The sequence below is a fragment of the Neolamprologus multifasciatus genome, chromosome 7, assembly GCF_963576455.1.
Source record: "Neolamprologus multifasciatus chromosome 7, fNeoMul1.2, whole genome shotgun sequence".
In the NCBI taxonomy this organism is placed as follows: domain Eukaryota; kingdom Metazoa; phylum Chordata; class Actinopteri; order Cichliformes; family Cichlidae; genus Neolamprologus; species Neolamprologus multifasciatus.
The window spans coordinates 43,602,351-43,745,578 of NC_140445.1; the positions used below are offsets into that span (position 1 = coordinate 43,602,351).

Sequence of the window (143,228 nt, forward strand, 5' to 3'; positions counted from 1 at the left end):
GAAAAATCTATTTAAAACATTTTGAAATGAGGAACATGACACAATGTGGAACAGGTGAAGTGCTATGAATACTTTGAATACTTTCTGGATGCACTGTATACCATACTGCTGTCTGAAGTATTTCCACAGTAACTCGAATGACTGCTTTCTCACTAGTATCAGTTTTACTCCCTCTTACAATGTGTAACAGTCCCATGACATTTGACTTAATAAATGACGGATCTTATCTAAATATGAAACAGAAGGCGCCAGGGAGCACCCAACTCTAAGAAACCTCTGAATTTTGAAAACTCACTTGAACACAGACATGCGAGTCCTCGCAGAGCAAATCATATTTCGTATGGCTCTAAACACACCATGTGTAACTGAAACAAATATTGCCAGCTGTAAGACACAATCATTAACTGGTGACTTATCATGAAATGCAAACAGTAACCAAGCAACCCAGACTCAATGTGAAGTAGCTGAGAGCCAATAATCCTGCTAAAACAAGCAGGGCTCTTTCCACTCGCTATTTTTCTACAAAAGAATAAATGAATTACTTGTTATCTTAGAGACAAAAAGCAAAGCTTGTCATGTAGAGCATCACTGTAGAAAAAAAAGGATGAGCAGGTGAGATAATGGAGATAAGCTGTGAAAGCGCTTTCTAAAAAGGTGCTCCTACATTGTCAGACATTCTTTGAAGTCTTGAAATCCTTCCCTGAAGAAAGGATTTCCAACACAAAAAGTTAGTCCAACAGAGAAACTCCAAATTATAAAGCACAAGCCTATAGGGAAGAGTGACTCCTGCTGGAAACAACAAAAACTGACTGGTTTAATGTTAGCCCATAAATGTCTCTTAAAATGTCCTTTGGGAGAAAAATGCCTAATTTTAGGAATGGTTTAGACGTTTATCTTTGTTCCTTCTCACCTAGGCATCCTTTTCTTCTTTTCCCCCTTTCCTGTCTTTCTTTCTATTCTTTGTAAGAGCTTCTAAAATGTTCAGTAGTACCAGTGAACTCTATATTCTACTTCAATTTTAATTGCATTCATAGATAAAATCATGTAAGTCACAGTGCTTAACAATATGTAACTACAAAACATAGCTAAGCAGCTATACAAAGAAAGCATATAGGAGCTGAATGGTTGTTTTTTGTTTACCTTATTTTGCATCACCTTCATATAGTGTCAGAATGTTGACACCCTGGTGAACAGGTTCAGTGAGACTGATCACAACTGGGATCTCTGCTAAGGATGATTTTAGCATGAAGAAGAACCATGTGAGCCACACATATAACTTGTGTATCTGGAAGTATCTGTGCATGTGTAATTCACACCAAAATAACCCTGTGAGGCTTCTAGCACTTTAAAAACGAGGAAGACGTTGAAAGTTGATTACAAAATGTGTTATGGAGAAGATGGTAATGATCTGTATAATATTCAGATAGACCATAGGAGAGAGGTTAAAAAGAAGGACGGATATGGAGAGGGCAGGTGGAAGGTGGCAAAGATACTAAAGAAGACTTGTAGGTTGGATGATCAGATAAGAGAGCAATGACTGTAACAGGGGATGGAAAATAAAAATAAGATGGATGTAAATGGCCTGCATTTGTATAGCGTTTTACTCAGTCCCTAAGGACCCCAAAGCACTTCACACTACATTCAGTCATTCACCCATTCACACACATTCACACACTGGTGACGGCAAGCTACATTGTAGCCACAGCTGCTCTGGGGCGCACTGACAGAGGCGAGGCTGCTGGACACAGGCGTCACCGGGCCCTCTGACCACCACCAGTGGATGTCTTAGCTTCAACGAGCCACTAAATACTCAGGCTTGACAATTCCCCAATTATTTGACCTACTTTCTCAAATGGATTGGATGGATTATATGGAAATAATCCCTATTCAGGATCAGTGCTGTTTTGTTAGTTTAATGGAACATAGTTTCTCTTAAATGGGATTTATTTATTACGCATATTAGCAAGGATAATGGCAGATATCTCATAACCTTTGTGGATAAGCAGATTTCCTGTTATCCTTTAATCTTGTGTTTTTGTACTACAATAATGGCAAAGGTGAAATGAATCTCTACTGAAGTCTGAGTTTGTGAGCCACACATGAACATAACTTGTCTGATGCTACGATTAAACATGACTGCTCCTGTTGGCTGCTGTTAGCCTGTAATGCCAGGCCTGCTTTATAATGACATTCCATTAAACTGAATCACTCCTGCTCACTGGCTCCCTCCTCATAGGAGGAATGTGGGTGGTGAGTTATCGAAGTTTCATGTATCTGGCATTTATCCCATCTGGGTTAAAATGCCTGCCCTGGCTGCTTTTTCTGCTCATCTTCAGCTTTAAGATTCCTGTGTGCAGTATGTCTGGGTTCAACCTGAATTATCCACAACTGGATGTTCTTTTTTAAATAGGAAGTATGAAGGTCTCACGTTCTCATTTTTAATATCCTCGCAATATTTTTTCCACAAGTTCAATAAAAAAAAAAGTGTCAAAGTGTATCTCTGCATGTCTCTTCTTTCCACATCTTCTCAAATTCTTTATCATAGTTATAACAAATGTTTTGCATACAGAAACTGCTACCTCAAACATATCCTTAAGTTTAATGACTGGTTTTTATTTTGCAGTCACGACATGAACTAAAGAATGTGAGATCAGATGATATTCAGGTGCTCTCACCTCAGCGCATTTGGGGCAGTCCCAGTTAGCTCTCAAAGAAAAAACTCACGAGAAGCAGCACTAGTCTGAGATGTGGTATTCATCCAGATGGGCATCTGTGAAACTACACAGTTAGTCTAGATCCTCCGTTGTGTTTAAGGCGCTTATTTTTTCTTTGTTTCTTTCTCGTTGACATTTCATATAGTTCCTCCCTTAATTTTAGTTTATGAGGCAGTGGAACTTGGATTTGACCTCAAGGTTTGTTGCCAGTGCAGCTGAGGTGTGAAATTAAAAATATGGATGTAATCAGGAAGATTTCATCTGAATATATCTCCGAATTTCTCTGGAGAACAAAAACAGAGTGAGTATGGGCTATCTAACTGAGCTAAGGAAAACATTTACAAGAGCTCCATTTGAAGGCTTGTGATAAGCTATGGAAGTGGCTCCATGGAAATACTGCAGGTGCTTCCTTACAGTAATTAGAGATGTTAAACTTGAGCCCACTTATTTGCATTTGCTACTGGACTCCAGCATTACTCTAGAGTATATTCTACAAAATGCCGATTTGTGAAACTGAAGAAATGTAATCTATGCATAGACTCTGTTGCAAACAGTCTCTGGTGCTTTCCATGTGTTTCTCCTCACCGCTCTACTATGGTGAAAAACTACACAAACAGAAAACTCCAATTCCAAGAAGCTCATAAAATCTCATCTTGATTCAATCTTGTATCTCTCTTCATATGAATATGACTCACTGTTTGCATATTGGATAGACCTAGATGCTGCCCTACATTCATGCATTTGAGGATTTATGATCTGTAAGCAATCAGTCTGAATGATGGAAATCAGACCCGAGTCAAAACTTTTCTTCAACTAGACAACAGCTTTTAAACATATACTCCAACACACAAATGTGTTATTATAGAGACACAAACGTTTTTATTAAAGTATACTGCAGCTGGTTCTATATACAGACTGACTAATACGAATTCTGGTGACAGCACCATGTAAATTCAGTTATTTATTTAAAAAAAAAAATCACATTCAAGTTCAATCCTGTACGTACAACACTTCAGTGAAAAAGGGGACAAGTCACCTTGTCCCCTTTTTTCTGTTTCTTACAGTTTTAACTGTTTCCTTACTCAAGATACCACGTAAAACAAAACTTGATCAACACTTCAGTGAAATGCCAACAATGACCTGACTTCCTATGACAGAAGAAGTGGCCATGGAAGGAACCTCTGAAATGAGAAAATCAGAACAAGGTCACGGGAAGATGTTGGAAAGAGGTAATGAATGTGTGACCCTGGCCAGGCAATTCAGTCACATGAAGACTGGTAGAGTTGTGGCTGAAAGGGGGGAAATAACAGCACAGTTCTGGGCCGACTGCCATTTAAGACAATGGGCCTCCTCAGAAATGGCACTTCCTTGAATTGTGCACACTTTCCATATCGTAAATGAAAATACAAGCCCCTCAGTGGTGTTTTTTCCATCATGGCCAACCTACCACTGACTTCCCAGAGAGTAACAGGTGATTCATCAGAGAGAGCAACATATGTCCTGTAGGAGTTAAAGTGAGCTGTATTTGGATTGCATACCGGTTCTCCTACAGCAGATAAATACTGTTCCTAAATATTTGTGTACACTGATCACGCTCTGCATACTGTAGCATTTAGTGTACAGCACATGTGTAGTGTGGAATAGTGACAACACCTTTACAGTATTTTCATCAGGAGTAATTCTGCATCCACAGGTACTTGAAACCATGCTGGAAGTTACATGAGGCCAAGACAATAAATCTAAAAGATCCTTTTCACACAGAAAAAGAATCACTGTAGTTGACAATTTATGGTAAGCAGCATTAATGATGCATTTAGTGAGTCACTGTGATGATTTAACATTTCAAAGATCAACCTGTAATTTTGAGAATGTGGCTGTACGAAGCTATTTTCACACGTGAATTTCAGAAAATGTATTGTAATGCAGTTGGGATACAGCTTTAGAGCCACTCACACACACAAACTGAACGCACTGATGTCTTATCTGACTGACTACACAGGACATTTGCATGCACCTTTGACAAGTGCTGAGAAACAGGAGTGTGCGAAAGTCTTGAGCCACCCATGTCTACTTTATAATGTTGAGGTCCATGCTCATGGGGAGACCAACCCATGACTGAGAGAGTCCTATTGTGTGTTTTTCTGTCCAGATATGATTTTACTGCATTTGCACTGTGTTAGGGATCATTGTCACACTGAAAAATGAACCTATTGTCAATCAGAGGCTTTCCAGTGAATGGTGGCGCAAACTCTGACTGTTCTTTTCTGTGTTCATAATCCCATCAATTTTGACAAGATCCCCAACACCACTCTGCACCAGTCCAACATCACTGTCAGCGTCACCCTAACCAGTTTAGCCTTCACTAAGCTGTACCAAACTGCCTAGTACATTTTCCTGCATTCTTTAAATAACGTATAATTATTATACATCACATAGTTTCGTGGGTGGGGGGGATGTGTGTGTATGTATCCATGATCGTTTATGTTAATGAGAGTGTGGGGAGTGAGTTGGAGGGCGGGGTGGGGTGCTTTTAACCGTGTAAAGCACTTTGTGCTACATTTCTGTATGAAAAGTGCTTTATAAATAAAGATTGATTGTCATCCAAATAGAAGAAACAGCAGAACAATCAAAAGCTAAAGCTGTAACTATATTTGTAGAGATCCTATTAAGACCTTGAAAGGCAGGAATTTAACCATTTCAGCATTTTGTTGTATGTGAGAGAAGTAATTTTAGAAAAGCCTATTTTTAATACCACAAATAAACTAATAAGGAGCTAATTGTAACACGTTGTTGCCTTGATATAAGTATGAAAATACTATGATATAACCTTGCTGCCTGACAATAAAACAAGACAGTATATGCCATTTGTAGACAGAGATGGAGGAATTTACTTTTAATGTCTCATTGAAAGCACAAATTTAATTCATCAAAACTTCAAATTTAGCTACAGACTGCAAGTTTGATATTACATTGATTGTTTACTTTCAACCAGCCTCAAATCTGGCTAACACTGACAGTAACATTGCTGCATGGAAAGGGAATGTCAGTAGTTTTTATATAAAGTAGTAAAAAGGTGGCAAACAACAACAACAAAAGAAACAAAAACCCAGCAATAGGTTAGTGGTCACACGTTTAACAAGAAAGAAATCTCATCTGTAAATAATAACAGTGCAAGAAAAGCAAACAAGAAATTTAAGGCTGGAAAAAAGTGGAAACCCCTTTTTTTAAAACTATCTGAGACTACAAGATATATCAGTGCTGTGATCTTTCTGGACTTACAATAAGTACCTGAATTCAAACGGTTTCACTGTTACAGTAGATCTCCATACTACAGAGATCAGGCACTATTTCTGTTAAAAGAACCACAACAGACTGTTGTAGCTGTACCAGTGTTCTCTCTGTACAATTCCTGGTTTCGCAAGTGATCATGAAGAAGATGAAGGACTTGTCTTGGCCCTTTAAGCCATGATTTTCTTCTTGCACTCCACAGAGCAGAACAGGAAGTTCTTCACTGCCATGAAGCGCTGGCCAATCAGGCATTTGGAGCAGCCGGAGCACTTGAAGCACTGTGGCTCGGCATGCCAGTGATAATCACCATAGGAAACCCTCTGGGCCTCAGGCTCCACTGCATTCTGGCAGGATGAGCATTTCTGGCAAGAGGTAGGAAATAATGATGTCAAGGTTTTTTTTAAGTTAAGTTTCAGATATCTAGGTTTTCCACAATTCATTTTAAAATTATTATTCAAACTCTTCAAGTTTCTATATTATTTCTATGTAGTTTCTTCCCCTAACAGCTTTAGCCTCCACTGCAGTCAAACTATGTATGTATGTGGTTTAAACTATAAGGTGTCCTCATGGTGCCTAATTAATACCTGACACGTTGAAATATGTTTCGTTTAAAAACTTTTTAAAAATGCTTGGCAGCACAGTGTAATTACTATCTCAAACAAAAAAGAGATTCCTCAACTCTTACAAGCAAAGGCAAGTATTTGGTTATATGACAACATAAGCTTTGCTGTGGATTATGTTGGAAAAAGTAAACACACACCGAGTGCTTCACATTCTTGGCTTAGGGTGGCCAGCATATATTCCCCTATCAATTTTTCACAAAGTTTGACTTGGGTGAGACAATTTTGCATGAAGCCCTAAGAATCCCTAAGTAATTTGCTTTGGTAACAAGTAAAATGCTATAATCATTGTTGGTATGTTATAATGTCCTCCAAAAGAAAGCGATCAGAGTGAAATGTGACAATCTTCTATTTTTAACATTTGTTTTTTAGATCAAACCATAACATTCCACTGTGGCGTCCAATATAAAATGTCGTTGTTCTTGTTAGAGCTCATTAGGGTGTTTAAGGCCAAAAATATGCACTCAAGAATCTGAATTTTGGTATGGCTACAGCTCCTTGCTAACAAATCCTTCAAGTTCAATTGCACTAATCAGCCAAAACAATATGACCTTCTACCTGGTGTGCTCATTTGTGTGCAACAAAACAGCTCACTGCTCTAGAACTTCAAAGGTACCCCAAGACATCAGCACCATAATTATTCTTATAGTATTGTATATAATGAGCTGTAGCCTCTGCATATCAGACTTGCTGACTAGTGGCCATATTCAAAATGTTGATTACGCAAACAGACTACCCACTTATGTTCTACTGTATCCCAGACCATCACATGCATCTCTGAGAGGTCATAATGTTATGGATCATTGGTGTATTTAAACCAATGAGCCAATTAAAGAAAGACACCCAGAGCAACAAAGACTTACCACAGCATAGTGCTTCATGTAGCAGGGCTTGCAGACAGGCTTGTCATTCTCCATAACATACGTCTCTCCAGCCAGAATGCAGTCACATTCAAAACAGCAGAAATGCTTCAGATGCCAGTTCTGGCCCTCAGCCTGAGTGTACTCGTTACTGAAGATCAGCTGTAAACAGACATGCATCAGAATGTAGCATCAACAGTGCTAACAAACTCTCAGCTATGAATGGTCACACAGATGTGTATGTAATGCAATTTTTTTTAACCAAAATCAAAAGAGAAGCAAATGATCATATCCTCATCTCACCTCATCACAGCCTCCACATCGTGGCTTCTCGCTGTCTCCATAGTGCCGTCCACAGTACATCTTGCCTTTCTTCCAGAAGTAGATCATGTCCACCAGCAGTTCGTTACAGGTACAGCAGACGAAGCATGCTGGGTGCCACATCTTGTCATAACCGGCCCGCTCAGCATAGACAGCTGGCTCACCCTTACGCATGGGCTGCTGGCACTGATGGCATGACTTTAAGGGAAAGTACAGTACATTGGTACGGCTGTATAGTTCATTATGAAAATATATTCTATTGATATTTTATTATATAGAAGAAAGAAAAATCAGAATAGTTTGTTACATCCTGTCCTGAATAGCTTTTATTACAACCCATTTGACTTGAACAAACTATCACTGCACAGTATTTCATAACAAGTTTCCACGAATGGTAACTTTGCTCTTTGAATGTTGTTGGGTTTGTTTTTATTTTACATGAATTGTAGTAAAATTGAAAGCAGGATGAAATAAAAATCCACAAAAAGAATTAACTGCACATGGTAATAATGAGAAAAACTTGAGCCATGACTCATGCACTACTGCATTAAATAAGAACCCAGCATCCTCAAATGGGATGGTTGGTCTATGGCTCCACCTAGTGTTAAGTTTGGAAATGACTGAAAACTAATAAACCATGTCATACAAAAGTTACAGTTAATAGATTTGAACTTAGTCAAATGTATTAATTTGAACTATGGCTATTTACATATTCTATTAAAAATCTATTTTTCATATATTACCAGCAATCCATCACATCTTTAAAGAAACATTTTGTGCATGATTTCTAAGCTGAAGACATCAAAGGGTTTCCAGATGAATGGGATAAGCAGAAAGGGAAGGAAATGTGAAATTATAGAAACATTATATTATAAAGGTGTGTACACACAGGAAATAAACTAGAAAACCACTAAATGAAACTACAACATGTGTAATTCCCCCATTTGAGGGTACGCTAGAAGATAGGAGGGGAACAGGTATTCTGACCATGTTTTATTTTATTCATGATATTATAATGATATATATATATTTTTAAATCAAGTTCCTCTTAAAATTATTGTCTCCATCTATTAACTAGATGTCAAACATATTATTGCGTTCTTGAAATTTGTTCTATTGGTAAAGACTTTCATCTTGTATTATGCAAAACTGTGAGTGAGGATTTATTTATTTTTGCTTTGAATGTTTTCCTCCCATCTGTTATAGTGTGACATGTCATGTGTTTACCATATACATTTTTATTTAATTTAACTTTAGTGCAGATGGTCAGTGAACTGAGGGAAAAAAAACTTACGAAGTTCTGTTGTGGTAGTCCAGCTTGCTGAACTCCAGGGACACTCATGGCTCCAGCGGTGGCAGTAGTACCCATGGCTCCTCCAGCTGGCCCAAAGCCTGCAGATGGTCCAACGCCAGGCCCTGAAAGTGGTCCACCACCAGCTCCAGCTCCACCAGCTGCAGGTCCAAAACCACCACTAGCTCCAACTCCACCAGCTGCAGGTCCAAAACCACCACCAGCTCCAACTCCACCAGCTGCAGGTCCAAAACCACCACGGGCTCCAACTCCACCGGCTGAAGGTCCAAAACCACCACCAGCTCCAGCCCCAACACCAGGTCCTGCAGCTCCAGGCCCTGAACCAAATCCAACTCCAGCAACCCCAGCCTCTGGTTTATAGCCAGCACCTCCACCTCCACCAATACTCCCAGCAGCAGCACCACCTCTAGGTCCAAACTCAGCCCCTCCTGCACAAGGTGCCCCTCCAACCCCAACACCAGATCCACCCAGCCCTCCTGCCTGAACCAGAGCCATCTCTTCAGGCAGCATGACATCTCCAACCCCCAGGGCTTCATCCTTGTACTTGCGAACGTATTGCTGCATCAGCTTGACCTCAGCAGGGCTCAGCTCATGACACCTGGACGGGTCCTGGTCATGTTCAGGTAGCTGTCGGGCCATCTGCTGCCGACGGTAAGCAGCTCCCTCTGTACCAACCACTGGGCGTTTCTCTGGTGGGAGCAACTCAATATAACGCACAGCCTACAGAGAGACAGACAATAAAAGAGTCACCTCAGAGGGAATGAAGAAAAATGTGAAGGACAACCAGAAGACCAGAGAGACAGATTAGATATAGACTAACCAGAAAGAAAGTGAAGTTTTGTTTTTTAGTGAGAAGACAAGGAATACATGGGACAGATACAAAAAGAGACTAAACAAAAGATGATAAAGTTGAATTAATGTCAAACATAAGATTAATGTGGTGGTGAGAGATGCTGGCATTAAAAATGACATCCTCTTTACTGTAATCACCAGTGCTTCAAAAGTCCCCGCCACATATTTAAGACAACTGAATAAAAGAACATTTTGTAACATATTTCTGTAAAAGAATTGCTACTGAGAAGAAACAGACCTTTTAAACAAAAAAAAGACCTGAACAAAAACAAACAAACAAAAAACTGTTGATTCAGTGACATCAAATGTGCAGACCTGTTCTGCAGTAGCTAGCCAAGGGTTTTCTAATACCTTGAACTTTAGGAGGCATAAACAAACAAAAATGATTCGGCTAATCTCCCCTTCAAGGTCATCTTTCTCTGTGCACCTGAACAATGCCAGGAAGTCTAATTCTAACCATCTACACTCCTCCAGTGTGTTAAAATGGTAACATCTTGCCTTAAATTTCACTTTGGAGACAAGCACAAGGTTACAGGAAAGTATCATAAAGGAAGAAGAGACAAGTTATTTTTTAGTTGACTACACCTACATCGATCTATGGTTCATGTGTTTTTGCCTATTACCAAATCTTAAATGATGCAATACCACCAATACTTCCTGATCAAGGCAGGAATATTATCTATTAATATGTTAATTTTTTTATACCAATAAATCCTTTACCATATGATAATGCTTAAATGCTTTTTGGGGTTTTAGGAGGGTGGGGAATGAAAAAACAAAAAACCCAACTCAATTTAGACTTGAAAAGTTATTTTCTAACTAATATGAACTCTTACCAGGTACTTGTTAGCCACTGGTGGTGCCCACTCATAGGTGACAGTCTTCATTGGTACATCTTTAGGAACTGGCACTACGTTGGCTGATGTGGCACTGACAGTGACTGGCACTTTGCTAGCCCTGACTGCTGCGGCATTGGCTGGTACAGGCTGAACCCGAGCCTGACCCTGAACCCCAATGCCTGTCGAACCTGCAGAGGCTCCAGCTGAGGGTACAGAACCAGCTGTGGCAGACGGGGACACAGAACCAGCTGTGGCAGACGGGGATACAGGACCAGCTGTGGCAGACGACGACACAGAGCCGGCTCTGGCAGAAGGGGGCACAACAGTAGAGGTCGCACTGGGTGGTACCGTGTAAGCAGTGGCAGGGCTAGGCAAAGTGATGGTCACCATGTTGCCCTGGTAGCTGGGGATCCCATCCGTCTTCAGCTTGGCGATGAGGCCGGTGTACTTGGTGTCCTCAAACAGTTTGCCTACCTTCTTGTTCTCCTCCGAGTTCATCGCCACATCATGCTCTGTGAGGCCACATTTGCAGTTTCGGCATATCTTTCTGCAAAGAAGAATTTAACAAAATGTTCAGGACTTTGACTTTTTAAACCTTGATACTAATAAATTACCATTGCTTTATTCAAACTAAACAAGCAATGTCTCAGTTTTTTTAACTACACTTTCTTCTTCATAGCTGGTATATTTGATAAACTTGAATAAATCCTCACTTCATTCACCTCCCTCTATTTTTAGAATATTAAATAAAAACTCCTACACCATTATACCAACACAATAAGTTCTGTGTTAAAACTGAACTACCGGCATTTTTATCGTGCCTCAACACATCTTTTGATATAACTATGACATAATTTGTAACTAGAAGGCATGCTCCAGCCCAAACAGGCCTTCAGAATTTTAGTGGAATAGGCAATACTTTCAGTAGAATAAAGCCAGTTTAATGTGTAATTATGACAGCATTTATATTAAGATGTCATTGGGCCACTTTTAAATGGCAGACGGCTTTGTCTTTTCCAAGCACTTATTTTGTTCATAGGTAACCAGATGAAAGCTCTGTAACACAGAAATAGAAAAATATCTTCTCTTTTCTTTATGTTTTTTTTAACTTCATTTTAAAACTGATGAAGAAAAAGAGCTTCTCAACTTTGGGATAAATAACACATTTTAAAGAAAATGAAAGGTATTTTCATCAGTGTTGCAACAAAAAAAAAAAAAGTGTCAGAGGACTGCTGTATTTTTATACAGCAGTCCTCTGACACACATAAAGTGAAATGACTTACAATCGAGTTTTGTTTTGTTTAGATTATGTTTACCTAGCTTGATTGTTTAAGACCCATTAACTTTATATTTACAAAAACACTGTATAACTATAATAAATGATTATGACAGGCTCTACAATCAAAACTCTAACTTGTGGCTTAAGAGGGCAGGTGACAACCTTTAATTATAGCGTCTTCATAGAATTATGATAAAAACTTTGCTGAAAATTCAGCCCCGGCCGCATTAGACTAAATTCTATTCTCAAGAACAGCATGTTCCCATTAGGCCGATGGCTCCTGCTGCTATAGGAATCCTTTTAATTAAGCAAGCTGGGAAGTTGGCAGACTGGGTCAATGAGTGAAATGTTGTTGTCATGCAGAATAAGCATGCTTTTTAAAATGACTGTTCTGATTCATAATGGTATTCAACATTACTGAGTTGAGTTTTAAAATATAAAGTGATATATTTCTACATAAGCTACAGGAGGAAAGTCCATATTTTATATAAATATAGCTTAATATTGCATCAAATTTTTTGTAAAGAGTCTGCATTTCTCCTCTTACTACAATTACCATCTCATGCAGCTCCATCTCTATTTACTGCCATCCTGCACCGCAAGCTCAACAATAAACTAAGCTTCAAAGTTAAGCTCTGAGTAAATATTATAATTACAAGTATGGCAACAGCTGACAAACAGTATGTCATTTCTACTGTATAAGTCAAACAAAGAAAGAAACTGCTCATTTCCAAAGCCACCAATCTCATTTCACTAAAACAGTAGATTCTACATTACAAAGAATAGTTTCTGGAGTTTTTGGTGTGCCGATGTGTTTTAACATGTTAGTTTGGATCTGAGAGAATTGAATAAATGCCAAAGTAAACCAACAACAAAAATAATTAGCAAGTTCTTTGTTGTTATGACGTAAAAGTGTTTTATCAAAGAACTTTGGCAGCTTTTACGAGAGCAATGCTGCTTTCATTGTTTTCCAACAGCACATAAAGCACTGAAAATGTTGCAAACATGGGATACAGCTAAAGCAGTAATTATTTCTTGTAGATGACTAAAATGCTGACCATGACCACACCAGCGCTTATCTTCAGCGCAGGCTCTTACTCCCGTCTGTTAGCAGGCGTGTCACCTACCATCCACTATAAATAATACGCTGCCTGCAGTTCTCAAGGGTGAACAACTCCATTTCAAAGGAAATATATTGTCCTTCAATGCAAGAAAAGCGTTTCAGAAGTCAAACACTAATTATCAGAATTATTATTATCAGAAAGAATAGTTATCAGAAAGAGATATACAATAGATATACTCCTGCCTAAGACATCTTACCCATTGCATGAAAATAAGGAGATATATTTTGTTTATTATCATTCAGCCCAAAAACCACTAAAATATGGTGTTTGTTGACTGAACCTTACTAAACACTATTTTTTGTTTGTTTATTTTTGTTAAACTAAAGTTGTACTGAAGAGTTCACAGCTTTGCTCAAGACAACAGTGACTCACTCTTTAATCAGCAGTTTGGACACAGGAAACAAAGAAAAGGAAACTTGTGAAACTGTGATGATGTGCAGAGGAACTGTTCAAACCTCCAGAAATGCAGCTCAAAGCCCTCACACTTGTCCTTGCATTTCAAACAGGCAGCTCCAGCACCAAACTCATGGCCAAGCGTCACCTGTAAATAAAGCACACAAAGGAAATGACACATACTGTCAATCTTTTGTTCTCTATTGAGCAGAACACGGTATTTAAATGAGGGAAAAGGTTTATGATGATACTTGTGGGAGAAGAATCAGAATAAGCTTCACTGGCCAAGTATATGTACACATACAAGGAATTGGGCCCTGTTTATTTATTTATTATGTAATTAACAGGACAGACAAACAGACAATAGCAACATGACAGAGACAATAACATGTTTAACATATTTATTTATGCATTGTTGCAAAGAGATCAGAGTGCAACGATGTTGGAACAACTTATGAAAGAGTAAGAAACAAAGAGGTGCCTACTTATATGGGAATGTGACAGCATATTATATGAATAAATAAAGTACATAGATATTTACAACAAATGGGTTGTTTTGGTGTACAGTGCTCTGTAATGCCTATCAGAGGGGAGGAGTTGGAACCTGTTGTGTCCAGGGTATGATGTTTGTCTGATTCTGGATTTGTCTTTAAATCCTGAATGGAGAGAAAATCTGTGCCAATCTTTTTTTTTTTCTGCAGTCCCAACTGTCCGTTTGATGATTGATGTGCAAAGAACAGACTTAAGTATTGCAGAGTATATTTTGATCAACAGTGCCTGAGGCAGATTGAACTTCCTGAACTAACACAGGAAGGACATCCTCTGTTGGGCCTTTTGATCATTTTGTCTATGCTGGACGCCCACTTCAGGTCTTGGAAGATTGTAGATCCCACTGCAGGGAGATTCCTACTGAAGACAGAGCAGGAGCAGCTTAAATGAGATTTACGTTTTGCTACTTTGTAGTACCACCATAAATCATGTTGCAACAACTTAAATTGGGCTTTTTAAAATCTCCCAGGGGAATTAAGTCTCACTCTGGAAATTGTTGCAAGTTTCACTTTTAAACAGCAGTCACTGTCTGTCTGCATTCCTCAGCAGAGAATGTCTTTTTGGGTCAAAAACATCTCTTGACAGCAGGGTGCCTGATGGGATCCCACCCGCCTCTTAGTGTTATTGAATAGTTGCCTATATATGGTCACAAACCATCCTAATGGCTTAATGTGTACATGAGTGAGAAATGCAGACAGACAGTGGCTCCTGTTTATAAGTGAAGCTTTGATGCCAGACTTTTAACATTCACCACAATTTCCAGAATGAGACGTTTGTCCTCTGGGAGATGTTAAGAAGCCCAATTATAAGTTGTTCCAGCATGGTCCTAGAAAGTACCAAACACATCAGTAAATCTTAGTTAAACTGTAAGATGTACTCGCCTCCTGTGTCTTTTGCAATGAGCAGCTTAAACAGAACTTTAGGAGCAGCCTGGAGTAGCCTGTCACAGGGAACTAAGGAAGATGAGAGTTTCTGTGTAATTAAGCACGATTCTTTTGGGGTAGGACTGTGTATGATTTTACTTGCATTTTAATACTGATGCAGAAATATTTGTGGAAAGCAGTGTTGTCTAAATAAAAAGTTTAACCTGAATTATGAAAAAGTAAACAAGATTACAAAGGTGTGCAGGCATCCATTGCTAACTTCCAGTCCTTGATTCTCAGGGGGTTTCAGATGGTACTACAAAGATGTTCAGGCTCTCGCAGAAAGTACTTGAACTTTGAGACAAAAGAACAAATTATTTAAAATGTCATTTTACACTACCAACTAAAACATCATTTTCAACTTTGCAAATGCAAATGTTTATTGGTATGCTTTAAGGGCAGACAGGCTAAGTGGTTGAAAGCCTAAATATTTATCTCAAGCATAGAGAGGACGACTGTTTTTGGCAGAGCTCATTCAGCATGTATGTATGCTTCCCTGGAAGGCAGCTGCACCATCTGGATTCACACTTCAAGTTAATCAATGACTTTGTTTCATGACTAAGCCTGTGGGGTGATTAATTTTGGTGACAACACTTTTGCTACAAGCCAGTTTAGACACAAAGTCTATGATTCAGGTCCAGTGACTCATAGTTCATGAGTCACTTTACTGGAGAAGGGCAGATGCAGGCCAGTGGCAAGGAAGTAGTCGCTTTAACTGGAGCTGACCAGCTACTTTCAGACGCTGGACACAGTTTCTGTAACATCATGAAGATGATGTAAAATATGTAAAACACATATTTTTAAAAAGAATGTTCAATTACTTACATGTATACATCTTGTTTCTAATGCTTTAAATAACAGACGGTGTCAAGGAGGTTTCAGTCAAACCACCCTTAAATTTCTGAACAACTTTTTCTATTTTTAAGGCAAACCTTCCCCTGTAAAGGTGGAATACGGTCATAAAAGATATTACTATTTTTCAGTTCGCTTACTGTTGTTGTTTTAATTGGTTTCATGCATGACTCACTGGCTTGAACTGAAATTCAGTTCATAACACTGTAATCACAGCAGGATTTAAACAAATAGAGAAATCCTTTGGTGTGGTTCTATTTCTACCACAAAGTCATATGAAAGCTTTAATGATGGTTTAGGTGTTTAGGTAAGAAATAAATCTAGCCAGACCTCCACAGACTTCTAAGAGTCAGCAGAATGGCAGTGCTGTACGCCACGACCCTATAGTCACAGCCTATTATGTCAGATGTTCTGTTAAGTAGAATGCAGCACCTTAATTGAGTATAATATCACCTAAACACAATGGTAACGTTTCCTGAACAAGCGCAACACAGATCACAGCAGCATCTCTGTGAACTTGCTGTGGCAGGCTGATCTCCCCCAGGGATTACAGGCAGATGTCAGACTGTCTGTCTGGGTTATCCAGCTGCTCAGACCTATTTAAGCAGAGGATTCCCTCGTCTTCACTGTTTGTCCTGTAAATTTCTCACTCTTAGTCAATTTTTCAGAGTGAAGCTGAAGGCTCTGAAATTTAATGCAGGAAAAATGTAAACCATATTTTTACAAGTGGCTGAAGACATTAAAATTGCAGCTTAATAACTCATACAAAACAAACCACCAGTCTGTGTAACCACCTTCACTGCTGCCAAATCTCTGCAGGTCTGTGCAAGGACCCCAAAGCTCAAGTTAACTTAGTAGCGTAAATTAACAGTACAGTACCAATGTTTTTGCACCATGCCACCAAAACACAATCATTGTTTGTGTACAAACTTGTCAATAACCATAATAAATAACAACAACAACAATAATAATAATAATAATAATAATAATAATAATAATTCATATAGTTTGATTCTGATAACTACAAAAGCTTTAACAGATGTTAAAATGCATTTTTCTTTTCCTAAACTACTTAAGAGGTTATAATAGCTTCTATGGAAAATGCTGACTGGTTGATATTCATGTGTATTCACTACATAAACCTGGATTCCTCAAACAGAATTATTTATACAGATTATCTATGGACCATAAGTAAACTAAGCAGAAGGGGTGCATAAGAGGAATCTAGTGAATGCCAACAACGAGTATCTACAGTGATCCATGATGATGAATGAATGACTATTCACTAGACAAAGCGTGTACTGTAAAAGGGTTTCCTGCCTGTCCTGACTCTTAACTTTTGTCTTCTCCCTTGGATGGCCAAACTCTATTTAAAAAACATTCGATTTTGATGCATCTGGCTTAGAGTCTCAAGTACATTATGAGTGACATGAGCCTTAATATTCTTGAAACCCTGCTGACAGTTCAACACTCGATTCGGCAGCTGTAACGGCAACATTTACTTATGGACAAATTAACTATCACAGCTGGTTTGCATTTTACTGTCATAGTGATTTGTTCCACTTAATAGAGAGCCGAGGACGCTGAGCACCGCGGATTAATACAGTAACAAAACCCTGAACAAGGAGGACGACTTTGTACGTAAAATGGGTCCGTTAATGGGTCAAGCTGTTCCGCTATTAAGTTACAGAGGTTGGGGGTTTGGTTGATACGCAGAGTGAGACTTTGTCACATTTCAAACGCAGTTTCTTACATCGGAACTTATTCTGAAAGGGAAGTAACTAAGGGCGCGACCTATGTTTTCCAAGTTTGTAAACCGATCGACGTGAGTTTGTTCCGGCAATATCAACTACCCAAGGATGTGAAATAAGCGTATTTAAGCGAACTAAGTAGATTTTAATTGAAAAAAAAAACATAAATAAAGACCATTAATATCTCGAAATTAAAACCGAAACTTAAACTAAACTGTAAAATAACCTACAGTACTGTAACTTTTCTGCCACCTGTCCCTTGCTCTGCACACCTTAAAGGCGTTCCCCGAACTGAGCAAGATATCCACGAAGAACACGGGGGCAAAGCTTACCTTCTTTAGCTCCCTCTCTATTTCCATTTTTGTGTTCAACGTTTTCTCTTTCCAGACGTGCTTCTCGTAAAAAAAAACAACAACTGTCAAATCCAAACACAGACAACAGGGAGAATGTGCCGGAAAAATGTAAAACAAATCCTGCTGCCCTCACTGATTTCCCTTTGGGGGTCCTGCTTCTACTCCGCACAGGTGATAATTTCGCCGGAATCAAGTCGATAGCTTCCGTTTGGGCATTTCAAAATAAAACATGCACGTTGCCCACTAATGAGTCGGGTCTTATTTGTGTCTGTATGGTGAAGTATTTAAATACTTGTGCATGTATTTTCAAAATCTATGTGATAAATTACAAATTGACTTTTTGTTTTAAACTCTAGGGGAGCCTCTAGGATTTTTTCATAGGGGTGGCCACTAAAAATACTGCAGTGGCACACGCCAGAGTGAAGGGGGCGATGAAATCACGAGGGACATACAAAGTGACACAATATGAATGATAAAAATTGTATACGCAGGAATTAATAAGAAGTGAATGTTTCAGCTCATTGTTGTGTGATTCTTACTCTGAATCTGATTAAGTCATCTCTTTACTCACTGTATTGCCATCTCCCGGCATGCATTGCCAGTGCGTAACACGTAATTACACAATCAAACAATGAACACATACTGCCCATACAACAAATGTACCAGAGACAATTATGAATACACCACAATTGTGTCTTCCTCTCTCTTGCGCTCATGTTTATTAAAATTATTACCTAATTTTGGGGCGTGGCCAGTGCTGGTCTGAAGTAAGCAATGTCGTCCATTCACTAGTTTTCCATGTGAAAATATTAAGATGTGATCTGAAGTTTTAAAATTAGCCTGGGGATCTGTGTTTTTAGACAAACAAATCAAACTGTCACTGCGCTCAACTGCTGAAGTGACAGTTCCATCTTAATGAATTAATGACACATTCAGATAATTATTTAACAATGTACAGTGGGGCAAAAAAGTATTTAGTCAGCCACCGATTGTGCAAGTTCCCCCACTTAAAATGATGACAGAGGTCAGTAATTTGCACCAGAGGTACACTTCAACTGTGAGAGACAGAATGTGAAAAAAAAAAAATCCATGAATTCACATGGTAGGATTTGTAAAGAATTTATTCGTAAATCAGGGTGGAAAATAAGTATTTGGTCAATAACAAAAATACAACTCAATACTTTGTAACATAACCTTTGTTGGCAATAACAGAGGTCAAACGTTTACTATAGGTCTTTACCAGGTTTGCACACACAGTAGCTGGTATTTTGGCCCATTCCTCCATGCAGATCTTCTCAAGAGCAGTGATGTTTTGGGGCTGTCGCCGAGCAACACTGACTTTCAACTCCCGCCACAGATTTTCTATGGGGTTGAGGTCTGGAGACTGGCTAGGCCACTCCAGGACTTTCAAATGCTTCTTACGGAGCCACTCCTTTGTTGCCCGGGCGGTGTGTTTTGGATCATTGTCATGTTGGAAGACCCAGCCTCGTTTCATCTTCAAAGTTCTCACTGATGGAAGGAGGTTTTGGCTCAAAATCTCACGATACTTGGCCCCATTCATTCTGTCCTTAACACGGATCAGTCGTCCTGTCCCCTTGGCAGAAAAACAGCCCCATAGCATGATGTTTCCACCCCCATGCTTCACAGTAGGTATGGTGTTCTTGGGATGCAACTCAGTATTCTTCTTCCTCCAAACACGACGAGTTGAGTTTATACCAAAAAGTTCTACTTTGGTTTCATCTGACCACATGACATTCTCCCAATCCTCTGCTGTATCATCCATGTGCTCTCTGGCAAACTTCAGACGGGCCTGGACATGCACTGGCTTCAGCAGCGGAACACGTCTGGCACTGCGGGATTTGATTCCCTGCCGTTGTAGTGTGTTACTGATGGTGACCTTTGTTACTTTGGTCCCAGCTCTCTGCAGGTCATTCACCAGGTCCCCCCGTGTGGTTCTGGGATCTTTGCTCACCGTTCTCATGATCATTTTGACCCCACGGGATGAGATCTTGCGTGGAGCCCCAGATTGAGGGAGATTATCAGTGGTCTTGTATGTCTTCCATTTTCTGATGATTGCTCCCACAGTTGATTTTTTCACACCAAGCTGCTTGCCTATTGTAGATTCACTCTTCCCAGTCTGGTGCAGGTCTACAATTCTTTTCCTGGTGTCCTTCGAAAGCTCTTTGGTCTTGGCCATGGCGGCGTTTGGAGTCTGACTGGTTGAGGCTGTGGACAGGTGTCTTTTATACAGATGATGAGGTCAAACAGGTGCCATTCATACAGGTAACGAGTGGGGGACAGAAAAGCTTCTTACAGAAGACGTTACAGGTCTGTGAGAGCCAGGGATTTTCCTTGTTTGAGGTGACCAAATACTTATTTTCCACCCTGATTTACGAATAAATTCTTTACAAATCCTACCATGTGAATTCATGGATTTTTTTTTCACATTCTGTCTCTCACAGTTGAAGTGTACCTCTGGTGCAAATTACTGACCTCTGTCATCATTTTAAGTGGGGGAACTTGCACAATCGGTGGCTGACTAAATACTTTTTTTGCCCCACTGTATATATTAATTTCATTCTGGCGCTCCTGGTACTCCAAAGCAACAAAGAAGTAAAACCAAAAAAAGCGGTCTCAGAAAGGACTTTAAAAGGAAAAGACAACAAAAATATTTACTTTTAAAGATTGATGAGGCTGCTTCATCACAGAACCCAAGATAGTGAAAGGTGAGGTATTGGACAAATAATGATTGGTTCTGCTGACTATAGCTATTTTGGCATGAAATAGTAAACATGGGCACAGTAATCACATTAATTAACCAAAACAGTATTTATTGTAAACACCTGTAAACACTTGGGTATGCTTATTATTGGTCAAAATCAGTATGTCTATCAATTTATAATCCTCAAAGACATATAAAAGATACACTGTGATGGAAAGACCTGCTTTAACTATCTTACTTGGAGCCTGGTGTTAACTAGTCACGACACTGCAGTTATTTAATCTTTTCCAACAATTTGGGCTCATCTGGCGCTTTTACTGTGAAAAAACACTTTCATTACTTCCGGACTTGCCTCATCTCTTCTTTCTTTCCTTTCTAGCTTGACTTTACTTTCACTCAGGAGGTCCCGTACACTTTTCATTGATGTTTGAACAGGGCGGGACTTCCGTTTTGACAGATTTTCCGTCTTAACCAATAAGAGTACAAAAAAGAGGCACTGGAGGACAGGGTAGCCAACCAGGAAACAACAGGGGCGTGTCTTTACCTAACAAAGGATGTGAGTGTATTTGACACATTCAACCTGCTGCAGTTGCGGTTTTTCCTCCGAATCCTTTTTCCCCTCCTCCGAGCCTCATCTTTATCTAAATTATTAAATTATCTAATTATACACTGATAACGATGTGGTAATTTGTTTGTGACAAGAGAAGACAAGAAAATTCATTTTTAATCACATATAGCAACTGAAATAATCTTAGGACTCGTTGTCCGCAGACTTACAGCTGGTCCGTGTTGTGAACTAATGTTTGTGGTTTGAACCGAAACAGCTGCCGTTTTGACTCAGTGACAGGAAACAATAGTCGTTATCAACTTCCTGTGTGTTGGTTTAGTGGAAGCAGCACTGTCACACCCGGCCAGTTGATCTGTCGTGTTAACTGTTAAATAACCGCGTTTTGATGCAGCTTTTTCGCCGATGCTCTCATTCACCGTGATGTCTGATCTATGCTTTCTGGTATGCCTGTAAACTCTCAGGCAACTGTTTTAGTGGATGTCGTCATTCAATCGCTGCATCCAAACCCTAATAAAATCGCATCATGTCCGAAGACATGCTGTTAAATGTGTGACTCCAAGATGGGAAGTGTGTCACTTAAAAGTGACCCTGAACCAGAATACACCAACTATAATACTTTTTAAAAAACCACACACATAAAATGAGAGAGTAACTAAAGTTAAAAAGTTCAAATGAGTGTGCCCCACCTTTCACCCTAGGGATAACTGTATGGATGCATGGAATGAGTACTTACCCTCCCATGGTGATTTTAAGCACCCCCCTCCAAACGTACAAGAATAAGGAAGCTGTACACTCTCAAAGTGCTGCATCACTGTGACCTCAACAGATTTTACACTCTTTTGTATAGTTCACATTGCATGCACTTATTATCTCTCTAAACCTTGGTAGGGGCTAGGTTCAGTTCAAGGAAACCTTAACAGACACACGGATCAAAGATACTGCCTGCTTTGTTTTTGTAAGTCTCTGTGAATTCTGCATATGCTTTTTACTGTTTATTTTTCCTCTGCACTGAGCTTATCAGCTTGGTTGCATAAGAAAAACTTGTAGATAGCAGACAGAAGACAGCCAATGGAGGGAGGTGGCATTAGTGAGTAACGTTACTTTGCTACCTTGTAAATTTCCTTTCAATTCTTATATTCCCAAGTATGTCAGAGATATCTTTTAAATCAGGCATTAAGAAGGAATCGAAGATGCTAGAATGCTGGAATTTTAAAGGCATTTCAAATTTCTAAATGTCTTAGCTGTTCAATACTTACTCCTCAATAGGTCAACATTCCCAAGAACTACATCCACTAAAGGTGACCGTTGTAAGGGAAGAAAACAAGACAAAAGCTGGGTATTGATGCCCAGCATATTAAAAAAATGATTTTGATGCCTCCTGTCTTCACAGGGAAAATTCAACTAACATTTGCTAGGTGTCTTTTTTTAATGCCTCACACCTGCTAAAACGCCAGATGTAAAGTTTTTGTACCATTACAAAACAAGTTATCTCATGTCTGGAAATATTTTTATTGACATGCAGGGTTCACAGTACATGTGTCCAGGCAGCTGGTTTGAATTTAGCTCATTAATGCAGTCCATCTGTGGAGCTGCTCCACCAGTAAGAGAGAGGAAGCTCAGAACACTGCTTTGTGTTGAACAATGAGATTCCTTCCTGAGCTGTAAACAGCATTTAAGCCAGCCATTTAATACCAGCTAATAGTGGATTATGATTTATTAATGTTTCATTGTTTTTTCGTCCAAATAAGCTGTCTATTTTACAAAAATTACAGTTTTTGTTTTTCAAATAATAAAATGGGGAAAGGCAATGAGGATGCAGTGACTAAATATGGTTGTATAAATATATTATTCAACAATAAAATCATAAATAAAAAAAAATTTCATAGCAAAATTAAAGCCGTATATTCTGATGATGATGTCTTAGTGTTTGATGAAATCAATTTTTGCCAGTTTATATCATAAACACCCACAGGTTAAATAAATCTATGGAAACAGCTATCCTTGCTCCATCAAAAGCTAGCAAAATCTGCTGAGCATCACCTCTATTTGTATATTATAAACAAAACCAGAGCATAAATAGGCCATGCAGGAAACTGAACAGGAAGTTAAAAACGCACACTGACCGTATGCAGTGTGTGCACATAGTTCCCAATTATTGCATGACAACATTACAGCAACTATGGGAGGAGCTATTTAGTTATCTTATTTCCCAAATATCTTGTTAAAATCTCTTAAAGAAAAGTGTGACAGTTTTTTTTATTATCTTTAAGCAACTAATACATCGACTAAGCCATCAAACAAAATTCTTGAGGATCTGCTATTTGCTTTTCTTATCATGCTTTTTGCTTTTTAAGCTGTAGAGGCTGGTGAGAAACAGTATTCTGTTTCAGGCAGGGTAACACCATACGAAATGACAATAAACTTCTTGAGTTCTTGTGTTATACAATTATACATATATATACATATATATATATATATATATATATATGATCATTATTACCTCATAGAGGCTTTAAATACAAGTGAATGGCAGGGGAAAATATTACCTCCAAAACCAGCATCCCAGTTCCTATTGGGATCAACTCCCACACAAGAAGAACCAGGATTGGGCTTCCTCGTCTTACGCCACATACGATTCTGAAACATGTGTGTGTGTGTGTGTCTGTGTGTTTGTGTGTGTGTATGTGTATTGCTAGCATTTGTGAGAACATAAACGGTTTGAAGATGTTAGAGGATTTTTTACATGAGTATTTTTGTATTTTTTATAATAGTAATAATAATAATAATAGTAATAATAAAAAGAAAGTTTACAGAGTGACAAATTTAGGCATGAAATGATTAAGCTGTGGATTTCTCTCTGGTGTTATAATGAGTTCTTTCTACACTGGACGCATTCATAATGAAGCAAAGCAAAGGAAATGCATTGGATTTTTTAAAATCTTTTCCTCCTGTGACCTAAGTTGTGGTTTGTGATGCATTTGTAATTTCTCCTACCGATTTGGGATTAGATGGACCTGATAAGTACCAAAGGTAAGCATCTTATTTGAGAAGATTTCTTTCCAAGTTTTTTTGTTTGTTTGTTTGTGTTAAAAATCATGGGGACAATTGTGTAACAAAGCATTAAACACTTCGTTGAGCAGAATGAAGGAGGAGGTGCAGAACAGCCTAAATGTAATGTCCCCATATCAGGACCCATGTTAAAAAAAAGTGTTTTCAGTCAGACTAAGATGAAATTTAGCACCAGTGCTTTTATTTTGTAAACTAAACATAAATTCAGTTTGTTCAAAATATGTGTGTATGATGCAACTTCTGGTTCTGGTATCTCTAGGCTGGTGTGGGAAAAGGACCAGCCGGTGACAGAGCTCTCTGAACTCTGGCAAGGTCAACCTTTGGGCATATATTAGGTGGCAGAGGCAACCATAAAAGTCTGTTTCTGGCCCAACATTCACACTGTTGGTCATGATGAGGGGGCTGCTCGTGTTCGCTGCGCTGCTTGTGGCAGTTTTTGGCAAAGTGACGTTTGAGGGGTAAGTGGACCTATCGACTAAATCTAAGACTATCTACTAAGTAAAGACTAAAGTAAATCAGTGTTTTTGAGCAAACGTTGGCACTATCATCAATTTCCTTGAGAAGAGTTGTGAATTAGTCATGATTGAATTAATCAGTCATTAGCAATGCTTCTACTTCTTGGGTTTTGATATTGACCCAGGTGTCATCTATGTATCTGTAGCTGTGGCTAGCTGCTGTCCCTGTGAAAGACCAAGCGCTTTACTTTCAATTTCCTCCTTTTTTCCTATTTTTACTTTCGGACACTCCCGATTGGGGAAAAAAAAAAGCTGCATCATACATTTTTTGATAAGGACACACAGTTGTGCATGTGTAGAGATCCGAAAACCAATTTTTCAGCCTGCAAACTCACAGAGATTGAAGTGTGGATCAGAGAACAGAGTTCGGGTTTATGCTATCAGTCCCAGCAATGTGTGGAATGACAAACAGTTTTTTTCTCAAACTGAAAAATAGTTTATAGAGGAAATACTGGCAAGCAGTCTTTTATAACTTCCAACTTTATGAAGCTAAAGCCTTCTCACTTCCTGTTATTTAAAATAGTGCTGTATGTATGTAATTTATCAGACACCCCTCTGTTGCTACAACATGAATAAAACCCTAAAATCTAAAGTTGCTTGCAGTTTTACATAGTATATACACATACATGTGAAATAGCTAATATGCAGGGCCTAGAAAACCTGGACTGTTCCTGCATCCAGTTGATGCCTGCCGATGAGAACTGGTTGAGATACTCTGGTTTCACAATAAATGACTTTTTTCTGCACAAGCAAGATACGCTGAGTAGAAGGCTGTAAAACCTAGCTGTTTGCTGTTTGCAGGCACAAAGTGCTTCGAATTGTTCCCAAGGATGAAGTCCAGCTGTCTCTTATCAAGGATCTGGAGGAAATGATGGAGTTTGAGGTAATTTATCAGCCACTAAATGACATCACCAGCCACCACTGTTTAAAATAAACTTTAAAAAGAAGAAGAAAGAAGAAAACAAACAAAACCACAAATTTTTAAAAATGCCTTAATAGCTCTATTTTTTATCTTTATAAGTTTTCAAAATTGAGTAGAAACTTCTTTTATATGCTTTGGTTAATATATTTTTGTTCTTTCAGCTGGATTTTTGGAGGGGGGTGACTACTGTGTCTAATCCTGTGGATGTCAGAGTTCCCTTCCATGTCTTGAAGTCAGTCAAAGATTACCTTGAGACACAGAACATTGACTACTCCGCCATGATTGAAGACCTCCAGGTTGCTTATAAGATCAGAATACACCCTGGAGTTTTTTCTGTTAATAGTTTTGCTCAGTAACTCTAATATTATAAAATCTATCATTGTACTGCAGATGATTCTGGATAAGGAGCAGAAGGAGATGGCTGCTGCTCGTGTACCTCAGCCCAAAAACACTGATAGTTTCGACTTCGCTAACTACCACACCCTTGGAGAGGTAAGTACACAAAACTCCTCTGGCTACTGTTATCCAGTGAATAGATTGTAGCCAACTGTGTATTTTCTTTCACTAACCCATGCAAGGCAGTAAGAAAAAGCAAATAAACTCTTTGAAAGTTTTTTCAAATGTGCTAAATAAATAAATAAATAAATAAATAAAATATAGCTACATGAACGCTTTGGGCATACGATAAAGTCATAAATAAAAAAATTTCATAGCAAAATTAAAGCCATATATTCTGATGATGATGTCTTAGTGTTTGATGAAATCAATTTTTGCCAGTTTATATCATAAACACCCACAGGTTAAATAAATCTCTGGAAACAGCTATCCTCGCTCCATCAAAAGCTAGCAAAATCTGCTGAGCATCACCTCAATTTGCATATTATAAACAAAACCAGAGCATAAATAGGCCATGCAGGAAACTGAACAGGAAGTTAAAAAAGCACATTGACCGTATGCAGTGTGTGCACATAGTTCCCAATTATTGCATGACAACATTACAGCAACTATGGGAGGAGCTAAGCTGGCTAGCTTCACTGCTTCTCATGAGAAAGCAAGTTATCTTATTTCCCAAATATCTTGTTAAAATCTCTTAAAGAAAAGTGTGACAGTTTTTTTTATTATCTTTAAGCAACTAATACATCGACTAAGCCATCAAACAAAATTCTTGACCATTTGAGTGTCAGGATCCCTCAGCTGTGACATTTTTCTTTCTGATGCTTCACACACTATTACCAGTATCTCCTTTTGTCTGATTAAAAGCTATCATCTTTGGCTAAGCAGCTTAACCTGATGCTTCATTCTATCACAGTGCAGTGTTTTTGCTAGCGAGTGGCATGACTGACAAGGAAGTGCAAGGAAATGGACTTGCATTTTTATAGCAATTCTCTGGTCTTAGAGACCACTGAGAGTATTTAAGATTACAAGCCACATTTAACCATGCATTAATACAATGCCTTATACATTTTAAGAATCATTGTACCTCTCATTCATGGCCAATTTAGAATCATCAATTTACCTAACATATAGAGAGCATATCGAGAATATCTATAGGGAGGCCGAGCAAACATCCCAGTTTGGGTTCAAAGCAAGAACCTTATTGCTGTGCAGCGACAGTACTAACTACTGCACCAATCACTGTGGGAGGAACTTACTTGTACTCTATCTGTTCATGTGAACAATGTCAATTACATTTTTGAAGAACAACAAAGGACATTTATTTCTAAAAGTATGGGGCCATGTATAGTGTGTAATGTGCCAACACTGGAAATTAGGTGCTCAATATTTCAGTGACATTTAAACTGAATGTTAATAGCAATCCTAGCATTTAGCATTTCCCTATTGATCTACATAATGTTGCAATCCCCATGACATTTGAGGCCAGACAATGGTACAGAATCATGTCGCACTCAATTGATGCTTATGCATTATTGTGTCTTTCATTCAGATCTACAGCTTCCAGGACATGCTGGTGGCTGAGAATCCCAACTTTGTCAGCAAGATAGTGATTGGGCAGAGCTACGAAGGCCGTCCTCTTAATGTGCTCAAGGTGAAAAAAAAAAACCCAAGCAAAACTACAACTGCACAATAGAGCTGAACGAACATTAAAATTAAAAAAGGCAAAACCTTCTATACTCTTCTGGCAAGAGTTTTCACTCTCATGCTGCTCTTCATTTTTTATTTGTAATGAAGTTTGCTACTTTCCTTTCCTGTCTTGTAGTTCAGCACTGGTGGAACCAACCGTCCTGCCATCTGGATCGACACTGGAATCCACTCCAGAGAGTGGGTCACTCAGGCCAGCGGGCTATGGTTTGCTAAGAAGGTGTGTTTTTTTTTTAAATTATTTTATTTAATAATAATATTAACATTTGTTGCTTTTGTCTGTGTCTCTGCCACTTCTCACAACTTACAGGTTGCACTGAATATTGTGTCCTCTGTTTTTCTGTCATTAGATTGTGACTGATTATGGAACGGATCCTGCCCTCACTGCAATCCTCAGTCAAATGGACATCTTCCTGGAGATTGCCACCAACCCTGATGGATACGCCTTCACCCACAGCGGTGTGAGTCTTTCATATTGTCTACTGTCTGATTTGTTTTAGAGTAATTTGCTGTACAACCAAATGTCTGTTTATAACCTTCATTTTACTTTTAAACATTTTTTTCAGGGCTTATCCCAATTAGCTTAAGCTGACAAGATGATACAGATGAATTAGTAATGGTGTATTTAGTCGGTTTTGCACAATTAATACAATTTTGAGTCATTTAGATTAAAATATCTTTCTTTAAGCAAAGACTAACATTACTGTTTCAGAATCGTATGTGGCGTAAGACCAGGAAGCCCAATCCTGGTTCTTCTTGTGTGGGAGTTGATCCCAATAGGAACTGGGATGCTGGTTTTGGAGGTAATATTTTCCCCTGCCATTCACTTGTATTTAAAGCCTCTAACAGCCACTGTATGAGGTAATAATGATCATATATATATGTGTGTGTGTGTGTGTGTGTGTGTGTGTGTGTGTGTGTGTGTATTGCTTATGTCTTTCATATTTTTACGTTCTAATGCTTTACTACAGTGTCTGTTTGTCTGGTTTTCTTTAAATTAATAAATAGAACCTGGTGCCAGCAGCAGCCCCTGCTCAGAAACCTATCGTGGACCCAGTGCACACTCTGAGTCTGAGGTCAAGTCTATTGTGGACTTCGTGAAGTCTCATGGCAACATCAAGGCCTTCATCTCCATCCATGCCTACTCTCAGATGCTCATGTATCCCTATGGCTACAAAAGAACTCCTACCAATGACGCGGCAGAACTGGTATAAAAAAGATCTTTCTGATTTAACTTCTTTCTTTAGAATTCTTATTTTTATGATAGTTCTTATATCTTCTTTGGGCTCTGTCAAAAGTCCTTATTAAAAAGTATGATAATATTCTTTCTACAGCACAAGGTGGCTCAAAAGGCCATCAGTGATCTAACCTCCCTGTATGGTACCAAATACAGATACGGCAGCATCATTGATACTATCTGTAAGTTTAAGCAACACTGCTTACCAGTACAGACTTCTTTTACATTATTTTGCCTAATAATGACCAGATATATGAATATTTCTCTTCTTTTCCTATAACTTTAATTTCTTCAAATGCAAATATAGTGGTATTAAATAGTGTATATAAAAGATTTGTGGCAGGGATCTCAAACTTGCTTTAAATTGTAGCCATTTTTATAAAAGTAAAACGACACAGGTCTGTACTTCAGACAGTTTTTTGGTGTTTATGAACCAACCAACCACCACTCATGCATAAGTATAAACTGTGCTAAAATTAAATGTACAACTGGTACAAGGTTTGTTTTTTTTATTTAAACATTATTGCCTTGAAATTAAAAGCTTTTTAAGGATCTCCGTTTTTTTTTCTTTTTTTTTTACAGTACAGTTTCATTGTTTTAACAATGCCTGTTTTAATTTTAGACCAAGCCAGTGGTGGCACCATTGACTGGACCTACGAACAGGGCATCAAGTACTCGTACACCTTTGAGCTGAGGGACACCGGCCGCTATGGCTTCCTCCTTCCTGCATCTCAGATCATCCCCACCGCTCAGGAGACTTGGCTGGCTCTGATGTCCATCATGGATCACACCTCCAAGAACCCATACTGATCTGTGTGCGTGTATAAAAGTGGAAATCCTACATTTGGGAAATGTGCCCCCTTTTTTCCATCCTAAGAGTAATTCAAACCTATCACGATCGAGGGCTGTTCAAACTTTCTCAAAACCACAAGACAAATAAACACAATCCAAAATCAAAGCTGAATTTCTTTGTGATCCTGCTTGCACTGTAGCACATCCAGGCCTTAGGAGTGTCCCAACATTGTGTGCTGGGTTGCGTGCTTCTTTTATTATTTTTCTCAATGTGACTTTTCAGACGTTGCAAAGCGTAGCTGCAGCCTCATTGCCAGCTGCTCAGCATACTGTATTGCTTTGGTCCAGGGCACTACTGCATAAATAGGAGAGGCAGAATTAGAAAACATATCCCACCTGTGCCAGCCAGGCTCTCCACTGGCCCCCGAACCTTCCACTCCACCTCTCCCTCTGCAGCTGAGACACCACCACACACCACCATCCAACCCATACACAAGAGTATTTCATGCACTTTATGCCACTCACACAAAACTGCAGCGCCACCGTGATCATCGCAAAAAGGAAGATGAAACATTAGACATATACAGGAACTTTTGTGGTCAGCAGTTTATTTACATTTTGAGCTCTAGACAGAATATTTTCAAATTCTGAACTATGAAAACTGTTGCTTTTTTATGGCAGGCCCATGAATGCCGTCTGTTAATATATTCTGACACATGAAAGAAAGCATTTAAATACATTTATCCCCTTGATAAATTCTATTAAAGCAACAACAATAATAATGAAACATGTAACAAAAATCTGTTGATTGAGTTGAAAATTGTTCCACATCTCAATGCAATGAAGAGGCCTTTAAAAAGAATGCAGATCTTTCTGTTAATTATTTAGTTAATCGTATAGCTAGATAGCTTTCTACGGAAAAAGCTTATCTTGGGGTCAAACTTAAAGCTTTTTTTTTTCTCAGATGTACATATGAGCAATTTCAGGACGCTGATTAATGATTGATTTATTCACAGATTAATCAATAGTGATTGACTTCCACATAATCCATGTAGTACGTCACAAGCTGTCTGTAACAAAATAAAATGAAAAAAGCAACAGAGTAATCTTCCCTTTTTTTCAAACTGGTCAGAACCTCACTGTGTCAAAATCCATGGTGCAATCGTTCTTGTGAGTCAGCCAAAGATAAACATATAGAACCATGAACTTCAACAAGGCTGTGGCTTGATCACATGACCCTGCACGCTTAAAAAGATGGTGTTAAACCCTGAACTGGTCGCACAATGCTGGCCACGATGAGGAAGCTCCTCGCATTCGCTGTGCTCTTTGTGGCTGTTCTTGGAAAAGAAACGTTTAATGGGTAAGTGGGCCAGCCTGAACCTCTCGCTGATGTTGGAGTAGGGTGAAAGTCAGCTGTATACATGGCAGTGTGTAAAAGCTGTGAGCATTAGAAGTAAAGTAAGGACGTGTTAAAAAATAATGACAGCAACATTTTTTGATTTAAACCACCCTGACTTGTCACTGCATTTAAAACAGCAACATATCTCCTGGGTGCACTTGTGCAATTTTTGCGTTTGAAAACTTTAGAGTACTGTAGCTATATTACATGTATATTTGTAAATTTTAATTATTTAAAGTGTAATGCTTTCCCTTTGATAACCTAATGCAATCAGCTGAACACTGGGAAGTCATGAATTCCCATTCAAAGCAATATAGTTTTATTTAAAGAGCACCTTTCATACAAAATGGCAGCTTGAAAGAGCCTAGGACATTGGAAAACACAAACAGCAACAACAACAACAACAAACAACAATTTCTCACAGTTCAACTTTTGAAGAAGCAGCACCCACCAAGCTTGAGAAACCATTATTCACCCTCTCTGTACCAATTTCTTAGCAAATGCTTGAGTTGAGTAAAAAACGGTAAAACAGTGTGGTTCTCTTTTTGCAGGCATCAGGTCCTTCGACTCGTTCCAAAGAGTGATGGCCATCTGTCTCTCATCAAGGACCTGCACAACATGATAGAGCTGGAGGTTATTTATCACCCATGATATCACTGTCAAGACAAATCTAAAAAAAAATTAAATGGAAAGAACAGATTCAGTTATGTCACATGACACGCCATTTTTTTTATGCCGAGCCTTTTTTTTTCTAATAAACTGATTGCAATTCAACTCAGTTTGGGGAATAATGACTGTTTGTTCTTTTAGCTTGACATCTGGAGGGAAGTGAGTGATGTGGGCTTTCCTGTGGATATCAGAGTTCCAGTGCATCAATTAAAGATGGTCAAACGTTACCTGAAGGCCTACGATATACAGTTCTCCACCATGATTAAAGACTTGCAGGTAGCGTATGGCACCTGGAATCAACCTGGACTGACTCATGCACCTGGATTTGAGATTGAGAGTACCTCTCTGATAGAGGTCATATAACTATGCTACTGTCCTGCAGGTGTTGCTGGATGAGGAGCAAAAAGCAATGGAGTCTGCTTCAGCCTGTGTCCCTGAGCCCAGAAACACTGATAACTTTGACTTTTCTAGCTACCACAACCTCAGTGAGGTCAGCAAACACTTTTCCTTTTCATAAGTAAAAAGTAAAAGGATAATTACAAATATTTTGAGACAGCAACTTTTTAAAAAGAATTTTGACCTTAGTCTTGGCACTAAAGGTGATGAGTATTGGTTTTTTTTCTTGGTTATATACAATAACATATGCAATATATTCTTAATTGAGTACTATGTCTGAGAATAACAGGTATTGGAGCCCAGTGATTTTTGAAAAGGTGACGTTAACTGCTTATTATTGTAGTATGATTTTTTCAGACTTGCAAATAACTTTGTTACTCACTTATGTTTACCATATTTTTCTCAACATATACACTATATGGACAAAAATATTTGGTCATTTCGCTCGATAGTTGAATTCAGGCGTTTTCATTCCAACTGTCACCAGGGTGTTAAATCAAGTGCCTAGCTGTGCAGTCTGCCTTTAAAACATTTGTGAGTTTGTAAAATGTCTTTCCTCCTAGATATTCTCTGTTGTGATAAGTGATAATATTGTAAAGAGGAAGCATTTAGGAAGCATAGCAACTCAGCCACAAAGTGAAAGACCACATAAAGTCACAGAGTGGAGTCTCTGAGTGCTGAGCTATGTACGGTGGTCCCTCGCTACAATGTGGTTCACTTTTCGCGGCCTCGCTGTTTCGAGGATTTTTTGTGCAATTTTGCATGCTTTTGTTTTTTTTTTTTTTACAGTGCATTGTGTTCTGTGTCCTGATCGGCTGTCAATCAATCTCCTCCGTGCCGTGTCTCCTGTACAGTACAGAATGCGTTCAGCTTGTCAAATTTACATAAATCTTCAATCGCTAGCAGTGTAACTCTGAAGTGCTGTACTGTATGTTTGTAAGTTTTCCCCCCAACAAACACAACATTTTCCACGGTCAAAGGCACCTGCGGTAGCACCGAAAAGACAGAGGAAGATGCTAACCATCGCACAAAAAGTTGGACTTATGAACATTAGTGGTGTGCATATTTTGGTATCGATCCGATACCAAGTAAATACGGGCCAGTATCGCCGATACCAATACCGATACCGATACTTTTCAATAAATAAGGTGGATGCCTCATTGAATTGCTAAATCGCAATTAATTTTCATGACCTTAAGTGTTTTTTGTGATTTTCCTTTTGTATTATTAATTACTTAAAACCCAGGACATAATTAGGAGAAATAATTTATTTATAATTAAATAAAAAATGCTTTATTATTGTGGCGGGCCATGGTCTGCGATGCTGCTGCAGATGAGATGGACTCACCTTCACTGCATCTACAATCATGCTTCACCGGCTTAAAACCTGTGCGCTGCTTGTGCTGTTGTTGTTTTTGGTGTTGATGTGTACAGCTGGCAGCAGGAGGGCTGCAGCCGTTGAATGTAGGCTACTGTTACAGCAACCGGGTGATCACTGTAAGGGTGGACAGCGCAAAGTGTGCCTGCTCTCCGCTGACACAGGAGCGGCGAGTCTAGCGACCTGGCTATTTCATTTTTGCCGAAAGCACAGCGTTGTAAATGAGCAGAACTCAAAGTAAAGAATCGATCTAACCAGGCTAGTATCGATCTGATACCAATCCCAACTTGGGATCGATACTATCGATATTTGGATCAATCCGCCCACTACTAATGAACATGCTAAAGGAAGGACCATAAGGCGCACCGGATTATAAGGCCCATTAAGCGAAACCAAACAGTCAGATAAGTCAAACTTTACTCAACTCATTGTTCTTGCTTCCTCCACTTCCGTACCATTGACTCATTAATATTGAATTCTCTCGCAGCTGCTCTATTCCCATGTTCCGGACCTGGAAACAGGGTTTGATCTTTGGTTTCATTCTATAATACTGGACTTATTTTTCTATGAAGGTTTGAACTTTGAGAGTGTTTAAACAGGAAAGAAAAGTGTGAAAATGTTCACGCCTGTCTGAGAAAAGTGTATAAAGTGTCTAGTGACATGTTTTACAGCCTTAAAACATCTAATAAATGTAAATAATAATAATAATAATAAAGTTGGCTACTTCGCGGGTTTCACCTATCATTCGCGTGTCATTTTTAGAACATATCTCCCGCGATAAACAAGGGACCACTGTATAACAATTACCTGGTGCTTATCTATTAAGACTTCACTTGTCTTTCAGATCTACTCCTTTCATGACATGCTGGTGGCTGAGAACCCCAACTTGGTGAGCAAGATAGTGATTGGTCAGAGCTATGAGGACCGTCCCCTTAATGTGCTCAAGGTAAACCTGCTATTGAAAAGGAACTGAATGAACATCATGGCAATGAATTTGACCTTAGAACTGAAGAAGCTTCTCGGATGAGAGGTGAAACGTCTTCAAGTAACTTAAAGAAGTCCAGACGCTTTTCTTTGCAAGCTCCTTTGACTACGATGACCTGGATGACTGAGAACCTTCACAGACACATGGCAATGAATGCATGCTCTTTAAAAAGAACAAACACCCTGTAATTACAACAAGTACCTTTACATTTATTAGCCTTTAGAAATGGATGGATTATTATTGTAGGGCATTACCTTATAATATAAAGCGCCTTGAGGTTGCTGTCAATGTTTTTTGGCAGTATATTAATATAAAAGGAACTGAATTGAATGGCTAGCTGGGTGCATGGATGGATGGACGGACCTCATGCTTTCCTTTCCCATATTTTAGTTCAGCACTGGTGGAACCAACCGCCCTGCCATCTGGATTGATACTGGAATCCACTCAAGAGAGTGGGTCACCCAGGCCAGCGGACTATGGTTTGCCCAGAAGGTGTTTTGGCAGTCTGGCTATTAGCATCAATACTTTTTTTGTTGTTGTTTGATCTTCTCTGTTTCTTCCAGTTCCAACAGCTAACTGATTACACTCAAAATTGTGTCCGTTTGATTTTTATTGTTAGATTGTGACTGATTTTGGACGTGACCCTAAACTCACTGCAGTCCTCAATCAGATGGACATCTTTCTGGAGATTGTGACCAACCCTGATGGCTACGTCTTCACCCACACCAATGTGAGTCTGTCATAGTTAGACTTTTCACATCATAGTTTCATTTTCAGGGACTGACATGAATTTGTTACATTTTTACAATATTATCTTCTATAAAAAAATAATAATTAGAAGAAACAAACAAACAAACAAAAACTAGCTGTTTAAACCCTGTAAAGTCCAGGACATCCCAATGATTCTAACCCTAACTCTAACTCTGTACTATCAGAAGATGCAATATCCTATATATTTGTACAATTGCAGTGAGAGCTTGGTCTGTATTGACAGTAATACAGCAATAATTAAAGAAAACCCAAAAACAATTCCTGGCAGATATTGGACACCAGCACTGCTGTCCTCTGTCACAGCTTTTGTTCACAATTTATATGGACAGTTTAACTATCTTGGGGTCTTATGATGTGGGGTGAAGCGGGATGTCATGGTCCTGGGTCGGTGACCCAGCGCTTTCAGTTGATGATTATCACTTTCTAGTTTATTTCTGATCTTGTATTGGTTGTTGGTGTTTGGTTGTGTTTATCTTCCCTACCTGCGTCTCCCTCGGTGCTCTGTTCATGTCCCCGTGTTATGTAAAACAGTCTGTGTGTTTCCTGTTTGACTTTGTAGGGTTGTGTCTCGTTATGTCCATTGGTTCCAGCTGTGTCCCCGCCTGTCTGCCATTACCCGTTTACCGTGTGTGTGTATATATAGTGGGTATTGGTCTGTGTTCGTTGTCGGCTCGTCTGTGTTTCATGGTGTCTGTTCCTCGTCTGTGTCTCGCTGCCTCCCACCCCATTTGTATGATCCGGTTGTTATTTAGCTCACCCAGTTTAGGTTTATGTTCTGTCCTGCCCTCAGTTCTGTTATTTGTACACTGTAAATTAAACCCTCACTCTTATCATCAAATCGGCTGTCTGCATTTTGGGTCCTCCGTTTCCTCCACACCACACGGCTCACCCCGCCAGCCGTGACAGTACGAGCCGACCAAACATGGACCCAGCAGCATCCGCACCCTCCCAGGAGTTTCGGGAGGAATTGATTGACTCCGTTTCGAGGTTGGTTAACCTGTGGCTTGAGCATGAGGGGGAGGAATTTCACCGCGCTGTAGAAGCCAGGCTACAGCACTTAATCTTTGCTCACTCCTGGCTACTGGACTCACTTCACCCGCTCGCACAGAACTTCATTCTGAACGAGCTCCGTCTTCACCCCCCGGCTGCTACCACCCACCCTGCAACTCATGCTTCACTTCCGACAGAGGATGTTCTGCCCGGCCCGTCAACCCAGCCTTCAAGGGGGAAACGGCGCTCACGCTGCCGACGCTCCTCGCCACAGTCGGACCTGGGGATTTCTGAGCGGCCGGCTGTGGTGAGTGGACAAGACACTCTTTTGGTTTCACCAGAACTAGTGACGGTTTATACCGGGGCTGTGTTTTTTGAGCCTGCTGCACAGCCGCAAGCTCGTTTAGCTGCACAGCCGCAAGCTCGTTTAGCTGCACAGCCGCAAGCTCGTTTAGCTGCACAGCAGCATTCAGCTCGGCCCCCGGTATCCCCACTAGCCCAGTCATCTATGCCATCTTCACCGACTCCCTCTGTACAGGAGGCTGCGTCTCTGCCTCCCGTTTTGGACTCTTTTTCTAAGTATTTTTTGCAGAGAGACAAACCACACAATCCTGCAAACGTTCCTCAAGAGCTGGCCAGTTGTGAGACTGAGATGCACTCCAGGGCCTCCCCAGAGGCTGGGTTTCAGCCCCCAGCAGACTCTGGACCCCTGGAGGTAAAGAAGCCAGCTGAGGACTGCACCCGGCTGTCGCTGCCTGAGCTGAGTCAATGCTCGGTGCAGCTGCAGTCAGCCTTGTGTTTGCCAGAGGCCCGTGCGCCTGCTGGTTCTGATCTGTTCCTGCCAGAGGCCCGTGCGCCTGCTGGTTCTGATTTGTTCCTGCCAGAGGCCCGTGTGCCTGCTGGTTCTGATCCGTTCCTGCCAGAGGCCCGTGCGCCTGCTGGTTCTGATCCATCCCTGCCAGAGGCCCGTGCGCCTGCTGGTTCTGATCCATCCCTGCCAGAGGTCCCCGCGCCTGCTGGTTCTGATCCGTCCCTGCCAGGGGCTCCAGTGCCCACTGGTTCTGAGACTGTTTTCGCTGGGGGGCCCGAGGAGCCCGTCCAGCCTCCTGTCTCGTCCGCTGGAGGGCCCGAGGAGCCCGTCCAGCCTCCTGCCTCGTCAGCTGGAGGGCCCGAGGAGCCCGTCCAGTCTTCTGCCTCGTCAGCTGGAGGGCCCGAGGAGCCCGTCCAGTCTTCTGCCTCGTCAGCTGGAGGGCCCGAGGAGCCCGTCCAGCCTCCTGCCTCATCAGCTGGAGGGCCCGAGGAGCCCGTCCAGTCTTCTGCCTCGTCGGCTGGAGGGCCCGAGGAGCCCGTCCAGTCTTCTGCCTCGTCGGCTGGAGGGCCCGAGGAGCCCGTCCAGTCTTCTGCCTCGTCAGCTGGAGGGCCCGAGGAGCCCGTCCAGCCGCCAGCTGCAGCCTCATCATCCTCGCCGGCTGCCGCTCCATCCACGCCGCCGGCAGCAACAGCAGCTTCATCCACACCACCGGCAGCAACAGCAGCTTCATCCTCGCCAGCTGCAGCAGCCGTGTCTTCATCCTCGCCAGCTGCAGCAGCCGTGTATTCATCCTCGCCAGCTGCAGCAGCCGTGTCTTCATCCTCGCCAGCTGCAGCAGCCGTGTCTTCATCCTCGCCAGCTGCAGCAGCCGTGTCTTCATCCTCGCCTGGTCCAGCTCCGGCTTCCGTGTCGCCTGGTCCAGCTCCGGCTTCCGTGTCGCCTGGTCCAGCTCTTGCATCGGCTTCCGTGTCGCCTGGTCCAGCTCTTGCATCGGCTTCCGTGTCGCCTGGTCCAGCTCTTGCATCGGCTTCCGTGTCGCCTGGTCCAGCTCTTGCATCAGCTTCGCCTGGTCCAGCCTCTGCATCAGCTTCGCCTGGTCCAGCCTCTGCATCCGCTTCGCCTGGTCCAGCCTCAGCTTCCGCCTCGTCTGGTCCAGCTTCAGCTTCGGCTGGTCCAGCTTCAGTTTCGGCTGGTCCAGCCTCTGCATCCGCTTCGCCTGGTCCAGCTTCAGCTTCCGCCTCGGCTGGTCCAGCTTCAGCTTCGGCTGGTCCAGCTTCAGCTTCGGCTGGTCCAGCCTCAGCTTCGCCCGTTTCACCTGGTCCAGCTTCACCATCGCCCGCCTCGTCTGGTCCAGCCTCAGCTCCCGCCTCGTCTGGTCCAGCGAAGGCCACGCAGCCTTCAGGTTCCCAACCGCCGCCTCAACATCGTCGGTCGTCTGCCGGGCCGCATGTTGGGCATCTTCGCCGCCGCGGCCGGCCTCCGGAACTGTTTTCTCGCCACTGCCTTCCGCACGGTCGGCCCCCTGAACTGTTTCCCCGTCGCCGGCCTCCGGACTTGTGTCGTCGCCGCCGTTGCCGTCCGCACGATCGGCCGCCTGACCTGTTTCCCCGTCGTCGCCGCTGCCGTGTGCATGGCCGGCCTCCTGAACTATGTTTTGGGACCCTGTTCAGGAACTCCAGTATGTGTTGTGTTTTGGACAATTCGTTTGGCCCACTGGAGCTTGTTTTTTGTTTGGTTGTGGTCCCTCCGTCCTGGACCCCCCGCCGCCCGCCCTGGGTTGGTTGTCTGTTTTTGTTTTGGGCTGTCTGGAGCCAGCCCTTGGAGGGGGGGTACTGTCATGGTCCTGGGTCGGTGACCCAGTGCTTTCAGTTGATGATTATCACTTTCTAGTTTATTTCTGATCTTGTATTGGTTGTTGGTGTTTGGTTGTGTTTATCTTCCCTACCTGCGTCTCCCTCGGTGCTCTGTTCATGTCCCCGTGTTATGTAAAACAGTCTGTGTGTTTCCTGTTTGACTTTGTAGGGTTGTGTCTCGTTATGTCCATTGGTTCCAGCTGTGTCCCCGCCTGTCTGCCATTACCCGTTTACCGTGTGTGTGTGTATATATAGTGGGTATTGGTCTGTGTTCGTTGTCGGCTCGTCTGTGTTTCATGGTGTCTGTTCCTCGTCTGTGTCTCTCTGCCTCCCACCCCATTTGTATGATCCGGTTGTTATTTAGCTCACCCAGTTTAGGTTTATGTTCTGTCCTGCCCTCAGTTCTGTTATTTGTACACTGTAAATTAAACCCTCACTCTTATCATCAAATCGGCTGTCTGCATTTTGGGTCCTCCGTTTCCTCCACACCACACGGCTCACCCCGCCAGCCGTGACAGTACGAGCCGACCAAACATGGACCCAGCAGCATCCGCACCCTCCCAGGAGTTTCGGGAGGAATTGATTGACTCCGTTTCGAGGTTGGTTAACCTGTGGCTTGAGCATGAGGGGGAGGAATTTCACCGCGCTGTAGAAGCCAGGCTACAGCACTTAATCTTTGCTCACTCCTGGCTACTGGACTCACTTCACCCGCTCGCACAGAACTTCATTCTGAACGAGCTCCGTCTTCACCCCCCGGCTGCTACCACCCACCCTGCAACTCATGCTTCACTTCCGACAGAGGATGTTCTGCCCGGCCCGTCAACCCAGCCTTCAAGGGGGAAACGGCGCTCACGCTGCCGACGCTCCTCGCCACAGTCGGACCTGGGGATTTCTGAGCGGCCGGCTGTGGTGAGTGGACAAGACACTCTTTTGGTTTCACCAGAACTAGTGACGGTTTATACCGGGGCTGTGTTTTTTGAGCCTGTTGCACAGCCGCAAGCTCGTTTAGCTGCACAGCCGCAAGCTCGTTTAGCTGCACAGCCGCAAGCTCGTTTAGCTGCACAGCAGCATTCAGCTCGGCCCCCGGTATCCCCACTAGCCCAGTCATCTATGCCATCTTCACCGACTCCCTCTGTACAGGAGGCTGCGTCTCTGCCTCCCGTTTTAGACTCTTTTTCTAAGTATTTTTTGCAGAGAGACAAACCACACAATCCTGCAAACGTTCCTCAAGAGCTGGCCAGTTGTGAGACTGAGATGCACTCCAGGGCCTCCCCAGAGGCTGGGTTTCAGCCCCCAGCAGACTCTGGACCCCTGGAGGTAAAGAAGCCAGCTGAGGACTGCACCCGGCTGTCGCTGCCTGAGCTGAGTCAATGCTCGGTGCAGCTGCAGTCAGCCTTGTGTTTGCCAGAGGCCCGTGCGCCTGCTGGTTCTGATCTGTTCCTGCCAGAGGCCCGTGCGCCTGCTGGTTCTGATTTGTTCCTGCCAGAGGCCCGTGTGCCTGCTGGTTCTGATCCGTTCCTGCCAGAGGCCCGTGCGCCTGCTGGTTCTGATCCATCCCTGCCAGAGGCCCGTGCGCCTGCTGGTTCTGATCCATCCCTGCCAGAGGTCCCCGCGCCTGCTGGTTCTGATCCGTCCCTGCCAGGGGCTCCAGTGCCCACTGGTTCTGAGACTGTTTTCGCTGGGGGGCCCGAGGAGCCCGTCCAGCCTCCTGTCTCGTCCGCTGGAGGGCCCGAGGAGCCTGTCCAGCCTCCTGTCTCGTCCGCTGGAGGGCCCGAGGAGCCCGTCCAGCCTCCTGCCTCGTCAGCTGGAGGGCCCGAGGAGCCCGTCCAGTCTTCTGCCTCGTCAGCTGGAGGGCCCGAGGAGCCCGTCCAGTCTTCTGCCTCGTCAGCTGGAGGGCCCGAGGAGCCCGTCCAGTCTTCTGCCTCGTCAGCTGGAGGGCCCGACTAGCCCGTCCAGCCTCCTGCCTCGTCAGCTGGAGGGCCCGAGGAGCCCGTCCAGTCTTCTGCCTCGTCAGCTGGAGGGCCCGAGGAGCCCGTCCAGTCTTCTGCCTCGTCAGCTGGAGGGCCCGAGGAGCCCGTCCAGTCTTCTGCCTCGTCAGCTGGAGGGCCCGAGGAGCCCGTCCAGCCGCCAGCTGCAGCCTCATCATCCTCGCCGGCTGCAGCAGCCGTGTCTTCATCCTCGCCAGCTGCAGCAGCCGTGTCTTCATCCTCGCCAGCTGCAGCAGCCGTGTCTTCATCGTCGCCTGGTCCAGCTCCGGCTTCCGTGTCGCCTGGTCCAGCTCCGGCTTCCGTGTCGCCTGGTCCAGCTCTTGCATCAGCTTCGCCTGGTCCAGCTCTTGCATCAGCTTCGCCTGGTCCAGCCTCTGCATCAGCTTCGCCTGGTCCAGCCTCTGCATCAGCTTCGCCTGGTCCAGCCTCTGCATCCGCTTCGCCTGGTCCAGCCTCAGCTTCCGCCTGGTCTGGTCCAGCTTCAGCTTCGGCTGGTCCAGCTTCAGCTTCGGCTGGTCCAGCTTCAGCTTCGGCTGGTCCAGCCTCTGCATCCGCTTCGCCTGGTCCAGCTTCAGCTTCCGCCTCGTCTGGTCCAGCTTCAGCTTCGGCTGGTCCAGCCTCAGCTTCGCCCGTTTCACCTGGTCCAGCTTCACCATCGCCCGCCTCGTCTGGTCCAGCCTCAGCTCCCGCCTCGTCTGGTCCAGCGAAGGCCACGCAGCCTTCAGGTTCCCAACCGCCGCCTCAACATCGTCGGTCGTCTGCCGGGCCGCATGTTGGGCATCTTCGCCGCCGCGGCCGGCCTCCGGAACTGTTTTCTCGCCACTGCCTTCCGCACGGTCGGCCCCCTGAACTGTTTCCCCGTCGCCGGCCTCCGGACTTGTGTCGTCGCCGCCGTTGCCGTCCGCACGATCGGCCGCCTGACCTGTTTCCCCGTCGTCGCCGCTGCCGTGTGCATGGCCGGCCTCCTGAACTATGTTTTGGGACCCTGTTCAGGAACTCCAGTATGTGTTGTGTTTTGGACAATTCGTTTGGCCCACTGGAGCTTGTTTTTTGTTTGGTTGTGGTCCCTCCGTCCTGGACCCCCCGCCGCCCGCCCTGGGTTGGTTGTCTGTTTTTGTTTTGGGCTGTCTGGAGCCAGCCCTTGGAGGGGGGGTACTGTCATGGTCCTGGGTCGGTGACCCAGTGCTTTCAGTTGATGATTATCACTTTCTAGTTTATTTCTGATCTTGTATTGGTTGTTGGTGTTTGGTTGTGTTTATCTTCCCTACCTGCGTCTCCCTCGGTGCTCTGTTCATGTCCCCGTGTTATGTAAAACAGTCTGTGTGTTTCCTGTTTGACTTTGTAGGGTTGTGTCTCGTTATGTCCATTGGTTCCAGCTGTGTCCCCGCCTGTCTGCCATTACCCGTTTACCGTGTGTGTGTATATATAGTGGGTATTGGTCTGTGTTCGTTGTCGGCTCGTCTGTGTTTCATGGTGTCTGTTCCTCGTCTGTGTCTCTCTGCCTCCCACCCCATTTGTATGATCCGGTTGTTATTTAGCTCACCCAGTTTAGGTTTATGTTCTGTCCTGCCCTCAGTTCTGTTATTTGTACACTGTAAATTAAACCCTCACTCTTATCATCAAATCGGCTGTCTGCATTTTGGGTCCTCCGTTTCCTCCACACCACACGGCTCACCCCGCCAGCCGTGACACGGGAGGTTTACATATGAACTGGTGCAGTCTGTTGTGTTGAAGAAGGAGCTGAGCTTAGAAATGAGGCTGCCACTCTATGTTTCCACCGTGGGCAGATTTATCTTAGTGACAGGCTGAGAAGCTCAGTCATTCATGAGGGACTCAGCTACTGTATTGCCTGTCTAACGCACTCCACATATATATATATATATATATATATATATAGATATAGATATAGATAGATATAGATATATAGATATAGATATATAGATATATATATATAGATATATAGATATATATATATATAGATATATAGATATATAGGATTTTAGAATTTGCAGTTAAGCAAATGAACATGTCTTTGGGTGGAAACTGGAGCAGAAATCAGCAAAAGTTGAAAGTTGAGATCATACAAATTCCAGTAAATGCCAGTAAAGTTCACACAAGGAATGTGAGGCAACAGCCTTAACCACTGCACCATATTAGTTGATGACTGAATGGATAATGGATGTGTTTATTTAAAGTTAAATCAAAGCTTAACGTAAATATACCTAACAATTAAACTAATAACCCCCACATATTGGGATGCTTTGATGTTTCCAGTCCCGTATGTGGCGTAAGACCAGGAAACCTAATCCCGGGTCCCTTTGTGTTGGTGTTGATCCCAACAGGAACTGGAGAGCTGGTTTTGGAGGTATATCTTTTATCTTTTATTTGGGGTGGCTGTAGCTCAGGTGGTAGAGCAGGTCATCTACTGATTGGAAGGTTGGTGGTTCGATTCCTGGCTTCCCCTAGTCTGCATGCCAAATATCCTTGGGCAAGGTACTAACCCTAAATTGCTCTCCGATGCATCCATCGGAGTATGAATGTGTGTGAATGTTAGCTATAAAAGCACTTAGAAAGATGTGCTTGTGCGAATGGGTCTGAATGGGTGAATGCACAAGTTGTGTAAAGCGCTTTGAGTGCTCAGATGAGTAGAAAAGCGCTATATAAGAACCAGTCCATTTACCATCTAAATATTCATGTTACAGGTTATTGCAGTTTTACTTTTACTGTGAATAAATTTCAGAGCGAGGCATTCCTGACTTCCTCAGTATTGTTCTTCAAAAAATTTGAACTTTAGTAACATCATCTGTTTTCCAGCCTCAAGATGGAAATAAATAAATCAATACATTAATAAAACCCCACAGACAAAGAGGAAGTGACTTTAAAAAGTATTTCTTAGTTTTGTCTTTCTTGTCTTTTTGTACAAATTATCAGCAAATATACACTATACAAATAATGAAGTATAGTAAACAATAGAGTACTAGTAAATGTTTGGACAATGCATATAATTTTTTCTTTATTTTGATTAACAACAATGTCTTTGCAGCAAATTACAACATATAGTTCAGTATGTACTACAGTACTGTGCAACTCATTTCTTCATATTTTTGTAGGAAAGTGGGAAATAGGTGCAGTGATTTATTGAACACACACTATGCGGACATACAGTATATATGGTAAAAACAGCTTAAAGATTAATATTTGGTATGACTGCCATTACTGTTTAACACAGTATGACATTTCTTAGTCAAAGTTTCTTGTAATTTCTTTAAGTAGTCTTGAGGAATAGTTCCTGCTTCTATTTCTCAATGGGTTTTCAATATACCTTTCCAATTTGACCATTTTTGCTGAGGTTTTAATGAACTACGAACTGGAAGGCCAAGTCCATCTCTCACGTCCTATGTCAGGTCTTTGCTTGATTTCTTCCTGTTTCTTAAGGACATGATTTTCAGATATTGTTTATCAGAATTTCTTTATATATATATATATATATATATATATATATATATATATATATATATATTAGGGGTGCAACGATACACAAAATTCACGGTTCGGTTCGGTTCGATACTTTGGTGTCACGGTTCGATATTTTTTCGATACAAAAAAAATGTTCATGCCTTTTTATTAATTTGTCATTTATTAAATTTTCACGGCACATTCTGCACCACATCTCTGTGCGTTCATCATTTGTTTGAAGCCAGCTCACCTCCTGCAACCACTTTTCCGAGAATACGTGCTTCTTTTGTGGTTCGGACTCCTTCTGACATTTCTTTGGAAGTGGAGGAACATCACAGTAATTGCTTAAAGGAGCTTCTTCGACATCTTTAAGAGTTCTAAACAAATGTCTGTCCTCCTCCTGAAAATCTTATGTACGCAAACACGCGTTGCAACTTCTTATCTTGTGCGGGTTTTTATTTTGACAGCGAATGCGCACCTGCGGACCACTTATGTGCAGCCCTGGTTATTTAGCTCGTCATATTGCAGCCACAGAAATTCTTTTGTCCATGAAACCATAAAGCTGCACTTTCTTTTTGCCTTATAGTCTGATTTGTCATAACTTTTCCGTTTTGTCACTTCTTCACCCTGACCTGTCTTATTTGGCTCAGCAGAACTAAAATATATATCCTGCTGCTTTTACACACGCACTAACATAACGCTCAGCGATTCTCTGCGCGATCAACCTCTCACATGTTTAAGCTGCGGGAGATTTCACTTGTCATGTTTGCATAGTAAGCTAACGATTGATAAGACGATGTCAGAGGAATTGGTGCGCAAATTATCATCACTCACAGTTCACGCGATTGCAAAGTGAAAGCAAAAAACAAGCGCAAATTCAAACGCGATTTCAGTATGTCACATATTGACAGTGGCCGATGCCAATGACATAATTACCCAGCTACATTTCCGAAAGAATGCAAAAGCATTGACATATATTTTTCCTTCCTACGATAGGCCGACGGGCAGGGCAGAGATAGATTTTGGTAGCCCGACTGGAAAAAAGCCCCAGGACGTCAGGCTAGCGATTTTGCGAGCCCTGTATCTGATTGAGGAATCACTCATCTTTGGAAAAGAGAGTTTTTTATGGAGAAATGTCTCTTTCCAAAATAAAAGCTATACTATACGCTTCTTCTGGGCTATATTCTCAGCAGCATATTAAACATATCAGGTCCCCATAAGGAGAATCATGTGCTAACGGCTGTCTAAATGACTCGGGTAAAGCTTGTAGCATGCGCGCTTGTTTTTGTCTGCTTCCACTTGTCTTTGCACTAGGATGATGTCGGAGTAAATGTGCAGTCATATTGGTTGTGTTCCCACTAGTGCTGTCAGCGTTAATCTGAAATGACGTTAACGTCACAACACGGCAAATCTCCGTTAACGAGCTACCGCGGATCGCCTCATGAGTGGGGCTGGAAGACGTCAACACATTAACGAGCTAACTGCGCTAACACACTAGTTCCCACCAATTGAGCATTGCTGGCACATCCAACATACTGTTTTACTTTTGTCCATGACATGCTTACCTTCAGGGTCATACGTCACATGAAAACCAAAATAGTTCCAAACGCCAGATCTGAATGAGGGCGGGGGAGGTTCAATTTGCCATGTTGCAACTAGCCTAGCTTCTGTCTCGCTAGCTTGCCCTGTGCTCAGTGAATCTGTGTTCGACTACTCCGCCTAGGCTGCACTGTCGAGCGCAGATCCACTGAGCGCTCAACACAGACAGCATCGTCAGAAGGAAAGTTGATAAAATAAATTAAAAATGTTGTATTGTTCGATACATATGCGTACCGAACCGAAAGCACTGTATCGAACGGTTCGATATCGATACGAGTATCGTTGCACCCCTAATATATATATAGTAAAGCCCTCTCACTTATTTGAATGCTATGATGAAACTGGCTCTGAAGAGGGGCTCCGTGGAAAAGGCAAAGGAATAAGGCTGACCTCTGTTGCAGAGGATAAGTTCATTGGCAATATCAGCCAGAATTTTACAATTAAAAGCACAGACAAGCTCAGATTAGAGCACACATAAGGAGTTTCCAGAGTTTCTTTTTGTGAATCATGCCACGCAAACAAATCCTAGCTGAGGGAACCAAGTGCTGCTTAAGCTAAAAATACAAGAAAGAAAATTAGGCCAATGGAAACTTTGAACGGTCCATTCTATGACCAAAGTACCAGCAGGAAACAGCACTGTATCATGTGAGCTAGCCCTTACAAAACACCTAACGTGAATCCATATGAAACTTTTTGGGATGAGCTGGACCAGAGAGTAAAGGGAAAAGAGTCAAGAAGTGCATGTATTTGAATTCCTTCATGACTGGGGGAAAAATATGTGAGATGACATTGTCATTGTTTTTCTTTTCGGGGGAATAGTTATTTATTTGTTTATTTTGTTAGTCAATTGGTTTTGATATATTCAGCTTTGTTTTAGTATTTTATTTTAAAATATTTTTAAAATAATTTAAAATATGAAAATGGCACTGAATTTATTAATGGATGAAAATGTGTCTAAGTTTTGGTGTTTTTGCAGAGTATTCTATACCAGGTTTTAAAGCCCATTAAACTTGGGATGTGACCCAAATTTAGACGTTTTTAAGATAGTTTCTTTTTTTTCTGTTTTATCATCATGCGTAGGACCTGGTTCCAGTGGCAACCCCTGTTCACAGACCTATCGTGGACCCATAGCTCAGTCTGAGTCTGAGGTCAATTCCATTGTGAGATTTGTGAACTCTCACAACATTAAGGCCTTCATCTCCATCCACTCCTATTCTCAGTTGCTCATGTTTCCCTATGGCTACACCAGGACTCCGATCAAGGACTATACTGAGCTGGTAAAAAAAATAAAGAAAAGAAACCTTAAAAATGTTTTCATGATCAAACTGGGTCTAGTACCAGCCATTTAACCTCTTAGCCCTTGTGTTTGTCTGTAATGTAAACATGTATAACATTAATTTGAAGAGGTTTGATGGAAGTCTCTTGATATAGGATAACCTAGCACAAAAGGCTGTCACTGATCTGGCGTCCGTGTATGGTACTTCCTACAAATTTGGCAGCATCATCAACGCCATCTGTAAGTGTCTGCAAAACATCTTAAAAGCGAGACATGTTTGACCACACTGAATATTTATGTTTTTTTCTTGCTCACTTTTGTCTTACAATATGACTGGTGAAAGGAAAACACTTACCAATCAAAACTTCTACTACTTGTGTTCTACTGCTATCAAAATCAAAAAGATATTAATTGTAAAGTAATTATTAGATATTGAAAACTAGTGACTTAGCTATCAAAAGATCCCTGTTTTGTACTTATGGTAAAACTGCTTGTTTGTAGACCAAGCCAGTGGTGGGAGCATTGACTGGGCTTACAGCCAGGGAATCAAGTACTCGTACACCTTTGAGCTGAGGGACACCGGCCGCTATGGCTTCCTCCTCCCTGCATCTGAGATCATCCCCACTGCTCAGGAGACTTGGCTGGCTCTGATGACCATCATGGATCACACCCTCAAGAACCCATACTGATCTGTGTACAAATATAACCACTTAAGCATCATCTTCAAGACTAAAATCACTGTTGTTATATTCAGTGGATTTTTAGCCATTGTGAAAGTTACAAAGAAATAAATGATCATGCATTGAAATGGGTACTTCCATGTATTATGATTTAATTTAGGTTCTATTGCACAAATATTTATGCAAGATTTATCTTTTTTCTTTTTTTACCATTACTAAAGGCACTATTGAACCATTTTTTAAACTGCATTTTACATTTACAGTGGTGTGAAAAAATGTGTTTGCCCCCTTTCCAATTTCCTATTTTTTGTATGTTTGTCACACATTATTGTTTCAGATCATCAAACAAATTTAAATATTAGACAAAGTTAACACAAATAAAGACAAAATGCAATTTCTAAATGAAGGTGTTTAATATTAAGGAAAAAAAGAAAAGAAAATCCACATGGTCATATCCTTCGAACTCGAGTCTATCACTAAGGCTGATTATTTGTGCACCGCTACTATGTCCAGTTAGTTAGCCATCACCATTTTGTCTGTAACTGGAAGTTCCACAGGATCTTAGCTCGGTCATTCTCAACAACGCTAGGGGGTATATCCCATTCTGACCTTGGGATTTCCAGGCCATACTTGGCACAGATGTTCCTGTATATTATGCCAGCTTCCAGTTATGGAGGTCCATGTATGTCCTGCCTGCTAGCATCTTGCACCCTGCTGTTATGTGCTGAACTGTCGCTGGGCCATTGTTGCACACCTTGCACCCGAGGTCTTGGCCGATGTGGTAGAGCACAGACTCTGTTCATCTTGTGCTATAGAGTTTGTTCCTGTGCTGCCATAATTAGTGCCTCTGTGTTGTCTTTCAGCCCAGCTTTGTCCAGCCACTGGTAGGAATTCTGGATTTCAGCCATTCCTCCTATCTTACGGTGGTACATACTGTGCAGGTACCTGTCTTCCATGATGGTTCCCCCCTTTGCTCCTCTTGTTTTTCAGGTTTATGCTGCCTGTGATGTTCACTAAGCACACGGTCAGCTGTGGCAAACTTCCTGATGTACTTTTTTTTTTTTTCTGATCCTGGACAGTGGTTCTGACACTCATTAGTTCTTAGTGAGTGTCGTCTCATGATGCTGGATTTGGGGTGAAACCCTCCATACATGATAAGGACTTTCTCGTCTTGATGTAAGTGGCTTTCATCACCTCCTTTGGCAAGCTTATTATCCCAGCAGAGTACCTGATGACAAGCAGGGTGTAGGTGTTAATTGCCCAGATTTTGTTCTTTGCATACAACTGACTCCTCAGGACTTCCCTTATTCTCTGGAGGTATTTGGTGGATGCAGCTTTTCCAATGGCTGCTTTAGTGTTCCTATTTGCCTGTGGGATTCCCAGATACTTGTAGCTCCCCTCAGTGTCTGCAATGTTGCCTTCTAGTAGTACAATCCCACCCCAGTGGGCGCAGGAGTGATCCTTGGAGAAGATCCATTTTATTTCCCAACAAAGATGACATTTCTTGGTCAACCTTCAAACACTGCTATCCTGTGTGACGATATTACACAAGCCAATAAACTGCTTGTTTTGATAAATCAAATTAAAAATATTAAGAGAAAAGTATGTCATAGCTGACAGTGTCAGATGCCTTTTTAGGTCAAGAAACGTTGCCCCCACAACACTGTCATCATCTAAAAATTATTTAATATTTTCAACAAAGTAGAAATTTAAAGTTTCTGTAGAACATTTTAGTCTAAAACTAAACTAGATTGGATGAAGATGTTGCTTAGTCTCTAATTGATCAACTGTATGCAGCGACACTTTTCTCAAGTACCTTCGACGGAACAGGAAGTATGGAAATTGGATTATAGTTGCATATCAAATCATTGTCCTCTCCTCTAAAAACTGGAGTAATTAATACCCCTTTCCATTCATTTTCATCTTCTATTTCTAACTGACAAATTTTCAAGCTGTAAATGTCAGTAAATTCCTGTATCTTTTAATGAAACAACCTTTATCTGTAATAACTGTACCATTTAAATTTATTTCCTTAATTTCCTTCCGACTCGATGATCTATTTATTAACTTAATCCAAAGTGAAATATTATGATCTTTAGCTTTTTCTATAAGAGCAGTGCAATATAAAGCTTTAGCTTTACATAATTTCAGGACTACTTTATTTCTCAGGCTTTTATATATCATGTGATCAGTGTTGATTTCGGTAGTCAATGCTGTTTTTAAAGCAAAATCTTATTTCTGTTTAAGTTTGTGTACTTCACTATTCAACCATGGTAAAGCTGTCTCCCTTTGCTTGCATTTGATGTTTTTTGTTTGTATATATTTAGTTGTTATTTCACTCAAAACGTCATCGTAGAATAACAACACAGATCCAAATTATCTATTGATGTAATATGATCGCAATTAATATTTGCAAGGTCATGTTCACATTTTGCAATTTCAGACAGAAATAATCATCTTTACTTGGTCAGAGTTTTTGGCACAAAAATACCATCAGATATGAGTACATACCCTGCACGGTATGCACCACTGTCAGATAGGAGGAGTGGTTGAAATCCAGAATTCCTACCAGTGGCTGGACAAAGCTGGGCTGAAAGACAACACAGAGGCACTAATTATGGCAGCACAGGAACAAACTCTATAGCACAAGATGAACAGAGTCTGTGCTCTACCACATCGGCCAAGACCTCGGGTGCAAGGTGTGCAACAATGGCCCAGAGACAGTTCAGCACATAACAGCAGGGTGCAAGATGCTAGCAGGCAGGACATACATGAGGCACCTTAGCCAAGTGGTTAGCATAGTATACAGAAACATCGGTGAGGAGTATGGCCTGGAAATCTCGAGGTTAAAATAGAATACGTCCCCTAGGCTAGTTGTATGAGGTGATATTCCATGTGCCACATGCCAATTTTGCAAACCGCGGATCAGAGGCCCAGGACTTTCACCTCTGACTGCCGCCCCATTCACAAATCACTGACCCCCTATGTCCACTCTTCTGGGGTAGTTGACTCACAGCAGGACTGACCCAAGTAGTTTCTTCAGGCTGAGCTCGGCCAGGCCCCATGGGCCAAGGCCCAAGCACCTAATGCTTGCCCTTGAGGCTCTACCCAAGGGATTCCTACAAGGTAGGACCTGTGGGATCACTTCTTTTGTTTGTTATTGGCTACCAGCTGCAAATAGAAACTATGCTCATATTCAGACATGTGCCTGAAATGGTCATATCAAACACTGAAATCACCGGCATCATGAAGATTCACAAGAAGAACACATTGCATTAAGCTGAAGTGAAGAATGCATTATTGTCTGTGTGGAATAAGACTCGCTTGAACCTTGTTGTCATTGCCATTTGGCCATATTTAATATAAACATTCACCACTGCAGTAGTACATATAATGTATGTGACATTTTAAATACAAAAGGTAATTTTATGCATTTCAGATGAAACCACAGAAGTACCTATGTGAAAGTAGGTGGTGGGTCAAATAAAACAAACAAAAAAGATACAGGAAAACCATTTTACCCTTTATTTGATATTCATTACAAATAAAATCAGGTAAACAATTTAAGACAGATGGTGAAAAGATGGTTAGAAAAAATGCACTTGACAGGGAAAGCACATGTAAAGTCACTAACATGCAATCAACAGGCCACAAATCGCAATATTGCTCTTAAGATGTAGGCCATGGCTATTCAACTAAGAAGTTAGTTGGGCCAGATTTTCAAACCGAGGAATTTATCTGGGCCAGATATTTTTTTGCAGCCAGTAAGCAGCAGATCATGATCAATTTCAAACCCACACAACTATATTGAAAAAGTATTTTTTTAATTCCTTTTTCCCCTGTAAATCTGGTGACCTCTCACAAATGCACACCAAAAGGTCCATTTAAAAAAGGGGAACTATAACTAAACTAATTTTTTTTGCACATTTGAAATAATAATAATAATAAAAAAAACATTTTGAACCCATCTCCTGCTATAGATATTACATCAGTTTTCCTCAGGTCATCTAACAGCATTTCAAACTCGTCTGACGCCAGAACTTCAACTCTACGAACTGTCTGACAGGGGTACGTTTTTAATAGCAGATGTCACACTTACTTTAATTTTTTCGTCACTTATCACCGCATCCACCACGGCCAGCATGCAGTATTTCACTGTTTCAGAATCTGTGAAAGGCCTTTTCTTCTTCGCCAAGAAGCAAACACGAAGGAAAGCTGCTGCAACTCTCTCTTGGACTGTACAGGACCCTCACCGTGGTAGTACAACTCCGGTTGTAAGATTATTAAACTCGCAGTTAAACTGTACTTTTGCAGCCCTCTCCTGAGATTGCTCTGGAAAGTTTGTGTAGAAAGTCTGGTGTTTGTCATTGTGGTGCCTTCGTAAGTACAGCAACACACTCACTGCAAATTAAACACATTGGTTTGGCATTTGGATTTGGCGGTAAAATGAATAAGTATTTGTCAGTCCAGGCAGGGTTCATTGTCAATTTTGCGCTTTTGGACTGAGAAAGACATGCTGTTGTCGCATCATATATTACGACGATTGCTTAATATGTTTACATCGCGGTGCATTGTGGGTTAAATATTGCTAGGCTACTAGGAGTGTTGCATTCACAGTCTACCCTACGCTGTAGGAATTTTTAATTTTTTTAAAATTAATTAATGAATTAATTTTTTGCGTTTTCTCTGTGTTTCTGCTAGGACCACAGGCAGGGCCACTCGCAGGTTGCTTCTGGGCCGCATTTGGCCCGCGGGCCGCCATTTGAATAGGCTTGATGTAGGCAATGCTTGTAATAAATATGCTCTGGCCACGTCAAACACGTTTACATATTTTCTTTAGTGACTGATCTGTGTCATGCATGTCAGTGTGAAGGTTTCCATTAATCACACAATGTGAACATTTCACAGTACTTTAGATTAAAAAAATACACTAAAATGCTGAAACTGCAGTTAAAGACTGTTGGTGAACTGTCATAATAGAAAGACAAAAGTTACAAAAATACAGCACAACTTTTCAAAACCTAACAAACTGGATTAAACTCTATAACATCACTTGTGCAATACATTACACTTCATTTCATAAAGAGATTTCCAGCATATGCTTCATGTCATATTAACATTCATTTTTTTTCCTGGCTCCAGCAGAAATACCAAAATATGACCAGACCATGCACAGATTTATTTGTGCAGATTTATTAGCTGGTGAAAACTGATGAATAGTGTTATAAGTGTGAGAAAAGTCCTTTGATCTCAGATTCACTTTGAAGCACTGTTAAGAAATCAATTGGAAACCATTCAGAGTCTCAAATAAAACATCTGTGTTGTTCCTAACATATTTTTCATATGCAGAGTCACACAACTATCTAGATGTGAACATCTTACTAGTGTGCCGGTTGTAAAGTGATTAGCATGATATTTCCAACGTACAGAAATATATTTAAGGGAAATGTTAGCATTCAGAGAACATTCTGGAGCAAAGCTGAATTTTTATTTAGTTATTTAGTTTCTTCCACAAATGATACTGGATCCAGCTGAATGCTAGATTTAACTGAAAGACATGGACTCTTATTTAGAGGTATATTTGTTAACATCTGTGGTTAAGAAAGGAGTGGGGTTATTTCCAGGATCTACTGCTCTGAACTCGCGCAGTGCCTCTACCACTTGTAGACGAACTGTAACGACTTGATGCAGTAGATCGGGCACTGCTGGTTGACATTCGGCTGGACATTCGACCTGCAGTAAACATGGGCCATAGCATCACTTTATGGAAGCAATATGGTAATACTATTATTTTTATTGTTAATAATAACAATAATAATGATATTAATAACAACAACAACAACTGGAACAATCAAATAAGTATTTAGCTTCAACCTCAGTAGTCTATGAAATAGAAAATACTGCATATGGGACATAAGGTTTTAAATACCGTAATACAGGAACAAAGACGTTGTTTTAATAGTTTAAAAGGAGAAAATTCTGGAAATGCAGCAAGTGGCTGCCAACTGCTGTGTTCTACAAATTGGATTTCCAGTTGGATTTTAAATCTTTAACAGTGTCTTCTTACTGTTAGAGTTACTGGGGATGAGTATTTCTTCCAGCTGCTCCTGGATCTTGGCCAGCTCTTCTGATGTGAACCGCCACCTCTTTTCTGCTGCCTGTGCCGGATGCTGTGACGCGTTGCATTTTTTCCCTTTTGATGATGTAGGAGAGGACAGGCATGAGGCGGGGATGGAGCCTGTTGTCATACCGCTTGGAAATTTCTGAGCGATTACTCTGAGACCTGGCAAGGCAAGACACATGAAGACAAAGGCTTGGTTTTACAAAACTTATTTTTAATAATTGTAGACGTTAGTGTTTACATCCCAGAGCTGCTGCAGAAAGGGGTGACGGTGCATTTTGGCCACAGTCTCTGAGTTCATTGGAAAACATATATGCTTGGCAGGTTCACACCTGGACACATATTACATGTCCACTATGAAACAGATTACTTCTAGAGAAAGTACTTTAAAAGGCTCCAGTGATATTAGAGCTTACCTCCACTGAGCATAAACAGATTCTCAAACCCTCGTTCACACATGATGGTAGCTGCCTGGCTAGCTATTCTCTCATCATCATCATATACAATGATGATCTTCCCTGGGGCATTTTTCTACACCGCTGGTGGGTTAAGGTACAGTCAGTAGTTAAGTGTTGCTATTCACATTTGTAACATGAAAGATTAACAGCTGCCGAATTTGTGATGTGACTATAAAAGGATACGTATTCCAGCACTTCTTTGGTGTAGGGGTTCATTGTCCGAGATAGCATGGCAATGGGAAAACTGTGTGCTGCACGAAAGACAGACAATTGAAATTAAAAATGTCATTTTTTTTGTACAAGGAGTTTAATGATCCAGCTTCATGTTTACCTACCGCTAATGATGTGGCAGCAGTCATACTCGTCACGATCTCTCACATCCAGCAGCAGGTAGGGGCAATCGGTGTAGGGCCTGTCAGTTGGCTCTGGGCTGGACACCAACTCACTTGCCATCTTTTGATTGTTCCTGTCTATATTCAGCTCTCCCACACCACTAATGACACTGAAAGGTCAAAGATTGGAGAGCCTCAGACTGTCTGCAGCTTCTTGCATTTTATATTGTCGTTTTTCTGAGTCTGGCAACTGTCACATTTATAACTCAGGGATGCTGAAGAACTGAGTATTCAACATATGAAAATAACGGATAATTTAATTGTAAGATCGAAGGTACAGATTGTGTGGACAAAGCACATTATTATCTGTACACTGAGGCAAAGACTAAAACCTGATACTGACACTATACTTTTTTCCTGATGTGATTCACCCAGTTCACCCACCCGACACCCTCTACAGTTAATTTTAGTCTAACACGAGCTACAAATCATTTCCACTCATTTAACTTTTCCTGATATATGACTATAAAAGCCTGGTGAAAGCAGTGTTGAGTCAATATAGTAGAGTAGTCACTTTGTCTCATAAAGGACAGAAGGCCTAATGAGAGTTTGTCAAACAGCACATCACAAGTTTAACCCAGTGCTGCCCTTATTTCTGTCTCCATCTGTCCCCAAGCACAGGGTGACGTATGCTCCAAAGGGTTCCCATTACAATGGCAGTCTGTCCCCTTCAGAGAGGCCACCGATAGAATTACACCCGTGGGATTCCTATTTAAAGTGCACGATGATGATAATGATGATAATTGGAGAGTATGGGATGCTAAGAACAGAGTGAGGGAGGTCATTAAGTGTGAAATAAACAGGGATGTGAGGGGTTTTGGACAAACAGATGCCTTTAGGTGCAAAAAGCATGTTGTATGTAAACAGATAATGAACAGTTGGTGTAAGTTTCAGGTGTGCTTGGGGTTAATGTAGCGATTGTTATGTGCTGGGTGTGACAGAGGCTGATAATGTAACGCAGGTTGGCTGTCAACAAACTCTCTTTGTATCATTCTACAAAACACTTTCCAGAAGAAAAATGTGGGATATTGTGCAAAATGTAAACAACGACATAAGTCAATATTTAAATCACTTAGAAAAAAAGTGGAGGCATCCAAGGACAACAAACCTATCACTTAAACAAAAAAAATGTGTCAGTGCAATCCTTTGCATGTTTTTGTTTCTGCTATTTCTGTATCTCATCCGTCACCTTATTGTGTCCCCAGAAACACATCAGTTTAATTTTGGAATGTTTTAGCTTTCGACGCATTTTTCTTTCTGTTGTTTCATTCAACTTTTGCTGTTTTTTTTTCTACTTCCGTTGTGTTTTATTCAACTTATGTTGTGTTTTGTGTGCTTTTTCAATGTTTTGTTGCAGTCCATTTGACCTCTCAAGGCCACCATAGAAAGTTCAATTCTCAAGACTTTATAAGCCATCTATAAACCATGAAATACATGTGGGTAGATATCAAAAGACATCTTGAAATGGGTGAACTCACAATGTAATACCCATCCAGATCTGATCTATCTGCTAGTGCAGTTGCAAATACAAATTAGACTCCTGGAAAAAGAAAATTGACTTCATATAGAAGTCAGATACTGCATGGAGAAAGTTTCAAAATCTTTAAAAAGGAAATACAATGTAATGATATTTACTGTTGCCTTAGGATACATTTTAATATAAACAGTAATAATAATAATAGTAAATGTTGTCATAATAAAGTTTGTCTGTCCAAAAACAAATAGTATGGTATACTCTGTAAAGGTTTACGGAGTGCTGTAAATGACCTTAGAAGAGTTGACCTAGCAGTGTAGCAGACTTCATTGGCGTCTCCTGTCTCCTGACAGTCTGACAGGACTGATGTCAGCGAAGAGCCATTGGTGTGTTCAGACGCAAACTCTGAGTCTCCTCCAGACTCCAACTGCAGACCATCTACAAATCAATAACCATACATTACAATAAAGTCAAGTCAAAGTCATGCTAAGTGAACAAGTGATTCTGACTGCAACTATTACCTTCTGGACTGTGAGATTCACTATCTTTCTCATTTTCATTCAGGTCGGAAACAGAGGCCACCTGCAGTATCTGGTGTGGAAAAGAATATTTTGAAGATAAAGGAGAAGAAATTTCTTTAAACAAAATTATAAATGAAAGTGTAACAAAAGAAATACACATCCTGAAGCTTGCGGAAAATAAAAGAAGAAATATCAATAAACAGAGAGCCATTTGTTTAATCATCATCTATGGATCAAGTTGGTGGGTAGACTTTCCACTGATTGCAACACCAAACTTACAGAATGTTACAGTTCTGGAAAAAGTCAATTTTCATGCTTACCAGTTGTGCAAATGTTGTCACTTTTAATCGTTTGAAGATTTCATCTTTTCGATACCTGTAATCTTAAATGGAAAGAAAACAAATGCATGAATCTAATATATATGCAACGCTGAAAACCATCACAGTCTTGATGATAGCTGCTTTTTTTTGAATAACCCTTGAAGATGAACGTAAATGCTTCCTATGAAGTCTAATGTAATTGATAAGTGTGAACAAAAGAGTATAATAGCACTTTTAGCCACTGCGTGCAGCCTTAGTAGATCAAATTCACCTGGGTCTATCAGGTCCTGTATTTCTTTATCCCCTTCCATTGCTTCACAGAGGCTACGTCCACACTGGACCGGATAGATTTGAAAACGGCGTTTTCGTCTGAAAACGGCCCGCATCCACACTAGCGTTTTCAGTCGTTTTCACACAGTTGTGCGTCCACATTGAAACGGCTGAAAACGCTTACATTCCAGTACTGCACATGCGTGAAACGCAAGACGATTCAGCCTGCCTCATTTCCGTTTGCCATTTATTTACTTTCCGGCTGTTTGAAATGTTGCGGCAAAATGTTGAGGAAAAGCACCAAGTTTTTTTTAAATGGACTAACAATGAGGTGGAGTTGTTGCTGTGAGTGACACAAAAGTACAAAGTTGTAAAAGCGAGTGAGAGTTAAAGAATTTGAAGAAAAGCTATCTGGAGCATGTACAAACTGATATTAATCTTTAATAGGGCTGTCAAAATTGAGAGCAAACAAAACAACTGCTGTATAATACCCTCCACTATCTTAGTTTAATTGGCCACATGACTGCATCACATGACTAAAATGTGTCATCGTTTTCAAAAAGTCTTCGTTTTTGCTGTCCACACTGTGACACGAAAGCACCGTCTTCAAATGTATGCGTTTTCGAGAACGTTTTCAAAATTCTGCATTTTCCTTCAGCAAAAACGCCGTCTCAGTGTGGACGGGAGGCCAAAACGGAGAGAAAACGATGCATTTTCAAATGAAAAAACGCATTAGTGTGGACGTAGCCAGAGCCACAACTCTAACGTGTCTGTTCCCATTCTACCTTACCACTAAAGCTACCACCCCAGCGCTCAAATCAAACTGCTCAGCCTGTTTTTATCAGTGCAGCTAATGCTGCCATTCAGACCTCAGTAATTCACACTCTGACAAAAAATGCGAACAGTGGTACAATCTGCTTCAGAGAATGGAGGGATCAGGGTCTCTTATCCCTGAGAAATCAGAAGGAAAAAAAATCACTGTCCACAAATTTGATTTATTAAACTGGGATATATCAATAGGTTAGCAGCTCACTCTTTTACCTTTTGACAGTACACAGCGAGCAAGGAGACACCCATTGATTATTAAGAAATTAGGAGTGCCAGGTTGGTAAATCTTGCCTTGAATGTACAGTAAACAGGTCTTGTGCACTTAAGGAAAGTGCATGGATCTTAGAGTTCTGCCAAGGTGTGCTATTTGAGCCACGTTTTCACTTTATACAGAAAAGACCTCATTTGTAAGTTGCCAGAAGGCTGAACTGATGTTACATGACCAATAGTCTAAAGTAACAGGCTAGCAGACCAGTGGGCAGAACAACTGTTTTGTACTACTTGGGTCAAAAATGTTGCCATTGTCAAGTATCTTTTAGGAAGACACTGAAACTGTAAAAAGAATCGATTTTTATTGTAACTGGTGAGAAAGATAAAGTATAGATCTCGGTTATAGAAAATAAAAGAGTAAGGAATAAGTATAGTTGGTTATCTCCTAAGAGAGCTGTTATTTTTGATGCAACTGTGTGGGAGGTGGCACAAGGGGGCGGTACATTAAACAGGGATTTTGTACTATTATGACCAGCTGCCTGGAGGAACAGATGTTTTGTGTTTCGCTTAGGCCCAGTGGAGTAAGCAGGTGCACACCTCAGTCCATGAGGGTGTTGGCGTGCAGAGTACTTGTGTGCAGGAACACTGACATGTGAGTTTTAGGACTGAGAGTGACTGGTAGTCATTAAGAAGCCAGATAAATGTATCAGAGCATTAATGATCCACGTTTGATACCTTTTTGTTGTTCTTTTATTGGGTGTTTGTTTGTCCAGAAAGGGTTTTGCATGGATGCTTGTTTTCATGGTTTGCAGTCAAAAGGATCACATATGGAATCCTTCAGAGTGCTTTTAATATTGATGCACACTGCTACGCAGTTAAATTTGGTTCATGTTTTATGAGAATGCTTATAAGGATACTGCAAGCACGAAATTCTTAAAGACAGGTTACTCACTTTTTTTAATCTCCTCCAGTCTTTCCATATACTTCGTGAGACTACATCCTGGGAAATAAACCGTGACATTAACATGTATAAGGAAGTTAAAGAGCATTCAAACTGTGTGTCAAAATAAGCTACGCAGTCACGTAAATCTTGCACATGTACCTGTGTCAAGCCTCGTTTTCACATGCTCATACTTTGCGTTTTTCGGTATCTTTTTCTTCAAGTACTGCAGGGAGAAAAGAACGACACGTTAGCGTTAGCTGTGATAGCTTAAAGGCAAATCGTACAGTCTAGAATAAAGAGCACCTTTTCAATAGTAGTGAGTAATCTAGCTAATGCTGTCATTTTAACAGGTGCACTACCGTTGATATGGTAACACTGTCACCAATAAAGCCGACTAGCTACCTCTTTTGAAGGGCTACATTAGTTTTTGTTGCTCATGCTGTAGTCGCATTAAGTTACTGGATTTTTCGACAGTGCAGTAATGCCACTTAGCCTGTAAATAAAACAACCAGTGCTATTTTTCTTCCCCAACGTTACCTCTGCGCTGCCGATGCTTCGATTCAGCGACATCTTTTTAAACCGCAATATCAAAAGTCCAGTTTCAAGGTTAACAATCTCAGTTTTGATTCGTCAATGCTTTTTCACCGACCAATCAGGTAAGGTTATACTCTGGCGCTCTGTCGACATAGTGGTTTGGCTAGTTGCTTAGCAGCCAAAGACGCTCCACCCATGACATGGCGCATTCGGGTCTCGTTATTTTAGGTTAAAAGCGCAACACAATTACAGTTTGCAGAATATTTCCGTGGTTTGTGAATTTGGTATGTTCTACCCGATATTTTTACGCAGTCTTTCCTCTTTGTTGTTTAACACAATATGCTATGCTCGTTTTTTATATTTGTACGACACATAATTACAGTAAGCCCTTAAATCCTTAATATGACACCAGAGTTTGAATAGAATAATTCAGTAATAATAGCAATACTATTTTGTTCACTTTGAGTGATTTTTCTGTATTTGTGAATGGTTTCTGTGCTTAAGTATTATCTTGTAAAGATGGTTTCCAGTGAAGATTTTTACGTTTACCATTTTAACATGTGTCATGAATGCAACACCAGTCTTTGCTACAGAACACGGGTTGTTTTTTGTTTTCGTTTTAGCTTCACGCTGCAGATGAAAGGTGCAATTCTGTTATGCGTTTAACGTAACTCATTGTTTATTTTTTACCTCGGAAACCATAAAGTACGACGTGAATTCAGCTTACTGAAAAAAAGTGTTGAGCTATTATATCTGAGTTCGATAAGCCAGGTCTGAACGAGTTGCTGGACGCGCAGTGCTATGTTGACAGTCATGGAGGTGCAGATGAGCGGGTTAGTTCAAATTTCCTGCAGACAACTTTAGCACTTTTACTCAACACACACAATGGCGTCTGTTATGGTAAGTATATTTGTTTTAAAACTTGCGTTAAAAGAAATGTGCGAAACTTTGTGTACATAACGTCATATGGCGCTAATATTAGCCGAGTCGGCAAGTTTCTTTTAGCTACGTCTGCTAAGAGGATTTACTGATTGGGCTGTCACACGGGGTCCTCTATATTAACTTATTAAAGCATCGCTTACACCTGTCTTTCTTCAGCTTCGCCAAGCGTAATGTTTGTAGTGTCGGACGACCACGCAACAGAGCAGGGAAGTAAAGACTACCACGCTTATCCAGCAGTAGACTTGAGTCTGAGCAAGTTGGCCCTAACAACACGAAAAGAGTGAAAGTGTTCATAAAGCAGAGCAACGCCAGAGTGTCATTCGAAAATCAAAGTCAAATGTTTTACTATAATCGCTGAGTTTTCCTAGTTTGAAGAAGTCAGAATTGGTTTATTCTTCACACAGCCTATTTTCCTGTCAAGATGATTTTTTTAAACAATGCACGCAAATTTTTCTACACTAATTGAGCATTGTAATTGAAGGAGGATCCTACGTTGGAGAGGCACTTTAAGGGACACAAAGATGCTGTCACTTGTGCGGACTTCAATCCGAACCGCAAACAACTGGGTAACCCTTACTTTTCAAATGCAGACATGCTTTTAACATCATGCATATATTTGCTCTAGTCTTGTGTCATTCTTTTGACCTTGAAATAACGTTATAAAAAAGAGAAAGAGCATGTTGACATTGCTAGGTATTTTAAATTTTTATTGATAATATTTGAACTAAAATGAACAGATTTAAGCTATTTTTAGAACTAGGCAAATAATATTGAAACCACCTATCCTGTGTTCCAAAAAGGGCTGTTTTAATGGGTGGACATTTAACCTGCATGTGTCCAATTTTTCCAATGCTTTTGCATTATTTCTCTAACAAAGGCTATCTGTACTGATTGTACTGATGGGAGTTTTATGATCTATTTTTTGTTTGAAATGTCTCCATGTGTCTTTGTTACCTTTTGTCCCTCCAGCCTCAGGGTCATTAGATAAAAACTTGATGATATGGAATTTGGCTCCCAAAGCGAGGGCCTTTCAATTTGTTGGGCACCAGGATGTGATCACTGGGGTGCAATTCTCTCCATCTGGCAATCTGGTGGCTTCTTCTTCCAAGGACAGAACAGTCAGACTGTGGACACCTTCAATGTAAGCATCAGTCACTTTATCCAGGACATGTTTAACCTGTGAATTAAAACTTGGTCCAATAACATGCAGTTTGGTGTATAAATTAATATCTTACAAAGATTTGGCAACAAAAATAAAATGGCTGTATTTGGTTATTTTATGTGCATCTCATAGGAAAGGCGAGTCGACAGTGTTCAAAGCCCACACAGCTGCTGTACGCAGTGTTGCCTTCTCCCATGATGGCCAGAGACTGGTGACAGCATCAGATGACAAGTCTGTTAAAGTGTGGAGTGTTCACCGGCAGTGCTTCATCTACTCCCTCAATCAGCACACTAACTGGGTGCGCTGTGCTAGGTACCAAAGAGCACATAAATCCCTATAGTCTATTTTCATGCAGTTGTGTTATAACTTACTTGACATTTGGTTTGTATCTTTGTGCTCATTTGAATTTCCAATATAGTCAAAGAAGTTAATATGTTACATAGAGTTGTGATCAAAAGTTTACATACAGCTCATTGCCATAAATCTCAGCAAACCTTTTAGTTTTTTAAGTGAAGTTGCACATCAACCAGATATTTTTGGTAGTCATCAACAAAGATGTTTCACCACTCTTCCTGAGTTCATTTAAATTGCTTGTTTTTTTGGCACAGACCTGGATTTTTAGGGGAAGGTGACAACTTTTCAGTGGTGTGAGGTCGTGACTTAATGTTGGCCTGCTTTATCCATTCCAAAACCCGCTTTGTTGTGTGTTTGCAATCATTTTCCTGTTGGAATACCTAATTGCGGAGTTGCAGAAATTGGAGGTAGCCCTCCTTCTTCATTTTTTACTTTTATCTACTTTTTGCAGTCTAAGAGTACAACCGGCAGCAAAACGGCCCCATAGCAGGATGATACCACCACCATGCTTGTGCAAAATTGTTTGAACTGAGGATTTTGGAATCTGCAGTTGTGTAGAAATGGATCCATGACATTCTCATTGGATCTTAACTTGGACTTTTCCCATTGTTCTTGATATTGATCAGTTCAATAAGTGCTGTCAAAAAAGTCCAGTTGTAGTTAATAGGTAAGTTAATAGGTTTTGGTCTTTTTAAGTTAGAAAACATTGTAGAACCTTCAGCATCCCCTTATTAAAATATTTAAGTGATTGGGTGTATATATTTGAGCCTGTATGTGTACTTCTGTACACTTAAAAATGAATCCAAAATAAATGTATACCCAGTTCTTGTTTTTTGCCTTAATTTAATCTGTTTGATGTACAATCATTCCACCCTGGAAAAAGAACAGTTCAAAGCAGACATTAAAAACCCAGAATTGAGAGTATTGAGGAAAAAAATTGAGCAAACGTCTGATCATAACTGTATAAACAACTCACTGATCAACTGATAGTTTGTAACTATATGAGTGTGAAACAGCACAGTACTGCAAAAAGTGGATTTGGACTTTTTCTGTGTTATCGTTGTGTGTTTATTTCCTGTAGATTTTCTCCGGATGGCAGAATCATAGCTTCCTGTGGGGATGACCGGACCGTCCGGCTTTGGGACACATCTACCAAACACTGCATCAACTGTTTGACCGACTGTGGAGGGTAAAATCGCTCCAAAAACTGATCTAGTGTTCTCTTTTCTCAGTATGTTTCATATAAGTTTTGTGCATCAGTTACTTGAAATTCAAAATGCAATCCGTTGTGTTAATACAGTCACATTTTCTCTTTGACAAATTTTGCGCATACACTTTTCAAAAATGTATTAAGCTGCAGATTTTTCTTAATGAAGAGATATCCCGATTTGAGGATATTGGTTGTGTTTGAAAATTTAGAAGCTGGATTGTAAAGTGGTGAAAGGCCAGAACATCACTAGATGTAATTTGATGTGAAAACTAACTCACCTACTTTTGCTCTCCTATTGATGGCCACTGATTGACTTCTTTTTTTGTTTTTGTTTTTTAAACCCCAGATCAGCGACATTTGTCGATTTCAACTCCAGTGGTACCTGTATTGCATCGTCAGGAGCTGACAGTACTTTGAAAATCTGGGATTTACGGACCAACAAGCTTATTCAGCATTATCGTGGTACGATAATGCTTTTTTTAAATCTTGTGTAAACAAGTGTCTGAAATATCCTACAGTTAAGACTTTAATTGCATTCCTAGATTACTAGGTATACAATTAATTCACCTAATTTAAGTTTTCATTTAAAATTCAATTATATATGTGTATATTTGTGGTTGTGGCTTATTTTTTTTGAACAATTGGATCAGTTCATAGTGCAGGAATCAACAGTTTTTCCTTCCACCCATCCAACAACTATGTGATAAGTGGTTCAAATGATGGCACTATTAAGATATTGGACCTGTTGGAAGGGCGTCTGATCTACACTCTTCATGGGCACAAGGTGATGCTTAAAGAAATGTCCACTTTATTAGTTCTTCATAGTGTTTGATTGTAGTCTTTGACATTCTTCAATATATTTTATTAGGGTGCTGTGATCACTGTGGCCTTTTCCAGGGCTGGAGATGTCTTTGCCTCAGGAGGAGCTGACAGTCAGGTTCTGCACGATGACTAAACAATGAATTACCCAAATCATGCGAGGTCATATCTTTGCTGTTGGAAAATGTGCTGAATTTGGGTCTTGTGGTTGCATCTTGGTTGCTTAGGTGCTGCTGTGGAAGACTAACTTTGACAGTAGGTCATATCAGGATGTCTTACTTCAACACAGCCGGAGGTCGACACCAGATCCCCCACCCCACCTGTCTGACATTCATCCCAGGGGACCACACCTTCATCACCCACAGCCTACACCCATTCAGGTCAGTCTTGTTTCACTTCATTAATACTAACGGACCATCAAAACTCTGTGCTATTAAACATTTTTTTTAGGCATTTGCCATTTCGATATAAACAGCAGATGTAAACATTTAAAGATCGTACTTTGTTTGGAAGGCACAGTGCTTGCTGCTTAATTACATGTTTTGTTGCCAGGTCAGTCCAGCAGTAAAAGACACCAGATCAACTGAGCCACATGTCATACAGCTGGGACAGTCTGTCCATGGCAACATGGTAAGCTAATGCAGATTTCAACACATCTAAACCGTAGGATATTAAATCGGGTGTCTATGTAGATTATTATTTAGTGTGTGCATAAAAATGACTTGAAACACAAAAATATTGAAATACAGAAACAGCAATATTTAACTACTAAAGTTACTGATGAAAATTGTTCTTATAGTGTCTATGAGAACATTTTATAGACGACTTAAACTAATTCATACTTGTATCATTTGGAGTGGATGCTCGTATCACCACCAGGTGGCAGTGCAGACCAGTGTTTAGTTTTGAAATCCTGAAGCTTTTCTAAAACTTGCTGCAGCGGATGTTAAGGATGCTGTGATGTATATTATTGTTTTATTTATTTTTGCTTTGTGTTTACGATTAGAATGACTGTAAATTGTTCATAAACAGGCTGTAGTATAATGGTGCAGTGTACACAAATACTGTAAGTAGACAAAGGTGGTTAATATCATGATTAAAAATAAACTGTAGATTAGATGGAGGCTTCCTGATTGTGATGGCTGCATACCAGTTTGATAAGCATGAAAATCATGGGCCAAAGTGAAATGTCTCCTCTTTAATGTTTGTCTTAGGATTCCTCAATTCTGTTTACTTTCAGTCTGTTTGCCTCATAAATTATGGGACTTTAAAATAGAATAATGTTATCCAAATTTAGATTTTTATCATTAATAACATACAGCTACTAGCTGTGTTTGCCATTCAGTGGTTCTGTCAGATACGTGGATACGTTTTTGTTTGCTGCAGGGCACTTTTTGCCACCATATATGTATCGCTCCACCTTTTTCAGCTGTCCTGTTTACGTTTGTTTTTTTTCCCCTCTCTTGTTAATCCCACTTTATTTTTTCATGTTTTTAGTCCTGTGATATATTGTTGTTTTGAGGCTCATGTGGGTCATTGACCAAGCCTTGAACTAGAGTAGAAAATCATGTATCAAGGTATCCACTTACTTCATAAACACACATCCGGCATAAATGGGAAGAAATGTTAATGAAGATGAGTAGTAATGCACATTTTCACAGAACTGAGACTGACTGATTTTCATTTGATTGTGCGGCAAAATACCTCATCCACTGTTGTGCCAAAGACTGCACAGTGTTTGATTTTAAATCGAGGCTTTAGATTATTGTGAGAATTGGATGTGGATTTCAGACAGAATAGTTTAAAGGCAGGAAATTTAATTTCTAGACTAGAATCCAAGAATATGACTCTTCCTCAATCCTCTGAATCCATTGCATGCATTATTATGCACTAGTTTTAATCACTGCACCAAGATGAATGAATGTCACACACAGACACAGCTTCTGACTTATTATCATATATCATCACTTTTCAGTGGCTTCTGCAGGTTGTCTTTACATGAATGCATGTGCATATTTATGAGCATTGAATGAGCATTTACAGTGTGTGAATGTGCTAGTGATTTCCCAGTTGTTTGTGTGTGTTTGTGATTGTGCTCCAGGGGTTTGTACATGACATGAGTCACTAGTACTGTGTGTGTATAATGTGTGTGAGGGTCATTCCTGTTTAAATTGGTTCAGAGCAGGGAGCCCTCAGTGCTACTCCTCCTGTCAGCTCTCATCTCCTGATAGCCATCTCTTAGAAACCTCATCTTTTCTCCCCCTCTGCCTTGTCCTCTTTTCCTCTCGTCTTCCCTTCTGGTTAGTTTCTTTGGTCTCTCACTGTTGTAGATGTCCTCAGAGAGATTTCCCTTCCGCTCTGTGTCCATGTTTCTCCTTCATCGCCCTAATGGGCCCAAGTAAAAACGAAAATAGAGAGAACGAGAGAGAGAGTGAGAGAAAACGACTGGGACATGCAAGTTGCCTGAGGTGGCTACATGGGTGGCCCCATGGGAAGGTTGCTATACTCTGGCCTTCCTGCTGCCATTGGTAACCTCCCTGTCTATAATTTAGGGCCATCTCCTCTTATCACTTGTGCTTTATTAGCTTTTTTGACTAATGGCCTTTAAACCTGCTAGTATTCACTTTGGTTTGCTTTTATTCTGAGTGTGTATTAGTTCCCTGGAGAGAATCTGACTGAGCTGCAAACATTCAAGTGTGAATAACATTGTTGTTTTCCCCTCTTTCGAAATATTTTTTTTAACTGGTGAAAATGTTTGTAGTTTTGCAAAAGTGTTTACAAAACTATACAATTCTGCATGATTACCTTCAGGATGTTTGTATGGAAGTGCAGGTGTCAGTAATGACACGATGACTCTCCTGGGGCATCAGCTGTTTTGTCTTCCTCTTTTACGTGACTAATTCTGAGCGCTGAGCTAGCAGCACTAGCAGAATAAGTTTTTGAGCAAAAATTCAGTCAGAATCTGGGCCGTTCTCTGTTTTGTAGCAACTATCAGCTGACATTAAAAAACTTTGATAGACACACCAGTTTCACAAAATGATGTATCTAATCATTATCAGCTGCCATCTGCTGGTTGTCTCTGTATGATTGAGGAGGCTATAAGTATGAACATCTTGTTTCAAAGTTCTGTTTCTAACATGGTAACTTTATCCATTACGTTTCTGACTAAACGTGGAATTTGTTCAGGAACTGGGTCTCATATTTGTCTGGAAACCACAGAGGTCACTAAGAAGCCTCTGGTTTTGTTTGTTAATGGCCTCTTGTTTGTTAATGTGACAACATCTCTGTGGGAGTTAGAAAGTCTAATGAAACTGAATGATGCAGCTAAATAAAACCACTCATTTGTGCTATCCATTCTTGTCAGTTTATTTGAACTTCTCTTGCAACTACCTTGCATGGTGCAGCTGTATATTTTTACGTTTCTTTAAATGTAGCACAGTCCCTCCTTGCGTCTCTTATAGTTAAGTGGAAATACAGCACAAGATATTACATGGAGAGTTTTACCATCCCACTGAACAGATTCCAGTCAGCAGTAAAAGAAATACAATGAATGGCAAATGTTTTAAGAGTTAATCGAAAGCAGAAGGTTTGATTTGGTTACTTGTGCCAACTCTAGTGTTCCTGCAGACGTTAGCATTACCAGTTTAAACAGACAAATTGTCCTCTACTAACAGGCCTTCTACCATTGATCTGTGTGGGAATTTGCCTCTTTTGTGGCCATGTATGGTACACTTCTATGTGAATAAGTGTGCAGTATTGATAGTATGTTAATTTATAAGGAACATCTGTCAATTGTCAACATGTTGGCCATGTACATTTGTGTGATTGCATAGAACACAGAAGACCCCGCCTCTCTACAGTCCTCTCTGGCTTTCTGTGTAGGGGAAGTACAGGATATTGGATGGCCCGGAGGTTTAGATACCAGATTTAAGTGCTGTAGAGGAGAACACGAGTGACAAGACACGACGGAAATGAGCTAAAGATAGTAATGGGTGGAGGAGGGGTTCACTTTCCACCAGGACACAGACTCCCAGAGGCTGCATAACAGCCTCACATTCACACATACCCACACAGAAATACACACTGCTGCACTTGGGCAAATGTGCTCTTGTACACTTGGTCCAAGCACTTTCATTCATACTATATCCTCCCATAGTCTGTTTGGTTCACACTGTCTTTTACTCACATGGTTATGAAGGGATATACTGATAAAAATGCAGGAATATAGAACATTTATGCACCTAATATAAATTTACATGTAATGATTATTTGATTTGTGTGATTTTATGTAATTTAAGAACTACAGGTGTGCAAATTTTTGCCCCTTAGGTTGCAGTTTTCACATTTTTACAAAGCACTATTCATATGTAAACTAGCACTGTGTTTAAAATGAATTAGATGGCCTTCTGTTATTATCTGTTTTGGTTGAGTAAAACGGTCAAGTATATTGTCCAGTGTTTTTAAATACATAATGTATACAGGAGCATTCCTCTTAAGAGATGAGCTAAAAAGATTTAAAATCGTATACTGACCTGTTTTATGTGTTTATTATTATTATTATTTTTTTATTTATTAATTTTTATGTTTTGTTTTTAAATGCTGTTCTGTCTTCTAGTCAGTAAACCATTAATAGTCATAAAATTAAGGAGTCACATATTTAGCCTTGAGAGGCCAAATATGGGCAGCAGTTTCCCTAATGCAGCTCACAGAGTGGAGCACAGTCTGTGCAAGTGAAATATTACTTAAGGCTTCCTGAGCATATGACGACTCCATGCAGTCACAGCGGAACCCCTTCTTCAGACACTGTACACGTCACATAATGCTGCGAGACTCCCCATGGCGCTTCCAGTCTATCCGATGCTTGCATGTAAGTGTCCCAAAACTTGATCCTTCTCATCAAAAATACAAGAGAAGGGCAAGCCTTATTACTGATTCACAAGATTCTCTCTTCAGGTTCACATCTGTCCTTTTCCCCTCCTCCCCTTTTCCCCTCCTCTCCTCTTTCCCTCCTCCCTCTTTCCTTTTTCTGCTTGCCTTTAATCTCAACCTTGCGCAACACCGACTTACAGGAAGCACTTTGTGGTGTCCTCCAAACAAAGAAACATTTTTTTTGTAACTCTTGATTGCTGTGTATGGAAATGGCGTTGCTTCTCTGTTTCTTAGATTAAATATGTTGCATAGCCACAATTATGGATAGCATTTACATGCTTTTGTCAAAAAGGCCACTGTGTAAACGGTCTGCTCACGCTTTAACTTGACGTTCTCTAAAACCTGTCTACTTGTAATGATCAGTTTACTGCTGTTTGTCAAACAGTTGTTTTCCAACATGAGCAGTTTGACAGATAGTGTGGCACTATGTGAATCACTGTCTATGTGGCTGAGCATGTACAGCTCCCAAGAAGAGGAGGAGACATTACACTTTACTTTTTTGACACTTTGCCTCCAATGAAGAAATCAACATTCTTTTTTTTTTTCTTCTTTTTTAAAAATATATACTCTTTGTACTCTTACGTCAGATAATTTTCAGCTCTGTGTGCTTTTCATTGATTGGATGGGTCATTTAGTTGCGGTATGTGTCATTGGAGTTTAGTGAGTAAGTTTGATATCTGCCTTACTAATTGCATAAGATATTTCATTGTTAGATATTGCTTGGGACATTATCGATTACTTGGTATTTAGACTTACTTTAGGTTTATTTTATTGACAGTTTCTCTTTGTTTTTTGAGGCACTGACTTTTCAGATTCTTACCAGGGCAAAAGGTTTTTCTTGTAGATCATTTATTTCTGAATTAAGTAAGGTGTCCTTCTGATTGGATTTTGTCACTTCTGTGTCAGATCTACATTGTATATTGGGGGCGATCGTGGCTCAAGAGTTGGGCCTTGTAATCGGAAGGTTGCCGGTTTGAACCCCGGCTCCGATTTTCGATCGTTGTGTCCTTGGGCAAGACACTTGACCCGTTGCCTACTTAGAAGGTGGTCAGAGGGCCCGGTCGCGCCAGTGTCCGGCAGCCTCGCCTCTGTCAGTGCTACAATGTAGTGGCTGTGGCTACAGTGTAGCTCATCACCAGTGTGTGAATGGGTGGGTGACTGGATGTGTCCTTAGGGACTAGTAAAGTGCTATACAAATACAGGCCATTTTGTAACTTGCACTATAACCGGAACTCTGTTGTACCCTACGCCGTTGTCTTCTACGTAACCTGAGGTTCACCTCCAAAGAAATGTAACCGCTGGGTTGACGCATACGGCAGTGACTTGCCAACACTGTTTGGATCAGCTGGTTGTTTTGTTTGTGGCTTTCTTAACCTTTTGCCAACATGAACATTGCAGAGTGCCCTCTGGTGGACAAACTATGAAACAACTCATAACACGGTTGTGCACTGTTTCTCCAAAAGTTTTCCTTTATTTTTTTTCATTTAGAGGCTAATTTTGTTCAAGATGAATTTGTACGATGAAGGTATGATACCAATACAGCACAACTACATTCTTGATATAGATCCATTTTTAAAAAGATGACTCCCTGCACAAACCTGTTACTTCCAATGCCAACATCTTTAAAATGCTAGTTTATATCTGCTCTCAGTAAAATCGTTTTCAAGGGTGATTTTGTGTAGAATCCATGTAGTACAAATTGCTGTTATTAAATTAACTGTAATTCTATAATTGTCATTTTTCCACAAGGACAATACAACTATTTCTGAACTTTCATTTTTGTCATTTGAAACGTCTTATATTCTGCCACCTACCTCAACCAGTTCTTCACGTTTGACTAACTCCCTGTTCTCTGAATGCTCTCTGAAGGTTACAGCAGTATCCTCAGGTGCCACTGGTAGGAACGTGCTGACAGTCGGTCCTTGCAATAAGCTAAGAATAGACTGTGAGGTCTATTACAAGTATTACCAGGACACCTGAAAGGCAAAGATGTTGCATTTTATTTTCCTGCTTGTTGTGAGAATTAAATGGAGGCTAAGGTGAGAGATAAAAATAGAACTTGGATGAGACAAAGAAGGACAAATTTGATAATGATGTCATCCTTCCAATGAGAATCTGGCCAGAAGGGAGAAGGAAACACAACATGAAACATTAGTTGCACTTTAATTACACTTTTTATTAGGCTTTATGTTTATATTTTGTTTGTTTTTTAATAATTCCAAACTTGCTAATTCTAAATAAGGAAGGATTCATTCACAGTTTGTTGAATATATTTTATTGCAGTGCAGTGTTTTGCTGGGAAACCTTGGGTCCAGGCATTCATGTGGGTTTTCCTTGACACTGGTATTGCTTTGATCAGCACACTGTCTATGGCAGCAGCAAGACATTGTAAAACAGCTTTAGGGAAATTAACAAAAACTTAAGGCCATGAACTGGAATCTATACAGCTGTCACTTGATCCGGTCAGGTGTCCCTGGAATGCGAGGAACAAGCAATCCACTACCAATGTGCTGATGCACAGACTAGTGAAAAATGTTTTTTCACTAGATGTATCAAGTGGGTAGTTTTAATATTGTAGGTGATTATTGTATTGGTATTTTGATTTAAAATTGATTTAAAGTTTAATAATTTCAGATTTTTAGAAGGAAGGAAATATACTTTGACTTGAATCTAATGTGCACTCACACATTTGCTTTAACTGAAAATACAGGCTACAAATGTATCTAATATATTTAAGTTCATCTAACAGTGGTGGACTCAACTGCAGCTAACCCATTTAAGAGAACCAGTGCATATGTCTGTGGAAATAACAGGCTACCTTAATGTTTGGCTGTGTTGCACGTTGATGCTATTTTCTCCCTGAGTGGAGGCAGAGAGGATGTGGCCTGGTGAACTGTGTAGGCAGATCAGACGCCTCATGGCTCTGCTGCTGGCCGAGTCTATTTCTGTATAACTCATCTAGGCTTGCAGAAAAAGTGGACATTGATTTTTTTTTTTTTCCTTCTCCTGAACAGTTTTTTATATTCTTTTTTTTTTTCTTTTTTTTTCCTTCCCATTGAGAGGCATCTACCTGCCAACCTTGGGTGACTAGGGGCAAGGTTAGCTAAAACAGGACTGTGCTTTGAATTGACTAAGAAATTGAGTTTTGTGTTAGGCACTGGCTGCTTAGATAAAACCCAATATAATGCTCTAACTGAATCAGTATGGTGTGTTTTTATGAAGCCTGATTTTGTTTACAACAGTCTCAAAGCAAATGTACCTTCTAGGGTGGTTTATAAAATATACCAGTAGAACATTTTCTTATTTACCTTTCTGTTTTCATTAATGCCTCATCCTCTTAGATCACTGAGTTGCTCACTCTACTACTATAACTTTCTCTCTGCCTCTCTTACACACATACATTGATATGACATCCCAAGTTTGAATCCCGTGTTTATAAAAAATAACTGACAATTATGCAGTATACCTCAGTAAGTAAACTGGTTTTCACCAGCTATTGCAGAAATGACTAAAATGTTGTAAGCTGGCTACTTCACGACTCAGAATCAGCCCTACACATAAGGACTTTCAGTTCGGGACTTTTTGGTGGAAAAAATAATTCACCTGGAACTTGATCCCTGCAGTGGAAATGTAGTTATTCCTAACAAATGTCACTAGTTCTTCAGAAACGTTCTAAAACTTGGAATGACATGTTTGTAAAAGTGGCTGTGCGCCAGTCTTTTATTCACACATGGGTGTGTATGCGCATTACTCTGTATGTGCGAACCCTTGTGCAATTGTTTGCACACCCATGCATATGTCTGCAAGGGAGGATTAATGGAAAGGGCTCAGAAAATAAATCCATTTCCTGTGAGATGAGAAAGCCACTGGTCACGGTTTCTCTCCGGAGGTGCAGCTGTAACCCAATACCTTGTCACTCCCAGGTTAAACCCCACCATCTCTCACTGCTACCCCCCTCCTGTTAAGCTCATAGTCCACCTGTGAGGAAGTCATTCATCTCTCTGCTCCCAGGAGAGGGATAAGTGGATCCCCCTACTCTGACCACAGTTGCCCTGATGCCAATAATGGGCTTTTATTGTTTGATGTAACCCTTCTCTTCCTCTTTCTTTTTCAGACCTAATCTCAGATCTTAATACTGCTGTTATACACTATTCCATGTACAACTGTTCTACATATGTTGGGTTTTTTTCTCAGTCGTCCATGGACATTTCATATATTGAGCATTCACATCTGTTGCATAAGTCCAGTTTCCTCTTAAGTCATCTTCACGCACATTATACATTTACATTTATTTTCCCCACTTCTGTCTAATCAAATAATGTGAGGTAGAACGTCTTTCATCATGCACACTACAGTGCAAAATAGTGGGTGTTTATAGGAAAACAAGCACTGACTCCAGAATTCACTCAGAAAACATGTTTAAAAAATGGAAATGGATTAGACTTTACTTGCGTAAAAACCTCAGAGAGACAAATGGTTCAGGGATTTGTCCAGTAATCAGGATGATTCTAACTCAACTTTTGCTGCCGTCCGTTCCGGTCACGTTTTGCTACAAGGTTTTTCACTCGCAGCAGTCACGTTGCACATGATTGTTTGGCTCTTTGTATCCAGACTTTGGGGGGATACCTGTTTGATCCTTTGAGAAAGTCATGTCTTAATCAAATTTAAACCCAAACAGCAAGGAAACATAATGAAGCTTTTGTGCTAAAAGCTGTGACTATGGGGTTTCTTTAGAGTGATTATTAGTGATATTGTTGAATTGTGTGTTTTACTGTATTATTTATCTTATTATTTTTCTTTAATTGTTTGCCACAGTTTAGACGCAGGGATTTTGGTTAAAGATGCTTAAGTATTTTGTGGAGGCTTAGCGCACAGTATGTGTGGGAACATAGGAAAGGTTAGGTCGCCACTATAGTCTGAGAGGTTGCATTGTTTTACAACGAGACTATGAGCAATTAGCTGTGAGATTGTTCTGAATGGCGAATGCCTTTCCCACAGGTGCTTTGCAGTCTTTTTGGTATTAGCTTAAGAGCTAAAGCTGATTAGCAGGCATTTATGTGGCAAGGCAGTTCAATCAAATCTTTCTCGTGGACATCCATCTGCTTAGGCTGTTTCTGTGAGAGTTGTAGCTTTTGAAATGGCAGTTGTAATAGTTGTGTGAATTGTGTGTAGCAGTATGATGCTTTTAGCAGTCAGTGCTCCAGGGTTTCTAACTTTCTAAGATGTAAAAGGATATATAGTGGGATATGTGTCATGATTACATGCAAGCAATATGTAACTGCTGAAGTTTAAGTGATGCTATGAAGCATCTTAGAAAATGTTTCTTAGTTTTCTCATATTTTTTTTACTTGGCTTTTCATCCATTTTGGTGTTTTCAGATTCCAGTGTTTGATGTTCTCAGCTATAACACAGATGTTAAATTAACTGCTTGCTGAGCTGCTTGTTGAAATTATAGTCTCTTGTGTAATTATGGGACACAGTACCAATGTTTTTGGTTTTTCTCTGTGCTCCAGCAGATTCCAAATTAAACAATCAATATGTGATTAAAGTGCAGATTTTGGGGCATCATTTCAAGGGGTTTTACAAAAAGTTTGCATAAACTGTTTGTCCAAACATCGTTATAATTCTTAAAGTGCCCACCCTTTTTCAGAAGTTCAAAATTAATGGGACAACTTGTTGTCTTCTGTGATATTTCACGGATTTTGTTGTTGCTGAGATTCAGTAATGCAAAGGAGAGAAGAAATTAAAATCTCTTGGGATGGTAAGGTGGTGAGGTGGTCTTATAGTTGAAATCAGGTTCTGTGACATAACAGCAGGCACATCCAAACTATAATTTATTTTCAGTGTGTGTTATTCAACAAAATTGGGATCTAAAATTACTCATGGCGTCATGGTTTCCACATTTTTATAGCAGTAATTTAAAACTGGTTTTCAGAGTGCTTTTATAACATCCTCAAATTTATCCTTCCAGTGTCATAGAATTCATAATCTATGAACAAATGCTGTATTAAAAAGAGTCTATAAAACTGTTTAATTTGAGCAAAAGCATAGATGTCCTTACTTTGTCCACATGCCACCTTTTTGGCTGCAAGTCCCCTTGTGACCAGCTATATATGGACTCATAAGTGAGCCTAATGAAGGGAAGTTGCCCATTTATTTCCTCTCCACAGTTAGTTATTCTTAGAAAGTCCCAATGCTGCACCACTTCAAAGGCCCCAGTCTAAACTGACATCCAGGACCCTTGTCAAGATCTTGTGACACACATCAGGAGCTATGTTTGGAAAAGCTCATGTGAAGCCAATTGACAAGAAGTCTCCTCAAAAACAAAATGCTTTACAGATTTGCTTGATTGTTTTATGTTCTAAGGCTTGTTAACTACTATCAGCACCAGGTAAACTTATGCGGTATAGACACATCTGGTGACTTGTGCGCTCCATCTTTGAGCAGCACCACAGTTGCAATGATAGTAATTATGGTGTTAGTACTGCTGCCTGGTACAGTGGCTGCAGCGTGGGTAGTTGGATTGATGGGGTTGTGAATAAAGTCTGTTAATCTACAGTTAGAAGATTAACTGTTTTTGAAAAATGATTTTGTGGTTTTGCTTCAGTCAAAACTACAAAGTTAAACTATCTGGTATAGCTGTGAGTTATTTGTGTAAAGGTATCCAGGCTTCTTACTGTAGTAACTGCTTTAAGTAGTTAGACTGGACAAACTGTACGGATGGAGAAATTGTGGCACGTTTGGGTTCACTCTCAGCAGTTCAGAAATCAGTTCATTCGTTGCTCCTGTCCTTTTCTTCACTGAAAATATCTCTCTTGCTTTTCGTTGCCTGATGCACTTTGATTTTTATTTTATTATTTTTTTAACTTGGCAATACACCATGTTTCCTTTGTTCCTACCACTCACTGCAGAACACAATAGCTTTGGTGTTTGGGATTGCACAGGAGGAAACACTTGATGGTCTCCACAATCACCTTTCGCAGGAGAGAGTGGGCTGAAAGGTTTGGCTAGTTTGACATTAACATTTGACCCATGTGGAGGTGGTACAATAAAATCACAAGAAAGGATCAACTGTCTACAATTTTTCCTTCCCTACCGTTCCTACCTCTGGAGTCATTTAACTCCTCTGCAATGGATGAAGCCCTACATTTGCGTACCTTCTGGCAGAATAACTGGTACCTCCTAAAATAAAAAAAATTACATTGTTTTTCTTACTCACACACTCAAATTCACACTTTAAATGGTCAAATGATTAATTTCTCATCAAATAGTGATTTAGAAATTGCCAAGGCTTAAATTATCAGAGAACCAGGCTAACCCTGAGAACCTTTTGTTCTGGCCTTAAAGGCAGAAGTGGACGAGACATTTTAGCAATACACACAGAATCTGATGTAACCATCCGCTCTGGTATTTAGACTGGACGCCTACATAAAAACCTGGCTTTGATGTTAAGAGGAGTTGGGTGAACCCAGGAATGTCATTGGGGTTACTAAATAAGCATGTCTGCTGCCAACAAATCCTGTCACATCTTCAGAAATTCAAGAAGCACATTCTTATTGCTCACCCACCTCCTCCACCCACATTAGGGTCTGTTCGATTCGGAGCACACCTGTACATTTGTCTACACAATTGTGATATTGCTCCTGTTTTTGAGAAATTAATACATAGCTCACTTCTTGTGAAGTTTTGAGTTTTATATCATTCAGTTTTTCTGGAGTAGCTGGAGGAATCGGAATCGATTTTCTACTTAGAAAAATAGGCAGTATGTTTGCTGTTGAATTTAATCAGCTTTGGGAACACTACCAAGTTACTAATCTGTGCTTTGGCAACCTTTTAAAACACATAGAATGCAGGCTAATCAGCTGGCAGACAGAGCTTCATTAAAAAACTACAGACAAATTAATCAGATTAAATTTTGTAAAGAGGAGGAAGTTTTATTTGAACTGGGATCTGAAGTTTAATATTTTCCAGGAAGTGAGTATTCATTTATTTTAGGTTTTACTTTTTGTTAAACTTGTTTTAAATAATAAAAACCTTGAATGTTTTAGTACTTTAGTAAAAAAGTTCTTAAAGCTGAAGAACATAGAAAATGTTACAAACTAACACAGTTTGTTTTAAAACCAACATTTGAAAGTAATCAAAAATCATTTTCCCTATTAAACGTTGTGTTAGCTGAATGGCTGTATGAGATAGCTAATGTTTGTATAGCATATTGGGTTAGGGTTAGAACAGGATCCTGTATAAGTCCATATACTGTACATGAATAGTGAAACAGTATGGAACATGTAGCTTTTGTTTGAGCCAAAAAGCAGCCTAAATATGTCTACAAAGGACTTTAGCCTGAAAAGACAGCTGAAGATGTACGGCAAATTTACACATACACTATTTGCTTACTGTCTTCACCTTAATGTGTCCCTCCTCCACCTTTTCAAATCCTGGTTTGTTGTCTTAAAGCTGCTGATCTGGTGCACTTTCAAAAAATTGAGCATCTACCTAAAAACTGAAGCTAATTTTAATCTTTAAAGAAAGACTGCTGTGAAGATGCACACACTGACTAATACATGGACACATGTGTGGACAGAAAAGGCCTGCTTGTTGTTTGTCTCTTTGATAGAGGGTTGACAGGCAGCTGGGTGCTACAGGGCTCATGAAGACAAACCACAAAGCCCACCTGTGGCTGCCGGTGCCTGGGGGAAGTGCTCTGCTCCCTCCTGCCTGTACCGTTAAGGGCAGAGGCACAGCACGGCCTCTACCCCCCTGCTGCTGCAGCAGTCAGTCAAACAGTCTAGCTCTACCACCTTCTTTGAGTGCTCCCTCTGTTGCTCCACATTGATGGAAGCACTAGCTGCTTCCTCTTTGAGGACCTCTCCAGCACAATCAGCTGGCCTTTCTTGTCATTCATTTAGCCACCTGCTATCAGTGTTTCCCACAGGTTGGCATTTTGGAGGGGGTAGATAGTGTTAGAGCTGTATGTGAATTATTGTTGACATTTCAATAAGCAAGCCCAATATTTTGAGCTATATTAGATGACGTTAGCTTTTATTTTCACAGCACCATTAAATTTTATATTCTCACCTAACACTGCTGCTTCAGTGAAGTATAGCAGTACTTCAGGTGAATGTCAAGTCTTTGCATAGCCTTGTTGAATACTGTCCTGTGCTTTGTCATCTGTGATTGTAACTGAAGCAACTGTAATCAGTTGCATTACTGGTAATGGGCAGGATCTTTTTTTCTGTTCAGCAGCTGTTCCATGTAGCATGGATGTACAAATAAACTCAGAGCTTTATACTTCTTAAAGTCGGGGTTTTTAAATAACTGTTTTTCAACATGATGCATTTTTAATGAAATTTTTATTGTTTTATTTATTTTTTTGTTGCCAGTACAATACACTTTGTCAGTATTATTTGAAGCCACATTCAGTTTAAGATTTGTCCTTTTTACTCTTGAGTGGAATCTCTGTTGTGCCGTCAGCCGTCATTTGTGACTGTTAATGGATTACTGTAAGGGAGCAGAAGAGAGCCAAGAGCATGAACGTCACATCCTTTGAATTTCTGTGGAAAGGCCATCTGCATGTGGGGAGGGTGTCTGCCATTGTAGAAGGTCATTCAGTTTAACCAAGGACCTTATTTGCGCTCAACTATTTTGGCTTCCATATATCCTCACTCATGATTGCGCTGGTCTTTACTCGGCATTTGTTATGGTTATGCTTTCTGATTAAAGTAGTTGCAATATTTATACACCTCTCCATTTCGATAATTTCACTGCTCTAATTTCAATTGCACAATACTTACACTTGAGTAAGATCAATGAACATTGGTATTTCCTCCTTTGCATTACACCTCTGCTCTTATTTCATTCCTATGGATTTGTGATTTTAGCCGGCATGTGTATGTGTGGGTGGGAATGGCCATTAAAATGTGAATAATGTGGTTAAATCTTACTAAGGGGCTTTAAAATGGGCTAATCCTGCGCAAAGCCACAATGACGCTCATTCACTTCCTCGCTGTGAAAGCACTTCCTACCAAAAGTCTCCTCTTGAGACTTTGGTGGGAAAGAAACCAAAGGCGATCCTCTGGTTAGGATATGAGTTTCTAAACTTCTAAACTCAGTGAAAGGCTAATTTCCTCTCTAACAAGAGTCTTTCTTAGGAACCTTTGCTGTGATGTATACCTATTCAAAGCCATTTAAATGAAAGCTGCAGGTGTATGTCATCAGGATGGAAAGTTTTCAGATTGGTTTGCAAAGTGGTTTTCCTAGATTTGTTATTTTATTTTTATCTAATGTTATTTTTGGCATTAAAATAATATACGTGTGGCATGAATAAGGCACGGCGGGTCCAGGGATCAGTGTTCTGAGCCATTTTAGTTTCAAGTTTCAAGTTTCAAGTTTCAAGTTTTATTTGTCATTTGTCATTTTATTTAATATTTGCATCACACCACACACCATATTACAACACACACCTGAGTCCCCGTGTTTTAACCTGGCGGGCGTGATTGTGGATGCCGTGCAGGTGCGTCCGCCCTCCCTGCACGCCACCGCAGACCACGCCCCACCACAATACGGTTTAGAGTAAACTCAAAGCTTAAGATGGTGATGAATCATTTTTCAAGATACCATGAAACTGTCAAAACAGACAGAGCTCACTATTTCTGTTTGTGGTCCTTTTTAGTGTCTGCACTGTTTAGTCAGATATTTGTACAGGGTGTACCAATATAATCAGATAGCAGAGACTCTGCCATTTGGCACGTAACAGAGAGGAAAGTGGAAGTATAAAGAGGAAATCCAGTTTAAAAAAGAAAGAAAAACACCCCCCACCCCCACCCCACCCCACCCCATACATAGGATCTACAAGACCCAATGAAAAGTAAGGACCAGGGAGTAAAACAAAAGTAGGAAACTGACTTTTCCTGTTCCCTGGCATCTACATCAATGACGTAAATAGTTTTTTTTTTTTTTTTTGGGGGGGGGGGGGGGGGGTTTGTAATTTGATTTAGTTAAATGAGTGTGCCTCGGGTTATGTTGGTACCTCCTATTCAGCTCGACGATGCATTGTTAGCTCAGGTTTTGGCAAAAAGATCTCTGTTTAACGATATCCGCATGTGCAGCATTGATTAAATCTGTCTACAAGTGAACCCAGAGAGCCATGTTTCATGTTCAGTCCCTCATGACGGTAAACATCCTCCAGAAGTGTCCTTAAGCCAAGTGGTGATTTTTATTTTTTATTTTTATTTTTTTCCCCATGGGTACTGCTGTTGGCTCTTACTTCAAATCTCCTGAGGGGAAGCAGTTTCAAAAAAGGATTTTGCTTTTCAAATTGACATAAATGAGAACAGTATGCAACGGCTAGGGAAAACAAAAAAATGACTTATTACTAATTGATCTTTGGTGAATTAATAGAGATGAATATTGAGGTCTCGGAAAGGCCACTGACTGAGCGTCAGTTGTAATCTAAAAGCTTCAATTGTGGTGAATCCCTTGGGATTCATAGAAAACTTGGGCTCATACAGCTAATATATTTAAACTCTCAGTGACTCTATTTCTTAAAATTGTTGTCTTGCCTTGTCAATTTTGGAGTTTTTTTTTTGTTTTTTTTTTGTATTATAGCTATCAGTCTGTCTCTTAATTTGATATTTAGTCTCTGACTAGTTTGTTCATCATACAACCTGGAGCCAGATAAGTGGCAATGCATGGACTGACAAAAATTCTCTCAACCATGTTTACAGGTGTTATGTAATGGGTGAGCTTATTCAGCCATTACAAAAAAACGGACTTATTAAGTGAAAAAGTGCCTTCATATCCGACAGCAACAACAACTGCTGGCATGAAGACAAGAACTGAAATGGTGTGTGGGCGTATTTGCATGGGTGTGATCATTTATGATTCTGTCCATTGATGCCTCAATTTTGAAAGCATCACAAATGGTGCGCGAGTCCTGCTCATTTCAGATCCATGTTTACTGTGTGGGCATTTGAGAGTGAATTACAGCCATGTCAAGAACACATGTTCCTGCCTGCCTTTATCACAGCATAAATTGGAGGTCGTCTCCACAAGAGCAAAACCAAAGCAGACCCAGTGTTTTTTATGTTGTTATGACCTTGACTCAGTAGATTAAAATCAACACTGTTTGGTGTAAAACCTTTAGTGCCCTTCTGTTGTTGCCGTCATAATTCAGTTGAGTGGAGGACATGTTGACTTTGTCGGCTTATCTTAGTGTGAAGAAAGTCGTGGCAGGAACCAAATGGTGTTCGGCATTAATGATTAACAAGATTCATGTTAAACATTATTTACTCAGTAGGAAGGGTTTTCATCAGGGAAACCATTAGGCCCAGTCGACCAGCAGTTTTTAGGGCAGTGTGGTTCTATTTAATGTTACACTTATATATTTTTTTCTTTTTTACACATTTTTTAAACCTACAAAGTGAAATTATTTACACTGTAACACCTGTAACACTAACACTATCTGCTTGCTAACTGTTCAATTTGTAGAAACCTTTTAATACAGACCATAAACAGAGCGAGAGTTGTGTTTTATACTCAAAACTTGAGGATGAATAGGTATTTTATTAAAAATATAGGGAACTTGGAATGTTCAAAGGAATACATAAAAACACATAGAGGTAGAACAGCTGTGGATAGAAAACTAACTAATAATCAGTTATCCACAGTAAGGGAGGGCTTGGACATGACCTTCTCAGAGGCAGCAAAATTTAATTTCCTGCCCCTTGGTTGTCTTGTAATGCCATGTTAATAGCTTCCTGCTCGCATGCATTGTGGCCAGGCTGCCACTCGTGCTTGTCTATTTCCGCCACAGCATGCCACCCTTGTATTACTGGTACATGAGTGACAAGAATATAGACACAGACAAACACACACATACACCAGTTACATGACAAGAATTTCTTTCCTTTGACAGGTGAATACATTCATCTTTGAAATACATTCATTAAATAACCAACTGTATACAGTCGTGTGAAATTCACCCCAAGGTCAGACCATACATTGCTTGTAGAAACTGCAGGAAAATCCAGGTGAAAAAAATCCAGGAGAAAGCTGCTACTCTCCAAATAGAACAGCATGGCTTAGCATTTCAAATTTTCTTGAGAACAAATCACAAAACCTCTTCAACAGTGTACTTTGATTAGATGAGACCAATTAAAACAAAAAAAAAAACCTTTAATTACAGGACAAAATTTGGGTACATTGCTGTTTATATCTAGATACAAAATACAAACAGATCAACACACAAGATGGTGTCACACCTGCCTGACATTTCTACCTGATGCACCTCCAACGTTGCTCTTTGACAGGACTACCCTGGGGGAGCCATGGTAAACATCTATAGGGCCTTGATTGGGTCATCAGCTGAGGACCACCAGTCGATTACGATTTGCTTTAACCTCAGTGCATCTCCTGGTGTTAGAGTGATGACCAGGATCTTTTCCTGGCACCCCTTGTTGCTGCCTTAGGGGTTTTTTGGCCCCCACATCTCTTTAAACACAACCAGAAACTAGCTTTTCCTGCTTCCTCCACCAGTTCCTTGGTTACTCTTCTGTGTCCTGCTTCTGTGAAGTGGAGTAGATTTGAAGTTGAGAAGCTGACAAAGCCTGACACCCCAGTTCCACTGGGAATACTACAGCATTACAGCCAGCCTACCTGCACTCAGCTGCCAGGTCAGAGTACTTGGATTGCTTCAGCTCATGGGCAGCCTCTGAATAAGTACCAGCTTCTTTCAGCATGATTCTATGGCGTCACTAATGGTTTAAAGTTCCACAGCTAATATGACCAATGACCAAAACTGTCTAGATCCTTCCGTCCGTCCATCCATCCTTCTGCCTATCTGAGGCAAGTACTACAGGTGTTGTAGCCTAACCAAAGACATGACCTCCCTTTCCCCAGCCACCTCGTCCAGCTTGTCCAAGGAAACACCAAGGCATTATCAGGCCAGCCAGAGATGTCATCTCTACAGCGTGTCGTGGGTCTTCCCCAGTGGGACATGCCTGATAAAACTCATCCAGGAGTCGCTTTTATGAAATGCTTGAACCACGTCAGCCAGCTCCTTTTGATGTAGAGGAGTAGTGACTCTACTCTGAGCCCCTCTCAGATGCTGAGCTCCTCACCTTATCTTTAAGGGAGATGCCAGCTACTCTTTGGAGAAAGCTCATTTGTTTGTAGTTGTGATTTCATTCTTTCAGTCACTACCACTAGGGGAGACATAGATTGGCTGAGCTTTGCAGCGCACCGTCACAATACATTTTGGTGTGCCAGGGGTGTCTGGCATCCTCCATCGTGCCACCTGATCAAAATCCCCACCACTTGGTGATCAGTTGACAGCATAGCTCCTGTTGTCACCCAAGTGTCAAGAACATATAACCACAGATCCAAAGATACAATTACAAAACTGATCATCATCCTACAACCTAGGGTGTCCTCGTGCCACGTGCGATTATGGAGATCCTTATATTCGAACATGGTGTTTGTTATGGACAAAGTGTTTGCATAGAAATCTAGTAACAGAATACCACTCAGGTTCAGCTTCAAACGTGGCTTTTTACAGGAAGCAAACCGAGGTGATATAATACTCACCCCTGCTCGCAGCCTCTTACTGAGGGCAACTCCAGACTGGAACAGAGTCTAGCCCCAGTCCAGGACACTGGTCCCATTACCCAACCTGCGCATTGAGGTAAGATTGACTATATCTAGTTCGTATCTCTCAATCTCACACACTAGCGCAAGTTCCTTCCCCACCAGAGAGGTGATGGTTCATGTCCAGACAGTCAGGGATCAGTTCAAGAGGTGTGTATTTGATTTAGGTCAGGGTTAGTCAGTGGAATGAGTTCATTCATCCTCCAGGAACTGCCTGCCTTGAGTCTCATAATGGGTCCCACAGTGGGTCCAAAGATTTCATCCTGAACCCTAATGTCAGGCAGGGTGCCATTGCCTAGCCTGTAGAGGTCTTAGCATCGCTGTATGGATATGCTTTCCCAGACCATCACTGACCCACCATCAAAACCTACTACTGGCGCACTTTGTTTTTCACTGATGATAGCAGGTTCACCCTGAGCAGATGTAACAGATGTGAAAGGGTCTGGAGAAGCCAAGAAGAACATTATGGTGACTGTAAATTCATACAGGAACCACACAGGAAGGAGCTAGCAGTGACGTGGCCATGGCTTCTTCAGGCCCTTTCACATCTGTAAAAAGCACAGTGCGCAAATGGTAGACATATCAACTCTGGTAATCTATGGCAAATGCCAGTCAACCTTAATGATGCTCCGCAGTGAGGACAGAGCCCACTAGAGGATGTTGGGTCCTCAGACCACCCTTATGTTCTTACTGCTTGTTCAGGAACATTGACACCAGTGGGCTGCTGGAGGTCATTTTTATGGGATCTGGCTGTGCTCATCCTTCAATGACCTGGTCAGACTGTCCTACAGTAACTGTCTGTCTCTTTCAATCTCCAGACATGTAACCACTGCCACCGAAACACAAAATTGCAGGTTGTCTCTGAGTTGCTGCTGTGACACATATTTAATAAAGCCAGTCAAGGGTTTTTAGTCCATTCATCAAGTAATTAGTTATTTATGTTCGAACCACACGACTAATGATAATGATAATGAGGGCTTTACTCTGTGACTCATTACCCTTAAAAATGAAGACATCAGGTGACAAAGCTGTTGTTGTGCTGTGGTTTTAAAAAAAACATCTGCTTCATGATGTGCAAAGCCTTTTTCCACACCTACGCTGCAAGTGCTTGACCATATTTAATGAACACTGAACAACCTTTTTTGGTAGAGGCTTTCATGAAAAGTCCTCTGATACCACTGTATCCACTTTTAGCATGAGTGGTAACCTATAAACACTATTCATATGAGTGCTGTGCTTTACCCATTAAGCAACTCCTACATATTTCACATTTAACAAAGCTAAAACTTCTCAAACCCTATCCACAACTTATAAGTGACAGAAGGTTTGGATTGCATAATATTTGTGAGATTTGTGAGCTGGTGAGGTTAGTTTTTTTTTTCTTAATTAGCTCAACTCTGTTTTTCTTTTTGTTTTTCTTGTCCACTTTGGGCATTGCAATACATTTTCGTTGCAATGTTTTTGTAATATTGCCTTATTAACGGTTTTGTGAGTATGTAAGCTGAAGTGAAGCAATATCAACACATGTCGTGCCATGTTTCTGAGATCCTTTCATCCTCCTTTATTTATTTTTTTCATCCTCCTTTTTTGTTCAGTTTTGATCTCTATCAAGCTCTGAGAGAAATCTGATCCCAGAACTGCTTGCTCCATGTCAGTTCTGTCTGTGCAGCTTCAAAGATCCTGATAGCTCTATTAAGGACTCTGCTATTCCATAAATAATACATCATAAATTCAGCCAGTCTAGCATTTTATTTATACTGGTTACTCTTAAACTGTTCATTCTTTATCAGGAGCATTCAGCCAGAACTCTTCACCTTTTTTGTGTGTTTCACTTTATTTCCTTTTCTCTTACTGATGATTTTTTTCTTTCCTTTTTTTTTTTTCTCACTTCTGCATTTGAAGGGACTGCACACCTTATTTAAAAGCAGCACACATTCATTTCAGCACCAGTTTTAATAATACGATGTATGTGTGTGTGAGAGAGCGATGATATCAAATTTGTTTTTCTTGTACTGTATGCTTGAGCTATGACATGGAGCATTTCTTGTAAGAATCACTTCCGTGTGTATATCACACATTTCTATTTAAGATATGTGTTGGTGTGAGGCAGGTTTCAAGCTGCTGTTTAGTGCATTATGCGTGGTGTTATGGGTCTAACCATGTTATTCTGTGTGTGTGGTCTTCTGAGAATGAGTATGCTTTCATTTGTAACCGCATAACTATTCCTTTTTTTCTTCACATTACCCCGCTTTGTGTGTTCAAGTGCTTTTAGCTTCTGTGTGTCTGGGTCATCTGCCACTGAAACATTGCAGGAAGCTACTGTTTTTCTATTAGCTGTGGTTGAGGTGTTTACAGTTCCATTTATGTGTGTGTGATGTGGACAGAAAACACTGCATCTAATGGCAAGCAGGATATTTTTGTTTGTGTGTGGGTGGCTTCTGTGCGGATGTTCGAGGCAGACAGAGGAGCGAGAGAGAGAGGGGAGGGTGAGAAATCAAGTGGATATATGCACTTCCTCAAAGCCACATGAACGTCCTCTAGTTTCCTGCTCATCTGTGCTTTAAAAACATCAGTGTCGCCACACCTTTGACAAACATCTGTGCTAATTCATGTGACTGTGTGCTTTGCCTATTTTCTCTGTGTGCTTTTTGACACGTCACTGTGTGTTCAAAGGTGGATGTGAACGTACTTAACTGTTGTGGGGCTTTTTTTGTTTTTGTTTTTATTAATTTTGTTTGAGGAGGCACAATTTCATTTTGTGGGTGTGGTATAGAGCACCTTGTCAGATGACAGTTAGGGGTGACAGAGATGAAAGGACAATGAGTCGTCTGCTGTGGTGTCTTGGCAGGACCAACATGAAATGGAGGCTTCAGATGACCTGCCAGGTTAAATGTTAGGGGCAGAGGGGAAAAGGACTGGTTGTTTTTTTTTGTCGTCTCTAAAAAAGTGGTTTTCTTTTTTGTGAGGGGGGGAAAAAAATCAATAATTTCATGTCACTTTCAGCAATCAGTACTAAATCTGATGCAATAACTATTGTTAGTCTGACTTTAAAGGCTTGTTAGAAACCAAATCACTGGAAAGAGGTTTCACAGTTGTCTTGGAGTCATATAGCCTTCACATTACAGAACAACCAAAATTGTAGTAATTCCACATATTTGATTAGCTAGTTCAGCGCCCTTTCACTGAGTTATTTTGTGTGTGAAATTTTTCATGTCATTATTGAAAAAGCTAAGAATCCTTGGCATTCACTGTGTCAATGTGCTGGCCTCATTCAAATGAAGAAGATGAGATTTTCACACAGGGCTAAGGCCACATTCAGGCCAGCAGCAATCTGACACAAAAAAATAAAAGATAAAATAAACAACGCCTCTTCGTTTAAATGGAGTCGGTCCATTGAATCATGGATTTGTACCACAATTAACATTTATCATTCTACAATAAAAGATGTATATTTGTTTTGGCTTTGGTCCCAATATATAGTGTTGTTTTTAGCTGTCTTGAGTATATCAAACCATAATCAGGATTCTGATTATACATAGCAATGTGCCAACTCCACTGCATTTCAAGGATTTCAGGAACGTTAATAGTCAAGGGAAGACCTCTGGACAGTGACTGTATATTCGTGAGTTGGTAACAGTTGCTGGCCTACATGTGCGTACGTGCCACCTATAATGCATCCAGAGGCAAAACATTTGCTTGTGTGTGAAAGTGGAAAAAAGTGAAACCAGGGTGGAGGACGGTAAGAGGGGGGTTAAGGATTTCCTCCTGCCATGGAGTCTGCTTTATTAACTGCATTACATGGCATCCTGTGACTAGAGAATGCTCCCTTCCCATTACAGGAAAAATATCGGTGGTGCATAAACTGTGTGATACAGGAAAGGAGTGCCAATGTTACATGATGGGTGCTGATGTACTCTGTGGAATGTCACGTAGTAAGACTATTTTTTTTCTTTGAGATTTGTAAAGGCTGACAAAAAGCTTTGTGTATAGTTTAACTTTTTCCCATTGTCTACAATTTTCCTAAAATTTCTCAGCTTGGCGATAAAAGCTTTAATAACTACAAATGTACAGTCAGTTTAAAACCCAACTTCACATGTTATGCTATATATAGTACGAGAGTGTGTACATGCAAAACAGCAGTCGTAAACTAATGAGAGAGACATTTCGTATCACTGCTATGCAGATGATATTCAGTTATAGATCTCCTTTAAGCCCCATGATGTTTCCAAGCTACAGATTTTGCATAAGTGCATAGACTCCATTAGATGTTGGATGGCTGGAAACTTTCTTCAACTAAATGAGGAGAAGACTGAAGTTCTTGTTTGTGCTCCTAAAAATTTTGTATCTAGTGTTATGGAAAACTTGGGTCCACTTGCTACATTTGCAAAGCTATCTATCAGGAGCCTCGGTGTTAGTATTGACTCAGCTCTGACTTTGGATGCCCATGTAAAATATTTGGTTCACTCCTCTTTTTATCACTTGAGAAACATTGCTAAGCTGAGTCCCATTGTATTGCACTCTGAATTAGAAATTGTCATTCATGCATTTGTTTCATCTCGTCTGGACTATTGTAATTCTTTGTTTACTTGTTTATGTAAAGCCTCTTTGGAGCATCTGCAAGTTGTTCAGAACGCTGCTGCAAAGCTTCTGACCAAATCCTCCAAGTTTTCCCATGTCACACCCCTGCTGAATCAGCTGCACTGGCTCCCCGTTAAATTCAGAATCCAGTTTAAGGTTTTGACCTTGACTTTCAGGGCTCTGCATGGACAAGCACCAACATTTATAAGTGAACTTTTACATCCATACACTCCCAACAGGTCCCTGAGGTCATGTGACCAGGGCTTGCTTGCTGTCCAACACACAAGGCTGAAAACAAAAGGCGACAAAGCTTTTGTAACTGTGGCCCCCAGATGGTGGAACTCTCTCCCTTTGAGCCTGAGATCTGTGGACTCAGTGGTCGCTTTTAAAAAACAGCTAAAAACTCATCTTTTTAAACTTGCTTTTGGTTGATTTTTATTTTTAGGTTTTAGCTTCTGTGAAGCACTTTGTGATTTTTATCTTGAAAGGTGCTATATAAATAAAGTTTTACTTACTTACTTACTTAGAGATGCAGATGATGTTGAAACTCTTCTAAAACTTGATCCGTGTGCAACAAATTCAGCCATTGATGTTAGGCGCACTAATGCCAGTGAATGTGTCATGCTTGGCAAATTTGAAGGATGGAGCCTTGAACGGGATCCTAACGTTGTTTTTATGCTCGTCCATTGCTGGCCTTGCCTGACTATTTTCACATCCATGTGTCATGAGACACAATCTTTGTGGCACGTCAGCCAGTTGTGCGCCTCCTTGGTTTTTTGGGGGGGAATTTTTGCGGCAACCCCTGTCATACCTGGATTGAAGACACAAGTGTAAGATTATGCCAGTTTTTACCACCATCTTAGAGACCGACACAGAGGGAGATGTTGCAACTGTTTGTCAAGTTTTTGTTTTTTTGTTTTTCCAAAGTTCTTTCCAAAAAACTCATGTTTTCAGTGTCTTGGCTTCTGGTTTTGTCTTCTCCTCCGTATCCGTGCGTTTGCTGCGATATTATCTGAGTGGCGACACTTATCGTTTAGGAGAATAACGCAGCGGCTTCTTGCGCCTTAACAGCAGGTGTAAATGCCTGCATCTGTGAGATGACGATGCAGCGGTGAGCCTTAATGAGGAAGAGGTTAGTTAGTGCTTTTCCAGCTATTATGAAACTGTCTGGTGGATTGAATATTGGTAAAACAATTACAGTGCCGCTTTGGAGAACCCTTTGCCTACCTACTTCATAAGGAGGATTTTCCATGTTAATTAATAAACATCAGGCAGGTTTTGAAGATGCGCTTGTGGCTTCACAAGTGGTAAGGGCAGGAACATCAGAGAAGCCCTCCAATTAAGATCAAATGGCTTGTTATACAAGGGTCACAATGCCCGAGGTTTCCTGCCAACAATAGAGAGCGCAGCTAATTCTGGTGCTCATGGAAATTATGTTTTTGATCAGACATCTGTGATTTGATTTAGAAGCGGAGGTGAGGCTATTTGTGATCTGGTTTCTCCTGGGGATCCTTTTGATCGTAAACATCACAGCCGCCGTTAGCATTTTAACCTGGATTGTGGTTCTAATGAACTTCCCTTTTTAAGTAAATCTGCTGCAGTCAAGTTATCAACAATATCGTTGAATAATCAATGATTAGCATTTAATAGTGCTGGTTTGCCATTAGACACTCACATTTGTGTCTTTTATATTGCATCTCATTACTTGTGGAGTAAACTGTGGCCAAATTAGGAAGCACTTCATAGATTGGACAAGCACATGTACTTTGAGTACAGGCTGTGTTGATATTCTTGCCTTCCTATCGACACTTGAGCGCACTCAGCTCACACAGTCTGCCACCTCATTATCATAGTGTCTAGTTTTTCCCCTGCTCTGCTTGGCTCGACCAACCAAACCCAACCAGCTACTCCTATCAAACAAAAAACACAACTGTTGCAACATTCCTGCCATGACTGACCTCTGACATTCCATAAAGCGTAGTAGACACGATTTAATCTCTGAAATTATCCTTATTGTAAACTGTGAGTTTTTAGCTCCACTGACCCCTCTACATTGAACAATCCATGTTTCTGTGATTTTGTATATCTTTTATATACCTGATAATGCCGTGCACCACAACAAGCTTCTAACAAATTATAGTTAGAAGCAATTTCCTGTGTGTGTGTGTGTGTGTGTGTGTGTGTGTGTGTGTGTGTGTGTGTGTGTGTGTGTGTGTTTTGACTGGCACACTGAAGTGCCTTGCCTGTTATACGTTAATTGTAACCAAACTCCTTGGTGGCTGAGGGGGTGGAGGGATGTTAACTGTAAATGAGCTGAGCAGATGTTGACAAGATGTATCAACGAGGAGTGAAAAGGTGTTCAAGATTCCACGAGACTCACCATCCACACACTGACAGCTATGTTCACCTCCTCCCAGCAGTCGATCCTGACCCACCCTCTTTCTTTACACATCCTGGTATATTCTTCCTCTCTTCCCTCCACCGTCTCCTGCGTCCCCATGCTCTCTTTGAAGTGAGGACAGTATGCAGGAAGTAAGCCGGAATCGATTGCTCCATGCATTAGGCTAGGAATGTGTGACATCCTCCTCCTCCTCTTAACCCTCCTCTTCCTGCCTGTCTTGATCTTCCTAAAATATCTCTCATTTATCCCCTTGCCTTCCCCGTCCCCCTCCTTTTGTTCTCTTTGGTGCAACCCATACATCACATTATTATTGAGTACAACTTAACTTCTCATCATTTTGTCTGGATTATTGTTTTTCTTTTATTATAATGTGATTTGCTAAGCAATAACAATTCTACAAAATAATTGTTTGGACCAACAACAAATCAGTTCATATATTTATTTAGCCAAAGCTGTTGGTTGTCAAGACCAAACAGTTTTAAGATGCCACTGCTGTAGTTTTAGTTGTGGAGTGAACTTAACTTTAACCATTGTTTTGTGTGTGTGTGTGTGTGTGTGTGTGTGTGTGTGTGTGTGTGTGTGTGTGTGTGTGTGTGTGTGTGTGGTTTGTTTGTTTTTTAAAGCCCGGTGTTAGACTGGCAACTTCTTGACAGTGTAACATCAGCCTCTTCTTTATGACTTGTAGGATAGGCTTCATTCCCCCTGTGACCTTGAACTAGATAAGTGATTCAGAATATGGATTGAGGTATGGACATTTTATTTAAAATTAGTTGATTTATTGAAAAATAATGGAATAATCATCCAAACAAGAAACAATTCGCTTGCCCCAGGTCACTGATGGTTCATTGTTACGAGGCAAATTAACATAGTCCTTCGTTTTAATTGGTATTTGCTTCAGTTGTTTGCGTCTGAATTTTGTAACTAGGGACCTGCCCACTTCACTTCAGGCTATTTTGCTTGTCATCACTTGATGTTACTAAATGTCAGTGCTAGCCCCTTAAGGCATGTGATCTGCAGAATTACAGTAATGTTTGGAAAGAGGTTACGGAGCTATGGTGGTTTTTAAGCAAAAGTTTATTAAATGTGTTTGTGGAATTATTTCACTTTATTTTGAAAACTAAAACATGCTAGTTTGAATCCCGACCTCCTAAAAGTTAGGATAGTTGTCCTTGAGCAATGATTGGTTCTTTAGAATAGATATTTATCTGCTGTATAGCTACTGTGTTAAAAGACTCTGCTGTAATGAATGCACTGTCTCTGATTCTGATTACACTGAATATAATGAACCGCCCCCCCCCCCTTCTTTTCTCTCTCTCATTGTTCACTTTCCCTTGTTATGTTCTTCTTGTGAAAGGAAAATAAACATTACATACAAAATCAAAGGTCGCATTAAAAACAAAAGTTTTTTTTCTGCTTTGCTCTGTATCTGTAGCTCTTCAGTGCAAACAGCCTATGAACTTGTCTTTAGCTAGCAAGGTAGTCAGGCGGTCACAAAGTCTGCCTTTCAGTCAGTAATCCAGTAGTGTGAGTCATCCACCTGCTTCAGTCTGCCTAGTTGCAACAGGCTCAAGGCCTACTTCACTGACAGAACAGTGAGATAGGAAGCATGTTGGCCATCTCTGCATAGTGTTATGTATTATGATTGCATATCATCCAGGATCATGAAAGCCTCTGATGTATTCTTTCTGTCACTGTTTGATACATGTATATTTCAAACATGGTAATCTACTAGTATAGTTGTTTATAATCAACTTTAAGTTCAAAAAGTAGTTACAATTAAACTCCAGTTGATACTTTGGTAACATCCAATACTTCAATTCATATTCCAGTCGATTTTTGCCATGAGTTCAGCGTCATTAAGAAGATGCCAGGTACCAACAGTGTTTGGAAAAGACAAAAATAAGGGGCGGAAAAGCTGCTCCATGGACTGCCAAGACTAACGAAGAACAAATGTTAATTTGCTTGAAAGAGCACTCCTTTTGGCACGTTGTGTATGATGTTAAATAATGGGAGAGAATGTAATTCTGACATGATTTATAGTATTCTTTGAGTGCGCAGATACATCCCAGATAAGGCCCACTATAATTAATGTTAAACCATCCCCTGTACCACAAACGTTTCTCTGGTTGAACTTTATTCTTACTATGAGGATTGAGTGATAAAAATTAATTTCCCACATGAAATTAGTTCCAGGAGGCCCAGCCTTTATTTTTCAAGACTTTCATTTCAGCCTGATCCTATTTTTATTTTTTTATCAGGTAGATTTCAGCTTACATGTCAGACTTAAAAATAAAAGTGACTTAATCAGTCATTTCACTGCAAACTGAAACTTTAATTCCTTTAACAGTTTGACATTTAACGTCATTCAGATGTTTCTTCTACTGTTTTCTAGTTCTTTCTGACTCCTTTGCTTTTCCAGCAGGATGCTGAAGCAAGCACTTGGAAACACCTTGTATTTTTTAAGAGTTCTTTGTTTTCAGTGGTCTGTTCTGAATTAAATGTCAGAGAGTCACAATGAGTGATTTGATTTAATATGGGTTTCTCGTGTGATACAGTGCATTTGGAACATAAATGGAACAAAACAATATCCACACATTTTGCGTTTTCTCCTGCTTTCATCTCCAGCTCTTAAACAGTTGGCCCCGCTTGACACCCATGCAGTCTGCTGCTGCTAACAGTCACCACTATAACGGTTTGCCAGCATGTCATGTTGCCAATTCAAGACTGGACGGATGGATCGAGGGTGGAAGTGCAAGTAGGGCAGAATCGACTGCTGAGAATGAAACGAGGGCTAACAGAAAAGAAGGAAAAGGAAGACGAGAGGAAGAAGTAGAGATGGCGCAGACACACCCACTGGAAGTTCTCTCTGGTCATCCATCGAGTGTGAGCTCTACCCTGCGGCACATTGTTCAACAGCTGGATATTCTCACGCAGGTCAGTTATCAGGCAAAGCTTATATGTGTCAACTCACAATATCGACAGCAGTGGAAAAACATTGAAGGAGGACAATTTTTTCCCTCTGAAGTGTTTAAGCCCAGCATCAGGTTGTTTACTATGTTCTGTTCTTACTGAAGACGCAAAAAGACATTGAGAACTTCCACTTGCACAAGTCTAATAAAAGGTAAAGAAAAGCAAACGGTGGAGTGAGAATATTTGATTTAGCTGCCCACTTCTTTGTCTGTTTGAGAAGTGTCACCACTTCTCAAACAGAGACATTTCCTCATTTTACGTCTTATGACATTTGCGGACAGAGAATAAAAAAATTGAACATATTTTCAATTCTGCAGTTTTATGAGAAAATTGTCTCCAGAAATAAAAAAAAATGTGCTGCTGTATGTACTTTGTTTCACAGACATTGTCATCTATAAGAAATAATTGGTGCATTTTTTGATTCCCAGAAACAAATGACACCTAATGAACTATCAAATAATCTTTGTAATATAAATATTTAATTTTAAATCACTTCTGCCTTCTCTACTATCTCGACTATCTCATGCATCAAGGCCAAAATGAATAATAATAATAATGATGATCATTTGAAAGCCATGACGATTTCTCATTTACTTTTGTTTTTGTTTTTTTTGTTTTTTTTGTTTCTACATTGGGAAAGGATTGATTTCAGACTGAACTTTGCTCTGCTTAGTTTCTACATGTATAATTATTCTCTGACTTCTCTGTAATTATCATGCTTTCCCACCCCCACCGCTTCACCTCATGCAGACTGTTTCAGTGCTGGAAGAGCGTCTCACCCTGACTGAGGACAAGTTGAAGGAGTGTCTAAGCCATCAGTCTCAGATTCTGAAAGACCTGCGAGCATCTAGAACGAGGCGGAGGACAGAGAGCGAAGGGACAGATGAATCTCCTGTTCATTCCACTTGAGGCCAATTCTGCCTCGTCTCAGACAGCAGCACAAAGACATGAAGTTTGTTGTTCTGCTAAGCCCCCAGACTGCCAGATGTGTATGTGTGTGTCAATTTAAATGCCCTCCATGGTGGTCTTTCTCATACGTCAATGGGTCAATCAGGATTCGATCAGTGGTTGCAGTGAGTTTGTGTCTGACTGCGTGCTTGTACGTGTGTAGTACCACTACCAACATAGTTTTTCCATGCCTTTCGGTACCTTTTAAAGACATCCAGCTGCACAGAAGAGCTGCAGCTATATATATATATGTATTTTTTTTAAAAAGTGCTTGTCTGCTATATGACCGCTGCCTGTGTGTGTTTACCTGTTCATTTGCAGGTGTTTTAGCAGTTCACTGCTTCAAGAATAACATCTGTTTTGATTGTAAATGCTATGCCATGCCATTTTAAACCCCAAGCTGTGTGCATTTTTCCTAAAATACATGTAATATAAATTAAATTTTTATGAATAGTACACCCTGTTGCACTAATTGGTTATTACTTACTGTATCCAGACAAAAGGAGACAACCTTGTACTGAGAGAACCTCAAAATGGTCAAAAATAAAAACTGAGATGACCAAAATATAACATGATGTGCTCAATTTTGAGTTAAATCTCCACTCAAATATCCGGCAGTTGGGATATGTGTTAAACTGCTTTCCATAGGCAAATAAAAGTCTATAAATGTTTAAATGCACATTTTAAATGTGTCAAAGAAACTGATTGTTTCACTTTCAAAAATGCTTCCCGTGCATACTTTTTTTTTTTTTTTTAATTGTTCCTCTCGTTTTCATTATGAAATGTAGGTGCACTTATGTTTCTATGGATGATACATTTGTGCTGATTCTTTACTGTCTTAGCGCAACAAGTCCTCAAATGCATGGCGCATTCAATTGTTAGTGGAAAGCTGGGCTATTTGGCCTATTGGTGGATTAATGTATGATTAAAGACATCTTTAACAGCTTGACTAAAATGTATATTTACCAGCTATAAACTGTACACAGTCATACTATTCCAAAAGTATGCCACTTAAGAACTTTCTGGCTCGTCAACTACATGCATTTGTAGTACTACCAAATGTTAAATAGCAATAATTTATATGTAACCAGTAAGATTTTATATTAGTATTTTCTTACTATTGAAAGTTTTTGAATTAATATACTCATAATTAATCAATTTTAACCTTGTATCTGAAAAATAATTTACTTTCAGTTCAGCTACTATGCATAAATGCGGTAAAGCCCTTCCTGTATTTTGTTTCTATGTGCCACTGTGCCTGAAATGTTCTGGCTTGCTCTCGCCCAGTCTATGGTCTCTAGCTGTTTATGTTGTTCCAGTGGAGGCCATGCGGTGAGCGATGCGGCTGGAACGGGAGGAAGCAGTAAAAAAAAAAAAAAAAAAAAAAGCCACACAAAGGGGGAGCTATCAGAGGCTGCCATTTGCTCCCTTCACCACATCCTTGGCTTCCTCTTTGGCTTCATTGGTGTTCATCCTCCTGCTCCTTGTTCTCCTTTCCAGTTACATAACGCGGTTCAGGCTGCTGAGAAACCCAGGTCCACTTTACCTGAAGCACAGTGAAGTGTTGCAGTGGTCAAAATCCTGTTGTTCAATCCTGTTGTATCATAGGTGCTGATGAAATCTGAAGTAAAATGACTTCTACATGAAAAATCTTCCAGTTTTGCTCAGTACTTATCCACCTGTAAATTTCTCAAATGTCCTTTTGCACTCACCAGTAAAAATCCCTATTTATACACTCACCAATCTCCTTCACAGACACATTTGTGAAAAGTGTGTGATTCATCAAGAAGATGATGATGATGATGATGTTTAAGTCCTTTAACATAATCTTCAGTTTCATGACAACTAAAACTGGAAAATGAAGACAGTGAAATATGATCAAGAGCTCCTGAACTGCAAGAAAGTAGCTCTTGAGTGGTGATTCCTTTGAAATGCATTAGGTCTTAAACAGATGCCTAACACTGAATCTAACTCTAAACTATGAACCAGAGGGCTGATGAAAATGACTTCACTTTGCTAAAATTTGCTCTCACAGCCTGCAACTCTCATTACTTTGTCTCTGTATAAGTGAAAACACACAAACCAACAAACGCAGTCACAAAATCTTTTGTGCACTGAAGCAGGAGACTCACATGCAAACATTTAATGACCAGCTTCCCCCTTCACTTCCACTTAGATCTCGTTAAGTGCACACAGAACTTGCTTTACAGTGAGCATAAGCGCTGTGTGTGTTGTTAGTGCATTGTGAACATGATCCCATAACATGTTAATAGCTTCCTAGAGGAGGGGCTTCCTGTTTATATTGAGGAAGGAGCTGTAACAACCGGACTTGCCACCAGGCAATCGCACGGTCACAGTTTACTACTGAATGATGATTGTGTGTGATATGTCCTTCGGTTAATTAAACATGGAATTATTTGCGGAAGCAATGCTCTGATGCCTATTTGAAGGACTTGTCAAACCAGTATTGACTATATTATTAAATGAGCCTTATCTGCACGTCTTTGTCTGCTGTAAATACGGTGGCCGGTCAAGAAAAAAAGGATGCAAAGCTCATTTAAAACGGGAAGGTAAATCTTTATTCTTCAGATTTGATCTTTTTAAGGTTCTGTCAACCCAAATCCCCAAAAGAAAAATAGAAAAAAGCTGGTGTCTTTATTTGTGCGGAATTTAAGAGATAAACTGTCAACCCCAGCACAACAGAGGCGTTAGGTTTACAGCACTGAAAGCTGACATTAAGTAACATTAAGTAACATCTAACAGTTTTCACTGCACTTGTTTTCTTTAACATTAAGAAACATCAATAAAATGCAAAGTTGAACAAAGTTTTTAAAATTCTCCTGCAGTCTAACAGATCAAATGTGTGAAAACCTGTCTTTCACAGGTTTTTCAAGAATGTCAAGAAGATCATTCTGTTTTTGGACTGCTTTAAAATATGCCCTGCTGTCATAATAACTCTTCTGTTTTCAGATGCTAATCTTGGCCACAAACCTTTTTTCATGTAATATCATTTTACCCGGTAAACCTGCTTGTTGCCTCAAACCCAGCACAAGCTGGAAAGCAAAACGCCTTTAGTGCCCAACTGAGCAACTTCTTATTATTTTACTGCTTCTACACCATTTCTAAAAGAACATGGGATTGTCTTTTCAGACATTCCATGGTAACCCACACGAGGTGGATGAGGTGATAAATGGAGGCCAGAAAAAAAAGAGAAAGGAGGGGAAAAAGAAGAAAGACTGCGGGGGAGAAGGGGGCCCTCCACCCACGCCTATTAATTTGCAGTATAGTACTGGTCTCAGCATATGGCTTTAACAGTTACTGATTGTACTTTATTGAAGATGCACATGTACAGAAAGATATTCATGCTACTTCATTTACTGTATGATGGACTTGTACAGCCCTCAATCACTGCCTTTGGTTCAGCATCTAAAAATGAGGACATGTTGCTGGTAGAAAGATGAAAAAATGTTTTTAAAAACAGTGTTGAAAAGATTCTCTGAACTGACCTTGACTAATTGTTTATTTTTATTATTTTATTTATAAGAAATCATAAATATTTGGGAATATGTCTTGGCTATACAGATACGCAAAGAAGTTATCTTAAGCGGTTGCTTACGTTGGAGGTCACAACAGAGACATTGGAATGATGGAAATAAAGCCACAAGTAAAATTTGATTATAATAGTAATTCCAGTGTGAGCTCCAACCTTTGGGGCCATCATCTTTTAAAACAAGGCCATATGTATTTGCAGTCTATATCTGCCATGCAACTAGGAATCTCCCCCCTGTGCCACACACTTCAGCAGCTTGATGCAGCATCACAAATTAGGATACCTTTGCAGAATGTTCTCAGCTTAAACACTTAGGCCTGTTTTTACAGGGTTTAGCATGTTAAAGCTTATCTCTGGTGGAAAGGGGGGCAAAAAGAAACATAATGAAAAAAGAGAGCTCAGAAGAAAAAAAAAAACAGTTTACTTCCGCACTGAGAAGGTTCAAAGCAACCTGTAGCCCTGGTAGATCTGTTTGTCATTTGATCCCTAAGCTAAGTTTCTCTCCGTCTGTATTTTAGCCTTCCTGTTCCTCTTTTTCACTTACGAGAAGCACAGATGCATGTACACAAGGTTCAGCCTTTTCCATCCCTTTGTGTGCCAATAAAATGGAATTTGTTTCTCCTCAGACTTCCTGTATCCTGGGCACACCGTGTATTGAATCCTTAATAGTTGTGCTTACATGACATATTTTTATCCCATATTTAATACAGGTGACTATTTCAACAGTGCTTTTATAATGCAATTATAATGAAAGCTCTTATGGCTGTTTTTGAGAGAAAAACATAATAATCAAGTCTTAAGCACTTCCTAAGGCTTCCTGCTTGCACAGATTGGGTTAAAACTTTCAATTTAACTGCTAAATAGGAGTTGTCTTCTTTTTTTTCTGCCTGTAAACACATTGTGCAGCTAAAAAGAGGAACAGCTCTCTTAAATAGCTGATAATGCAAAATTAAAAGAAGTAAACTTTATAGGAATATTTCAGCTTAGAACATTTGTTTTCATCTATTAAAAAAAAAGCTATGACTTCCAAATGCAACCTTAATCTCAATATTGATAAGATAAGATAAGATAAGATAACCTTTATTATTTGTGTGTGCATAACTGTAAAAACACGGGACTAACATAATTTTGTTAGATCTACTTTCTGGCAGTGCGAAGGAAGATTTTTTTCAACATTGTACAGTACAGGAATCATAATTTGAGATGAAGACTCTGAATACCTCACCGTTGCCTTATCAGGCTAATCTCAAACTCAGCTTTTTTTTTTTTTTTGACTTCCCAGAAAACGAAAAGAAAAAAGAACATAAAACAAAACAGAATATAAATCTCTCCAACTCCCTTCCCACAAATCCTGCTGGACTTCCGATGTGGCTCCGTTTCAGCGGGGGGGGGGGGGGGGGGGGGGGGGGTTTCCCCCGGTTCTTTTTTCTTTGGAATAAGGGACACAATGTGGGAACAGGTCGTCTCAGTTCCTCAGATAAGGAAGCGGTGGACTTCCTGACATCATGGGGTGTTATTGCTCCTGGGCCATGTGGGTTGAAGGTCATTCTAGTGGGACACGCATCCTTCCTGCTTTGCCTCAACCGACTTGGTGAGCCTCCAGAGTACATTTGATCTGAAACCACTTTGTCTTTTGACTTACTATTTGTCGTTCTGGAGTTCCAGTAGAGGATCTGCAAGTGAGCACACTTAAGCAGCGACTTGCTCCAAACTGTGTGTGTGTGTGTGTGTGTACGCACGCATGCAGAGGAACACAGATTTATGGTAAGTGCCATCTGGGCTGTGGGTAGCAGCTCTGACTGCTATATCCTATTAACCCTTCTCTCTCTCTCTCTCTCTCTCTCTTTCTCTCTCTCTCTCTCTCACACACACGCACACACACTCACACACACACTAAATACAATAATTTTCTGGCTGTGTTATTCACCTTGCGAGGAATAGTCCATACAGTATATTAGGAGTTTAGTCTTTTACAGGCTGATTTAGATTCACCACAATGTAAGGGACAAACACAGAGTGGGCCAAAACTCAATTTACACAATCTCTCGCACAATCTTACCATAAATGGGCAATGTTGCCTCTCTGCATGAATCATTAGCCTGAAATGTCTATAATACCTGCCAATATCTACCAGTGCTGCTGTGGCCAAGTGTAACAGTTTATTTCCACCATGATGTATTCTGCTGATGTCAGTTTGATCTCAGTGAAACAACACTGTAGCTGTAGTAGATTTTTCTTCCTCCCTTTCTTGTCTCATATGTCTAAACTAATAAAAATGATTTAAAAATGCAACATTGATTGACTTTTTCAGCCTCCCGGCAGGATTTTTTTTCATATCTCAACCTACATTGATGTTTTTGATAAGGAAAAACACACCTATTGAAAAGCACTGCACTTTGTCAGTGTTTCAGAAGAATATTCAAAGACCTTATACTTGCTTTACTTAAAAAAAGAAAGAAAGAAAGAAAGAAAGAAAGACGTATTATATTAATAGTTAAAAGAATCCCCACACGCAGCCCTAAACTAGTGATTTACAGCGCTCCAGGAACACTTTCTGTTAGCTGACAGATGTCATAAGAAGCTTAACGGGTCAGGTAGACATGCTTAGCAGCTTGCCATTGATAATCTCAAACATGCTGGTACTTGTAACAATGCCAAATACAGAAAGTTGTGACGGTTACCCAGTTGTAGTTATCTAGGTAGGCTGAGTTACATATAAATATAAGAAACCAAATGTTGCTTTTGAATCTGAAGCTCCTTCCAAATGAATACTTGTCTGAGGTTTACTCTTGATTTACTTGGTCTCTCCTCCTTCATCTTTTCCCTATTGTTTTACCACACAGAGTTTCTACAATTATTTTGGTCGTTCCACCCTTTGCCATTTCAGCTAGCTACTATCCGCCAGAGAAAACACAGTCTGTGTTATTCCTGATTTGGTAGTGTAATATTTATTTATATGGCAGACATAACTGAATAGTAGAAGCAATGCTTATGCAGTTAATTACCTTGTGAATTACAAGTTAAAGGACAAGATTTTTAACACTGCCAGTGTAATTAAAAGCTTCTTGTTTTAAGTTTTTAAGCAAACAGCTCACATGTTGTCTTTATCTTTGAGATTGACAGACAGCTTAGCAGTTCCTGAAAGTGTGATACGCTCTCTTCATGTGGTAACTGTGTCACTACTCCTTTCCCATCAGCTCTCCATGTGTCTCTTTAGTCATGTGTTTGGCTCGCGACTCAAGAATCCTTTCCTGGTTAATAGTGTTTTCTCTAAGCCTGTTGTCACAGCCGGACCCTGAAGATGCCAGGACATCCCACATTCCCTGTCACACTGGGTCAAGTTCTCTCAAGCTTCACATTTGATTCAGTGTGTGAAAGTTAACATGATGCATGACAAAACAGTGCAAGAAAGTACATGAAAAACACAACTTAAACCTTTCAACTGAAGTGGCTTGGTGACTTAAATTAGAATTTCATCATTTACAACAAATTTCTTATCAAAGCTAATGGAATACATTTTGTGGGGGAAATTTACTATAGTACCAACCTGTAATAATTTTAAGGCCAAATGTTTCCTGTATAATGGCAATCATTATTGGTTTAAACATACAGTGATAGTGTGATTATACATAAACACATATCGCCTAAAAGGTTGCAGTACAAAATGTAAATCCTCAGTAGAAAACATGTTCAAAAATATCCCCCAAATTACACTAAAACTTTTAAGAAAAATACAGTTTTTCAGCGATCTTGACAAGCAGCTAAGACTTTAGCAAGTTGTCATCTTAGGCCATCAATGATTAACAAAATAATCGTAATGTATGCACTTTTATTTAAATTTCCATGCTTACTTAGTGGCAGAAAAATCAGTCAATAAGATTTAAGAGTGCAAAATTAAAGCATTTAATAGGACAGAGTAAAAGTTTTTTTTTATTCTGAATGGATGCTTCTGGCCTGTTTTTACATTCTAGTGCTTTCAACGCAGCACCAAACCAAAGCTCTTTATTCAGCGTTTTTGAGCCTCTGTGTCAACTCCCACAATGCACCACTGTGTTGCCCACTTCCCAGTACGTGACAACAGTGTCTCCTGACTCCATTCCTCCTCTGATCCCTTTCACCCGATCTTATCCTTCCACCCTCGTTATATTTACTCACCGGATTTACAGAGCACCTGCCTGCCTTTCAATCTGCTGTTGATGCACCACTTTTGCTACTGTTCATTGTTACATTTACACTATACTCTTACATACAGTATAAATATGGGTTAACACAAAAATAAGGGTGAAGTGATTTACATTTATAAATGTCCCTGACACTGTCATAACCAAGAAAATAGACACCGTTGCTCAGTCAGAGCTTTTCTCTTAAGAGGTCTGGATGTGATGTCATGTGTCTTAATACGGCAAACAAAAACCCACAAAGTTGGGGAACCTTACATAATGTAAAGCTCAGGCTGACAGTTCATAATGTCTAAAAATACAACAACAACAATATTAATAATAATAATAATAATAATAATAATAATAATAATAATAATAATAATAATAATAATAATAATGAATAAGGCAGTTTAATCCTGTCATACTAGCTGTCAGCCCTGCAATTAAAGCCTTTCCCCTATTGCACAAAACTGCACATGAATAACAAACGATCTGCACAAAAGCAGAAATGCAAGTGTTGGACACAATTTTATAGCTCACCATACATGTTTTTTCACCCTTTGATTTAGCTTGCCAGAGTTAAATACTCAAGGGAAAGATTTTAATAAGCAAGCCCTAGTGTCATGCCACTGTTTTCTTTTTACCTTTTCACTAAATGTCAAGTAGCAAAGTTGCTCCTAATTTTCTGCTTTAACTTGAAAGGTTTTCTCTTCTAAATATCTTAAACCCCATAAAACTCAAGTTTAAGTCCCACACATAGATATAGGTGTGTTTGTTTGTTCATTAGGGGTTTACTAAGTTAAGAAAATCTTATTTAAGAAATAGAAACTTCAAAGCAAGTGTTTTGGAAAAACCCTTCTTCCCCACAAACACTTATCTGCAACCTGCCAAAACAATAGAGTCTTTCCTTTAGTCCCACCCATCATCCTTCATCTAATCCCTACCAGGTGTTGGTGAAGGCCCACACACTGCAGACTACTCTACTGCCTGCAAGAAGAAACACTGTTTTCATTTTTAGTTGCTAATGTGGCTCGGTGGTGCTGTAACTGCGCTACTATATTGGAAGTGTTTCCTGATCCGGTAGGAAACATTTTACTTCAATAGTGAAATTTGTGTAGCTTGCTAAACAAATTGCTAACTTTTAAATAGTGCTCACTTTATTTTAAATCCCAGCAAATTATATACATACTCACTCATTTTGTCTTTAGGGATTCACTAGCTTAGCGTAGCTATTAGCTTAGATCCTAATTGAAACACCCGCAGCATTGCACAAGCAACTGTCTCACCGGCATGTTCCTGCTCAGATTGTCAAATGTTTAGTTACTCCTCTGTCTCCTTTAATGTTAATGGGACTTGTAATAAATGTTGCCAGGTTATAGATTTAAAGGCCAGGCTTAGTTCTTTGGAGACACAGCTCCACACCTTTGAAAATAACCCTCTAGGTAGCTAGGCCCTTGTAGTTGGTACAGGCAAAAGTAGCTTGGCCCTTGCAGATGTTTGAAAGCAGCTGGGAAGCCAGACCTAGCTGGGTGAAAGGAGGCTTGACTGAAACTGAAGTGCCCGATACACCACTGATATGTTCACATTTGTGACACTACTTACAAGGACAAAAATCTGGTCACTGGTAACTCAAGAAAACTGAAACTAGAGATATCACCAGTGGGTATCTCTAGGGTATCTGTCTAGTTAATTATATTGCTGGGGCCAGAGCAGGTGACACTGGTCTGAAACTGGTGGCTAGGGATAAATGTGGATTTGGTAAGATCATAATTCATCTGAGCAGTAACGACCAATCAATTGTGCCAATCAATTTTGCAAATTAATTTTGAGTCAGTTTGCAATTTTGCCAAACAATGTCAAAGTTTATAATTTTCTCTGGGTGTAATTCAACACCGTAGCCACACTGATTCGAGTCAAAGCTCTGTTGAGCTGAGTTTAACCTAAACTAGCAATAACTAGTTTAATTTTTTTAAGAAGTTAAATGACGTGCTTAATAAAATTTTAAGCAGGAGAGGAAAAAAAATTCACAGCCATTTCTCAGACACACCATTATGCACATCAACCTTTAAAACCACGGATATTTATGTAGACTCTTTATCTCCAATTGATCTTTCTGAGTTAACTTGTATTCAGTAATTCCATCAATATATTTGGCTACGTACCACAGGGTTTTAAGGTGGCAGTAATTAAACCACCACTTAAAAGGCCTTTACTTAACCAAGCGTATATTTTCATTGCTATGCAGATGATACACAGCTTCATCTATCCAAGAAGCTTATGAGTTTTTCTTCTTCACTTTCATCTCTTTTCCTTCTTTATGTTTTTACACCACTATTTTATCATTTGTAATTAACATTAAACTCTGGCTTTCTCCCATATATGTATATTTGTCCTGTCTCTCTTTGCTCTCTTAACTTTCCCCTAACCCCGAGATGGTTTCAGCAGATGACTGCTCCTCAATAGGTTTCTTCCTGTTAAATGGGAGTTTTTCCCTTCCACTTTTGCTTGCATGTAGGCAGTCGTCTGACTACTGGGGTTTTATTCTAATATTACCATGGACGTTACCATACAATATACAATTTAAACAGCCTGGAAGTGAGGGTTGTTTAGTTACAATTTTGTGTTATATAAATTGAATTGAATTGAAATAGTCTCTTTTGTGGCTTCCTTCCCTCTGGGTCCACCTTTCTCTCTCCACTCTGCACTCCTGTTTCCCTCCCTCTTCTACGTCCAATTATTCTCCATCCATTTGTCAGTGTCTCTCCTCTGTTGTCTGTGACCAAGAAGAAAGTGGTCACAGACAACAGAAAGTGGGGAGCAAATTGTGTTGTCAGAAATATTACTGTATAATTCCTGTACCGATTAATGACTGAAGTTGTAAATGTCAGGTGCCCTAAATATGCAGGAAAAACCTTTGTTCTTGCTTAGTCAACAACAGAGGAACCTAAACCTTGGACTCTGCGTTGAAGTTCAGTTTTTACCTGATTATTTTCTTTTATTTGTAGACAAAAAGGATGTCAAAATTCCATAGAAATTTTGTACACAGATATGTATTGGAGAAACATCAATCTTCCCATGGGATAATAAGTGTCTTCTCCTGGTTTACCGCTTTGAAGCCTTGATTTCACGCATCATTAATCTTGACCCGTGTAACCCCATAGGAAGCCTTTGTTCTTTAGTTCAAAGAGCTGGTCCACAGATCAATCAGAGATTAATAGCACAAAACAGATTCCACCCATTTGGAAAGCTATCAGTGTAGTGACTAAAAGAGGGGAATCTCTCTTTGGTAAACTGATTGATTTCATTAAGTCTGCTCTCCATTCCATCAACAGCTGTGCCTCGCCCCCTTACCTTTCACCTTTTACCTTTTAAAATTGTCATTATTTTCTTGTTTTGTGAACTCAGAGGTGGTTCAACATTGTTCTTCTTTCTTGGAATCTTGTTTTGTGTCCATATAAGAGTTTTCATTTTTCATTTTTAGCTTGCAGTTTTGGATCTAAACTTGTGAATTTTTTTTCATGCTCTATCAGAAGTGCTCAGTTAAGTCTCTGGACTGCCCCTCTGCTAAACACACTGTAGCCCCATGACCTCACAGACGGTTTTCCTAAGCAGTGAAGGGGGTGGAGAGTGAGGGGGGGCTGTGTTGTGGCTAAGTCAGGAGCAGGCGCCAGGAAGGCAGGAAGTGTTTTTTTTTTTACATAAACACTAAAGATTCTGTACTTTTGAAGCAAGTTGTACAACTGCTTGCTCACATAAACGAAATAAAAAAAATAAAATAAAGACAAGCATGTAACAATAATTTTGCAGCAGTTCTGATGAGCTCTAGTCACTGTGAATATCCACCCAAGCCCCAAGCAAGTTACATCATGCAGCCTGCAGTGCAACTAAATAAATGGAAATAGAGAAGATTGTCCCAAAGCGTCTCAGTACCTCCGCTGGCTTGCTTTCTTTCCATAGTGCTTCCTGGTGCCATGTGTTCCCCAAGTAAGCAATGAACGCACCCGGCCAACGACGTGGTATAAAACATGATTCATCAGACCACGCCTTATTCATGACAGAGGTCAGCACGGGGGCCTTGAATGGTCTCCAGCTATGCAGCCCCATGCACAACAAACTGATGCACTGTGTCTTCTGACACCTTTCTACCAGAACCAGTATGAAGCTTTTCAGCAATTTCAGCTACAGTAACCAATCTGTTGGACTGGACCACAAGATCCAGCCTTCACTGTCCGCGTGCATTAGTGAGCTTTGGCCACCCACCACTGGTTGTTGGTTCACCACTGTTTCTTCCTTGGATCACTTTTATTAGATGCTGACCACTGCAGACTGGGTACACTCCACAAGAGCTGCAATTTTGGTGGTATTCTAAACATGTCATCTAGCCATCACAATTTGAACCTTGTCAAACTTGCTGAAAACCTTTCACTTGTCCATTGTCCTGCTTTTAACACGTCAACTTTAAGGACAAAATGTTCACTTCCTCCATATTATTCTATTCCACCCACTAACAGGTGCCATGTTGAAGAGATAATCATTGTTTTTCACTTCACACATCAGTACTCATAATGTGATGTGTAATATATATGTAAATAAACATTTTTATGTTTGCTCCTAATGTTTGATATTAATGAAATTGCTGCTACTAGAACACAGATTAGAAAACTGATCAGCTGCTCTTCTTTTGCTGTGTATCAGTAAAATTTCTTATTCAGCCAGTGAAGTGAATTTCACTTTTACTGAATGACAAACTGAAGTGATTTCCATATCTTCTTTATCATGCTGTGAGAGAGTGTCAGACCTGAAAACACAGAGGAACACTGAGTAACCTTTGAAATTTGTCAAAACATTTGGAGTTTGAAGGTGCAGCTGTCATGTTGGAAAAAAAACAGCAGCATTAAAACTCAGCAGAAGCAAGCCAGAATACATGCATGTGAATGAGAGAAAGGTGTAACGGTGAAGCTGCAAGGAAGAGAGGTAGTTGATGACTTTAAATACCTGGGGTCAACCACCCAAGAAAAAGGGAGTACAGCCAGAGTAGAGTGGGTGGAGACAAGGGGTAACTTGTGACAAAAAGACAGCAGCAAGGTGTGAAAAGGGTAAGTTTATAAGATGTTAGTCAGATCTGCTATGTGATTGTTTGGAGACAGTGGCACTAACAAAAAGACAGGTTAATGGACATGCAGCTGGACAGTTTGCCTATCGCCTCTGTCAGTGCGCAGCAGGGTGGCTGTGGCTACAATGTAGCTTGCCATCACCAGTGTGTGAATGTGTGTGTGAATGGGTGGATGACTGGTTGTGTGAAGCGCTTTGGGGTCCTTAGGGACTAGTAAAGCGCTATACAAATACAGGCCATTTGTTTTTGTTTTTGTTTTAGCTTAGCTTACCTGAGGACAATTATTTTACCACCTCATTGCAGTGGCAATTTTATTTATATAGCACATTTCATTGTACTCAAACTCTGTGTGTTTAATGTGCTTAACACAGATGACAAAAACATATTTAGGTTTATAATGAAAATGGAAAAACTTTTCAAATAAGTACAAGATAACATACACACTTAGCAAATAAGTGTAGGCTTATGAGATTCAAAAGGTTTCATGTCTGTTTTTGAATGTAGACACTGTTGTATCTGACCTCAGGTCAGCAGACAGCTTGTTCCAGAGAACCAGGATCACAGTAATTGAAAACTCCCTCAGTACACTTAGATCTGATTCTGGGGACAGAATCAGCTTTATGAACTAACGGAAGGAATAGTGATTCTGTAGTCTAACCTGCTTGGCATAAAAGCGTGGACCAACTGCTCAAAATCACTTTGGGAGAGGAACATATAATAATACCTACATTCATTTTAAAATTAAGCTCCTTATGCTATAACATTAGGTTTTGATTTATTGAGCTCTTCACAATTTAGAATTTTTATTTGAGTGCTAGCGTACAAGATTCCACATGTTGTAATCACTAATTTCATTTGAACACAGCATTTTTAATTGTTTGAAGGAGGGCGCTAAATATCATGTCACCAGTTTATGAACCAAATTTAACAAAATGTAATGACTGAAAATCAGTACACAGATATACCTCAGAGATGCAGTTCCTGTTGCTATGGTGACTTGCAGGCGCTCCTGTGTGACTGGCACTGCCATTTGCAACCACACAGTTGCTTTGCTGTTCCAGACAGTCCACTTCTCCCACCTCAGTGAGCCAGTTGTTCCTCCTGTTTATCGCTGTACTGAATCAGAGCAGCAATGGCACAAACCTTGGAAAGCTGTTAGTTTTAAAACCAGTGCATGACATGTTGACATTATGTTGACATTATGTCAGCTAGATAGCTGCCATACAGTAATATTTAACAGAGTTAGGTGTAGAGTTAGGTGTAATATTTAACACCTAACTCTGAGGTATCAGCCAGTCAGCGGATATCTGGCTTAATCTGCCATTGTATTGTAATTGAACAGAGTAATACTACAGGTTATTTATAATATAGTTCAAATTTGTTTTAAGTTGATATTATGTGTAACATGTCTAATTACTTGGGCTGCATTACCTGACATTGTGTGTAACGCTGTCACAACGAATACTACATAGCCACCATATTCTTAAATCAGCATTTAACGTGATTTCCAGAATGTCTAAAGGTGCACATACATCAGTCAAAAGAAGCAGGTGGACCTCTGTGTGATCTCTGTGTGGTCACATCAAATCCCATTAACTTTCAGTCTTTCGCTTGTTCTTTCTGCTGCTGGCAAACTCCCACAGCCCTTACAGTCATTGCAGGCTGTGGTACAGTAACCCCCACCCTTCCTGTTCCAGCAGCTTGCTGTAGCATGCTGAGCCGGAAAAGGGCCAGCCAGCACACAGCCGGCTGTGGGGTGGTGATGTTTGATCTACAGGGAGGCACTGTCGGCACTGAGCCTTCCTCAGCTGAAGTGCTTTGTGCTTAAGTGGCATTAACGGTAGGGAGATCCTTTAAGACGGCACAGCCATGCACGAGACCTGTGGGCAGCCGGCCCTACGCAGGGATGATGGGATTGAGGGAGCCAGGGAGTGCTGGCTATGGTGGGGGTTAGTTTGTATTGGGATTTGCGAAGTGGAGAGTAAAGTGAACTGGATGTGTGGGTGCTGACTTGGTCTGTCAGCATTACCAACACTGACTTGCTCCATGTTTATATCATCATTATCAAGAATGGTTGGGTCAGACGGCACCACAGATGAGGACAGGAGTGGGAGTGTGTTTATCAAAAGATGTAGAGATGAAATTGAGTACATGGCTGTCCTTGGATTAAAGAATATGGTACATGTTCTCCATCCATATGGTACAATATATGAAAAAATGCTCTGTTTGGGTTTAATGTAAAGAATGTAATGAGGGGCTGTATATTGTAGGTCTTTGCAGATTGGCATGTGTAACTAGGCACGTGCCGCCTTGCCTTGTGTGTGATGTAGCTCAATATAGTGACAGTTGGTGGCCCAGGTTGTGGAGCAGTGACAGCGGTAATCGCTGTATCCCAGGCTGTTGGCTAACAGCTATCTGCTCTTTGCGTAAAGCGTCCGTCTGCTCACTGTCACTCTGTGTCACTGTCACAGCTGGTGAAGCACTGAAAGAAAATCTGTCAGCTGATTTAAACTGACCATACTGCAGGTCTCAGCTGATAAAATGACGCAAAGCCAAACTGGTGAATCTTTAAGCCAGAGCACTTGAGCACATAAGGTGCTTTTTTAAAATAGGTACATTTTGCCAGTAAAATGGTTTATCCACCACTGATAAACTTCCATATTATTGCCGTTTTGTTTTTGTTTTTTTTTTAATTTCCACATTATCAAGCTGTGATAGAAAGTGCAACCTAAGGTGAACCCAACCTAATTTTTAAAATAGTTTTCAAATGTGACGTTTCTTTAAATTCCTCTTTTCATGTTTGATATGTGTGATAATCCACATTATATTATGCAAAGAATGACAAAGGTCAATTTATTTACTTAAACTATTCAGTATCTTAGATTACAGTCTTCACATTACTCATGAAAAACTTTCACAATTTGCGTTATTTCATTCAAACATTACATTTAACTGAGAACGTGTAGTTAATAACTTAAACATACCAGCAGACTAATACCACCACAAAATGACAGCGAAGAACAGTTTATGATAACCCTCATAAATAAAGTTGTTGACAGTACTGCTGTCTTTTGAACAAAGATTTCCCAAAACAAGTTGTTCAAAGTTCAGCTTCTCACTAAAAATATTCCAATACCTTCTTTGATATAGTTAAATGGAGATCAGTCATTTACTTTTCAGAAGCTAATTAACCACTTTCTTTAAAACCCGAGTTATTGTTTATCTTCAGAGGCATGTACAATTCAGGGCTTCGTGATCCTGTGTGTCCCTCAAAGGTCAGTTCTTCCCTACTGCTCAGTGGGTCAAAGGCCATTCCTTGTGCTAATTATTCCAAAGGAGGTGGAGTGGAGCGAGGCCTGTTTTCCTGGATCGACTCCAGACATCTGAACAATAGTGAGCCAGTGTATGTGTGTGTCTGTGTGTATGACAGTCTGGGTGGTCCACAGCCGCACTACACTGGAAGGGTGGGTGGTGGTGGTGGTGTGTGTGTGTTCTTGTTTTGGTGTGCAGAGCAGTCCCCTGCTTTTTTTGCTAATATTTGCAGAGTACCCAATACCATCCTGAGACTCTTGTCAAGGGTCACTGGACAGTTGAGTGCACTCTGGAGTTTGCCAGCTGTGAAATATATAAATATGAAGCATGTGTAAGATTTTTCACATACTAGTTGTGAAAACACATATGCTAGTATAGAATATATGGCCTTGGTATAATCTACCAAGACCATATATTTGAGTGTCTGGGCTTTGAGGTTGCCCTTGACTAACTGATCTCTTCTTGATTTACTGTATGCAGCTTTTAACACCTGAGTCACGGGTGATCGTGGCTCAAGAGTTGGGAGTTCGCCTTGTAATCGGAAGGTTGCCGGTTCGAGCCCCGGCTTGGACAGTCTCGGTCGTTGTGTCCTTGGGCAAGACACTTCACCCGTTGCCTACTGGTGGTGGTCAGAGGGCCCGGTGGCGCCAGTGTCTGTCAGTGCGCCCCAGGGTGGCTGTGGCTACAATGTAGCTTGCCATCACGTGTGTGTGAATGGTGGATGACTGGATGTGTAAAACGCTTTGGGGTCCTTAGGGACTAGAAAAGCGCTATACAAATACAGGCCATTTACCTGCTCTCTCTGCCTTAAGACATTCGCATGCTTGCTCTCTCTATCTGTCTTTCTGATCAAGTAAGAGCTTTTTAAGTGATGGTTAATCATGAGCACCTTAAAAGCCTATGGTATGTGGTTTGAAGAGAGATTCATAACATTTAAATGTGATGCATTAATTAATGTTTTAACTTCTTTAAGCAATCCTTGTTAAGTGGTGGGTCTAAAAGGCACATTGATAATTTAGAGTAAAACATTATTGAAATGAACTCAAACATAAATAGGAAAAAGTAAATAACAGCAGTTATTAAAGTTGCTGTATTTAATGGCACATCTGAGGTTGTGAATATCTGATTCTCTAATAGTTACAGTTTTTGTGAACATGTTGAACATGGAGACTAGAGACCAAGATCAAAGCAGCACGGAGGGAGGTTAGCCAACTATTGGAGCTGCAGAAAGTTGTGACAAAGAAGGTGCCTAACAAGTATAGCAAGCTGTACATACCTGAGGCCCTGGAAACCCCCAAGCAAAGACTCACAGCCTTGGTAAGAACAAGATCCGGGCTATCAACACCTACACCCTGCCTGTGATCAGGTACCCTGCTGGGATAATAAGTTGGCCAAAGGAGGAGATAGAAGCCGCTGACATCAAGACCAGGAAGCTCCTGATCATGCATGGAGGGTTTCACCCCAAATCCAGCACCCTGAGGCTGTATGCTAAGCAGAAGGAAGGAGGCTGGAGACTGGTGAGTGTCAGCACCACAGCCCAGGATGAGGTGCGAACATCCATGAATACATCAGGAAAATGGCCCCAACCGACCACATGCTCAGTGAATACCCCAGGCAGCATAAACCCAAGAAAGAAGTCTATCAGACCATGCAAGACCCCAGGTGCAGGCTGTGTAAAGATGCCCCTGAAACAGTCCAGCACATAACAGCAGGGTGCAAGATACTAGCTGGTAGGGCATAAATTGAACGCCATAACCAAGTGGCCGGCATAGTATACAGAAACATCTGTGCCGAGTATGGCGTAGAAGTCCCAAGGTCAAAATGGGAGATCCTGTGGGACTTCCAGATACAGACGGACAAAATGGTGGTGGCTAACCAACCGGACATAGTGGTGGTAGACAAACATGAGCAGACGGCCGTACTGATCGATGTAGCGGTTCCAAATGACAGCAACATCCGGAAGAAGGAACACAAGAAACTTGAGAAATACCAAGGGCTCAGAGAAGAGCTGGAGAAGATGTGGAGGGTGAAGGTAACAGTGGTCCCCGTGGTAATCGGAGCACTAGGTGCGGTGACTCCCAAGCTAGGTGAGTGGCTCCAGCAGATCCCAGGAACAACATCAGAGATGTCTGTCCAGAAGAGCGCAGTCCTAGGAACAGCTAAGATACTGCGCAGGACCCTCAGGCTCCCAGGCCTCTGGTAGAGGACCCGAGCTTGAAGGAATGACCGCCCACAGGGGTGAGAGGGGAGTACACATATACACAAAAGGTCCAAAAAATTAGTTTTAAGTTGGATATCCTGGAGCTCGACGTAGTGTTGAAAGAGGTTTAGTTCACCACTCCTAAAGATCTTTATATCTTGCATATCTTGCATACATATTCTGACAGCTCTGTTCTAGAGTTGTGGCGATTCTCTTACTTTAGCCCAATGAACCAGTATTAATAGGCCATAATTTTTGTTATTGATCTGTGCAAATCAAACTATAACAAATGGCTACATTGTGTATAATTTGACGTCACTCGCCTGTAGCTGACAGGCATACGGTGAGTGCTGAAAAGGAATGTAAAAAAACAAACAAACCTGGCCATGGGAAAATTTTACATTATGCAGCTTCGAAAGACCTACTATTCTTCTCAGAGCCTGAGCTGAAAATGAAATCAAAACTACAGATTTGCAAGTCAAATCCACATTCTGTGAAAGCTACATGACACAAAATATGTGGACACCTGAATATTACACCCATATTCAACTGCTGAACATCTAACTTAATCTGGCTCCAGGAGATTACATCCAGTCACTAGTGGTTGGTTGTGGATGCTGGGTGATAGTGTTTTTTTCCTCTTTTTTTGTCCTCTAAGGATTTGTTTTGGAGCTCACAGATGGTAAGTGTCATTACAGGTTGAAGTCAGTGACACCATGTTATTTTAAGAGCCACAGACAAGGAGTTTCAGGCTGAAATAATAATAAATCTTAAAAAAATAAAAAAAAATTGATAAACACTGAAAATGAGTCCAACACAATAGAAGGGTCAATAAAACACCAATACGACAGGACAGTGCGTGTGCACTAAGTGTGTGCTCAGCTTTCCTTAATGCACATGTTACTCAGAACATTAACCACCATTAAAGCTTGCAGGTAGCAGCTATAAGGGCTATGTTAAATAACCTAAATGTTACATATAAAATTAGAAAGAAGTATGTTGAAGTAATTAACTGAGTAACAAACTCAGTTGTGGAAAGTCATAAAACAGTATTTTAAATAAATAAATAAATTCAACATGAATTCATATTGTAACAAAATTAAATTAGACCAAAATTAAAAACAAGGTTACACCTGGTTTATGATAATTATAGGATTTGAAAATCCCAAGCTGACTGAAATATTAAAAGTGTTGATCTTAGGAGGAAGTGAGACAGAATTTATTTATGCTGTGCATGGAGGCTTACAGGTGTGCCCAAACCCTAACAGTCTTCAGAGTGCTGCTTGGGGAAACCCTATATGATAAGCAAAAAAGAGAAACTAAAATGAAAGTTAAATTTGAAGGTGCATATTTCATACTAGCATAACATCTGCTTTCAAATTCCAACTCTGACTTCTTTTCAAATCCATATGAGCTTACTTCTAAATGCACACAGTCCTCACGTAGGTTTCCCTGACTCTGATAGTAATAACTGTAATGGGAGCCCAATTACAGGGGCCTCCTCACTTAAGGTCACACAGCAACCAGCAAATTACCAACAAACAACCACATAATTACTCTTATCCTGCTCGCCATCCTGTCATCCTCTGCTCTGTAGGGTCATTACTGACGGTGCTTCAGGGCCTCTTCCTTTCTCAGTGTTTACCACATTCCTCCCATACTTTAGCCTTACTTGCATGGGAAGCTCCAGACCAACGCGACAGTATCTGTCTATGTTTGTATATAGGACTGAAACAGCTGTTACAGACTGAAAGGTCCTGTCTGAACTTGTGTGTCTCAACTCATTTCCTGACGTGCAGTTGCTTTTCTTTGTGGGGAGAGATTTCTGGGATACTGTGAAAGGTGAGAGGAGGCCATGTGGTGCTGGATACCAAGAAGCTCAGATCTCCTCAACTGCTGTCATGTGGAGTTTAACTGTATGTATGTATAGCCGTATAGCAATGCCTCCCATGATAGTTGCTGGCTTTTTGGCTTTTTTTGCACTTAATATTTTAACACATAAAATTGTCATTTTGTATTTATGTTTTGCAATTTTTTTAAAAAAAAAGGCAAGTTAACCCATAGATCACATGTAGACATTATACATAACATTAGATATCTGCGGATACCTGGTGTTCTCTTTGATTCTATAGCATATAGCATAATTTAATAAAATTATTTTATTATTTGATTTCAGATAATCTAAAAGGGGATTTGACCAAAATCTTTGCAACACTAGTATAGATATTTTGTTTTTTAAAGACAAGAACACAGCAATGTAAAGGAAGACTGAAACAAGAATAGGGAGGATTACCTCATTTTTTCTTAAATGTTCTTTGTGGAACAGTACATTCTGTTTTATTTGTGCTCCCTATGTGCAGCAACCAAATGAGGTGGTTTTCATGAGTCTGTTTTATGAATGATATCCCAGGTGTTTAGGAATGGTTGGAATCAGGAGTGAAGTTGTTTCAGAAAGGAATTTACCCACATCCTTGTACATAGTACATATAAGGACACTTTTTCAGAAGAGGAAACTCATAACAACTGTGAAGCATTGTGGTGCAAATGTTACGGATTGCTAGTTAATGCTTTCCTACCCAGGGGACCAGGGGACCAGGTGACTGTAGAAGAAGTTTTAGAGCTTTTACTTGCCCATAGGCTGACTGCATAAAGGTGTTTTGATGGTAGACTGCTTACAGCTATACTTTAAATGCCTATCCAACTGCTTAGAAAGTAAAACAGACCCTCTTCCTTCAAGTGGGCCAAAAAAAAAGAAAAAAGAATGTGAGTGATATTTAAGAGACAAAAAGTGGATCCATGCAGGAGTGATGGCCTTTTCTTTTTTTTTTTGAAAAATTCTTATTTGAGTACATAGTTTTTCTCCCATACTGTTTCATTTATTCTGTCAGAATCCTTCCTTCTTCCTTTGTCTTTGCCTTTTCTCTGTTTTCCAGATTCTTGTCTTTCGTTCTCTTTAATGGAATCACAAAATATATGGAATTATATGGAAATGCCACCAAAACAAAGGACACACTTTCACAGCTCAGCATTGAGTCTCCATACCCTCCCCATGCGTGTTTCCTGTTTTCCTCATGACTGTCTGTTTCCAGCAAGTCTGTTTGTTTGCACACATGCTCTCGAAGGACTCCCTTTAGTGTGACTCTTCCTGTTTTCACTAGAACACAGAATTAAAGAATGCACGGCGGTAGATACATAGTACGCTGGCACCTAAACACAGGTTTTTCTATTATGAGCTCATGGTAAACATAGTGTAATTTCACTCCTCAAAGGTTACATACTATACTACACTAGTGATATTACATAACTCAGGAGGATCGTTGTTGACATTGTAAACATCCTTTTTGTGTTTTATATTACCTCTCTCTGACGGCAACAGTTGATATGCTTCTGTTACCAAAATATACTAGAGCTTGGTGCTGGTGCAGCAGTAAACACGTCATGTTTGCTGCTGGACAGCTGTCAGTGTTGTGAGATGAAACTGGCATTACTGTTGCGTTTATGTGCCATAACAGTGTCAGCTGCAAAAATATCACAGCGGAGACTTAATGTTAAACTTTAAATATGAAAAAATTCACAGTGACGCAAAAAAAAAAAAAAAGGAAAAGGAAAAAAAAGATTAAGTCAATAATCACCCCATGAATATAAAGTAAAATAAAAAATCAAGCTTGGTGGATAAAAGGCTCGTGGAAAATTTTAGAATTTGATCATCCTTACAAATATTAGAAAGTGCGTAATGATGCCATTAAAATAAAAACATGCACATCTTTCCATATTTTTGCGAGTTTTGGAGGGTCAGTTGTTTGTCTTCTTTTTGGGATTCTTTTCCCTCTTCTTCTTTAACAGAATAAAAATACATATACATACATATATACATATATGGATACACACTTTCGCTACTCACCATTATGAAACTCCATCCTACCCCCATGAGATTTGATTATTATTTATAATGACAGTAAAACAGTCCACCTTCATCCTGAACATCTTTTCCAGACAAAATTTTTCAACCTGCCTTTGTAGAAATCTTTTGATTAGTTCTTTCTGAGGCTTTTCTTGGTCTTTCAGACCTTACCTTAACCTCTGTCATCACTACCATTTCTTAAACTCATTTACACATTTTAGGACACGACTTCATAATGATTTCTTGTCATAACCTTTTCAGAATTAAGAGTGGTAGGTTGACAAGCCCATGTCTGCCAAGTGATGGGCTAAAGAGACCGGAGTATTTATAAACCTTGGGAAAAACCTTTGGAATCAGGTCTTTCCAGGGCGAATTAAAGTATAACAAGGTTATCTTAGAGATCAAACCTAATATTGAATGCTGAAGACATTTATCTGAATTTTTGCCTAATGTATATCAGATGATCTTTAGCTCATTTAACCATTTACAGTTATAACATTTTGAATGAAAGAACTCTCAGTGATAACTTAAAGCTCATTTCCAAATAAAGATACAGCTCCTTGCAATGTTATTAGTTATTCTCACTGCTCTCAACGTTTTCAACACAATTATTCAATAATGATAATAATAATAATAATAATAATAAAAACAACACACTATATCTCTAAAAAACATCAAACTGCTAACAGACACAGTTGGGAATTACCTGATAAGAGCTGATGTTTCCCTTAAAGTGGCATCTGCACAGGGAAAGATGCTACAGCCTGACACTGTACAGTAGCACCAGGCTGTAAATGCAATGTATTTACCACAGTGCCATATGTTAGTCAGCAATATCCTGCACTCTTATTGGTCATCACTTCAATTGCTCATCTGAAAGTTGAGAAAATGTAAAGTTTGCACTACATGTGATATTTCCGATGAAACTGCTTGAAGTCACTGACTGTCATTGACTTTCTGTGGTCTCTTCATTGCTACATCACTACAAATTACTTCCTATGTTGACCCCCCCCCCCCCCCCAGGGTGCCTAAGGTGATATATAAATCATTTTCTAAATGAACCGAGCTCATTGCGCAATCCCTAGCCCATCCCGTCTGTTTTAACACACACATATGCACATGCACGCACACACACACAGATGCAGAAACAGGACAGCAGTGACAAGGTGCAGAGCAGAGACAAAGCGATGGAGCTGCTGATAACACTGGAGCCAGCATTGTCTTTTACAGAGCTCAGACTAGGGTGTGTGTCTGTGTGTGTGTCTGGAGTTGTCACGAAACAGCTCAAGGGAACCTCCCTGGATATCAAAGTGTGAGTGTGTCCTGTATCTGAGAATGCACTTTTCACCTTTTTTTTTCTCCCACAAATCATACAAAGGACAGATTTTAGAAATGGATTATGGGTACGAAAAACCAACACATACTTTCACAACAACAGCTAATAAAGCATAAAGCTTTCTCATTTGGATTTTAGAGAACCTCGTTTAAATTAAAGGAGGACTCTTTTATTATTGCATTTTCCTCTTACAGACAAAACCATCATTCCATTCTTCATGGAGTCAATCATCATAGCCAGCATAAAAAAAACCTAACAAGCTGCTATCATACACAGTTTTTTGCCAAATGCTTCTGCCTTCAAAAGGTAAAAAAAAAAAGAGAACAGGATGTATTGGCATTGCGTGCCGTTTACCTATGAGTTTGCGTGTTTGTGTGTTACTTTGGTGCCCCTGTACAGATAGAGTGGATAAGGGAGGAAACCATGCTCTTGTTATCTGTTAGCAGAAACCTGGCAGCTGGCTTTTTTTTTTCTTTGCTGATCTGAGCCTCCACCGCAGCTCAAAGCCTTCAGAAGAATCCTCATCATGTCTTCATGATGCACGACGTTTCTGTTGTTCAATGCTGTGCTCTTCAGCTTTCACAGAGGGTTGGCCTGCCTTTGGAGTGTGCTGCATTTTGACCATTTTGCACCGTGGTACTTTGTCGTGTGAGTGTTTTTAGAGTCTATTGAACACATCATATAAATATGGTATATATTTTTCTGAACATACCACTATAATTGACCACCCACTCATATTTTTTTAAAACATAAGTGTGCTTCAGCATGTGAACACAAGCACCCATTCTCAGTATAATGACAATAAATTGAACTGAATAGAGGTCCTCATTACATTTTTCCATTAACTTTTTGCATTTTGTGTGTTTGTTGTTTGTTTGCCTTTCAAGCCGAGCATTGAAAGGCATTGTTTGCTTAATTTTGTGGATCACATGACTTTTGGTTTCAACACACATTTATTTCTGGAAGTCTGTAGGTTCACCCACACCCACAGTCCATTTTTTCCATAGCTGTCATGTTTCTCTTCCTTTGTTTTTAATCAGCAAAAAAGAATATAAGTTATTTAAAAGCAATTACTCCAAATTAGTCTTCTATTGACTTCTAATTCTTGAATTCTTGAAATGTTGTCTTTGCATTTTTTTCCATGTAAGTATCACTTTTAATGCTCAATAGAAGTTCCTTGTTCAAGTTCAAATGCAGACTTCTTATGTGTCATAGGCTAACTTCAGTTTTTTGCAGTGCAGTAATAAATGCAGACACTTTCTCACTGTTTGTCTCAGTTTTTCTCCATGTCATTTTCAGGCACCAATAAGACATTGTTACTTCCTGAGTATGTGTCATGTGCATACATCACACACACACACACACACACACACACACACACACACACACACACACACACACACACACACACCCATGCAGAGACTCCAGACCTGATTAGTGCACGGTCTTTGTTTGTGGACAAAGGATTTCCTCGTCTGAGACGAGCAGCCGGTGGAAACAAGGACGGAAAGATTAGTTGCTGAATGAGAAAAGAGGTTTGGGGTTGAAGGAGTGGCTGCTGTTGTTGTTGGTGGTGGTGTGGTGTGTATGTGGAGGGGGTTGGGATTGACGTGGGGGAGCCTGATGGTGGAAAACACCCAGAGAAACAGAAGCTACAACACTGCAGGTGTTTCAATTGGCATCATTCAAAAAGAAAGAAAAGAAACTACACAGTGTAAATCTTAATTTTAAGTTGCACACTAGCGTCAATAAAGTAGGAGATATTAAATCAAGGAAGTCACTGACCTTTAAACTTCCTGTCTCCCATATAGTGATTTAAACACATCTTACCACTGTCTTTACAGTCTCTAAGACAATCAGTAAGACCTCCATTAAGTCACTCAGTGTGGAAATGTAAACCAACTGACTGTAAATAGTAGAGATAAGATCATGACACCACAAAGTGGACGTGTAATAAGTCTGTGTAGGTCTGTAGGAAATGAGTGGAGTGAAACAAGCTGACAAGGCGAGTCAGGCGATTTTCAAAGCAGTACAAAACAAAGAAATGAGTAACAAACAAGGCGAGACTAAGCATGTAAACAGTTAATGAATGACTTGAGTTGAGAAATGAACAAGTTATTTAGTGATTAGCTTGGACAGCTATTACACATACCTGAGACAATATTTGTTAACAAGTGGCAAAATTAGACTCCAGAATTCGTCACAGAGATATCATCAGCAGGCTTGGTGTGGTGGTCACGTGACCATAGTGAAGTTCAAAGGTAACACTGCATTTCTGGCCATTGCATTTATGTTTGAAAAAAAAAAGTGACATCAGTTTATGAAGATTATCTTGCTAAACAAAACACAAGTATCACAAACCTTCAGTTGCCCCATGGGAATAATTCTATTGACTTTTTATCAAAGTAAACTGAGCAGTGATAACTTACAGGTTGGCCTGAAAATGAAGTCATCCCCATGTTTACGGCTACTGGTTCTTGTACTGGTAATGCAATTTGCAACCACAGCCTACACTGTAACAGTGATCAAGGCGTGGAGACGATGGCCCATGTCGTGCTCTCTGCACAAAACACACAAGTGAGGACACACAATTTGAACTTCATTATCTGCCACAATTTGTCTTCAAAGCGTATTTTCTCTGTATTTATGGTTGATCACTTTAGTTTTCATGCCAGTCAGCAACACTGGAACTACTTTCATCTTCATGGGTTGTGTGTGCCCATAGCTTAGTATCAAAGGCAAGAAATGAGTCGGCACCTGGATACTTTGTGTAAGGCAAGGCAAGGCAAGGCCTTCGAGCCCCGGCTTGGACAGTCTTGGTCGTTGTGTCCTTGGGCAAGACACTTCATCTGTTGCCTACTGGTGGTGGTCAGAGGGCCCGGTGGCGCCAGTGTCCGGCAGCCTCGCCTCTGTCAGTGCGCCCCAGGGTGCCTGTGGCTACAATGTAGCTGCCATCACCAGTGTGTGAATGGGTGGATGACTGTTTGGTTTGCGCTATACAAATACAGGCCATTTACCATTCACCACTGCAAAGCACAGCCCCCACTGCATATTTTGCCCTCATTTAGGTGATGCTAACGCCATCCTTTATACACTGTTTATATGTTGTTGTGATCGGGACGGACAGGGTAAAAAATCTGAAAGCTCTCATATTAGGTTTCAGCATATAAACAGTGTTTTCATGTCAGTTAAAACAGTGTAGTGGCCCGAGACTGTGCCTAAGTGAGGCAAATGAGTTTATTTTAGAAATGCATCTTCTTCTTGTCATTTTGAATTTGCATCGTGAAATCGACTAATCTAGCAAAACCGAGCTTTTTGAAAATAACCTGGCCAGCCAGAAAAGACTCGTACATTAACTCATTAAAGTTTTTAAAAACACTTCATTCAGGCTGATCAGAGCAAGTCTGAAAATGACATCACAAAGTCTTGACACACTGCTTTTATATATGTCTAGCCCAAATTAGTGGTTTCAGGCATGTTTGATGTGCTTTATGTGCATGTACGCAGACAAATGAAATGGAAAGGGTGAAAGAAGAAGGGAGAAAGGGGCAATGGCAAAAAAGGGGGCCAAGGGCAAAAAAGGGGGGGCAGGGGGGCAGAGGGAGAAGAATGGGGTGAGCAGCAGGGAAGAGGTAGAGGTACTGAAGGGGGTGAAACCCAGAGAGGAGGAGGAGGGAGCACTGAAAGAGAATAGAATTCATTTGAAGGTGAATAGTAACAGCGTGGCTTCTTTCATAGGGGTTTCTGTCATGCCTAGGGGGCTGCAGGAGGTGGAGGGGTGTGCAGAAGTCTTTGGGCCAAAATGAACACTGGAGCTATTACACACTTCATATGCAGAGACACTGCTGGGGAGCCACAACACAGGCACACCCATGAGCCATATTTGACATAACAGGAAGTGTTATGTACGAATGAAACTCACTAAAGACTAAACGCATACATGCTCCATTTTACTTTAAGCCAAATCGTTTGCTTACTGCTCATAGAGTGTATTTGAGAGAGGTCCTGCCAGATGAACAGAATGAACTTTTTGGGGTCCCTCCTTGATCACAATACATAAAACACAATCTCCAGACAACAAATGAATCATTATTGTATTGAGGATTTTTAAAACTTGAGCATACTATTGTATATTCCACTAAACCGAAAACAATCATAGTTTTCACTCACACGGTCTTTAGAGCAATGTTTCTACTTTCACAGATTTCATGCAGTTTGATATAAACAAACATGTACTGTATAGCAGAATACAGTACGTATAATCTTGCAAAGTGGGGGACTGTGAACATGCTGGCACGAATCCTTTCACAGAGAACAACAACAATGAAAAAAGAAAAAGAAAACCAAAAAAAAACTTTTTAGAGTATCCAAGACTGGAATCGAATGGAAAAATACTGAGTCATCTGCTGTCCAGTCACTCAGCTTGTTTCTCTTGTTGATTGATAAACTCCTCCTTCACAGTGATTCTATCTTATTACTCTCTGAGGTGTCAGGAAGACAGGAAGCAACAGAGATAAACACACTATCACAACACAACTATATTTAAACAGGAACTCTGAAGAAAATCACACTGTTTTTTTTTTAAGTGCACTGAGCTCTTTAAAGGATTATCTGATTAAATGTTCAGTAAATAGTTCCCCTGTTTGTCATTAGCCATAGTGTCATGCATATAAACTGATAACACTTTCAGCCTTAATTATCAAAGATGCACTTCAGTTACTGCTGGGATATTCACCCATGTTAATTACGTTTCCATTGACCTGTTCAGAGCCTCACTAAAACATACATTCATGCCAACAATAAGAAATTAAATATTTGTGTTGGATCATTTTCGCCACATAAGTGTATCCAGACTTGTTTCCAAATCAGTCTTCAAATGAATCCATCAAAGCCTTATAAGATGTAATACTGCAGATTTGTGCATGTTTGTGTTTTCCTGCTGGGTCCTTTTAATAATATCGCTGTAGCATGGCTTCCGCTCGAGGCTTCAGCTCCTCTTATATGATAAAAGTGTCAAGTTGCTGTTACAGTGTGATGTTAATTGGACCCCACTGAGCCTGGACAGGTCATGCAAATTAACAGGTAGTCTATTAAAAGCCTTTGTGTGTGCGATCTGCGACCCTCGTGGCTTCACATAACCCTGAAACAGTGAGTCTGTCAGCGCTGAAAGACGGTTAAGACAGTCAAATGATCCGTCTGATTAAAGTGAAATGGTCCAACATTTCAGTCTATGCCACTGGCTACTCTTCATGCACTTTGGATTATGGGAAACAAACAGATACTAAAATGTAGTATTATTGGGACAATGTATGAGGTAACGTGACATCTTCGGAACATGCAGCAGTTTCACAGGACTGTCGCGCTAGTTAGTGCGAGACAGAAAAAGAGACGGTGACATTGAACCAGCATCACCCACACAAACAAACCTCTTCATTCCACTGAAGGCTGCACAGACAGAAATAGCTCCAGTGCCGTTGTGTGCTCACAATATCGCAGAGAAACATTTTTTTTCATCTGAGGTGATTTCAGCGGCCTTCCATCATGGGCAGAAAAAAACGTGAATTGCAGAAGGCCACTTTTTTGTTGTCACATAGCAACTGACTGCTGCTTTATTCTACCGAGAATATATATTTGTAGCAGAAATTTATGGAGCTTGAGTTTTTCGAGTTTGACATTTATATATATTTTTATGGAAAAAGAAATAATAATTTCCTTCCATGAGAGCGCACCAGTGTGTAGGCCTATATATAATCCTAAATTCATGCCCACAAAAACCAGTGGAAACAATCTAAGTGGTCACGCAGGGTGGGATAGTTAGCATTGAAAGACAGACTGTTTTAGAAAAACAAACAAACAAAGGTTACAGGTCATATCTCTCAGCAGTGCGCTGATCCTCCGTCAGATGTGCCAGACCTCACTGGATGCAGATCAGCTGTGTTTCCGGAGTGGGGAAGAAAATGAAATTGCACCAAAGGCGTTCTGCCTGTAAAGCCCGCATTGAGCATGGCTTTACTGTCGCGCTATTACAATGTAATATGTTTTTTGAAAAAAAATATGGTTCTTATTATACTTATTATATTAGGATGGTTTATGGTAAGACTTTCAATATACTGCATACAAATGCATTAGAGTGGTTCAAACAGCTCAAAGTGAATTAAAACTTCCAACATGTTGAAAAACGCACACCGCATTGTTGCAGACAAGCGTTGTAGCCTAATTATCGCGACGCTCTTTATTTGAAACTCGTGTGTGTGTGTAACTGTGAGCTGAGGCCGCCGCCCTCTCCGTCTTCCTTCCTTCCCCCTGCAGTTCTTGTGTTTGTTTGCACACACTTGATCCGGAGCGGAAATTCCTCTTCGTTTTTGTGAATGACAAACTCATTAACGATTCATCAACACAGGCCGCTCTATCCGGCCCCCGTTTCTAAGGCGACCGCTGCTGCCGCGCTTCTGATTGGTCGCCCCACAAAACGTATCCAATGGAACGCCTCCTGTTTGTAGCCATTCAGCAGTCTGGCGCCGCAGAGAGCGCAGAGAGCCAGAACCTGCAGAGAAACGATCTACAGCACAGACAGGCTGCAACAGCAGGCAGAGACGGGTGCATACCCCGCATGCTTCACAGCAACAAATCCACGTTTCAGCTCTGGATCTCCATAAAAATATTAGATACACAGCCTGTATACGCACAGAGAGAAAGAGAGGTGGAAGAGCAGCCGTGGAGTTATATAAGAAGAGAGGAAGCTTCAGCCTCGTCGCAGGGCCGGTATGACTCATTGATAAATAACGCTCTCTCCAACCAGATGCATGAATGAGGAACAGTGTGGGCAACCTACTCTCGGGAGATCTCTGAAGGGAACAGGAATTTCTTCGTCCCGCAACACACTGGTTCGAAAAGAACGTTTGGAGTGAGTCTTGACAAGCGTGACGGTTTTTATTTCGACTCTTTATTTAGTTTTTAAGCCGCTGTTCTCAGAGTTGTGTTGCCGAGGGCCCTCTGAGCAGCAGATCAGACTGAAAACGAAATTCCAGACAGATATTTGTGCCTGCTGCAGAAGCCGAGAAGCTCCCCGCTTTTCCTCAACACCCTTTTTTCCTTTTTTAACTCCTGCTTATAAATGCTTGACAAGCTCAAGCCCGTCGTCCAGCTTGACTCGGTTATGGCGATCAGCAAGTCAGTGGGCTGGCTCCGAGAGCAGCTCGAGACGCGCAGGGACGGCCTGCTTGTGATGGACTGTCGGGCCCAGGAGCTCTACGAGTCGTCTCACGTCGAGACTGCCATCAACGTGGCCATACCCAGCCTCATGCTTCGCCGGCTTAAGAAAGGCAATCTGCCCGTGCGCTCTCTGCTCTCCAACGGAGAGGATCGAGACAGGTTTGTGCGGAGGTGCAAGACGGACGCCATCCTGCTGTACGACGAGTACAGCCGAGAGTGGAACGAGAACGTGGACGGGGGCTCCGTGTTGGGTTTACTGCTGAGGAAAATGAAGGACGAGGGCTATAAGGCATATTATCTGGAGGGTGAGTGGAGTTCATTCACATTTTCGGGCACGGCGGCTGCCGCTGTTCATTCACAGGCTAGATTTTCGCGCAGACGTAGATTTTTGGCGTTTTGATTAAAGAAATATATAGTCATCACTCTAAGGTTAGGTTACTCTTGACTCCTCGCACGTCAGTAATTACCGAAGAGGGTCTTAATTTACTCCGAAGAGACGCATAACCAGATTTTATGTCTATTTGCATCTTCTTTTTTTCTTTCTCAGAAAATATTCATTTGCCGTCTGCAGTGTGCAACTTATGCCTGCTGTGTGGCAGGCAGAAACGGTGTGTTCATTGCATGTTTTATATTTTCCAGGTGGCTTCAATAAATTCCAGGCCGAGTGTCCGGCTCTGTGCGAAACCAACCTGGATGGCTCGTCCCACAGCAGTTCCCCTACTGCCCAGGTGCTGGGCCTCGGTGGGCTGCGCATCAGCTCTGACTCCTCGGACATCGAGTCTGATATCGACCGGGATCCGAGCAGCGCCACAGACTCGGACGGCAGCCCGTTATCCAACCCGCATCCCTCCTTCCCTGTGGAGATCTTGCCGCACCTTTACCTGGGCTGTGCCAAGGACTCCACTAACCTTGATGTGCTGGAGGAGTACGGGATCAAGTATATCCTCAACGTGACTCCCAATCTCCCCAACCTCTTTGAGAACGCAGGAGAGTTTAAGTACAAGCAGATCCCAATCTCGGATCACTGGAGCCAGAATCTCTCTCAGTTCTTTCCCGAAGCCATCAGCTTTATTGGTAAGTAATCCCGCAGAACTGGAAACGCTCTGCAGATTAAATCTTGTTGGTTAGGTTGTGTACATGCTTATTCATTTTTTAGTACTGCTTATAATTATTTAAACTCCAAAATTAGCTTTTGAGTTTGTGAGACCATAAATAGTAATACTGCGTCAGTCTGCAAAATATAGAACATAGAGAAAAAAAACATCAAGTCCTCATAATTCTGAACAAGGATTCAACTCAAAAGTTGGGTGTTTGATTAGTATTGTTCTTGTTCACTACTTTATGACACACATGCAGACAGAGTAAAGGGGCAAAAACAGATAGCTGGGGGCATAAACTTATTAAATGTGATATTTGTTATCACTGGCAGGAAGTTCTTAGGTTGTTATTGTGCAATTGAGATTAGATGAGGTGTCCCTGGCTGTGGTCTTATCAGTCAATCAGACAGGGACACACAGAGCAGGTAGATTAAGGCATTGTGTAGAGGCAGAGGAACACAAGTCTGCCTCCAATGGTGCACAGGCAAAATGCACTTGGTTTGACTTTAGTGGAAGACATTCTGGCCCTATCTCTTGTCCCAGGGCTTGTGAAATTGCAGCACAAAGGGCGATGTTGAAACTGGAGAAAGGGGAGAGTGAGCGAGGGGAGGGCGGTAATTCAAGCGCAACAGGAAGGAAGTGGCATTGAAAGTAATCTAGGACATGGCATTGCCCCCCCTCCCCTCCTCCTCCCGCCACATTACAAAAGGAGCCATTTACGGCCTGATGACATCCTGTTCGCCTTGACAGGGTGCCCTCATGACTCCTACATTTACACGCCCAAATGGCACCATTGTCAGAGTAACCCTAGCAAGCGGAAGAATGGTTTAATAGACCGTAATAGTCAATTTCCCAGCCGGCTACTCCAGGCCAAAAGAAACCAAAGAATGTGAGCTCTGTTTATGTGCAATACTGTCATAGCCCCTGTTTATTTACTGACATGGCCGGGAGGTATGATAATAAGTTCCTGGACCTGCTTCAATTTCCAACAAAGCGTGACTTTAAAATCACACAGATTTGATTATTGATTAGTTGCCTAAAAGAAGCATAAACAATGAGAGCTCCTCTGCTTTGGGCTTTTCAGATGTCAGGAATGTTTTTTTCTTCTGATCAGTATCCATGCAGACTAAATCTTTGGTCTTTGGACTGTGAGAGTAACAAAACAACAAACTGGGATATCTACTCTTTCCTAGTTATCTGGAATGATGAAAAGCTCTAAAGATGTTGTTTATTTATGATACAAAATTTCCACCCCTTTCTTTTCTTCCACCAGATGAAGCTCGGGGACAGAAATGCGGCGTCCTGGTCCATTGCCTTGCAGGCATTAGCCGCTCTGTCACAGTGACGGTGGCCTATTTGATGCAGAAGCTCAACCTGTCCATGAATGATGCTTACGACATTGTCAAGATGAAAAAATCCAACATCTCACCCAATTTCAACTTCATGGGTCAGCTTTTGGACTTTGAGCGCACACTGGGTCTGAAGAGTCCATGTGATAACCGCATGGCACCACCAAGCCAGCAGCTCTACTTCACCACCCCGACCAACCACAACGTCTTCCAGCTGGACCCCCTGGAGTCTACGTGAGGTCTGCTGTCACCACTCCTCTTCTCACTGGGGGTTTTGTGGGCCTCCTATTGGAAAAGCTGCAAAATGTTTTCTCTTTTTTCCGTCGTCTGCTGTGCGACATTATTGATACAGCTGGTCTGAGGCGACAGCTGCTGAGTGTGGTTACTGAAGGGCCATAGCTGTCTGACCGAAGCGCAGCTGCTGTTGACTAAATGAGGAGAGACAGTACAAGAGACAGGAAGCGAATCATTTAAAGTGTGCAGATACTTACTACAATCAGATTTTGCTGTAAGACTCTGGTCTTTTTTTCGTATTTTTTCAGTGTGTCTAAGGAAGCCTAAAGTGATTGATTGGACAACTGTATGTTATGCTTCAAAGTTCAAAGGCTGGTGTGCCAAAGAGACCTGATTGTTCAAAGTGGACAGATAAATGAAATCCTTTTGTATATTTGTTTTGGGGTCTATTACTAGTTCCCCCATGACATCAGGGTGCATTGTCTCCTTCATCTTCTGTGAAGACTTGCCTGCATGGGGCTCAACTACCCTGGCTTTAGAAGGCACACAATATAATGGACTTTATTTTACATTTGTGGAGTCTTTTCAAACATTTATACAGTGTGTATATATCTTAATATAAAAGACAATACGGTAAAAGCCTTGCTCTAGTAGTATATACCCCTTGGCACAAGTGGGTACTGAAGATTTGCTTTGTTTCATATTCTACTTTTATGTAAGCATACAAACTGCGTATTGATCAATATGTTTAAGTTGATTATGCCAAAAATCAAGTAGGCTTTCCAAGAATTGTGTACATGTGTAATATATTCAATAAGCGCTTTGTGGCTGGCCTTTTCTTTTTGTACCTGTCCTCCCACAAATCAAAGTCACCTTGGCCATTTGCCTTACTTTTGAGCTTGGAAGATTTTTTTTCCTTTTTTTTCGCACATTAACCTTCAGAGAAATGTACTTTTTTTTTTTTTACAAGTTACAGTATCCCAGATAGATTTGTTTTGTTTTCTTACAAAAAAAACCCCCCAACCAAACCTAGAACGATTATCACTGAAGTTTATAAATTGGGCTCCATGCTTAAGAACTCAAGCAGTTCAAATGGCCAAAGGTGGAATTTACTGGATGTCTCTGAAGATTAATTTAAGAAATCATGATCTGTGGGTTAAATAATTCTGATGTGTGGAAAAAGCAGGGAGCTTTGTTTGCTTCGCTTCTTCAGGGAAAATTCTGTGAAATGCAGCTTTCACTTGCCAAGATGAGACAAAATTAAATCCAGAACTTCGGAGAGTTGCCCCCACACCCCCCGTAGAGGAAACCACTACGTTGCCCTCTACTCACTCCTTCCAAACTCCTCTCTTACGAATGTAAAGGAAATATAAGTTATTAATAAATTGCTATTTTGTCTACACGTTCCGCTTCTTCTGCTTGTTTTTCCATTGACACATTCATTGGTGTTTTGTCTCCACTTACAGTAACACAATTATGTAAGTGTCTCCTCACCTGCAGTACAGTTGAGTGTTAACCAGCTGGCCAAGTCACGACAAAAAAGAGTCGCAATGAATCACGAGGCTGTTCACAGAGTTCTTGTTTTCCATTAACTACAGCACTTGGAACATTTCCCACTTTACTTTCCAGTACAGAATTAGCATGTCCTGTTACATGATGCTTGTGTAAGATAGCACTGTGCACACTCTGTTCTGCTGTGACAATAAGAAACTACAATAAGCTACCCAGCAGGTGCAAAGTGATTCCAGTCCTGCTGTAACTAGCCCAGCTGGTTTTACCAGGTGCTAGTCTACCATGAGGTCTTTGGGTTCAAAACAAACATTCCCTTGGTTAACTTGTGAAGGCAGGTCCTCAGCACTCAACCATCAAGGGAAGCATAAAGTACAGAGATAAAGTACGATTTGATAATAAGAGCAGTGGCGTGTACTCCCTGAGAACTGGAGACTCAGGAGATAATCTTGACGGTGTAGCTTAGGTGTCGTGTTCTCAAGCGAGCAGCAACTTGTTTCACAGTTTGAAGAGACTATTCCCACATCAACACCAGCTGCTGTGTGTGTGTGGACTATGTGGAAATGAGCAAGCCAAGCAGTACCACAAGGTTTGATCGTGACAGAGCTAGGATTGTTAACAATAAAGGATATGGAAACAGTGACTTGTATGCAGCATTTTTGTCAACTAAGTTCTTGATGTGCATGTATGACACAGTGTAAAAGCCCACACACGAAAGAATCCAGTGTGTAAGTACACAATCCTTATCTAGATTAACTGCTAAGAGTTGGTCAAAATAAAGATGTAAGCAATGCAAAATGCATTAGCAACCAGCTACAATTTTACATAACTACAATAAAACACAGCATGCAATATATAACCCATATCAAAAGTAGACAATGGAAAACATGAATTGTAAGTACTTTCTTTTACTATAGAATAAGCAAATAAGCATATATAAAACATAGATCTTAACAGAAGACAGCATACAATAGAGAAAGAGAATTATCTTAAAAAAGCAATTAACAGATTTTATTATCAATAATATGTGTTGTGTAAAGATGAACAAAATAAATTGTAAGGCATCTCTCGTTTTTATGGTTTATTTCCTTTTTTAAATTGGAAATTCAACCCAGCGCGTAGCTGTACAAAGTGTGTGAATCACTGGCTATGTAATAAAGAGTGAGACCTCCACATTCATGTCCTGACGCAAGTGATTTATAAAAAGACTCATATTTCAAAAGCTGCCAGCTCTCTCTGCTTTTCCCACTTTCCATTTCAGGGAATCTTTTTCTTTTGTTGGGTAGCCACTTATAATCATAACAATAATAGTGAGATACCACTGATCCAACTATGGCAGCAAAGCCTGCACACTAATGAGAAACACTGGTTCAAAGTCACTATATTATGTTTTTCCTTTTTAGTTCTAAATTTGTCGTGTTGCCCATAAAAAGTGGGTGTCCAAGTGTAGGTGTACTGCATTTTGTTGCCTTGTACTTGTGACATGTGTAATGACAATAAAGTTGAATTCTATTCTATTCTAAGATAGGGACTATATGCATATAGAGATTTCTTTTTTTCACAGAGAGTCATAGTGACTTCACGATAAATAGGCAAATCTCCCTGAGGTGTCATGCTTATTATTAGCAGGGTCACCATTCATCCATTTAGTTTCCTGACTCTGCTGGTGCATTGAATGCAAAAGTCACCCATTTGTCATATGATGAAAGCAGATCTACTTCAGACCATCCATACACATATGCTTACTAAATTGTAGTAGGAAGGTCATGGGAACGTTGAGTGAACATGCATACTCTGTGGAGGTAAGCATCAACGACACAGAGCTCTCAGTTATCACTCCTTCTTTATTCGTCTCCAACATCAACTGAACATATCGCGCCACAAAACACAGGAACACACTTCCTCAACAGTGGGTGTGAGTGGAGCCCTCTAGTGGTCCGCCACACATGCCCCCCCCCGAACACCCAGCAGAACTAGTCCAGGACCCGGCGCTTAAGTAAACGGCCGGAACGGCTGAACCGGGGGGGGTGGGGAACTGACAGAGGGCAACCCAGCCCGGGAGCGAGGCTGGCACTGGCGGTCAGAAAAAGCTGCAGACGACTCGGACTCCGTTGATTTTGGGTCGCTCCTGGGGGAAAAAACAGAATCCATCAGCCCGGTGGCAGGTGGGCGGCCGCGGCGAGGGGCCTGGGCCGGGACCACCTGATCCTCCTGCATAACATGTGCAGGCTTAAGTCTGTCAACAGAGACAACCTCCTGCCGACCGCCAAAGTCCAAAATGAAATGTTTGTTGCCTGGTTTAAGAACCCTGTATGGCCCGTCATATGGTGGACGCAGCGGAGTCCTATGAGCATCGTGCCTGACGAAAACGAAACGAGCAGAGTCCAACGAACTCGGAACAAAAGTGTCAGGCAGGCAGTGGTGCACAGGACCAGGAACAGGAAATGAGTCTCTTCGGGGGCGAAAAGGCAACAAAGAGGTATCGAAACATGGGGGAGGGCTCTCAGGTAAGAATTCCCCGGGGACCCGGAGAGGCTGGCCGAGGACCAGTTCAGCTGGGGAAACCCCGAGGTCTTCTTTAACCGCGCTACGCAATCCCAGCAAAACCCACGGAAGACGGTCGACCCAGTCGCCACCTGTTAAGGAAGCCCGGAGCGCGGCCTTAAGTGACCGGTGAAACCGTTCGCACATCCCGTTAGCTTGCGGGTGGTATGCTGTGGTGCGGTGGACCTTGACCCCCAGGCCGTCAGCCATAGCAGACCAAAGCTCAGAAACAAACTGGGGGCCCCTGTCCGAGGTAATGTCAGCCGGGGGACCGAAACGTGAAACCCACGTTGACAAAAATGCCCTGGCCACCGTCACCGCTGTCGTGGACGCCAGGGGTACCGCCTCCGGCCACCTGGTCGTGCGGTCCACCACAGTCAAAAGGTGCGTGAAACCCTGTGACTGCGGTAAGGGACCAACCAGGTCCACATGAACGTGATCGAAACGCCTACCCGGGACACGGAAAGGTTCGAGGGGTGCCTGTGTGTGCCGGTGGATTTTCGAGCGTTGGCATGGGATACAAACCGCCGCCCATTCTTTCACCGTCTTGCGAAGGCCCGGCCAAACGAACCTGGCGCTGACCAGCTTGACCGAGGCCCGGACGCCGGGATGAGAGAGGGCATGCACCGAGTCAAAAACATGACGACGCCACGAAAGGGGAACCAGCGGGCGGGGACGGCCGGTGGAAACATCGCAAAGAAGGTGCGGACCGCCGTTCCACACCAGGGTGTCCTCCAGCACGAGGCCCGTTTTTGCTGACTGAAGGGCAAGGACGTCTGGGTCAGCACGTTGCTCGCGGCCATGGCAGCGTAGTCGACGCCGACATACACCGGAGAAACCAGCACACGTGAGAGACAGTCAGCGACGTGGTTGGACTTACCAGCCACATGCTGAATGTCTGTGGTAAATTCTGAAATGGCCGCCAACTGGCGCTGCTGGCGTGCGCTCCATGGGTCAGAGACCTTGGACATCGCAAACGTCAAAGGTTTGTGGTCAACGTACGCAGTAAAGTTGCGACCCTCGAGGAAAAAACGAAAATGTCGTGTCGCGAGGTGCAGGGCCAGCAACTCCCTGTCAAAAACACTGTACTTGCGTTCAGCATCCCGGAGCGTACGACTGAAAAAGGCGAGCAGTTGCCAGAGACCTGAAACCCGCTGTTCCAACACCCCACCCACTGCCACGTCGGACGCATCGGTGGTCAACGCGATCTCCGCCGACGGAAACGGGTGGGCCAGCAGGGCGGCGTCAGCCAGCGCAGACTTGGCTGCGGAAAACGCATGGACACGTTCCGGCAGCCAGTCAACCGGATCTTTGGCTGTTTTACCTTTTAAGGCAGCATAGAGTGGCTGTAGCAGGTGGGCAGCTCTGGGGAGAAAGCGGTTGCAAAAATTTATCATCCCCAAGAACTCCTGCAACGCTTTAACCGACGTGGGACGCGGAAAAGCCGAAACAGCCTGGACTCTGTCGGGCAACGGAACCACACCTTCAGCGGAAATGCGGTGCCCGAGGAAATCCAGAACAGGCAACCCAAACTGGCACTTGGAAGGGTTGATAATCAGGCCGTGCGCTGCCAAACGTTGGAAAACCTGGCGCAGATGGGACTCGTGCTGGCTCGCTGAGCAGCTGGCCACCAATATATCGTCCAGATAAACAAAAACGAACGGCAGCCCACGCAAAACGGAGTCCATCAGCCGCTGAAAGGTCTGGGCGGCACCTTTCAGGCCAAACGGCGTGCGCAAAAACTCGAACAAGCCGAAGGGGGTAATGACAGCGGTTTTAGGAACGTCTTCGGCGCGCACGGGAACTTGGTGATACCCCCGCACCAAGTCAATTTTAGAAAAAATCGACGTTCCGGCGAGATTGGCAGAAAAATCCTGAATGTGGGGGATGGGGTAACGGTCATTCTCCGTGACATTATTTAAACGGCGGAAATCTCCGCATGGCCGCCACCGACCGTCCGATTTGGGCACCATGTGAAGCGGAGAGGCCCATGCACTGTTCGAACGCTGTACAATGCCAAGCCGCTCCATGGCTGCAAACTCTTCCCGAGCGATGGACAGTTTCGCGGGGTCGAGGCGGCGCGCGCGAACACCGGGGGCCCGACCGTGGGAATATAATGCTCAACCCCATGCTTCGTTACCGTGCTAGAGAAATTAGAGACAGACAGCGATGGAAACTCTAAAAGCAAACGCTGAAAAGCATCCCCGGAGGTCACTACATTAGCCCGAATCAGGGGCTCGGCGGCCCGAGTAAAACAGGGTAGCGAAGAAAACGAGAGAGCATCAATTAAACGTCTGTTAGCAACATCGACAAGCAGTCCATGAGCACACAGAAAATCAGCACCTAAAATAGGTACAGAGCTAGCGGCAACAACAAAGTTCCACTGGAAATCCCGGCCATGAAAACAAACAGTCACCAGCCTTTCCCCAAACGTTTTGATGGGAGAGCCATTAGCTGCGATGAGCTGCGGCTCACAGTTCGCTGCTAGTCCGTCGGCAGCGGTAGGGGGAAGGAGGCTCTTCTGGGAGCCGGAGTCCACGAGAAAACGTCTCCCGGAGCGCAAGTCCTCTATGAAGAGCAGCCTTTCTGTATTGCCAGCGGTCGCGGCTGCTACGGCGCGCTGGCGGGTCCGTTTCCCTGGGCCGTGAAAGCGCAAGGCGGCAGGCAGCGACGCGCTCTGTCGCCAAAACGCTGATGGTAGAAACAGATGCTCTTTCCGCGGTGCCGGCGTGTAGCAACCCCTGCCGTCAGCAAGGGGGCGGATGCTCCGGGGGAGGCAGGTGGAGGTGTGGAAGGTGCCGCCGGCGAGTCCGTAGCCAGGGCGTGAATGTCGAAAGTGCGGCTAGCCAGGAGAATACGATCCGCTTCTTCAGCCAGGGAGCGATGATCCTTTGCAGGCAGCAGCGGGTCGAGCGAGGCCACCACATGGTGATACTTTGTGTCGTCAGCGGAGATGCCGCGAAGGGCGAACTGAGCCTCCACGTGTACGAACCATGACGGGGGGTCATGGAGCCAAAAGTCCGGCAGTTTCAGCGTCACAGCGAACGTAGCTGCAACAGGAGGCGGAGGTCCGGTGGCCGCTGATGCATCCATAGCGGAGTCTGCGTTATCTGCGGCCCGTTGCATGCTCGAGTTAGGGGTCACCAATGTGGAGGTAAGCATCAACGACACAGAGCTCTCAGTTATCACTCCTTCTTTATTCGTCTCCAACATCAACTGAACATATCGCGCCACAAAACACAGGAACACACTTCCTCAACAGTGGGTGTGAGTGGAGCCCTCTAGTGGTCCGCCACAACTCCACATTAAAAGGGAATTTATAAAAAATTAAGATTGTGTTTCATAGTTGTCTGTAACAATATCTGAATGTCGCTGGGGCTGGAGAAGTGTAGTAGGGTGGTAACAAAGAGAGGGAAGGTAGTCAGAACTGAGGGGATCAAACTACCGAAATGCAACATTGCAGACATTGAAGACAGGTACAAGTACCTGGGAATCCCACAGGTCAATGGGAACCACAAGAGGCTGCTTAAAGCTGTAGCCACTAAGGGAAGTCCTGAGGAGTCAGCTGAATGGGAAGGACAAGATCTGGGCTATCAACACCTACGCCCTGCTGGTGATCTGGTACCCTGCTGGGATAATAAGCTGGCAGAAGGAGGAGATAGAAGCCACTGACATAAAGACAAGAAAGCTCTTAACCATGCATGGATGGTTGGTACCACAGTCCAGGATGAAACAACGAACATCCACGAGTACATCAGGAAGAGGTTCACAACTGACCGCATGTCTACTGAATACTTCAGGCAGCAGAAGCCCAAGAAATAGAGCAGGAACCATAATGGAAGGACAGGCCCCTGCATTGTATGTACCACCAGCAGATAAACAAAGCGGATGACATCCAGAAATCCTACCAGTGGCTGGACAAAGCTGGAATGAAAGACAGCACAGAGGCCCTAATCATGGCAGCACAGGAACAACTTTTGAGCACAAGATCAATAGAGGCTGGGGTCTACCACACCAGGCAAGACCCCAGGTGCAGGCTGTTTAAAGATGCCCCTGAGATAATCCAGCACATAACAGCAGGGTGCAAGATACTAGCAGGCAGGGCATACATGGAACGCCATAACCAAGTGGAAGGCCAGAAACATCTGTGCGGAGTATGGCTTGGAAGTACAGACGGACAAACTGGTGATGGTTAATCAACTCAACATTAATGAAAACATTCTTGACAAATGCTTTCGCTTTCGTCTGTCTTGCGCTGGTCCAAGAATTTCACCTATAGCGGCAGAATACGAATGCCCCCGGGCGTCCCTCTTAATCACGGCCCCAGTTCAGAGAGAAAACCCACAAACTAGAACCGGAGTACTATTCCATTATTCCTAGTTTCGGTATTCAGGCAACAGGGCCTGCTTTGAAAACTCTATTTTTTTCAAAGCAAACACTTCGGAACCCGCGGGACACTCAGCTAAGAGCATCGAAGGGGCGCCGAGAGGCAGGGACTGGGACAGACGGTAGCTCGCCTCGCCAGGAGTGGACAAGCAGAGGAAGACGGCCGTAGTGATAGACATAGTTCTCCAAAAGTTGATTCTGTTCATCTGGACGTAGCGTTTTCAGTGGGAGAAACCTACTGCGCATTTTGTCTCCATACTCAAACCTAGTTTTGGATACCTCGACATTAAGATAGCAAGATACCTTGCAATTGCTCTTTGTTTCAGGCATGTTTGCTTTTTGATCCCTTTGTAGATTGAAACATCACTTCAGTCTTTTGGTGCTTATTGTAAGTCCAAAAGTGCTTAGTGGTCACAGATAGGGGATCTGTCAGTCTTTGAAGGTCATCCACCACATGGGTGACAACAGCACAATCATCACAATAAAGAACATCACGAATAAGCGATTTCATCACTTTTGTCTTTGCTTTTAGTCACTCAGTATAAATATCCTCCATGTGTCCTGTATATGGTAAATGGTAAATGGCCTGCATTTGTATAGCACTTTACTCAGTCCCTAAGGACCCCAAAGCGCTTTACACTACATTCAGTCATTCACCCATTCACACACACACTGGCGATGGCAAGCTACATTGTAGCCACAGCTGCCCTGGGGCGCACTGACAGAGGCGAGGCTGCCGGACACTGCCGCCACCGGGCCCTCTGACCACCACCAGTAGGCAGACATGGGGTTAGTATCTTGCCCAAGGATATTTGGCATGCCAGGAGGCAGCCTGGGATCAAACCACCAACCTTCTGATTAGTGGCTGACCTGCTCTGCCACCTGAGCTACAGCCACCCCCTACAGCCATATGATCTGGATGCCTCGATCTGTCTTTGAAGAATCACACTAAAAAGGAATCTGAAGAGTGTTGGAGCAAGAACACATCCTTTCTCTAGAAAACCCATAGTGAGAATGTAGATGTGAAAATGTAGATATTAATATTTGGTTCCTTACATTTCTCTTGGATCTGTCTTGCAGCAAATATCATGTCAACTTTTGTTTTGCCAGAACCTGCACTGATTTTCTGGTACTGTCTTATTAAGAAGATGGGTATTCAATCTGTTTAAGATGACCTTAGAGAGGATCTTGTCTGCAATACTCAAAAGGGAAACCCAATGATAGTTACCACAACTGGATTTGTCACCTTTAACTTTGTATAAGTGCATTATTCTGGCATCTTTCGATCTTTAGGTCAACAGCTGTCTTCTCAGCACATACAAAGGAACTCAGTAAACATCTGTACCAGTGGCTGACCACCTGCTTTAAAGGTTAATGATGGAATTGCTTCTGTCACCTCATCTTTCGTGGGTGATTTGTCAAGTTTCCACATGTAGGGGTCTTACTGGGATCTCTTCAACAACACTGGGGTCAGTGTATTCTGACAATCTCTTATTTATTGCTTCATTGTCAGTGAAGAGCTCAGCCTTTTGGGTTTGGGGTGTGGGCTGCACTTCCCTGTTGTGGCCTATATACCTCAGGCTGGAGTAGAGGAGCTTGACATTGTTTGAGGAGGATGATTTCTTGCCTTGGGGCATTTTTTTTGTATTCACCTGGAGATTTACCTTGGATCTGAGGAGAAGATGGTCTGTTGAGCATTCAGACCTCTTTTGCTCTAGTGATATGAAAGTCAAAGAATCATGTTGTCTGCAGGTGAAGTCTAATTTTTGCCAGTGCTTTGATCTTGGGTGCGTCCCGGTGGTTTTGTAAGTGTCTCTCACTTGGAGGAATGTATTTGCAATTGAGAGATTGTATTGGGAGCATAATGAAAGCAGAAGTTCGCCATTTGAGTTCTCATTACGGATACCATGCTGAGCAATATGATTTACAATATGATTGTATGATTTAAATACAACACCTGCCTTCCTTCCAGCTTTGCGACCTGACCAGTATTAGTATATCCTGATCAAACCTCTTTTAATGAACCCTTGTCTAAAAATCTTGTCCTGCTTTGGAGCTCTCTGTTATCAAGGCACTTCTTCTTTGTGGGGCATTGGCCTCTTTGCAATCTAGGAGAGTTTGCATAATCCAAGAAGCAACAAAAAAAAGAGGTTCTAAATATACAAGTAAACTTCCTGAATTCAACTATAGTGGTATTATCAGCAAACATGTATTTGAAGTATTAAAACTTACAGTGACCACAGGGTCTGACATTATTATGCATTAGTCCATTTCTTTATTTTATGATATCAAATAGTTCCTATTTGATGATTATATCTTTTCTATATAAATTCATAGCAGTGTAACTCGAATAATTGGATAGTAATAATGGGAAAAAGAGTAGATTCTTTTTATATTTTATCAAGTCACAATTAAATCATAAAACTAAAAAGGCTGAGGATCTCTGAGCAGCACCAGACTGAAATTTAGCATTTTTTTTAATCTTATTTACACTCTTTCTAGTGAGTATTGTAACAATCTTGCAAAAGCTCATTTTAATGTATTTCCTCTGATAACCTTACCTCAAGGTTCCCATAAGTATCCAACCCATGATTCAATTATCCAGACAATTAACTATTTAGGGTGTGACTCAATTATCAGTCTACGTATCATTAGAGACATAGGAGCACACAAAAAGGCTTTAGGAGTGATGCCCTCAAAGGAGTATGTTTTTTCAAGAAAACTGTGGCAGACTGGGAAGACAAACCTGTGAAACTGTGGGTGAAGGTGGAAGTTCCTTCAATTGTCTGGATAACATCCATCAAACTGGATAACATCCATCAAACACAACCTATCCTGGGAAGCTTTTATTCTTAGAATTGGCTGCTGGCAGGACTATGATTGACAGATAGGCTCAATGGTATCTGTGGCATGCAGAGCTACAGAGGGGCCCTGATGGCTGCTCTTCCCGCGGCTTGGCCATTGGTGGCTTTAAAGCTAAGGATTAAAGGGCACAGGAAACTACTAGGGTTAATTTTAGACTGGCATGTAGATAGGTTTGGCTGACCCCCATCAGCACCTTCATCACCACTGCATGACCACTGTGACAGGAGAGACCATACAGGGATTTTTAAAAACATATATGGTGGGGTAGTGGTGAGGGGTGTCAAGCTGGTCAACATGCAGACATTTAGTTGGATTATTGATAGGCCAGGAGTTAAATGTACAGGGCAGTGGAAGTAGGCAGAAGTCCATACTAGAATTAGTTGCATTTGTGTGGATGTGTTGATGAAGGTACTAGTTCAGGAAGTCTAAATTTTAGGCTCATCACACGACTGTTTAAAAATCCAGCCTCCACTTTCATATAAATCATTTAATGTGGTCACTAGGTGCAGCCTCGCCATCCTCAGGCCAGTTTTGGTACAAAGTAGCTCCAACAGCAGCCACGTCAGAGAGACTTGAACTCCCACAGATAAGAAAATACACAAAAAGAAAAATCTGTCATAAGACAACTCTGAGCTGCTAAACCTCTGATAGGTTCACATAGATTTGCCTTTTTAAGTTGAAGCAACATACAATAATCCATAAAGCATAGCAAAGGTATGTGTTTACACTTAAACAAAGAGAGACAAACATAAGAGGCATGCAAAGAAAATGCTTAAGCTCCAGCATCACGTGCTGTATAGCTGATAACAATTTGTTATCAATGTCAATTCAACACTGACCTCTCTTGTCACCAGGAGGGGCTGTGGCAGTTTCTTTCCACCTGCACACATATTTTTTTATACTGCAGTGTAGAATAAAATTGAAGTTAGATCCAGATACCTTCATTGAAATAATCACACCTTAACTGTTGTTTTGGCTGGAGAATAAGAATATTCAGCATTTGCAACAGAAATCTGTCACTACTTCAGGTAACTTGCTGACAATGCCATCGTCCTTTTGATGTCCTTTAATTTGCCAGTAAGGGGAATTTTTATGCTTAAACAAAGCACGGACCAAAAATTAACTTTTTAAAGTTTTTAATCTGGACCTTCACAATTACCCAATTGTACTAGCACTGATAGCACCTCCAGCTTACTCAAAGTCTGTGTGTAGCTCAGCCTCAAACCCCATGTTTTGGTTGTTTTTGCCAAACACGTGTTTAAGTGAAAAATCCTAAAGTGTTGAAAATGCCATATTCAATTTATGATTCAACATGGACATAACATCCGGCTGTGTGCTGAGTATAGAACGCCACTGTCCCAGTTCCCACTGGCTTTTTGGCTGTGAAAATAAAGGCAAGAGGTTGTTGGGCTAAACTTGGCGCGCCTGTTAATCCTCTGCTAACGGTTCCTGTCCCCCTTACCCTCAAGCGACAGCGTGTTGACAGCAGCCTCCACCACTCTTCATATCTCCCTTCCATCATTCCACCCCCCACTCCCCCAACAGCCCCCCACCCACCTGTCTCATGTCACATTGCTTCCCTCTCATCCACTCCAGCAATTTCCTGTTGCCCTCACAGATCATGTTGCAAGCTCCAAAACTGCAAAACCACACACACACACACACACACACACACACACACACACACACACACACACACACACACACGCACAGACCGGAGGCTCGTACTCAAAACGCATAGACATAAAAGGGCACAAACACGCTCACATGCAAACACACAGTCTCTTGTATGCCAGTCATGCTATCATTTCCAATGCCCCGCCAATCCTCACAGTCTCTTTGCTTACAACATCACACTTCCCAGCGCTCTCATTTTCTGTATGCTCACCCTTCCCCTCTTTCTGATGAGATTATTAATCCAGCTCAGGGAACAGGTTGTGACCAAAACCTTGTTGGAAGCAACAGATGGACCAGCTCCCAAAAAAACACAAACCCCTAAATACTTCCTGTCTCACAGATTTGCTCATGCACACTCTCTCACACATAGGCCTATCAACACTTCTCTGGTGAAGAGTTATGATGTTGTGAGTGTGTCATAAGAGTGAGTGTTTTTGTGTTTGAAAGTTTACTAACAGTTTGGACTAGAGTGTGTGTGCTGTTTGTGTCTCTGGCTCATGTATGTTTAGGAGAGAAGGTTCTGCAGATCTGCAAGTCCACAGGTGATAATTTCTTCCAACTGGGCAGTGGGCACTCTGCTAATTAAAAAGCAAATTAGAGCTTCTATTCACAGCTGCTAGCAGTGTGTGTTTGAGTGTGTATGTGAAGCATCTTTTTCTTCATTATAAATTCATGGGTTTATCCAAAACTCTGTTATACCTGTCAAGAATTTTAATTATTGATGTGCAGAGTTGTAGAGGGATAAAGCTGATCAGCCATATCATGGTGATATGATGGAATATATATGATGCATGTATGATGGGAAAGAGTTGTTGAAGCTAGGTTAAGAAGGCAATGAGCGGCAGTGTGGCTTCATGTTTAAAAATAGCACTACAATTTCAATATTTACTTTGGGATATGAGCGAGTCAAGAGAGGCAGAGAAGAGTGTGAGCTTGGTGCTGGACATGTAAATGGACCTGAGACACTGGTGAGGTAGGTATAGGTAGGAATGACAAATGGACTGAAGGTGGGGTGAGGTTACATCAGAGGTTGTCTCTGAGCCCTTTGAAGGAAAATATACAAACATGGTAAACACGATAAAATAAAATAAAAACACATTGCAACACATCCCTTTTTCTTGTCTTGTACAAATACTGCTGTGCCAATAATGTTAATGTGTAAATGTCTAACACTACAGGTGCTATCATATTGGCCATGGCTGTCTCCACTCTCCCGCCTTCTTCAGTTTCCTGCTCACGTAGGCCACCTGATACTTCTGCCTGTCTAACCTGTTGCGTCTTTGCCAACTGATCATAAGTGTGAGGTCACACGCACGCAACCAAGCAAATGTTGCTTTATTGTGACTCAGTCTGTAAACTGGAATGCAGAATAGCCTAAATTGCCAACAGATTCCCCTTGTCTGTTGCTAACATGTGTATTACACAGTCCCTGCTTATTATCTGCTGCCTTCAGATTTGTGCTCCTAAATTGCTTTACTGAGCCAGGATTGCCGAGGCCCTTTCCTTTTTCTTTTTACAAAGGTTCTAAGCTTTTTTGTGTTTTGCCAAAT

At 41.1% G+C, this 143,228-nt stretch overlaps 8 protein-coding genes across 11 annotated transcripts; 6 read left to right on the forward strand and 2 right to left on the reverse strand.

The window, feature by feature from the left end:
• Positions 1-5,592: 5,592 nt before the first annotated feature.
• tes (testis derived transcript (3 LIM domains)) lies at positions 5,593-18,228 on the reverse strand. The gene is made up of 7 exons (XM_085166124.1): positions 18,010-18,228; positions 13,665-13,750; positions 10,804-11,353; positions 9,098-9,835; positions 7,786-8,001; positions 7,486-7,644; positions 5,593-6,364 (listed from the first exon to the last, which is right to left on the reverse strand). The coding sequence occupies exons 1-7, from the start codon at positions 18,034-18,036 to the stop codon at positions 6,173-6,175; spliced, it is 1,968 nt and encodes a 655-aa protein (XP_085022250.1). The 5' UTR covers positions 18,037-18,228; the 3' UTR covers positions 5,593-6,172.
• A 6,477-nt stretch (positions 18,229-24,705) lies between these two features.
• LOC146515018 (carboxypeptidase A1-like) lies at positions 24,706-30,121 on the forward strand. Its single transcript, XM_085166129.1, has 11 exons — positions 24,706-24,847; positions 25,706-25,787; positions 25,988-26,122; positions 26,217-26,318; positions 27,772-27,873; positions 28,045-28,146; positions 28,277-28,387; positions 28,639-28,729; positions 28,935-29,134; positions 29,261-29,345; positions 29,786-30,121. The coding sequence occupies exons 1-11, from the start codon at positions 24,780-24,782 to the stop codon at positions 29,971-29,973; spliced, it is 1,266 nt and encodes a 421-aa protein (XP_085022255.1). The 5' UTR covers positions 24,706-24,779; the 3' UTR covers positions 29,974-30,121.
• Positions 30,122-31,176: 1,055 nt separating this feature from the next.
• LOC146515019 (carboxypeptidase A1-like) lies at positions 31,177-50,622 on the forward strand. The gene is made up of 11 exons (XM_085166128.1): positions 31,177-31,315; positions 31,906-31,987; positions 32,165-32,299; positions 32,406-32,513; positions 34,642-34,743; positions 35,173-35,274; positions 35,402-35,512; positions 43,470-43,560; positions 47,331-47,527; positions 47,682-47,766; positions 48,028-50,622. Exons 1-11 carry the CDS (start codon positions 31,239-31,241, stop codon positions 48,213-48,215), a joined length of 1,278 nt encoding a protein of 425 aa, XP_085022254.1. The 5' UTR covers positions 31,177-31,238; the 3' UTR covers positions 48,216-50,622.
• Positions 35,928-40,120, forward strand: LOC146515020 (uncharacterized). The gene is made up of 3 exons (XM_085167908.1): positions 35,928-37,891; positions 38,679-38,867; positions 40,007-40,120. The coding sequence occupies exons 1-3, from the start codon at positions 36,476-36,478 to the stop codon at positions 40,118-40,120; spliced, it is 1,719 nt and encodes a 572-aa protein (XP_085024034.1). The 5' UTR covers positions 35,928-36,475.
• On the forward strand, positions 40,318-41,154 carry LOC146515021 (uncharacterized). The gene has a single exon (XM_085167910.1). It carries the CDS (start codon positions 40,318-40,320, stop codon positions 41,152-41,154), a length of 837 nt encoding a protein of 278 aa, XP_085024036.1.
• Positions 50,623-53,672: 3,050 nt separating the features above from the next.
• cep41 (centrosomal protein 41) lies at positions 53,673-60,423 on the reverse strand. Of its 3 annotated transcripts, none has more exons than XM_085166131.1 (11): positions 60,281-60,423; positions 59,903-59,966; positions 59,753-59,800; positions 57,493-57,554; positions 57,173-57,242; positions 56,945-57,089; positions 55,121-55,287; positions 54,969-55,036; positions 54,744-54,858; positions 54,274-54,489; positions 53,673-53,939 (listed from the first exon to the last, which is right to left on the reverse strand). In XM_085166131.1, the coding sequence occupies exons 1-11, from the start codon at positions 60,311-60,313 to the stop codon at positions 53,821-53,823; spliced, it is 1,107 nt and encodes a 368-aa protein (XP_085022257.1). In that variant the 5' UTR covers positions 60,314-60,423; the 3' UTR covers positions 53,673-53,820. The 3 variants fall into 3 exon arrangements, with proteins under 3 accessions (XP_085022257.1, XP_085022258.1, XP_085022256.1); XM_085166132.1 differs by lacking the exon at positions 60,281-60,423 and adding an exon at positions 60,146-60,254; XM_085166130.1 differs by lacking the exon at positions 60,281-60,423 and adding an exon at positions 60,047-60,245.
• A 309-nt stretch (positions 60,424-60,732) lies between these two features.
• Positions 60,733-95,490, forward strand: poc1b (POC1 centriolar protein B). Of its 2 annotated transcripts, none has more exons than XM_085166125.1 (12): positions 60,733-61,177; positions 61,701-61,785; positions 62,189-62,360; positions 62,514-62,693; positions 63,817-63,924; positions 64,292-64,407; positions 64,596-64,729; positions 64,814-64,882; positions 64,992-65,144; positions 65,317-65,394; positions 93,941-94,249; positions 95,036-95,490. In XM_085166125.1, the coding sequence occupies exons 1-12, from the start codon at positions 61,163-61,165 to the stop codon at positions 95,192-95,194; spliced, it is 1,578 nt and encodes a 525-aa protein (XP_085022251.1). In that variant the 5' UTR covers positions 60,733-61,162; the 3' UTR covers positions 95,195-95,490. The 2 variants fall into 2 exon arrangements, with proteins under 2 accessions (XP_085022251.1, XP_085022253.1); XM_085166127.1 differs by having other exon boundaries at positions 60,734-61,110.
• A 29,809-nt stretch (positions 95,491-125,299) lies between these two features.
• On the forward strand, positions 125,300-130,099 carry dusp6 (dual specificity phosphatase 6). Its single transcript, XM_085167821.1, has 3 exons — positions 125,300-126,322; positions 126,657-127,091; positions 128,388-130,099. Exons 1-3 carry the CDS (start codon positions 125,920-125,922, stop codon positions 128,699-128,701), a joined length of 1,152 nt encoding a protein of 383 aa, XP_085023947.1. The 5' UTR covers positions 125,300-125,919; the 3' UTR covers positions 128,702-130,099.
• Positions 130,100-143,228: the final 13,129 nt, after the last annotated feature.

What these genes read in the sequence shown, in the direction of transcription:
- tes (XM_085166124.1), bottom strand. Translation starts at nt 18,036, where the DNA reads ATGGAAATAGAGAGGGAGCTAAAGAAG. An exon ending in TTTGAGCTGCATTTCTGGAG is followed by an intron (nt 11,354 to 13,664) that starts GTTTGAACAGTT and finishes TCTTCTTTGCAG; the next exon opens with AAAGATATGCCGAAACTGCA. An exon ending in ACATGAAGCACTATGCTGTG is followed by an intron (nt 6,365 to 7,485) that starts GTAAGTCTTTGT and finishes ACCTCTTGCCAG; the next exon opens with AAATGCTCATCCTGCCAGAA.
- LOC146515018 (XM_085166129.1), top strand. Translation starts at nt 24,780, where the DNA reads ATGATGAGGGGGCTGCTCGTGTTCGCTGCGCTGCTTGTGGCAGTTTTT. An exon ending in AGGAAATGATGGAGTTTGAG is followed by an intron (nt 25,788 to 25,987) that starts GTAATTTATCAG and finishes TTGTTCTTTCAG; the next exon opens with CTGGATTTTTGGAGGGGGGT. An exon ending in GGCTATGGTTTGCTAAGAAG is followed by an intron (nt 28,147 to 28,276) that starts GTGTGTTTTTTT and finishes TTCTGTCATTAG; the next exon opens with ATTGTGACTGATTATGGAAC.
- LOC146515019 (XM_085166128.1), top strand. Translation starts at nt 31,239, where the DNA reads ATGCTGGCCACGATGAGGAAGCTCCTCGCATTCGCTGTGCTCTTTGTG. An exon ending in GGAAAAGAAACGTTTAATGG is followed by an intron (nt 31,316 to 31,905) that starts GTAAGTGGGCCA and finishes CTCTTTTTGCAG; the next exon opens with GCATCAGGTCCTTCGACTCG. An exon ending in ACGTCTTCACCCACACCAAT is followed by an intron (nt 35,513 to 43,469) that starts GTGAGTCTGTCA and finishes TGATGTTTCCAG; the next exon opens with TCCCGTATGTGGCGTAAGAC.
- LOC146515020 (XM_085167908.1), top strand. Translation starts at nt 36,476, where the DNA reads ATGGACCCAGCAGCATCCGCACCCTCCCAGGAGTTTCGGGAGGAATTG. An exon ending in CTGGAGGGCCCGAGGAGCCC is followed by an intron (nt 37,892 to 38,678) that starts GTCCAGTCTTCT and finishes CACCTGGTCCAG; the next exon opens with CTTCACCATCGCCCGCCTCG. An exon ending in TCGCCACTGCCTTCCGCACG is followed by an intron (nt 38,868 to 40,006) that starts GTCGGCCCCCTG and finishes CACTTCCGACAG; the next exon opens with AGGATGTTCTGCCCGGCCCG.
- LOC146515021 (XM_085167910.1), top strand. Translation starts at nt 40,318, where the DNA reads ATGCCATCTTCACCGACTCCCTCTGTACAGGAGGCTGCGTCTCTGCCT.
- cep41 (XM_085166130.1), bottom strand. Translation starts at nt 60,085, where the DNA reads ATGACAGCATTAGCTAGATTACTCACTACTATTGAAAAG. An exon ending in CTGCTGCCACATCATTAGCG is followed by an intron (nt 55,037 to 55,120) that starts GTAGGTAAACAT and finishes TCTTTCGTGCAG; the next exon opens with CACACAGTTTTCCCATTGCC. An exon ending in TCTGTTTATGCTCAGTGGAG is followed by an intron (nt 54,490 to 54,743) that starts GTAAGCTCTAAT and finishes TTGCCTTGCCAG; the next exon opens with GTCTCAGAGTAATCGCTCAG.
- poc1b (XM_085166125.1), top strand. An exon ending in TCCGAACCGCAAACAACTGG is followed by an intron (nt 61,786 to 62,188) that starts GTAACCCTTACT and finishes TTGTCCCTCCAG; the next exon opens with CCTCAGGGTCATTAGATAAA. An exon ending in AACTGGGTGCGCTGTGCTAG is followed by an intron (nt 62,694 to 63,816) that starts GTACCAAAGAGC and finishes TATTTCCTGTAG; the next exon opens with ATTTTCTCCGGATGGCAGAA.
- dusp6 (XM_085167821.1), top strand. Translation starts at nt 125,920, where the DNA reads ATGCTTGACAAGCTCAAGCCCGTCGTCCAGCTTGACTCGGTTATGGCG. An exon ending in TAAGGCATATTATCTGGAGG is followed by an intron (nt 126,323 to 126,656) that starts GTGAGTGGAGTT and finishes TATATTTTCCAG; the next exon opens with GTGGCTTCAATAAATTCCAG. An exon ending in CGAAGCCATCAGCTTTATTG is followed by an intron (nt 127,092 to 128,387) that starts GTAAGTAATCCC and finishes TTCTTCCACCAG; the next exon opens with ATGAAGCTCGGGGACAGAAA.